The following is a 144,179-nucleotide window of genomic DNA, read 5'->3' as shown; positions in this document are numbered from 1 at the left end:
TATTGTCCTATCAATAACCCCTTGCTTTACTTACATCATAGGTATATACAGCGGAACTTCCAGTGTTTAGACACAATACAGAAAAATACTTTTCTTGAACATCCCATCCTTCACTGCAAAATCGACCGAAAGCATTTGTTAAACATGTGTTCAAAGGGCTTGGTCTTGGGTAGAAAAAAAAAGTATTATACAGTTTTGGGAGGAGGGCCTTTTGATTAAAAAAGCTTTTTCTAATGGGCCTGTCACAACTTACTATTGTTGACATGGAATCAGAATATCCCAAGACTTTGACAAATACAACTGGCCATGTAAGCATATGGTAGCAATCATGATGGTTTATTTTCTAGTTGGGTGGTTCCAATATTCCTACTTGAATAATGTTGAATCACCCTTAGGATATGTTGCCTGCTTTTTAAATTTGTCTTTTGACGTCTTATCTGTGATACGCAGGCTTCATAACCTCTGATCCCCTTACAAAATTCCATTTTATTTAGTTCCGCCCATTGTTTTCTCGTTTAGGGCACACGCTTTTATTACTTGGGGACCATACGCCGCTTTTCATGGAATGGCACTGAAGTGTCACATTGAAGGTTCCATGATAACCGCCGTATGAACACATCTGCGGATGTTTCTAAATTCCAAATTTTACCATTTCATGTTTAAATGTTGAATTCTGCTTAAGCCGGTGCTAGGGGGCGTGGACGGTAACTTGCACTTTCCAGTACCGTCCATGAACAGGTTCAATCAAACCGAGCCTGCAACATTTTCAATTTTGCCGTGTTGGGCTTTCTTTAGGGATTCTGTATTTATCTGTTTTATCCAGGGTTTGGCTGGGATTTTCTTCCAGACAATTATAGAAATTTACCCTGTTTTGTCATTGATGTAGATGAAATAGAAGGAAAACTTGACTTAGGGATTGAAAAAGAAACAGAAATGGAAAGAAGCAAGACAAGCAGGAAAGATATGTCAGACGCAGGTGTTATGTCAGAGTGTAGAAATGTTCTTAAGAACATAGAGAATAGTAACTTTTATTCCTAATGTTTATGGTTTGCCACTGAGGTAAAATAAAGAAAAAGAAAGGAACCTTCAGACCTAAGCACAACCCAGTTATTCCAGATAAGAAGAATGCAAGAGACCTAAGAAACAACCATGTTGAAAAATTCAGGTATGACTTTAACCTTGAAATGACCTATAACATCCAGATTTAATGATCTTTTTTGTCCATTTTATTTATGTATTTATTTTTTTTCATTTTTAGATTTTTTTTTAATTTTCCAATTATTTTTGTAATAAAAGACATGAAGTGAGATATAACATAACAAACAGTACATGAGCATAAAATATGATAAATAAGATCAACAAGGAAAGGCGGCGTTCAATGAACGCAACCCCCATATGACCCAGCAACAAGAACCAGTGGCAAGGAGCCCAGGCGGACCCTAAAATATGAAAAACAAGATCAACAAGGAAAGGTGGCGTTCAATGAACGCACCTAAAATGCACACCAACACAATGGATATCACAAGAAATGATATACTATTATAGTTCCTAACTGCTGATGGCATGACATAGAGAGGCAATGATAATAATTGATTGAAAATATCACAGAAAGAATATCAAACACTATTACTGTTTTTATTAAATGATTTCATTTAACGGCATTGGATGATGGTAATATTATCATACTAGTTTACAAAACACTGAACAAACGAACATTTCCATAAGAGATTTATATCACAGATAGTTAAGCACTTGTGTTTTAGGTAAAAAGTATTACATTTATATGTAAATCTTAGTTATTTCCAACTGTATTGTGCAATATATATATATATAATTTTTTCTAGATGACAATGTAGGTTATTGTTGGGTTCTGCTTGGGCCGGTGCTGGGGGGCGTGGACGGTAACTTGCACTTTCCAGTACCGTCCATGAACAGGCTCAATCAAACCGAGCCTGCAACATTTTCAATTTTGCCGTGTTGGGCTTTCTTTAGGGATTCTGTATTTATCTATTTTATGTTTTCTTAAATTGAAATTGATCCTGAAATGATCCAGGTGTTGCATTTTCATGATTTATTTCAGAGATAGATAGAATATGGTTGGAAGGAGCAAGTGATGCTACTGTTGGAAGAATTGGCCCATATGTATTAACAGAGCAGTCCTTTGAATTTATCAGATGAGGTATGCAGGATCTTCAACTTACTTTTTTGACTAATGCTGTGAACATCCTCTCCGGCATTTTGTTCTGAAATTATCAAAACTTGTTAAGTGATCTATTAAAAAAAGCATTTCTTTACTATTCATCGTGACTAAATTACAACCTTTGTTTGAACAATGGGAAATAGTGAATCGTCACCAGTCACCAGTCATGTCCTTAAAGAGTTAATTTTGAAGCACAAAATGGCGATAATTTACCTCCATGCAATTTCCACGGAGTATTAGCCAAAGATATGAATTTTGAGCCGAAAAGTAGGTCACTGTACGGCGGTCAATGAGAACCTAAATGTACAGTAACCTGTGACAATAGGAAAGGTGTTTAGCCCTGAAAAGGGCTGTTGGTGCCAGCTATAGGCCTGCCTTACAAGCCGTCTATCTGTACTAGGGGCTCACGCACCCTAGTACACCATCCTCGTCGTCTCAGCCTACTTTGTAGGGCCACTCCCCTCGGAATTAGTCCGAGGGGAAGTGAGAAGATAGCAACGGATATACATGTATACAATCATTTATAATCCATATGTGTAACGCAAGATCAACACCACACTTGTGGAATTGTCCCTTATTATGTAATCGCTATTAGCGAAGACCCCTTCTTAAGGTATCTGTTCACACTTAGTAAAAATATGACACTGGTTATATTACCATGTAATGTTGAGCATTATTGTTTATTTTACAATAATTGTAATATCTATTTTAATAACAAAAATACAGATTTTATGAATATTGTTTTTCTCTCTTTTTTGTGTTTTTATGTGCTATTTTAATACTGAGGTTTTTACGTTTACTACTCTTTTTTATTAAAATTGTAAAATAAATTTTAAGAATTCAATTGTCATATTGACCGACGATTATAAGTCAAAACTTAACTGGAAATAGTCAGTAAATTATGGTTAACCTTTCAATATATAATATTGTTTATTCTTAAACCATGTACATGTACATTTGTATTTTTCTTTATCATTTTTTAAATTATCAATCAATTAAATAATTAATAAAATCTAATTTGTAACTTTGAATATTTTCTCGGCATCTTTACTAAACACGAAAAACAAATTAAATAAAATGTTTCAAAGTTGAGAGTGTCATATTAAAACCATAAAAATGTACCTTTTTTCACAATTAGTGTACATATTTATTGTTTTATCTCATATAGATAAAATGAAACATGCTATTGTTGTTGTTGTTGTTGGGTTTTTTTCGAATTGTATGTTTATGTATAATAATAATCAATAAATTTGAGAGTTGATCTATGTTTATTAATTATTGTACATAACTAAACTAAGTGACAAACATTCATTTTGGAAAAAAGCTTATTTATCTGTAAAATATTTGTTCTGTTCTGTAACGATATCAAACATCTACTCCAAAACCGGGAGAGACCGGACAATAAACGTGTGGTCACTAGTATCCCGGTCAAAATAGACCGGGAGAGACCGAAATTACCGATAGGAGTACATCCCTCTATAAATAGATTTTTCGGAATATTTAGGTCATCAACTCATCATTCTATTTTAACATACCATGATAATCCACTGTGTACTACAAAATGACAAGAAAAGCATTGATGCAAAGCATCAAAGGGCGTCCAAGCAAGAAATGCAGCAAGTGAAGATGAACTAGTACACATATGATGACAAGATATTCTTATAAACTACCAGAAATGTATACCACTTATGAATGAGCGGACGAAAGACATTGTTCATTATGAACTTTGATTGGCATGCTAGAGATTAGAATATTACTTGTTATTTCTTTATGATCGTGGTTATTAATAGCAACGGATATACATGTATGCAATCATTTATAATCCATATGTGTAACGCATGATCAACACGTACCACACATTTGTCCCTTATTATGTACATGTTATCGCTATTAGCGAAGACCCCCTTAAGGTATCTGTTCACACTTTAAGTTTAGTAAAAATATGACACTGGTTATATTACCATGTTGATCATGTTGAGCATAATTGTTTATTATACAATAATTGTAATATCTATTAATTTTAATTAAAAAAAAATACAAATTTTATGAATATTGTTTTCTTTTATTCTTTTTTGTGTTTTATGTGCTATTTTAATACTGAGTTTTTACTACTCTTTTTTATTAAAATTGTAAAACAATTTTTAAGAATTCAATTGTCATATTGACCGACGATTATAGTCAAAGCTTAACTGGAAAAAGTCAGTAAATTATGGTTTATCTTTCAATATAATATTGTTTATTCTTTAAACCATGTACATGTACATTGTATTTTTCTTTATCATTTTTTAAATTATCGATCAATTGAATTAATTCATAAAAATCTAATTTGTAACTTTGAATAATTCCTCGGCATCTTTACTAAACACGGATAACAAAATTGAATAATTAAATAAAAATGTTTCAAAGTTGATAATGTCATTTTAATTACCATAAAAAATGTACCTTTTTCTCAATTATTGTACATATCACGGATTTATATTACATATAAATCCGTGTAACATATTTATTTGTTTTTTATCTCATATAGATAAAATGGGAACATGCTATTGTTGTTTTTTTTTCTAATTGTAACGATATCAAACATCTACTCCAAAAAACCGGGAGAGACCGGACAATAAACGTGTGGTACTATTCGCGGTCACTAGTAAATCCTGGTCAAAATAGACCGGGAGAAGACCGGCATTTACGATAGGAGTTGATAAAAAGATATATCTATAAAATAGGTTTTTGGAATATTTAGGTCATCAACTGATCATTCTAGGATACATGTACAACAATAACATACCATGACATGATAACGACTGTGTACTACAAAATGATAAATAAAAAAACCCCGAAGAGCGCGATTTTTATTGACGGAAAAGGTTATTTCATTTGAAAAATGTTTGCATTGCGAAAATTCATTTGTAAACATATCGCGACATTTCATTTTATTTAATAATCAAGCACCCTCACACCGATCGGAATTTTCGGCTTTATTATGACCGACTAAAAGGCTCGAGAAGTTGCTGTCGCCCTTTTTCACAAAATCCTGATCTCATTCCATAAAGCGCCGCGCGATTCGGCGCGGACGCCAATAAATAAAAAAACCGGAAGAGACGGAAAAGGTTATTGCATTTTGAAAATGTTTGCCATTGCGAAATCCTCCAGTTCGGCTATTCATTGGTACATATCGCGACATTTTCATTTTTATTAATAATAATCAAGCCACCCTCATACCGATCGGGAATGAATCGGCTTTTATTATGACCGACTAAAAGGCCTCGAGAAGTTGCTGTCGCCCTTTCACAAAATCTGATTTCATTCCATAAAGGGGGCGCCGCGCTTCGGCGCGCGACGGCTAACAATATATAAAAATATGAAAGGGAACCACATGAAATTTGAAACAAAATAACATGATAATAAATGCACTTATCAAGAACCTCTATGAATTTATTTCATTATCTCCCTTTCCTTTATTACAGATGTTGCTTTTGTAACTTTACAAACAGACTCAATCAAAACCGAGTCTGCAATTCTTATGTTATTTTGTTGTGATTAATGCTTCCAGGGGATCACTTTGTTTCCAGAATTTTTACATTACTTAAAAAGTCCCAAATGTAACCATGAAAATTTAAATATAAAAGTAGGGTAATTTTTTAATGTGTGTGAAAAACTAATTGGGCTGTTTGAACTGGAAAAATTAAAAAAAACACACCCACTACTTTTAATTACACAAACAAGTTTAATAATCAAAACTTTCCAGCATTTTCTAATTTATTTCATGCTGAAGACATCTTTAACGACAATATTGAGGTTTATCTTATTCTTTCAGATTCAGTATTTCCATTAGAACAAATATATCAACATTATAATAGTATTTGGAAATATACATAGGCCAGGCATTATTGTATATCATTTTAGGTTATTGATGCTTTTTTTGCATCTGTTGGTTGCTGATAAGGAAAAATCAAACCGAGTCTGCAATTCTTATGTTATTTTGTTGTGATTAATGCTTCCGGGGGGATCACTTTGTTTCCAGAATTTTGTACTTCACAACAGCAGGTGTCAAGTGCCGTGTGGTAGCCGTAAAAAGTTGCCCCGTACTTCACTTCAGTGTTGTTATATTTTCTGGTCCTTCGGGATCATTGATGCCAACACTATAAAGTGTTGAGAATAGAGTACGGCTCAAGCCGGTGCTAGGGGGGCGTGGGGGATGTTGCACTTATTCATTATCCCCCCATGTACAGACTCAATCAAACCGAGTCTGCAATTTTTATGTTATTTTGTTGTGATTAATGCTGCCTTCCGAGGGATCAACTTTGTTTTTTTCCAGAATTTTGTACTTCACAACAGCAGGTGTCTAGTTGCCGTGTGGCAGCCGTAAAAAGTTGCCCCGTACTTCACTTCAGTGTTGTTATATTTTCTGGTCCTTCGGGGATCATTTGATGCCAACACTATTAAGTGTTGAGAATTGAGTACCGCTCAAGCCGGTGCTAAGGGGCGTGGGGGATGTTGCACTATTCATTATCCCCCATGTACAGACTCAATCAAAACCGAGTCTGCAATTCTTATGTTATTTTGTTGTGATTAATGCTTCCGAGGGATCACTTTGTTTCCAGAATTTTGTACTTCACAACAGAGCAGGTGTCTATGGCAGCCGTAAAAAAGTTGCCCCGTACTTCACTTCAGTGTTTGTTATATTTTCTTGGTCCTTCGGGATCATTGATGCAACACTATAAAGTGTTGAGAATTGAGTACCGCTCAAGCCGGTGCTAGGGGGCGTGGGAGATGTTGCACTTATTCATTATCCCCCATGTACCAGACTCAATCAAAACCGAGTTCTGCAATTCTTATGTTATTTTGTTGTGATTAATTGCTTCCGAGGGATAGATTGTTTCCAGAATTTTGCACATCAGCTGCATAACTATGACAGGGATTTTTTGATGGTGAGGTGAACATCCATGGACTCCTTAGATTTGGGTATGTAAGCATACATTTTTAATATTTTTTAACATAAAATGTTTACAGATGGTAAACTTATAGACCCTGATAATGTACCTTAAAGTACGTCAAACGTTAGACCTAGAGAAGTTACTGCTTGTCTGTGATAATATGAGAGTGACGTTTCATTTCATTTGTGTACACAAAAGTTTAAAAACCTCTACTGTAAAGGGTAAAATAGGTCATTATTGAATTTGAATATAACAATAAGTTTGAGCTTAAATAGTAATTGTCTAGATGGTAAAACTTGGTAAACGTTTGAGTGTCACAAATTTTTTCTCTTTTCATTCCGTCTTTTTAGTTCTCTAAATAACCAGAGGTAACTTTAGGTTTACCATGTGCCTTATGTTTGCCCGTCTGTCAGTCAGTCCGCACTACCGAATAGGGATAGGGGCTATCTTACCGTTGATCCAGTGATAACTCAAAAAGTACTGAACATATTTTTTATATGAAACTTGAAATATGGAATTATGCTCATTTTTTAAATCTTGACTATTGTAGTATATTGAGAGCTGTCCTACTCACCAACTTGTCAAGATTTCTTCTTTAAGTTTTTATGCTTTTTCAATATAAGTTCTTTATTTGCTAAGGTATTGACTTCAAACTTTAAATATATGTTTCTTATCATCAACCACATCATATAAGGCAAAATTTACAACTTTTGCACCAAAGTTATCAGAATTACCCCTTGTTATAACTTCTTCATTTCATAATGTATCTACCTCAACCTTCATATATATGGTTTTTTATCACTCAAATCATGTGTGAGGAGGCTCAATACTAGCTTGACTATTTCCAAAATTATGTCCCCCCTTAACCTTTTGAATTTTTTCTCAAAAAATATTTTTTTTACTCAATCTTCTTTACTTCTTATATGATTTACTTCAAACTCCCACATCATAATACTATGACAATGGTTATATATCTAGCCTCCATATTTCAAGAATTATCTCCTCCTTTAACTTTAAATTTTTTCTTATTCATTCTTTAACTTACTTATTCCTTCATGGAATTGCTTCAGATTTAAAATCAAGAAATGAATGCTCCCATACCTGATATATAGCTAAATTATACCTGATTTCGGTCACATGTCTAAAAATAAATCACCAAATTGATTTTATTGCATATTTACACACACTTTTAATATTGAAAAATGCTGTTGGTGCTTAAATGATATTTAATTAGCAGATACCTGGATAAAAGGGTGATAGCGGTTATGGATGAGTGTTAGGCTATGCCATGTTTTAATTTTTTTAAGCTTAACTTTCTCAACTTTTCAATCCATAGCTTCTGATTTTTCTCATACAGCACACTCTGATGTCATATGATACTGTTATTGGCGCTCACAATGAAGGGGGAAACCACTGTACATTAATGGTAATACATTTTCAATACACATTTACAAATGTTTTTTATATCTATTGTATTATTGATTACATCTCAGAAGGGTTGTACTCGAGTTTTCACCTTCAATTGTCCCAGGGTTCAAGTTTTAGGCCCCTGAAAGTGACATTTTGCCCATCCATGGGTATAGATATAGAGTGAACAGGTGAAAGACAAAATAAGTAAGTTTCATAATTTTATGTAATCAAATGTACATCAATATGGACATCCCTAGCTAGAAAGCTAAAATAGTTTGGTGAAAATGCATGGAGATGCAGGCTGATCTGGCTCTATACTAGGGGAAACGATTAAGTTCCAGCATGGTAATGGATAATGTAGAAATAAAAAACATTTGGTATAAGTGTAAGAATGCAGAAAAGGTCTTTTTTGCTACCAATATTTTACTTACTTTATCATTTCTTTCTTACAAAGAACATGATATGTGTATGTTTAGTTATGTTCCTTTCTGAGAGGAAGTTTTCAAACTTCTTAAAACGTTTGCATAAACTTAATATCGACATTATTCTTTTATATTCCGTATTCTTAAATTCACGCCTTTTCATCACCTAGCATTATCCTGTTTTATTTTTTAAAGACTAAATATACAGTTTTCAGCATGGAACACTTTAAATTATCTTTTCTTGTCTGATTGAACAATCACTTCCGTGTATCTTATAAAATAACTATCAGATTGCCTATCTGAAAACAAATATCATCTTTCAATATTTCAGTAGGAAATAATTATTGTAATATACCATGTCATGAAACGAAAATGCATTGTGAAACATGATGATACTTATAATTTAGAAAATTAAATGTATTAAAACAAAAATACGGTCTATTAAACATATTAACTTTTGCTTATTTTCACAAACATGCTTTAACAGCATAATTTTGACATCTGGGAAACATAAAATATGTTACTTGTGACATCTAAAAAGGTATTTGATGCAAATGTTTAATTTCTCAACATTACATAATACGTTCAAGTTAATGGACAAGATTGCAAATAGTGTAAATAATATGCTTTGAAAAGCAAAATAGCATTATGGTGTCTTTTGGATTGAATAATAAGAGGATATTTTTTCGTTTGAGTGAAATATGGAATATATTTTCACGAAACATGATAAAATGCCACATATTTTCACGAGCCGGAACGGCGAGTGAAAATATGTGGCATTTTATCATGTTGAGTGAAAATATATACCATATTTCACGAAAACGAAAAAATAACATTTTTATTTAATTTCATTATCAAAGAAAAATGGTTACGAACACCCTTGCTTCCTACGTAACTGCAATTGTACAGCGCGCAGTGATATAATAATTAACTTGTTTTGCACGCTATATTTGGCGCTACATGGTGACGTCACGTAAACAACTCTAAAAACGTCTGTACAGCGTTAATGACTGAATTAAAGATATTGGTGTTCGGATTAATTTTCTTAGTTAGACCATTTTCTATCATTCTGGATGGTTTTCAAAACGAAATTCAACAAAAAGGTGTTTGTATTTATCAGATTTTTCAAACAAAATGGCGAAAGAAGTCCCTTAAAATAAATATGAGTATTGACTCCGCCCACTTTCATATTTATATTTCATATTTATTTTCAAAAAATATGAAATATATTTGACTGATATAGCACCATATTTCATGGGTAAAATTAAATAATCCGTCATATTAAATAACAATATTGATATCGTTATCTATTATCATTTTGAAGTTACATTGATATGCCAACTAAGCTCTCTTTGTTTCGATTAAGTTAAAATTATGCTTTCTGAAGTCTTTTAGGCAAGACAGCATGTGTCATTTCTTAACTTTATCATGAAGCAATATTTTATATTAATCTTTAGAAGTATAGGGATCTCTTTGGCATCAGAGGCCCCTATACTACTATCTTTGATCTGATATTGTATCAACAACAATACTTTGCGAGAATCAATTCAGTTCCCAAGAGAAAAGGAAGCTATATATATATGGCGATAATTTATTAATCATTCTTGTTTCTGTCTAGTAGACTGTGTCTAATTCGGGATTGTCAAATATTTGCAGAATACTTATTATTCATGCTTACGAAATCAAAAACGGAACATACTAGGCGCGGAAGAATAATTACTATGTGTATGGCATAATTGAACCAAATTCGGATATTCAAGCAAAGAAGATCGATGCATTGTTATTTCTAGTAATATTTATTTTGGTATGCTTACTTTATTTTGTAATTATTTCTTTTTTTTTAAGTATTATAAAGATAATTGCTTGAATACTTTTGTTGACCGTTGTTATACAATTTAAAAACATTGTAAAAGGAAAAAGAAACAGGTTTTTATTTGTTTGGGTCGTCAGACCAAACAAATAATGGTAGCAAAATTTCAGACTCTAATGCTGTTAATTGCAATTGCCGGAAGTAGTCCGCTTTTTTGAAGCGGTTACTTCCCTTTATATGTAACACAAAGGCCGAAAAATTCAGGGGAGATGTCACATGACAGGCGCATTAATTTTCAAGCAAAATAATTCCCGAATGGTCGAAGATTTCTAATATTGTTTTATTCTTTATAGATATATATGCTTATAGTAAGCGCCATGACTATTTACACAAGTGTTGAACAACAGTTAGCGTTGTTACAAACCCTAATTTAGAGTAATATGGTTTTCTTGAGGCCGTTAACATATAAATTCACCGTGGCCGAGGGCTTAGGAAGCGAGAGGTCTGGAGTTCAAATCCCAGTTAAGGCAACTCATTTTTTTTTAACATTTTTAATAAACATTGGATTGTGCTTTGATTTCATAATTTTATTGTATTAGTAAGTGTTTTTTACTAATATCATACACGTTTGGTAACCGCCTCCGTGGTCGAGGGGTTAGAGTCGATGACTTCTAATCCAGTTACCTCTCTGGCGTGGGTTCGATCCCTGGGAGATGCTTTGGTAGTTTAGCACGGAGAAAGGTAGTCTAGTACTGGTGTAACTCTCCAGGAACGAGGGTTAGGAAACTACCCGCCTATATGACTGAAATACTGTTGAGAAAAGGCGTAAAATGAAACAAACAAACAAAAATACACGTTTGGCAATTGATACACGGCTGGGTAAATTTCATGACTAATTCTAAAATTATTCAAAAAGTTTTCCAGAGGCATTTTAACTTTTGTTGATGCTGTTATACGTGACACAGAAAGTAGTAAACATAAAGAAAATAAAGATCGGTTCACGCGGCAAAAATGAAAATATGGTAGGCTTGCTTGTTAATGAACGGCAATGGTCCCTAGCACCAGCTTAAGAAAAACTTACAATTTATGACGTTTGCAAACAGTGCAAACGAGTCAGAAGTTGAAAGCTGATACTGACATTGAACGGAAACCACTACAAAAAGAAAAAAAAACAGAATTGAGCACAAGCTACAGACTTCTCGGTAAAATAATGAACATAAGATACAATTAATATGCATAAAACAATGACAATAATGTTGTTATATATTTTGACCGTATCAATCATTGATTACAACATGCTCTTTTGTTTAAATATTTCAGCATGTTATGTAAAATGTACAAGCGACCAAACACGGCAAAATTATCAATGTTGCAGGATGTGTATAATTCGAAGAAAAAACAAGGAAATAGAAAAAGGCTCTCTCCGTCTGTCCGTCTGTCTTTTAACACTATCTAAAAGACGTTTTGACTGAATAGTCAAGAACATTATTTTAGACCATTTAAGTCATATAATGTGACAATATTGACATATTTATCAAAGGAAAGGGTATTCATTTCTTTAGAATATCATTTTTTTTAAATATATGATTGTAAACCATATCAAGTATTTCATAACGTTAAGCAGCAGAATCCCAAATATTTTCACATAATTGTTTACTTTGACAATTTTTTCACAACATTGCGATTGTATCAACTGTCGTCTGGAGTGGTTACAACAATAATTGAAATTGTTTTCATATAAATGAAACCATATGTCTGTTGCTTCATTGCACATAATTTACGCACAATATAATCTTATTTCTACACATAACATACAGGACAAACTTCTGAATCAAGATTAGAATAACATTGTATAATACAATTACTTCTAAACAGACAATTACAATGTAGTTTGAATTTTCTCAATTGGTAACTCAGAGATGTTAACAAATACTTAAAAAATCTAAAAATATATGTTGATCGCTTTGATTGCTCAACAAACATCATTTAACTTCTCAATTTATTAAATTATGCTTTTATATATAAAAAAGTATACTCGAACTTTAGAACAAACTTACACAAACATATGTATGTGTTAAAAAGCTACTAAAAGTGTCATTTTGAGTATCTTTTTTTAATATTTAGTATCTTCCTTTTAGTAACACTGAAACTTTGCCTGTAAAATCGCGACTTCTTACATTTTCTGTTAAAGAAATACGTCAGATGCTGTCTAATGAAATAAGTGCACCTTAGAAGACAACTTACCGAAAGCTAGGTATAAGGTTCTTCAAATTCAAAGATGCGAAGTCTGAAGCTACATTTAAATCTACAGATGTGATGGAAAAGCAATTCGAAGTCAACTACTTTTATCAATCTGCATGTAGACGCTATATGACCTCAAATACAGAATAAATGTTCCTCTTTACGAGACTTTCAACAGAACCATGTAAATGTTTTAGACGGTGAGTGATCAAATTGTCTGATATATTTCCGAACATTGTCTACGGAAGCCAAATAAATATTGATAAGTACGGATGGCAAGAACTACAATAACGCAGTCATAGCATGCAAATGATATCTAAACATGAAAGCTTATTGCATGTCATGAAAAGGTTCATGCCAATGTCTTTGTTTTTGGACAACTTTTTAAATTGTCAATTTCATCTTGTATACACATACATGTATATACTGATGGAGTTGAACTGAATACATCAAACGAATGTGATAACGCATCTTTTGTTATGAAATATATTCAAAAAATATAAAATAATGTATCAAACAAATAAGTTGTTTTTTTTATTTTCATAATATCCAGGCAATTTAATCATTTATTTAGTTTCAATAACAAATTGAATTGCAAGAATCTTTGATTCATTGGAAGGAAGTATTTGTTATTTACCGAATAAACGGTATTTTTGAAGAACATTACCTTTCTGCGGTTACATACTTTTCTCCTTCAAGTAAAGAATAAACAAAGGCAATAAATGTAGCTGTACAGTAAACGAACAAACCGACTTATCATAAATGTTTCTTTTTTTTCAAGAACATTATTCTATAAAAACTGAACTTTGTCGACACTTTGACATGTTTTTTTTTAAAGAGATGACATCATTATAGCATTAATGTTGAATTAGAAACGTCATACGATGTTATGTAACATTCCAGTGGAGATAAAAGTTTGATTAAATTGTCATAGCGATGAGGACAACGATGTTCTGAAATAATATATGCAAACTATAATGATTTGACCTCAGAAGCTTTCAAACAATTTTAATAGCGAAGTTGTCCCGTAACATTGTACTTTAACGCTTCTAGAACAAGACATAACAAAAATATTTAATGTGATAACTTTTCACAAGACATTTGTAACATCTTTTAAAATAGAATAGCTTAACCGACTGATGGCTCTAATATGATTAAAAACTATATGGTCAGCTAAGGATTGTTAGGTTTTGTAATTGGTAGTTTTACAAAAATATGTTAATTTGAGAATTATGTTTATGTATAGAGTATAAACATGTTTCAGAATGAAAGTATCTTTTGAGAGGTTCAATTATGATAATTCAAAATCAAATGAAATAAATATATCAAGTTTATATCTGATATGTTTTAAATATTTCTTTATATTTCGGGAGAAATAAGGAATTTTCACGTTTATCGATCCAAGTCAAATATATGGACAGAATCGTTTTGTTTTACTTTGTATCGATTAGGGAAAAAACGTTTAGCGGTTCATCGAAGTTTATATGAAATCGTTGTTTTATCGTCAAAATAAATGGGTGAATGTTGATTACTTTTACGCCAACAAGATGATTATTCATCAGTGATTACCAAAAACACTTTCAATTGACTTTGAAGTAAATCATTAATCGGCGTTTCATTTTTCTGTGAAAATCGAAATATTTCATAAAGGCTTATAATTAAAACTGTCATCCGAAACATATTAAGCCTTTGATTACAGTTTTAAATTATATTTGTTTCAAAAAGTAGAGCACGTGCGAACCTTTGATGTGAATAATTATATGCTGTTAACTAAACAATATTTTAACATTACTTCCTGATTAGAGTTAATGCAATACAAACCGCGTGAGAGGATTGTATTTCTACGATGTTATTATACATGTATAAATACGAGCACATAGGTTTGTAAGAGTAAAAATGTTATCCCGTGGAAAATACTGTTACCCGAAAATGTTTCCGAGGAATGATATGTTTACTGTTAAAAAACCTACGTATTATTTTTTTATTAATACCCCAAATAAATATTCAATTGGGAAACTATTGGTTCTATTTTTTCAGATTGTAACTAATAAAATGTAATGTTACCTAACTCTTTACAAACTACAACAACACGCCATGTGTTATTTAAAACTCCTAATTAAAGCGGCCTTCAACTTTTTTAAAGGTTAAATAACTTAGTTTGAGATAAGTCGTTTCATATAAATGTCAAATCAAAAGAATTTAAAAGATGGACAATGGAATTTGTCGTCAATAAAATGCATTAACAATAAGGAAATCCATTGAAACCTCTTACCTTCCGGTCCACTTTCTATATGTAAATTAGTAAAGCCCGATTGTTTATTCTTAGACACGAAAAATGCTGACGCGTTAAAAATAGCTCTCGCAACGCTGTGTTGCAGGAGACTTAAAAGTGACATGATGCACCTTTTCTAGATAAAATTACTGAAAAACTTAGGTTGAAACAGCACAGAATTGATATTCCAATAAAACAATAAAAGCTGAAGGCCTCTTTAAGTAGTGGTTTTACATGTATCTCTATTAGATGTAAAAGCCCAGTATAAGATTTTCATAATATTTCATTTAAAGAAATCATTCATTATATGAATTCATATCTTATCTCTTGATAACTTGATATCATTATAATTATAAAGCTTTAAATAATTTTTGGTGTAATACATAATGTGCAAAACGATGAAGTTTACTCTTACATTATTCCGGTCCATCTATTACAATATGATTTTTGAGGTAATCTTTAATCTTGAAATGTTGTCAGCTGTACTAAGGCTTTGGGATAAAGTGCGTTTCTGCTAACACCACTGTAATATAAATCGGTCAATCTTATCTAAAGAATAAGTGTTAATCCATTTAATAGGTCTACCAGTTTAAGTTTCGCTATTATTATTTTTTCTCTTTTAAATAAACCTAGCAAGGTTTTTTTTTAGATGTTTTTGCATTACGTATTTGAAGATAAAAGTGACTAAAAGACATCATATAATATTAGTATTATTGTTTCAACGTCAAATTACGCTGACGATTTGTATTTTAAATATTTCACTGCATGTAGAAGATATTCAGATCACTTACACATTTGCATTCAAAACTTTTTAAAGATTACACCAGAAACATGTTAAATGTTTCTTTAATGTCCGAATTATTCAATTTTTGTCATGTATGTGAAATATAAGCGGCTTCTTATATCTTTTACAAACATCATCATTATTTGTTAAATCTTGTTTGAAAGCAAGTCTGTTTTCAAAAACACATTATTGTCATCATAAGCCATTAAGCGCAATTGTATCATTTACAAAGTAGCATGTGTTTAATTATGCTATTTTGTAAAATGTTATGGTATTTAAGAAATCAAAATGAGCTTTTTATAAGATCAATGTGTTTTACAGATTCATGCTAAGGTACACGTTTCCGCTTTGTTGTATAAATATTGAAGCTTTGTCAATGGCCCTTCTTAGGGCTTAGGTACAAATAAAAGTTCTCCTTCTTCATTTCTAGACGAACAGTTACCATAAAATAAGAGACGAAATAATACAAATCGTGAAAATCATGCAAATTAAGTTATATTTATTGCTTTAACAATTGCAATAATATTATCTAATGTTGTCACGAAGTATATAAGATAGATGAAATATCGAATGTTTGAAATATCAATTTCGAGATATTAGAATTTATAACCTCTTGATCCTGTTAGATTTTACAAACTGGCTACCTTGTTGCAAAAGGCTTTAAAAAGATAACAGTTATGTATAATATTATATAAATAACACATGGGTTTGTGGCTAACCGTAAAAATATCATCCCGAGGTAAATACTGTTACCCGAGGCGTAGCCGAGGGATGATATTTTTACTGTTATACACAAACCAATGTGTTATTTATTTTATTACCCCGAACAAATACTGTGATGATCTGAAATTGTCAACTACATCTAACATTACAAAAATAAATAAACCAAGAGTAGCAATAACTAAACTGTTCTTACCTTGCAAGTTTTAAGTGTACTGCAGTAGGCTTACTTGAGAAGCTGTTTTTCTTTTATTCTCTAAGCAAGTGATGATATCTACCAATCATAAACATACAATAAGCTGTGTTTTATTTAGAAAATAAAACACTAACCCATTTATAAGGTTATGATCTGTGAAATCTGATCCTTCTTTATCCAGAATATTCTTTGCATGGTTTTTGACAAAGTGCATTTACAGAAAAACGCTGATTTCCTACAGATGTCTGTCCACCAACTCTACTGTATCTGTAAAGTTTCACTGGTTAAAATTGTTAAATAATCCTTCCGTGCATGCTTCAGTCGTCTGCATGTTCCAGTTTGACACAAAATTATTCACATTACAATTACTTCCGTTGAAAACTGATGTTTACTTTTGACTAATCATCAAAAGATATTTTATACGCGAAAAGAACTCTAGGGTGCAAAGAACTAAATTTTATGAGAGGTGATGCCCTACTGCAGTAGGCCCTATCGTCGAAAATAAGAATGAATCGAGAGAAAAATGGCGGCCATTTTATTTCATTTTATTTAGAATATAGACCACGTGGCCAGATTTTATACTGTTAAAAAATACTGTTACCTTTGTAACAGTACAAAATTCTTAGTCACGTAGTACACTTGCATTAACAGTAAGAATAACTCCCAGAGGCCGATGGGAAATTAACATTACGAAAAAAGTGAGGGGTAATAATATATAATATTATACAGTTGAACAGTGATGTGAAGAAACGGACTATTTATGCTTTTGAAACATTGTTGTTGTTGTTTTTCAATTTCATTACTTTTTGATTTTACTTTTAAAATGTCATTCAATGCGTTTTGGAATATTGTTGAATTTCGTTACATTCCGAAGTAATACAATATTAAACTTAATGCAATTATAATCTTTAATCGATAATAATTATTTTTGTAATAATATTTTTGCATCTACACATGCAGCGTTGTAGCAAAGGACAGAGTATTTTCAAAAACATAATTGCAAAAAGCCAGCAAATGTATGCCATTCTTTAATGTTGAAATGTTGTTGTTTCGCACTCTGAATGTAATTGTTTCATCTTTGTTTTTTCCTTTTCTCATTATATATTTTCTCATTGTATATTTTACAAAATATGCCATAAATAATTGTTGTAGATACCCATGCATTCGATACATGTACTAGAATTGTCATAGAACTTCATTTGGAGGCCTTCTAAGGATAAAAATACACTTTGTAATATCTAAGAGTAAATATAAATTGTTTGCAAATATAGATTCCGGAAGTTGAGATGGATTGACAGATTGGTGGATTTACCGGAAGCTGTTGTATGTCATCTGATATCTAACAGGGCAATCATTACATGTTTAAGAGACATCTCTGCATGCTAAAAAAAATCTGAATGACAAGATAGCGGAACATGTTTCAGACAGAGTAATTGTCGAGATCATAAAGCCAAAGGTGTTTATAGAAATAAAGCACCACATTTCATTTCTTTTATACCTTTACAATTTACACTTGATCGGGGGCTGATATGGAATAAAATATAATTTTGACTGATTGGGCCACTTTAACGATCTTATTTATTAGTTCATCCATGTTTAGCAAATTAAAATGTTTATCCAATTGATAACAGTATGTATTTTTTGAAATTCATTTTAGTTCGATAGATCTCGTTTGGCGTAAGAGATGATGGTGTAAAAATATTTTCATGTAAAACAATTTATTTTGTCTTTAAAGATTATACTTCTTTATTGCATTGTTTTGTAATAATTATTGAAGAAATAATAATAGTAATAATTCTGTATAAAATGTGATATTATGAAAAATACAGCAATAAAGTTGGACATTTGGAATTGTTGAGTCCAATCTAGGATATTTCAACTTCAAATTTTCCCGATTTCGTATTCGTGAATTGACAATTTTAACTTCGTGAATTCACGTTTTCAACATACGGGATACACGAGTTCACGCTTTCAGCTTCAAGGATTTACGATATCAACTTCACGAATTCGCAATTTCAACTTCATGAATTCACGATTTCAACTTCATGAAGTGATACATTTAGTTTTCGTTCTTGAAAAGGATATATATCATTTATAATAAGATTGAGTTCGTTCAAAATAAATATGCAATTTGGAACATTTTTAAAGAGTTGCAGTACTAGGGATTCACTATAAAATATTTACTTTATTTGATTCACAAAAGCAACTTTGCAAGTCAGTTTTGCATTTCTTTTAATACTATTTAGAAAACAAAATTTAAAACCAAAAACTGTAGTACGATAAAGACCATTACAAAATGAAAGAATTACAGCCATAGCAAACAATACCTATGAACTTGTTTTATGACAAACTTTTTAAAAAATGAATGAGCAAATCAAATTAGTAATTGTTGTCCGCACATTTTAGGACACTGCCAAACACTGACCGAAGATTTTTTTATTTATTTGCATTGTTCGTATAATCAGGCAATTTGTAGATTGATAGAATTAGACAATATTTGAACAGGCTATTTTTTGACATCTGATTTATAAATCATAACTATTCTAATACACATATGTTTATTTTTTCAATCAAAAGTATGTCAACAAAAGCAATCTTTTAAAGGCAGCGTTTGTGTGGAAATATTTGACTTGTTTACTATTTCAAACGGCTGAATAAACAGATATCATTGCCTTGACCTTGACCAAAAATGGATACCATTTGATTTGATATACAGATGAAAGCACAATTTCATCAGGATATTGATAATATCACCATTGATATAAATAAATTTCCCAGAAGACTTGACGAGAGGCCGTCAAGAAATTTATTATATTGCAAAATGAAATAATATAAAGACGTTGTATTTCTTGAATGGACATAAATCTAGATCTATAATTACATTGAAGTAAATATCATTTGGAAAGTACATGCCACCAGAAAAAAATATACTAACAAAATTGATAAAAGACCCTGAAATCTAAAAGATAAAACATTCGTATAGTTCATTGTATTAATATCATCTCTAGTCTGTAACTATGAGACATGACGTAACATGACGTAACACGAGAATATTAATAAAGATACAATATTCAAAGACCATATAGTTAGTACTTTTTCAGCCTAATGACAAATATCAAACTGTTACGTCACAATGAGTTATTTGCATTTTATGTTACAATGAGATAAACCAATAGACATTTCTAAGTTTTTATTTCCGCGACACTCATTAACTCTACTGTAGTTTCTGTGGTTTTCAAACATAAATAAAGGATATTCAAGTTTTTTGTTATAAATATAGGACTTATTTTCATCGGTGGTATGAAAATAATTATTTCACGAGTGACAGTAGCCACGAGTGAAATATGATAATGTTCATACCACAAGATGAAAATAAATCCTGTATTAATGGAAAAAAGCTTTAATTTTCTGTTAATTATATAGTTTTCTCTTTTTTAACCTGATAAATAGGAGGAATTCCCTTTTAACTCTGTGTATTGGCTGAATTTAGTAGAAAGTAGTCCGGCAAGACACCAGTGAAAAAACGGAAAATATGTTTCCCTGGAGTTAAAAATGCATTTTATTTTCAGTGAAAAAAGGAATATTAAAATATTTTATCAACATTTCTCAATATTTCATTTATAAGTATATAAAAAACAAAATTATTGAAATTCACTTTAAAGAAAAACTTTATAAATGGGATTAATCATGATTTTGCTTACATATTTATTATTTGTTATGTATTTAATTGTACTTAGAATAACGCTTAGGAATAGTTAAACATTTTTCTAAACGTGTAATTACTGATGCAATGCACAATATATTCCAATTGGATTGAAAGTGTCTTTATCAGATAACGTACAATCTTTATATTCTTAAATGTATCTTGTGTCTTAAGAAAACTTTCATTGATTTTGACGGTTTGAGCCTTCTTCGGGGATTCAGTTTTCCTATTTTTCACATGAAAAATAGGAAAAATGTATTATATAACCTTCAAAAGCCAAAAACGGTTCACAAACTCGACAGAAATGATAATTTATTATAACAGACAGTGATAAATCTTAAATGTTCTACTTATTGTCAATATGATACGATAGGAGTTACGTAAATTGATTCGAAATTTCTTCAGATAACGATACTGATATTTTATAACAAACTATAACATTGTTTTTTGTATTGGAATAAACTTACTGTATAAATTTTTGATGTCTAGTATGACGTAATCTATTACTGTCTGGGGAAGATCATCTGTCTGTAGCTTAGTATTTATTTCATTTTTTATATTCCTATCTATGTCAAAGTAATAAAGTTAGATTTTACTATATAACAAATTCATATTTTTACATTTAATTTTGACAGAAAAATAATAACATTTGCTGGTTTCTGTCATAGACATTGTGGTGTGTCTATATCATACTTATTATTTTTACTGCAGTTGTATCTGTATTTAATTCAATTTTAACTAAGCACTGACATTTGCTGGTTCTGACATAGACATTGTGGTGTGTCTATATCTATTGCTAACCCGATTCTGTAAAACTTAGTATATACTGTTTAACTTATTTCAATACAAGCATTGTCTTACCGAACTTGAATTAGACATTGTGGTGTGTCTAATTTTGTAATAAATTTCAATTGCTTTTGTTTTTGCTTGTCATTACTATGACACTATTTACAGGCATTTTCAGTGTTTATCAAGTAGACATTGTGGTGTGTCTACCTGTATTATGTATCTATAAACATATGATTTTACTTTTGTATTGTAATACTTGAAGATTTTGAGGTAAATGTTATGTACACAATTTTTATTAGGAAATTACTAATTTTTTCATTCATTTTATGGTAACTGCTCTTCCCTGCTGCTTTGGTTGGACTGTTGTGGACTTTGCTTTGTCCAACTTTATGTCACAATTTTATATTTTGTTTAACAGTTCAATGTTTTTAGTTTAACCTCATTAAAACGTCTGGCATCGGTTAGATGTCAGACATGTTCAATTAACCTGATTAAAACGTCTGGCATCGGTTGGATGTCAGACATGTTCAATCTTACACTTGTGTTTGTTATATCTGTGACATAAATTAACTACATCACCAGGGAAGAGCAAATATAAAATAACACTTTATAGAATGTAATGAGATAAAGAAGTTTATATTTGCTAAATGCTATTTTTCTTATTATGGGGCTGTCACGGGAGTTAGGACCACTGTCTTGTCTTTGATTTCAGTACTTGCTGGTATTTTTCTTTCTTTGGATAAGTTACCTATATTTTTGTTGTTTTCATTCGCTAACAAGTTAACAAAGCAGCTTGACGCTATAGAGAAGTTTTTCTTTTCCACTTTCCTCCCCTCCTCCCACCTTACAGACACCTGTGACTCCTCCATTCTCTTACACAATTGTTTGCCATGTATACTGTGTTTGTTGTTTTTGTATATATTTGTAAAACTTAACAGTTAAAACATTTCTAAGTGAGATATATTATTTTCTAGTCGTATTATTTCAAGTGATATCATGTGCCTTACAAATGTGTTTTTGTATGTATGTAAAAACTTTCTAAGTGACATACACTTAATTTCTAGTCGTTCTTATTCAAAGTGATCTTATGTAGTTTGTTAACGACTTGGACTTTGCTTTGTCCAACTTTATGTCACAATTTTATATTTTGTTTAACAGTTCAATGTTTTTAGTTTAACCTCATTAAAACGTCTGGCATCGGTTAGATGTCAGACATGTTCAATTAACCTGATTAAAACGTCTGGCATCGGTTGGATGTCAGACATGTTCAATCTTACACTTGTCTTTGTTATATCTGTGACATAAATTAACTACATCACCAGGGAAGAGCAAATATAAATTATTTTAGGTCAAAAGTACCAACATTTAAAAATGCGATGTCTCAGGATCAATATATACATACAAGTTTGTTTCTTTTTTATGAGATTAAATGTACATCAAAACGGATATCTCTATCTAGAAAGCGATACATATCTAACCCTTATCTTGCTGAATTTGTTTAATATATTCGTCCAGCTTTCTTTATTTTTATTCTTTGGAAAAGCCCATTTTTTGACAATTTTATGCAATTTAAGTTTCATAATTTTATGTAATTAACAATTTAAGTTTCATAATTTTATGTAATTAAATATACATCAATATGGATATCCCTATCTAGAAAGCTAAAATAGTTTGATGAAAATGCATGGAAATGCAGACTGAATTCGCTCTATACTAGTGGCAAAAACTAAGTTTCAGCATGGTAAGGAATAATGTCGAAAAGAAAACATTTGGCGTAAGTGTGTAAATGAAGAAAAGGTCTTTTTGCTACCAATATTTTACTTACTTTATCATTTCTTTCTTATCAAGAACTTGCATGTGTATCTTTAGTTTTGTCGCTTTCAGAGAGTGAGTTTTCATAAGTCTTAAAACAATTGCATAATACATGAACTTAATATCGACAATATTCTTTTATATTCCTTGTTCTTAAATGCACGCCTTTTCATTACCTAGCATTATCCTGTTTCATTGTTTGCAGACTAAATATACAGTTTTCAGCATGGAACACTTTATCTTTCCTTGTCTGATTGAACAATCACTTCCGTGTATCATGTAGAATTTCTCTATCAGATTGCCTATCTGAAAACAAATATCATCTTTCAATATTTCAGTAGGAAATAATTATTGTATTATACCATGTCATGAAACGAAAATGCATTGTGAAACATGATGATACTTATAATTTAGAAAACTAAATGTCTTAAAACAAAAATACGGTCTATTAAACATATTAACTTTGCTTATTTTCAAAAACATGCTATAACAGTATAATCTTGACATCTGGGAAACATAAAACGTGTTTTTTGTGACATCTAAAAAGGTATTTGATGCAAATGTTTGATTTCCCAACATTATGTAATATATTTCTCTTAATGGACAAGATTGTAAACAGTGTAAATAATATGCTTGAAAAAAGCAAAATAGCATTATCGTGTCTTTTGGATTGAATAATCCGTCATATTATATTACAACATTGATATCGTAATCTATTATCATTTTGAAGTTACATTGATAAGCCAGCTAAGCACTCTTTGTTTCAATTAAGTGAAAATTATGCATTCTGAAGTCTTTTAGGCAAGACAGGCATGTGTCATTTCTTAACTTTATCATGAAGCGATATTTTACATTAATCTTAAGTAGTATTGGGGTCTCTTTGGCATCAGAGACGCCTATACTACTATCTTTGATCTGATATTGTATCAACAACAATGTATTTGTGAGAATATTTCAGTGCCCAAGAGAAAATGAAGCTATATATATGGCGATAATTTATTAATCATTTTTGTTTCTGTCTAGTAGACTGTACCTAATTCGGGATTGTCAAATATTTGCAGAATAGTTATTATTCATGCTTACCAAATAAAAGCGGAACACACTAGGCGCGGAAGAATAATTACTAAGTGTATGGCATAATTGAACCAAATTCGGATATTCAAGCAAAGAAGATAAATGCATTTTTATTTCTAGTGATATTTATTTTAGTATGCTTACTTTATTTTGTAATTATTACTTTTTTACGTATTATATAGTTGTATACTTATTTGTTGTTTGTTGTTATACAATTTTTAAAAAAATTGTAAAAGGAAAAAGAAACTGTTTTTTTTTAATAATTTTATTGTATTACTTATTGTTTTTACTAATACCATACACGTTTGGCAACTGATACCCGGCTGGGTAAATTCCATGACTAATTCTAAAAATATTCAAAAAGGATAATTAAGACATCCAGAGGCATCTTAACTTTTGTTCATGCAGTTGTACGTATCATAGAAAAGAACATAAAGACAATAAAGATCGGTCAACGCGGCAAAAATGGAAATATGGTAGGCTCTCGTTTACTGAGCTTGTTTATGAACGGCAGTGATAAATGCAAGAAATCAACTATGCTCCCTAGCACCAGCTTAAGCAAAACAATTTATAGGCATTCGCAGATGACAAAAACAGTGCAAACGAGTTGTGTAACATTAATCAGAAGTTGATAACTAATAATTACATTGAACGGGAACTACTACAAAAAGAACACAAAACAGAATTGAGCACAAGCTAAACACTCTTCTTAAAATAATGAGTACCACATCCATCTGTACAAGATATAATCACTATGCATAAAACAATGACAATAACGTTGTTATATTATGACTGTATCAATTATTGTGTGGTAGAATACTACAAGACAGAATTTACCATTGCGAATTAAAAACATCAAATTGTTCAAGCGACCAAACACGGCAAAATTATCAATGTTGCAGGTTGTGTATAATTCGAATAAAAAGGGGATATAGAAAAGGGCTCTCTTTATCCGTCCGTCTGTCATTTAACACTATCTAAAAGACATTTTGACTGAATAGTCAAGAATATTACTTTAGACTATTTAAGTCATATAATGTAACAATATTGACATATTTATCAAAGGGTAAATAATTTCTTTAGAATATCATTTTTAGAATATCATTTTTTTTAAATGTAAACCATATCAAGTATTTCATAATGTTAAGCAGCAGAATCCCAAACATTTTCACATAATTGTTAACTTTGACAATGTTTCACAACATTGCAATTATATCAACTGTCGTCTGGAGTGGTGGCAACACAAATTAAAATTGTTTTCATATAAATGAAACCATATGTCTGTTGTTTCATTGCACATAATTTACACACAATATATAATCTTATTTCTACACTTAACATTCACGACAAACGTTCTGAATCAAGATTAGAATAACATTGTATAATACAATTACTTCTCAACAGACAAATACAATGTAGTTTGAATTTTCTCCACTGGTAACGCAGAGATGTTAACAATTAATTAAACAAGAAACATGGCAATGCCATGAAACCAGGTTTTCAATTATCACCATTGTAGATAAATATGTTGTATTTGAAATACAAATACAAGCAACAAACAATGTAACTATGTGCAATGTAATACATGAATAATGTAGGAGGAATTGCCACAGAGGAAGTGTTCACTATAATTATATTCTGTATAAGGAAAAAAACAAAGGGCCATAATTAAATAAAAATTATTCAATCACAAAACCCCGACAATATGCACCAGGGCACTGGATGACAAAGCTACTGTGAAAGTTTGAAAAAAATCCGTTGAGAAATGTAGGAGTTCAGCACTGAAAATTTTTTTCACTATATATTCTGTATAAGGAAAAATAACAAAGGGCCATAATTAGGTCAAATATTATCCAATCACAAAACCCCCATAATGTGCGCCGAGGCACTTGATGACGAAGCCTCTGTGAAAGTTTGGTCAAAATCTGTTGAGAAATGTAGAAGAAGTTGCGCATGGTAAAAATTGTTCACTATATAATCTGTATAAGGAAAAAAAACAAAGGGCCATAATTAGGTCAAATATTATACAATGACAAAACCCTGACAATATGCCCTAAGGCACTTGATGACAAAGCCTCTGTGAAAGTTTGGTCAAATTCCGTTGAGAAATGTAGGAGGAGTTGCGCACAGAAAATTGTTCACCGACGTTTGGCTCTAATATGATTAAAAATTGTGATCAGCTAAGAATTGTTACGTTTTGTAACGCTAGTTTTTAATAAAAATATGTTAATTTGAAAAGAATGTTTATGTATTGAGTATAGACATGTATCAGAATGAAAGTATCTTTTGAGAGTTTCAATTATGATAATTCAAAATCAAATGAAATAAATATATCAAGTTTATATATTTATATTATAAATATTTCTTTATATTTCGAGAGAAAATGGAATTTTCAAATGCTTTTTCACTTTTATCGATCTAAGTCAAAATATGGAACAGATTTAATTTTCGAAATCCTTGATTGGTTTAATCGTTTTTGTTTTACTACATGTATGTTTCGATTAGGAAAAAGGTTCATTGAAGTTTATACAAAATCGTTGTTTTATCGTCAAAATAAATTGATGAATGTTGATTACATTTACGCCAACAAGATGATTATTCATCAGTGATTACCAAACAAAACTTTTCAATTGACTTTGAAGTAAATCATTAATCAGCGTTTTTATTTTTCTGTGAAATATATTTCTTAAAGGCTTATAATTAAAACTGTATCGCCGAAACATATTAAGCCTTTTGATACAGTTTTATATTATATTTGTTTTTTCAAAAAAAGTAGAGCACGTGCGAACCTTTGATGTAAAGAATAATATGCTGTTAACTAAACAATACTTTTAAACATTACTTCCTGATTTGAATGAATGAATACAAACCGCATGAGAGAAATGTATTTCGTCGGAGTTATTATATAAATAGCACATAGGTTTGTGAGTAACAGTAAAAATGTTACCCCGGGGAAAAATTACTGTAACCCGACATTGTTTACGATGAATGATATGTTTACTGTTACAAACCTACAAGCCATAAGTTATTTGAAACTCCCTAAATTTAAAGGGACTTAAAGTTTTTTAAAGGTTAATTATCTTAGTTTAGATAAAAATGTCAAATAAAAAGAATTTAAAAGTGACCAATGAAATTTGCCGTCGATAAAATGCATAAACACTAAGGAAATCCATTAAAACCTCTAACCTACCGTGTAAATTTGTAAATCCCGACTTTCTATTTTTAAAAACAAAAGACTCTGACGCGTCATAAATAGCTCTCGAGAAGACTTCAAAGTGACATGATGCACCTTTTCGAGATAAAATTACTGAAATACTTAGTTTGAAACAGCAAATGAAATTGATATTCCAATAAAAAAACTAAAAACTGAAGGCCGCTTTCATAATGTTTTAATTGTATCTCTTTAAGATGTAAAAGCCCAGTATATGATTTTCATAATATTTCAATTATAGAAATTCATTATATGAACTCAAATCTTATCTTTTTTCGGCAGTCTCTTTAAGATATATGAATAATTCATGAGTACGAACTTTATATCATTATATCAAGCTTTAAATCAGTTTTTATATAATACATGTATATATTTTGCAAAACGATGAAGCATACTCTAACATTATTCCGACCCATCTATTACAATATGATTTTCCAAGTAATCTTTAATCTTAAAAAAACTGTCTGTTGTTTCCAGCGGCACTATGGGTTTGGGATATAGTGCGTTTCCGCTAACACCATTGTAATATAATTCAGTAATTTTTTTCTAAATAATAAGTGTTAATCTTGTTAATGGGTCTAGCAGTTTAAGTTTCGCTTTTATTTCTTTTTCCTCTTTTAAATAAATCTAGCTTTTTTTTTTAGATGTTTTGCATTACGTATTTGAAGATAAATGTGACTAAAAGACATAATATAATATTAGTATAATGTTTCAACGTCAAATTACGCTGACGATTTGTATTTTAAATCTTTCAATGCATTCATCAGTTACACATTTGCATTTTAGACTTTTTACAGATTACAACAGAAACATGTTAAATGTTTCTTTAATGTCCGAATTATTCAAATTTTGTCATGTATGTGAAATATAATCGGCTTCTTATATCTTTTACAAACATCATCATTATTATTTTAAATCTTGTTTGAAAGCATGTCTGTTTTCAAAAACACATTATTGTCATCATAAGCCATTAAGCGCCATTGTATCATTTACAAAGTAGCATGTGTTTAATCATGCTATTTTGTAAAATGTTATGGTATTTTAGAAATCAAAATGAGCTTTTTATAAGATAAAAGTGTTTTACAGATTCATGCTTATGTTCACGTTTCTTTATTTACTGAACCTTTGTCAATGGCCCTTCTTATGGCTTAGGTACAAATAAAAGTTCTTTTTTATTCTTCTTCTTAATTTCTAGTCGAACAGTTACCATGAAATAAGAGAAAAATAAAAGGCACTTGTGAATTATGTGACACGAAATAATACAAATCGTGAAAATCATGCAAATTAAGTTATATTTATTGCTTTGACAATAAATATATAAATAAATAATATTGTCTAATATTGTCACGATGAATATAAGATATATGAAATACCGAATGTTTGAAATATAAAATTTGAGATATAACTTCATGATCCTGTTAGATTTTACAAACAAGCTACTTTGTTGCAAAAGGCTTATAAGATCATAGTTATGTATAATATTATATAATATTATACAGTTGAACAGTGATGTGATTACTTTTCACAAGACTATTTATGTATTTGAATCATTGTTGTTGTTGTTGTTTATAATTTCATTCCAATCTGATTTTACTTTTAAAATTTCATTCAATGCGTTTTGGGATATTGTTGAATTTTGTTACATTCCGAAGCATACAATATTAAAATTAATGTAGTTAAAATCTTTAACCGAAAATTATTATTTTTGTAATAATATTATTTGCATCTACACATGCAGCGATGTAGCAAATGACAGATAATTTTCAAAAATATAATTACAAACAGCCAGCAAATGTATGCCATTCTTTAATGTTGAAATGTTGTTGTTTCGCACTCTGAATGTGAATGTTTCATCTTTGTTTTTTCTTTTCTCATTATATATTTTCTCATTGTATATTTTACAAAATATGCCATAAATAATTGTTGTAGATACCCATGCATTCGATACATGCACTAAAATTTTAATAGAACTTCATTTGTTGGCCTTCTTTGGACAAGAATACACTTTGTAATATCTTAGAGTGAATATAAATCGTTTGCAAATATAGATTCCGGGAGTTGAGATGGATTGACAGATTGGTGAATTTACCGGAAGCTGTTGTATGTCATCTGATATCTAACAGGGCAATCATCACATGTTTAAGAGACATCTCTGCATGCTAAAATTAATGTGAATGACAAGTTAGCGGAACATGTTTCAGACAGAATAATTGTCGAGATCATAAAGCAAAATGTATTTATAGAAACAAAGCACCACATTTCATTTCTTTTATACCTTTACACTTAGTCGAGGGATGATAAAATACAATTTTGACGAATTGGGCAACTTTTAACGATCTTATATATTAGTTCATCCAAAATTATCAGTAACCTCATGTTGCCTTCAACATAGCTGTTCTTGATTAAGAAATGTATTGAAACAAACAATAGCTATTGTTAAACGTACCACAATTTTAAATAAAATATCTTATTCCCAAAAATTTTACTACATTTATAAAAAATAGTACTTTTTGTATCATTCACATATATATTGCTTTGAAAACAAAATTAAAAGAAAGAAATGCAATAGGATATAAAATAATTCCAAATGAAAGAATTACGACCATAGAAAAATAAATATTAACTTGTTTTATAACAATCTTAAAAAAACGAATGAGCAAATCAAATTAGTAATTATTGTCCGCACATTTTAGGACATTGCCAAACACTGACCGAAGATTTTTTATTATTTGCATTGCTCGTATAATCAAGCAATTTGTAGATTGATAGAAGTAGACAATATTTGAACAGGCTATTTTTGACATCTGATATATGAATCGTAACTATTCTAATACACATATGTTGTTGTTTTCTTTTTCAATCAACAGTATGTCAACAAAGGCAATTTATTAAAGGCAGCGTTTGTGTGGAAATATTTTACTTGTTTTTTATTTCAAACGGTTGAATAAACAGATACCATTGCCTTGACCTTGGCCAAAAATGTATACTATTTGATTTGATACACAGATGAAAGCAAGAATTCATCAGGATATTGATAATATCACCATTGATATAAATAAATTTCCCAGAAGACTTGACGAGAGGCCGTCAAGAAATTTATTATATTGCAGAATGAAGTAATATAAAGACATTGTATTTCTTCAATGGACATAAATCTAGATCTATAAGACTAGTATATTGAAGTATATATCATTGGAAAATACATGCTAACAGAAGATGATACTAATAAGATTGATAAAAGGCCCTGAAATCTAAAAGATAAAACATTCGTATCATACATAGTAAATACTATTGACCAGGATAAAATCATTGTATTAATACCATACCAAGTCTGTAACTATGACACATGACGTAACATGACGTAATATGACGTAACACGAGAATATTAATAAAGATACAATATTTAAAGACCATAAAGTTAGTACTTAATGCTTTTTCAGCTTTATGACAAATATCATACTGTTACGTCACAATGAGTTATTTTGTGTTACAATGACAACCGGATTTCGGATAAACGACTAGACATTTCTATGTTTTTATTTTCGCGACACTCATTACCTCTAATGTAGTTCCTGTGGTTTTCATACATAAATAAAGATATTCCAGCTTTGTCTATAAATACAGGACTTATTTGAAAATAATAATTTCACAAGTAGCAGTAGCCACGAGTCAAATATGATAATGTTCATACCACAAGATGTAAATAAGTCCTGTATTATTAGAAAAAGCTTTACTTTTCTCTTAATTATATATCTTTCTCTTTTTTAACCTTATGATTAGGAGGAATTGTCTTTTAATTTTGTTATGTATTGTCTGAATTTTAAAGAAAGTAGTCCAGCAAGTCACCTGTGAAAAAAAACGAAAAATATGTTGCACTGCGATGAAAAAATATTTTTTTTAATGAAAAAAAAAACAACATAAAAAAACAAACAAACAAAAAAACAACAAAAAACAAACGGAAAATATGCATTTCATTTCATCAATATTTCTCAATATTTCATTTATTAAGATCTTATGTAAAGTAAAAAGATTTAATATTTAATTAATTAATTAATTACATAATATATGCGATTAATGACCGATTTTGCAGTACCAATCACTATAATTCCACTGCGTTACTAACGCAGTAAGGGGTATTTATGTACATTTTGACCCATTTTTGGTAATTTACGTGGATTAAAAGTGTCGTTTGCAATGTTTAAATTACATTCTTTGTGCATTTCACAGTATTTTACTTTTAAATACATTTTCAAAATTTTCATGAAAACTAGCATGACTCTTGAGGCATGCTGCTTTAAAGAAATACTTAATCAATGGGATAATTTAAGAAGGAGACAAGTGACTTTGTTTACATATTGATTATTTGTTATGTAATTTATTGTACTTAGAATAACGCGTAGGAATAGTTAAACAATTTTCCTAACGTGTAATTACTGATGCCAAGCACAGTATATTCCAGTAATTGATTGAAAGTGTCTTTATTAGATTACGTACAATCTTTTTATTCTTGAAAATATCTTGTGTCTATAGAAAACTATTCATTGCTTTTGACGTCTTGTACGTTCTTCGGGGATTCAGTGTTCCTCTATTTCGGTTTGAAGTCAACGACCTTAACCACTCGGCCACGGACGTCCCACGATATTAGGTATATCTGAAATTAAAGACACAAGCGATGTACTTTTAACTGTTTCATCTGGTAAGAGAAGCATTCACAAGTTTGTAAACTTGTCACCATTTTCGTGTTTAAATGTTGAATTATGCTTAAGCCGGTGCTAGGGGGCGTGGACGGTAGTTTGCACTTTACAGTACCTTCAGGCTCAATCAAACCGAGCCTGCAACATGTTCAGTTTTGCCGTTTTTGACTTTCTTTAGGCATTCATATTTTCGCTATTCTATTCTATTGATTCGAAACAAAACTATGACTACGAATAAGTTGTATATATTTCTGCATACAATTTGAATACGAATTTTCTAAATTTCAGTAAAAATGTCATTGTTAGGCTATGACTTTTTCAATATTATACCAGAACCGAATATATACTCGTATACCGAACACACCAAAGCAATATTTCTGTCCCGTTTCTGCTCAGTGTCCTCCTGGATGACTTTCTGGTTGTACTGTGTGGCTGGTCATTGTCGGGGGTTGTGTTCCATGGACTTCGTTCTACCTTGTCGACATTATACTGTATAATATAATGTTTGTATAATTGTTTTACGTCAATATATTTTATATGTTTTTGGTGGGTTTTTTTTAATTTGTCTATGTTTATATTGTAATATAAGTTAAATCAATGGAAAAGGCTTTGCAATTTTGCTACAGCTATCAGTTTTTGTACTGTCGTACATGTATGACGATTTCATGTCATTAGTAGCGTGTTTTTTTATTTTATTTTATTTTTAGTTTATAAAGAATAACAACAATGAGAACAGACACGATAAGTCATATATGGTTTTAAAAGTCGTCTTTATCACATTCCTCTATTGCCACCAGTTATCTGAGATAGGTTCTTTCAAGATTGATTGACGTATAACTGTTACTATTAATGTGTCTCCATTACTAAATCTAAAATGTTTCATGACTATAAAATCCCTACATTAGTTTAGCTTAACATTATTTTTATTCATAGACATGTTCATCAATGTAAAATATAGACTACTAACTAGACCTGATCGTGTATTGCTAATAGTTTAAAACGTATTATTCTATTTTGATATAATTAGAAATTGCAATATATTGAGAAACTACTCGAATAGATGCTGGGCTGTTTTGGCATTTCCAAACGCAATAATACCGGATCAGTTTAAATCAAATTTTAAAACATTCTCATTAATGTTATAAAAAGGATATAAGGTGGTATAAAAATATAAACAAGAGACATATGAAATTAACCATGAACAGTTGACGGGGTTAAACACAACATTTTTATTTCTCTGAAGTCTGCAATACAAATGATGTACGATAATGATATAAAACCGCAATATTTTTACTGTTTCTTGTATTTTATACTAATGAATGTGGGTAACATTTTGACAGAAAATAAAGCTTACTCTTTTATTACTAATTAAAATCTTTTTATTCGTATTGTACCTTTGTACACAATTGAGACTTTAAATATCATTTGTAATATTTTTCTCATGACAGAAAAGAAGTTAATGCGAAAGGTGCATCAAAAAGGTTATTTTTATTAACACGCAGTTACAGTCACTACGCCCAAATTTAGTACGTAAGTAATCACACTACTGTTAATGTTTTTTTTTTCATGAATGTGATCTGACATTGAATTGATGGACTTCGTTTGATAAGAAATTACTTTTACTGTGTGTCATTAACAAGTGTTTCTTCGATGCACCTATCGTATTGATAACATTTCCATCTTGAAGAAATATAACAATGAAAGTTTCAAGGCATATGCTACAGTTACATAGATATAAAGGCAGATTGAAATCTGTGTAATATGTTGTATTTTTTGTTTAAACTTTGAATGAGCAAAACCAAAAGCAATTGACTGTATAAATATGACAACTGTTCAAAACGCTGCACCTTGACATTGCTAGAACCATGCAGAATGAACCGGCCTGAAGTACTTATGTCTGACTTACTTTAGAAATTTCAATCTTGATATTCAAGTCAGTTCTAAACAAAATGGAAGCTTGAAAAGTGCTTGTTACAAAGTCAGCACTTGTAAATATGTACAGTCTTACCGGTTCCAGAATTGTCGGCTGCTCAAGTTTTATGTATTTTTTCTTGCAGCCCATCAGAATACCTTTTATATCATAGATAGGATAAGTCGAATATAGAAATTAAATACGTACTTTGTCAAAAATGCCCCCAGGTAAACATTCGCAAACTAAGTGTTAAATATATCTCCGATATTTAATGCATATAAAACGTTCCTGAAACGTTCATGTTTTGCAAAAAACAAAATAATTCTAGTATATACATCGAAAGAAATGTAGAAAAAGCTGCAAACTCAAAATTTTCCAATAAATTAAACATGATCTTTTGAAATTTTCATAGCGAACTTAAAAGGACGAAAAGTTATAACCCACTTGGGTTGCATTACTATCGTTGTATATAAACCAAGTATAGAAACAGCTATGAAAACTAGCCTCCTTGACAAAAGGAAATGGCTTTTTTTAAAGGCTGCCCTTTAATAAAAGGGCGGACAGTTCTTTGACCCTTTCTCATTAGAGAAGGGGAAATCTGTGATGCGTGTATGTGGTCGCACGGTCACTTTCCATACGACATGTCCTCGATGCATGTATGTGGTCGCATGGTCGAACATTTCTAATACATTAACGACGTTTTCAAACGTGCTTTGGTACATTTTTTTTAGTTCTTAAAAACTCTTTACCTAGTATTAAGTCTAATAAGACATTTTACTTCTGTTTAGAGGTTTTATAAATCTAATAAGGACTTTGATACTTCTAAACAGGAGAGAAAACAAAATCTTATTAGAACTTAGTTACTCCAATTTACAACTAATCAGGCTTTTTTACTCATAATTAGGAAAAATAAACCTAATGGCATCATTATTATTAGGAATTAGGCTTTTTTATCTTCTACGTAGGATTTATAAAGTCCTAATTAGTCTTTTTTATCTCCTACATAGGAGGTATTAAGTTCTATGTAGGAGTATTAAAACTCCTATTTAGGAATTTTTTTATCTCATACGTAGCAGTTATTTAGTACTACATAAGACTTTGAAAACTCCTAATTAGGATTTTGTCTCATACATTGGAGTTATTTACTCCTATTTATGTTTTATATTTTTATAGAACATTATAAATTGGCACCAAGATGATTCCGTACATATATCCATTTTACATGTGGTATCACCGGAAGTAACTGTCAGATGTCAGTATGTCATTTGATATGTGGCAGATTGCCCATCTTCAATTTAGACTACATCTTGATATGTTGCATATTTATTGGACAATGTCTTTTAGAATTCAAATTGTCAATTAAAAAGTAAGTGAAATTAAGGGCTGTTTTTCTTATGCCGGCGGTCAAATGAAAGACTTCGCAAAAACTCTATGAAATGATGTATATATTTTAAGTCAGTGGTATTAAAGCTTTCTGTGCTTGTACTATTTAATTCTAGTAGGTACAAATCTGAAAGGTATCTGAGCTGGCTCGATTCAATGTAAATGCTACAATAATGTTACAAAATGCACAATAACTCATCATACTACTTTGCAATAATTTAACTTAGAGCTTAAGACGGTGCCAGAGGGCATCGCACCTTTCATTATCGCTCATGAAATAACTCAATAAAACAAAGTCTGCAATTTTGACCTCAGATTTGATGTAGTTGTTCTTGATGGATATCTCTTTTTTCTAGATGGTTACGTATTAATTCAAGATATGTTCGGAAAAGTAATATCAGTTATTACGTCTTAATATGTGATTCAATTTCCTGATGTTTTAGCACTTTAAACGAGCAAAGACATCAAAGAACTTAGAAATACTAAATTGTTATGACGAGATGAATAACATTTAATCTTATTTCCGTATCTCGTGTTTGAATAATTTCCCAACAGAACTGTAAAATTGCTGTATCACGATCATGATTTGAGCCGCGTCACGACAAAACCAACACAATGGGTCTGCGACCAGCATGGATCCAGACCAGCCTGCGCATCCGCGCAGTCTGATCAGGATCCATGCTGTTCGCTTACAAACCCTATAACAAGTAGAGAAACTGATAGCGAACAGCATGGATCCTGATCAGACTGCGCAGATGCGCAGGCTGGTCTGGATTCATGCTGGTCGCAAACCCATTATGTTGGTTTTGTTATGACGCGGCTCATTTTTCTCTTGCTGATGGAATATAAATACATTTTCAAATTAAGTAAAGCTAGCATATATAAATGGGTTGATTAAGTTCATTTCAAATGTAAAGAAATCTTGTAAAGACATACAGAAATGTCAGGTCTTCCGTTCTGATAAATTGTTATGTTCAATTAATACAAATCGAGCTGAATATTTGTAAAAACAGTGATCCTTCCGAAGCATTAAAAACAGCAAAATTACATTAAAATTGCAGACTCGGTTTGAAGTTTGCCTGTTTTGAAATGGGAGTTTACATCCCAATAAAATGATATTTTAATGATATTATTCTATTTGCTGACAAAATATTTCATTAATTAAAATGGTATTTCTTAGTAGAATAATCAATAATTCAATCCACGGGCTGCCTCTTTCAGGATTAACTTTCTTTACAAATCGAATTATGAATACGTCACACTGTTTTTCCTCTTGTATCGAACTTAATTCTTTCTGTTTTAATCCTTTATTGTACATTTCGTCGACTACCTCCGTAACAGTTTTAAACGTTGTGTGTTTTGAAAATTTAAGCTTAATTATGTTAAATGGTGGACGTCTTGACCAAACAAACACCTAAAATATATCAAATGGATTTGTCCGTCTGTCAATATGGACGAAGCCATTCATTCTATTTAGGCAAAATAAAACTGTGTGCTGGATGAAACGTGAACTCAGCATATCATGATCAGATGACACGGCTTCACCGACTGACCTTGGCCTGCACTGGTTGCATAGGTATTTTCAGTCGCCACCAGCTGGCCAAAATTTAACCTCTAGATACCAAGGGGTTGCTCTTTCATATAGAAAGCTATACATTTTTGTTTTTCAAATCGTGTCAAGAATACGTACTTCTTTCATACTTCATTTCATCCGGATCAATCTATTTTACAGTGAGATGAAAACGTTCGTTTTAGATGTATTGTCATTCCAACAATATAAATACAGTGTCTGAAGTTATATCCCTTGAGATATATAGTTAATCAAGGACAATCAGAGGTTTATATGCTATCAAAGGCAGATGTGACATCAAGGTTATATATAATACTTGAAAAGAGTATAATTCAGGATGATATTTGATAAACTGGTATTTATGCTTTATTTAATAAAAATAATTGGATACTAGTGCTTTTGGGAAAATAAAATGGCATTCTTATTTAACCTTCAACATATATTTTACATTGTACATTTTTGTGTGTTAAAAATGTGTTGTCCAGTTTCCTAGTCTTTCTTAAACTATATAAGAATATCAAAAACAAGTTGGAAATCTATTTTATCGAGTTAGTTCATGAGAAATGATGAAAAAATGTAACATATCATATGCCCCCCTTAGCACCGCCTTATGCGGTGTTCAGTCTACAACACTAAAAGTATTGGAATCATTTTCTATATTTTTATTTATAAATATTGGAATAAAATCATCATTGTGACCACGTGGTTATATAAAGTATAAAAATTCAACGAAAATAAGATATACTTCTTGATACAAGCTTACAGCAAACGTGAATACGGAGACGAAATTGATTACGTCATACATGACGTAAAAATACCAATTATAGTACTTACATCGACTTACAAATGATATGGTTCGCCATTAAATGTCAATATTATTTACAAAGAAAATTCCAAAAGGATTTACTTAATTTCCACTGATATAACTGTGACAGAAAGTGGTAGTTTGAATATTTACGTTCGTCTGCTACAGTAAATTACAACTTACTTCGTTCATAATAAATAAATTTCTACCAAAATAATGCGCATATTTATCTCGTAAAATATCTGTCGCAATCGGATTGTAAGTAAACTGTATAAAGATATGTTTGTCTAAGATACAGCTTAATATTAAAGGCACATTATGCCTCAGAAACCAATAATTGTTTCCTTTCGAAAAGGCAAGTATGAGTTTTATAATGTTTGAACAATGGTTTCAGAGCATGTAAGATGGTTATTACATGAAGGAAGTAGTGTTAAATGTGAAATAGTTTATCATAAAAGTAGCAAAGTGTTAACAAAGTTGTATTTTGACTTATTTCTAAATCTTTGTAACTTTACTATTTCCAGAAAAGAACAGAAGCAAAATATTAATCAGGTAATTGGCTTATTAGTAAATATTTGGAAACTATAACAAAACACCAAGTATAAAAAAGCTTTTGAGAAATAAAAATAGAAGCAGTTCTGGGACATAATGGGCCTTTAAAATAACTGTTGAACCAGTTCAGTCGAGAACAGATAGTTCAAACCTAATATTTCATTCATGAACATTAGAGAATTTCGCCATCGTTTTGCTGTCTCCGATGCGTATATACAAATAAAATAACAAACTATATTTGATGTAAACGGAGATGAATGTATTTTTAAACAGTAATTCTTGCCTAAACCATCTCAATTATTTAAAAGCTTTACTGTTATTGCAGAAATAAATTCCGTAATTTGTTTTGTACAAATAATGAATGCATTATTTATATCATTTGAATTTCATTTGCCTTGGTAACATATATTCCTGTTGCCAAGCATTATAGTAAATGTCAATTATAGTATAAAAATTGGACTTTATTCGCCTGTTTCTCGTGTTCTTAAGTGATATATACAGGAAATTTATTGGATATATTTTTTTTCATTCTGCAATTCTGCTACGTAAATTATTGATAGTTTTCATAAATATTACAATCCAGAAAACCTAAATGATTCATCTGGTTTATAAAGTTTTTTTGTCCATAAAGGTTTAGGTGTAAAGGTTAGATATTTAGGAAATATATATATTATGTATATAATATATATTATGAAGACTGTACATAAAACATTATTAATCATTATTAATTAACTTTTCAATATTAGGCACGTTTTCACTTCAAACGTAAAGCTTATATGAGGTTCAACATAAAACTAGGAAATTATGCGAAAAGTACGGCTATGAGAAAACACGGCTATTTGATATTTGAGAAGTTTGATTGGGTCCCCAGCTCGGCCATTATGAATCTGCTTCTTTTTTTTTCATTGAAAAAAGTCGCCATTTTGAATTGCTGCAAGACATTTTTAAAACATGAATCTCATTTGCAATACCTCACAACAACGGAATTTTACATTAATAATTTTTTGTTTATGTGTAGTCAATTAATAAAATTGTCAATAATTAAGTGTTTTCATAATGGCCTTGTTATTGGGCTTTAGACTGTCATATTAGCCTTCGGCCTTTGGTCTCAGGCTAATATGACAGTCTTCAGCCCAATAATAAGGCCATTATGAAACCACTTAATTATTAATATTATAATAATAATGCAAATGAAATATGAATATTATTGAAAGCTGTTATATTGTAAACATAAATATAACTTTTAGTTAAACTTTATTAATCTTAATTTAATGAGGTTAACAATAAAACAAGTTTTATTTAAGGTTCAACACAGTTGGGGTTTGGGTGCGGAATATACTTAGAAAAAGTTTGTCATTATAAGGGAGACAACTATGTTTAAACTGTGATGTTCCTTGATACAACATTTGTCTCCCCTGCATGACTCGTGAAAACTATAGATCTTGCATTATCGTCATCATCATTTTTTTTTTATGCAAGACAGTTAATTTACGCAAAAATCATAATTACCAAATATTTACTTTTTATTGGATAGTATACAACGTCCAATGTGGAATCACGTGTAGCGATTAGATGATACGAATTAATATAAAATAATATAAGATACACTAAAAATTAATTATATATCTTCCCAAAATTAAGATAACTATTTCTTCAGACCAAATTTGATTTACATAATTATAGTATGTCGCCTCACACATATCTATTTCAGAACATGACACACTACAGTAGATCTAGTTCAATAAAACTAGGATGGACCAGACGATTTATTTGCAGCAGATAAAAAGGACGGCCAACGTCTAACAAGTGTTTAATAGCTTTCAGTTTTTACAAGATATCATCTTAAATAAATTACATCAAGATCTGTCAGCCCGCGTTCTCTATTTTGCGACATTTACCGTATTACGTATGAATTTTGTGTTTTACGACATCCATCAGACTTGCGTTAATTTGACTAGTGTTGTTGTCTTAAAGTAACTCGAGTTAAAACACTTACTAGCCCACGTAGTGATGACGTGATCATGGGTCGTTGATCTTGACTTTGTAATATTTAATTACACACTTCCCTGTCTTGTAGCGTTTGACCGCTTAAAATACTCTTGTTTCAGTAATTAAATTTTATCGCATATGTTGGCAAAAATAGAAGGATTTTTTTTTTAAAAGTTACGAAAAAAGAAAAACATTTATTATATACAATTATGTACAATTATTTGATATCAAACTTATATGGTTGATGCTACAGATAGGGTAGCGATCTATCTTTATTTCAGATATGCAGAATCTTTATTTTAATTTTTAATTGAAACTTGTAAGGATTCAAATGTATAACTCATATCAGTTAATCATAACGGCACACAGCCGGACAAAGTCAATTTTTTCTCATTTTTATAAAGATTTTTCTTCTTCACATAATAACAAAATAATATCTGAAACTTCAATTGTAACAGTTTATACATGTATTTGCCTGACAATGTTGGTTTATAGCAGATTTACATCGCTTTTTCACTTGACCTTAGGCATCATGTTTATTTTAATAACTATATTTCATAAATCACTATCTAATTTTCCTCTCAAATATTTCATTATGACGTCATGACATCATGGACGTCAAGTGCCATATGTAACGAGTATAAATTTACACATTTTTTTTATTGAATATGTAAAACTGCTTTACAATCGCTCAACAGTTTAAGAAATAATGACGGATAATTGCAAATAAAACTGCTAGATAATTTTCCATTTAATACTTAAATATCTAAATGCATCTAAATAAGTCGAATTGTTAAAGAAAAATTGAATGAGTGTAGGTTCAATACTGAATTTATTGAACGAGTTTAATAGTTTTGTCGTGTGCGAGCCTATAATAATGAAAATAATACATGTATTCCCCTTAAAACGTTATCAAAATAACAACAGCTAAGAATTACTTTCATGGGCGCGCATATATTTTGACGCTTACATTTCGCGTGTGTTTACGCTATTTTTGTATAAAGCGCATATGACGTCACGTCAAAATATACGCACGACCGTGCCATGCCATTTTACGGAATCGTTAAAGCGGAAGGTTAGGCGTACTTTAAACACGAAATAAATTTAGTATTGAACCTACTCTTATTCAATCGCCTGTAATTTTAATGTTTAATGGGTTTGGTCTTTAATCAATATGCTGATTTTTATTATTATCCCTTTGCCTTTTGATGACGTCATGACAAATTAACTATGACGTCGTTTGACGTTAGATACGAAGTCGCGAGAAACAAACTTTTTAAAAAAAATGGTATTTCTGAACAAGGTAAGTAATTTTATCTTCGTTTGATTGTACTTTTTACATGCGTTTACATTTTTTTCTTCTGATGTTTGCACGTGGTAGTAAATAATTTTTGATTGCAATAGATTTTCTAGACTGCATGTTGCAATGCGCTTTGGCCTCGTCAAAAACATAATTGTGTACAAAGGATATAGAAGTTATAGTCATTATTTTCAGCTTTTTATTTAATCTTTTACGAATATTTAACTTTATCTATAGGAAATCGGAGGAGTAAAAAACAAATTCTATCAGTATATACGTTTTATACAAGAAAATTGTGATTTTCAAAAAATTAGTCCGCCCTCAACCGCCTAGAATTTTTCTTTCAATTCATTATTTTAGTCCATTATTTTTTTACCAATATTCTGCCGCCAATGTCTGCTAGAGTCTATGACAAATGATATTGCAGTCATCAAACTTGTTGAAATGGATATCATCTTCTCATTTATTTTATTTTTTATTTTACGAATTTAAGTAAATTTGTGATAAAATCTTTCTTTAACTTTCTTTAAGTCTGCTCTACAGCTGAATAAATACGTTTTCTTTTTAATATACCTTCAAACTTGATGCCGTAAACCCGAATAAAAAAGTACAATAACAATAGAACACATTTGACATTTCCGTTGCCTATAGTGGCTGATTTGGAACGCGTCGTGTTATCGCTAGCGACAGCACGACAAAGCGCCAAACGACGCGTTGTCGTGCGGCGTGATGCCGCGATGTCACGTTGTCGCTCGGCTAAATTCGAAGGATTGGCTTATCAGCCAGGCGACATCGCGACAACGCGCCGCACGATAACGCGCCGTTGTCTTCCCTAGCGGCAAGACGACAGTGCCACAATGCGCCGTTCAGCGTGTTTCGCTAGCGACAAGACGAAAAGGCGATAACGATATAGGTTGTGTTGTCTTTATCGACAACGCAACGCGCAAAGTGTACCAAATCAGCCACCATAGCTGCAAGACCCTATGATAGAAGATTTATGAAAAATAGGATTTTTCTTTTTAATTTGAATGTCTGACAATCCGGAATTCAGAACGAATCCTGACGATTTTTACCCATGTGACAAGCCATAGATCTGATGCAAATAAAAAAAAAAGGTTATTTATATACTTCATACCGCAGATTAGTTAATACATGTATCAGTTTTGAGAAGATGAACGAGCAGCTAGAGAATCTAATGTTCCAGTCTGACCGAAAGGCAGATTTCAGTCCACGTGCTCATCTATGTATACTAACAGACACACTTCAAGTCACTGGACCTCTGCACTTGATGATCACAGATCTCGTGCACACGTGCTTGTCTAACTATTTCCTGCCTCACAGAGATGCTGCCAGTGTATCTTGGGTAAAAAGGTAAACAATCGTGTTTGTATTCATATTGTAAATTTATTGAATAAAAATACTACGCGGCAATATGATCTCCACCCGATGTTCTACCAAACACGGTTTACACCAAAAAGTCATACATCTCTTACGGCCCCGTCCGACAACTGTCTGCGCATGCGCAGTACGTAAAATCTTACGTTCCTCGAGGGTCTGACAAAATTCATGCCACACCTGTTGTCTAAAATGTTAGCACTAAATCAATTAAAATAGTTCAAATTAGTATGAATTGTTGCGGGTTGGTCGAACATTCCTTGTAATTCGTTCTTCTACGAGTATGTTTCTGTATGAACTGGATACTAAGTAGTTATCTAAACTTTGGATTGTTTTATGTAATTAAATCATTTATTGATTCCATAAATGAGACAAATTATTACAGTCAAACATGTGTTAAAAACACTTCTGAATAGAGACTACCATGTAAACAAAGACCATTTTTCGGAAAACCTTAATTGATAAAAACACAACAGAGTAAACTCTGGAAAAATAGACCACTTGTATATAAAGATCATGCATGGCTTCTCCTTTGGTGGGCATTTTATCACAGGTTTCACTGTATGTCTCAGATACACTTTATTCTATCAGAACAACTAGTTCAATATTTTACACTTTTGAAGAAAAAAAAAACGGAGTAAAGGTCTACTTCTTAAGCGGAAGCTTTTCTGCATAATATTTTGATCCATTTTTATCTTTATTTTACGAACAACATTTGCAGAGCGACATCCTTTTGGTGACCATAATTTTGAAAGTTGCTGAAATTGAATGCTTAAGATAGCAAAAATTTATTGTGAAGTCTTTGTTTCTGAACAATTGATATACTGTTGTTGTAGATAGATTATTGCTCTACAGAGGTTTCCCTGCCTAGGTTCCACTGTATTTCTATAGGAATGTTTTTCTGCCGAGGTCACACTGTATCTCTATAGCAAAGGTTTTCTGCCGAAGTTCCACTGTATCTCTATAGCAAAGGTTTTCTGCCGAGATTCCACTGTATCTCTAGAGCAAAGGTTTTTCTGCCGAGATTCCACTGTATCTCTATAGCAAAGGTTTCTCTGCCTAGGTTCCACTGTATTTCTATAGCAATGTTTTTCTGCCGAGGTCACACTGTATCTCTAGAGCAAAGGTTTTCTGCCGAGATTCCACTGTATCTCTAGAGCAAAGGTTTTCTGCCGAAGTTCCACTGTATCTCTATAGCAAAGGTTTTCTGCCGAAGTTCCACTGTATCTCTATAGCAAAGGTTTTCTGCCGAGATTCCACTGTATCTCTATAGCAAAGGTTTCTCTGCCTAGGTTCCACTGTATTTCTATAGCAATGTTTTTCTGCCGAGGTCACACTGTATCTCTGTAGCAAAGGTTTTCTGCCGAGATTCCACTGTATCTCTAGAGCAAAGGTTTTCTGCCGAAGTTCCACTGTACCTCTATAGCAAAGGTTTTCTGCCGAGATTCCACTGTATTTCTAGAGCAAAGGTTTTCTGCCGAAGTTCCACTGTATATCTATAGCAAAGGTTTTCTGCCGAGATTCCACTGTATCTCTATAGCAAATGTTTTCTGCCGAAGTTCCACTGTATCTCTATAGCAAAGGTTTTCTGCCGAGATTCCACTGTATCTCTGTAGCAAAGGTTTTCTGCCTAGGTTCCACTGAATTTCTGACTGCATATATTTGCTTTTTTTTTTTAATTCTAGCCACTTTCATAAATGAGTGACAGTCATCCATCTTTCACCGAAAACTGGGACTGCCGAAATAATTTTATCACATACCCGTGCCGATTTTGCGAATCCGTAAAAATGGTATTGCACGACCGTGTGTATATTTTGATGTGATGTCAATTGCGTTGTGTAAAGACGCACTAAATGTTAGTGTTATACTACAGGCGCGTCAATGAAAAATGAATCTTTTCACTTAAAACGGTCTTTATTTTGGGTATGTGATAAATAGAATATTAAATTCGTGAAAGTTCATTACTAAATTTATTTAACTCGTTGAATAAAATAATATTATGATCGCATAATATTATTTCATTAAATTCCAACGAGTTCAATAAATTCAGTAATGAACTTACTAACCCTAACCCTAACACTCATTCAATTTCCTCTTTAATTTTATTTTCTTACTTCAGGGATAATTTGAGACAAAGAATGGTTAATAAAACAGACGACAACGTTGATTTCCATGAAGAATTGACGGAGATTGCCGGGAATCTGGATGACGCAGACGCTGTGTTTTTCATCAATGAAGACGCTTCCATCTTCATTAAAACACATCGAAATTCATTTCTACACACATTAGCAACGTGCTTAAAGTCAACTCCTAATAAAATTTTGGTTCTTGATATATGCTTAAAACCTTTAAATATTTTGTAACACACATATATATAGTTATTATAATATAAAAGTTGATACTTAATTCATGTTGAATAAGTTGTTTATAAAATAAATTGTATTCGAACTGTTATTTAAATACAATATTTGTTTTACTTGTAATGCAATTTGTTGTTTGCATAAACATGGTGTTATTTTTATACTTATGCGGAGTCCATACGAAACTGCGGGGTTATTACATCAAGAACAAATCCGACGTAATGCATTCAACCTGAACTAAACATATTTCATCCTTTTCCCGTATTTGTTACAAATTATTTTTAAAAATTTAGCGTTCAGGTGACCGGGAACAATGCAGTTTCTTCTCTAATAACAGATGAGTGTCCGACGTATGGATGGAAAAAGTGAACATAACAAATGTTAGAGCTCCTAACTTCCTAAGGTTAAAGATGACAGAATGTAGATACTTGCGGAAAAGGAAAGACAGGGTTACTTGCATTATCAAATCCAAATTAGTGTCTCTATTCAGTTAAAGGTTTCAATAATGTCAAAGCATTAAGGACACTTTCCACGGTAATAAGTTGTCAATAAATACTGCATGGGTCAAATCAGTCATAAAAAACAAGAGCTGTCGGTAGGACAGCGTGCTCGACAAGTCTCAGTGCTTGATACTAAAACAAGACCCTGGATGATGTAGAATTTTCTAAATTCAAAAAGGGCCATAATTCTGTCAAAATTCATGTTAGAGATATGAGCCTTGGAAAGTGACCTAATATGCTTTTAAAAGGGCCATAATTATGTCAAGTTACATATTAGAGTTATGGCCCTTGAACAGTGACCTCCAATTATGCTCTCCAATAAGTGTGTGAATTTTCATACAATTTCATTCCCTAGTTTTGGAGATACCAATTTGCACGCAAAACTTAACCAAAGTGCAACAACGCCACCACAGACTCTTGGGTGAGTAAAATGGCTTTCCCTTCTCTTCACGCAGTCAAGCTAAAAATAAGATTACTATAAATCAAAGAAAGACTTTGTAACATTTTCTTATGAAATTTATTCCATCATTTCCAGAACATAGTACTCGACTAATTCCAGCAAATGTCAAAACACCTGCTTGGGTCCTTTCATTTCATACAATAGTGAAGTAAAATATTTCAAAATATTACAACATTATACACATATGCCATTATTCATATTTATTAATTAAATCTTCAGTTAAGAAGTATTAGTGTAATTATGAATAAGGTTAAAATGAGATCCTACATGCTGAAATTTCGGGCAATGGGCATAAAATCATTAAAACACCCATAATACCCTGCCTATTCATACATATGACACGCATTTCAAGTATTACTACAACATAAAACATAACATTAAAGGCACATCATGCCTCAGAAATGAGTTGTTATTTAGACAAACACCATAAATCCATAGATAAACAACAAACAATACCTTTCAAGGGCAATATCCCCTTACAACATTAATTTTTTTAAAGTTTTTTTTTTACATATCCATATTAAAAATCAACTTTCTTAACATAGTCCATCATACGATTCTAAATATAGATTGATCACTTTAAAAAGTTTCACACCATTTACAAATGATACTATTACTGACATTCAAGTTCTGAAAATTTCATAAAATATGTAAGTAAAGTTCTGAAAAATAAAAATAGTCATGACAGAAAAATTGAAGCCATCAAACTGTAAAGTGCCATTAACCACATTACAAATTCAGTAAAAACACAAGTTACAAATTCAAATGATTCAATGCAATATGAATTACAAATTTACATTCATACAGTAAGAAATTTAGTGTTTACTCCTTTAAATAAAACATGAATTACAGAATCAAATTTATATGTGCTTACAGATTCAAATTCATATGCATTACAGATTTAAAATTCAAAACTACATAAAATAAAATTCAACTTTCAGATTCAAATTCACAGATTACCAATCGAACTAAAGTTAAAATAACCTTCTTAAGTTATTTCTTGCATGTAGATCTGATAACCACCGTATTTGTTGCACCTTCATTGTGATTCAGATTTCCCAAGAAAGATATTTTTAGCCATGCAATCAAACCATCCTTTACAGAGAGGCATTAGACAAATTATCAAAATATCACTGTCCTTGGAAATAAAACACCAGTATTGTTAATTTTTGTTAGAAAAAAAAATGTTTGAAGTAATTTGAAACATATAAACACAATTTTTGATGGGCAAGATTGTTTTGCCAGTTTACCAGCCAGCTATATGGACCACGCCATGTTTTTTCTTTAAATCATGAAAAGTACCTTCGCAGCTGCTAAAATTAGAAACCGCATCGCTTTCAAAATTGTGAAAGCTTGCTGATGATTGGCTGTTTGAAAAGTCACAAGAAGGTGACAATCAATTGGTGGTCATCAGATCCTAATGCATATCTTCAATTAGGATATGAATGGATCAAAATACAAATTGAAATGAAATACAATTACAATTTCATATGCATAACAATTTCAAGTTCCCTAAATGTTATTTGAAATACTGCATCAAGTTAATGTCATTCAAATACAAAAGAAATGCTAAAATCTTATGCCAATTGGTTCACATTTCTATTATTTTACACGTTTTACTACAGGCAAAAATATTTTCTTTCACAATGACCAACATAACAAAATGGCACATGAGCCTGATTGGTCAAAAAGTTGCAGGAGTGCTAATCTCCAGTTGTTTGTCCCATAATGTAATGTTATGTTCCAGTATAGAACAAATGTAGTAAATGTTTATTATAAAATAAAAGAAGGCAAATGTTTGAAATAACCCACAATTTCACAAAGGTGAGGAAGTGCAAGGACTGTTTTCTTTAATTTCAGTGACCCCTTAATTCATGTACATGGTACATGTATCTGAATTTGTTTTGTACAAACTTGATAGAATACTTGTTTTATCCAAGTATGCTACTGACAAATATTAATGGTTTAATCTATATATAGAAATCTATTTTTAGACAAACCTATTTTTAGCTCAGTTTTATATAGTATGAGCATCTTACAATCAGATGAGACACATTGAAGCTACATAGCAAATTATCTTAAATGCATCACAATCTTACTTTTAAAGGAGAGCACTACTGTTGATCCAGCCTGCACTAATAGTTATCGCTTTTCAGTGGGCTTACAAAAAATAATTTTTCTGTAATTAACTGTAATATTGAAGTGGGCACTGTAAATTTGGACTGGTCACTGAAATATGTAAATGGGCACTGTAAATACTAAAAATGGTCACTGTAATATTTGGCTGGACATTGTTACATGTAAATGGTCACTGTAAATATAGAACTTGTCACTGTAACAATTATTCGACTCAAGATCTAAGGGCACAGAACTGTTGAAACACCTCCAGAATATGAATGTCAATGTCACTTGTGAATAGCAAACTCTCCAGGGTGTTTATGTACTTAAACACCAGACTGTGGTGCTGTAAATAGAAAAAAAATAAACAGGTTTTACTTTTTTATGCTAAAGAATTTGATTACAAAAAGTTTACAAATTCAACATGCATAAATCCTAACATCAACAACTAGCAATCTTTTCACTGATTGAAATTTCTTGACTGTGATTGAGACATGATCAATCATGAGATTGAAACACAATCTATTTCAGCAAGATGATCTTAGTTGTGGTGCCCAGACCCCTGAAGATTATTTTCTGGGCAATTTGCCGCCTCATATAAAACAAGGGTTCGTTTACATGGCCCTGAGTAAAGTCATTTATTAAATACAGACACATTTGGATACACATATAAAGTTTTAGAAAAACTGTATCTGTACAACTCTGTACAACTTCTAAAAATTTATAATGAGGTGTGCATGCAACTTACAAATGACACAAACACAAAAACTGCTATTTAAAACAACAATAACAACAACAACAGAAATTTAATGAAATTTTCCTTTTCCATAATTACGAAATTTGTCCTTACAGGTCAAGTCATTTGACACTCAAGGTTTGTTGTGTACAAGATGAAAGGCACTGGTTGATAGGATGAATTCAATATGGTCAAAATAAGTTATCTGGACAGAAATAGGCCTCAGAGTTGAATAACAGATATTTGATGAAATTTTCCTGAAATTGGGAAATTTGAACTTACAGGTCAAAGTCATTTACCAGTCAAGGCCTGTTGTGTTAAAGCAGAAAGGCCTTGACTGACAGGATGAAAATATTATGGTCAAACTTACAGTTGATATGCCACAGACTTAAATAACAGATATCTGATGAAAATTTTCCAGAATTTTGAGATTTGACCTTATAGGTCAAGGTCATTTAGCACTTAACGTGTGGTATGTAAAAACCTAATATAGGCGCTACCTCACAGACTGAAAATGTCAAGGTCAAAGTAAAAGTTGTCAATAGAGAGAAAAAAAACATACTGGCCAATGTTACTGATCTATCAATCGATGAAAAATTCTTCTTAAGAAATAAAAGAACACAAGAATTGAGCACTTACTAGAAGGAACACTTCCTGAAGTCTTTCAATGACCCACTTATACCAGGGAGTCTGATAATCTATACCCTCACTCTCACATCGTGCTAAATGGTCCGTCAATATTATAATGAATCTCTGAAAACAGATTAAAGGACAAAATAGATTTAAGTATGCAATGGCCACAAAGCAATAAGTGTATATGTTTGCAGCCAACATTTACATATACACAAAAGTTAACCAATAAATTAACATATCATTCTAGTAATACTATATTTTGACAACGCGCTTGACTATTCTCAGGGCTTGATAGTAAAACAAGAGCCTGGATAATGTAAAATTTTCTAAGTTCAAAGGGGCCATAATTCTGTCAAAATTCAAGTTCTGTGCCTTGGATGGTAACCCCCCTATTAGGGCCTCAAAAAAGTATATGAAATTTCAACTAATTTCCTTCAGTAGTTTTTGAGATAACAACTTGCGCACAAAAATTGAAAGAGAGTTTGACACTGAGGCTGTAGCCTGGATGAGTACAATCACTTTCCCTATATTGCAATTGTTTGTTTAATTGGATTTTTCGTCACACTGACAAATTATAGGTCATATGGCGACGTTCCATCTTTATTGGTGAAGGAAGACCTCAGGTGCTCTTCCGTGCATTATTTCAGGCACAAATGGGCACCTGAGTAGAACCACTGACGTTCCGTAAGCTAGCTGGATATATTGCAAACAGCCGAGCTAATAATACCTGGAATATGATGAGAAACAATCGTTTCTGTTGATTCTGGACAAGTTCAAGTCTTTCTTCCATGCGCTCCACCATTTCCTCCGTGGGTACCTCATCGTCCTCTTCGTAATCTAAACCATCCGCCATCTTGAAATATACAATTAATCAAAATAAGTTACGACCATTAAAGATCCTGTAACTCAAATTATTTTATGGTTTTATATCATAAATATGATGTTCATATGATGATTTATCAATTTTGAAAGTTCCAAAAAGCATTATTTGTAAAGATATTACCGAATTTTTGCAATAGCAAGACATGATTGTGTTAAAGACAAACCTTTTTCTTCGCAGCATCTAACAGATCTCTGGCATCCTCCGCTTCCTTCTGAAGTTTTTCAACATGCTTACTCATCTTGTTGATGGTCGAGTGCATTATCTCCCAAACATAGTTCCTGTAACAGAACAATAGTGCATTATCTCCCATACATAGTTCCTGTAACAAAACAATAGTGCATTATCTCCCATACATAGTTCCTGTAACAGAACAATAGTGCATTATCTCCCATACATAGTTCCTGTAACAAAACAATAGTGCATTATCTCCCATACATAGTTCCTGTAACAGAACAATAGTGCATTATCTCCCATACATAGTTCCTGTAACAAAACAATAGTGTATTGAAATTAAACAGAGTATTAGTTGCAATAAGTTTTGTTTGTCTGGTTTTTAACTAATCTTAACACTTTATTTGTCATATCTTGGCAGTCAGTTCACCAAACTGGCTTACTGGATTACTTAATCCTGGATAACTAACCATTCCTCAATCCTGGAAAACTAACCATTCCTCAATCCTGGAAAACTAACCAGTAATTAATCCTGGATAACTAACCAGTAACTTATCCTGGATTACTAACCAGTAATTAATCCTGGATTACTAACCAATAATTAATCCTGTATAACTAACCAGTAATTAATCCTGGATAACTAACCAGTAATTACAAACTTTTCCATAAGTGACCTAGTACGTACCCCACATTTTTTTTTAAATCAGCAATGTGAAACAAATGACAATAAGACTCAATGATTTTAACAGAAAAATTTTGCCTTGCCAAAGGATAAAATCTATGACAGATAGATGCTTCCAGATGCTCACAGATGTTTCATTATGCAAAGTGGTAAAATAACTAGCACCAGAACACAAACCTGGTGAAATCTGGTGCCATGTCGGCTGAGAAGAGCCAGTTAGCAACAGATGAGCACTCTACGATCTGTGTCTTCAGAAGCTTGTCTGTCAGAACTACCATCATCTTGAAGAAAAACAAGACATTTAAAAATACATTAACAGATTTTTTGTATTTTAAATCACTAAATACTTTACATAAAGCAGCTTGCCTCCAGATTATTATTTTCATGTAAATTTTGAAAATGAAATTAAATACATAATATTGTATAGTATATTAAAGAAAGCAATTTACACATTATCAATGACACTTACAACCAACGTTAATTACCAAAAGAGGTCAAAATATGAAAAATATGTCTTTACTGCATTAGTAACGCAGTAGAAATATACTTACACATAATGAAAAAATCACTATTAATGGCTCATAACATGTAAATTATTACTTGAATCTTTCTACTTTTCCTAAAATCTCAGTACATTTTTCACCAGTTTGATTTATTGAAATATTTTCGCTCATCTGGAGGCATGCTGCTATAAATACTTTAATTAAAAAGATATTATGCCCATCCAAGAGTAAATGGTGAGTGCACAGGCAAAAGTCAAATTAACTTTACATATGTGTTAGTCAAAATAACTTTACATATGTGTTCAATTTCATATTTTACTATGGAAAAATAATAATCTACAAGACCCACAGAAACTTCTATAAATATAATTTGGAATGTATCTGTTACATTCAGTTTAAAAAAAAAAAAAAAGAGTGGGGCAGTCTTTTTATATTTTTAAAAAACACATAGGTAAGCATTACTTGTGGATGTGTACTCCAGACTTCATACATTGTCTTCAGGAGACATATCTGGCCTTCCTCAGACTCGGCCAACATCTTCAATACAAAATGAAACCTGAAACAAAACAAGAGCTGTTGGTGCTTGATAGTAAATCATGAGCCTTTATTGCATCAAACCTTCAAAATCAAACTTTCATTTCACTGTTTAACTGTGTCCTGTTTCACAGGTATTTAACCTGTTCTCAAACATTAATTTTTTTAGCTGAAAGGTTTGTAGGTAAATTTAAACAATTATTTTAAGGAACTCCGGGGTCCATACACTCAGTGCCTGTAAGGGCAGATGTACACTCATTAAGCTAGAATACATACATACAGGAACTACATATCTGTAAAAGACATTCTTTATATTTTCAATTAAAATATGTTTGAAGAACATCTTAATTTGTTTTGTATTAATACAATGAGATGATTTGCAGTTTGATTTGTGAAACGTCAGGTCTGAATCATGGATGGGATCACCACCAGGCTGACAATAAACAGTTCTAAAAATTAAGACAAAATTACATGAGCAAATTATAAGATGTAAAAGTATACAAACTGACTTTGCAATGGCAGCAAATGAATGGGAGAAAGATTTAGATCCAAGATGTAACAGTGTAGACACAAACACATCTATTCTGAGAGGGTGGTGTGACGGCTCATCTGCAAAGAAAATATCTTTATATACATATTTTTCTAATAATTTTACATATTTTCGCACTATTTTTACACATTTTTCCATTATTTTTACATATTTTTCCATTATTTTTACATATTTTCCCATTATATTTAATATATTTTCCCATTATTTTTACATATTTTCCCATTATTTTTACATATTTTTTAAATACATTTTTCCATTATTTTTCCATTTTTTCCTATTATTTTTTTATATATTTTTCCATTATTTTTTATATATTTTTCCATTATTTTCTACATATTTTCCTTTTATTTATACATATTTTCCATCATTTTTACATATTTTTCTTATGTTTTAGTTTTTTATTGTTTCAAAATACATATCTAAAAATATTTTAAATTCCCATGCAAATTTTATTTTTATCCAATTTCAAGTCATTGTGATAAAATCTTACGCGTAGATATCTGATTATTTCAGACTAATTTGCAATACAATTTCAATGCAACATTTTGTTCAAATGTACCTATCAAAGCTTAATTATGTGACATACTTATAGAAACTTATTTTACAAGTCCGCAATGCAATATTTTTATTTTTGATTGTGTTTAAATTTATGTCTCACCAACACTATTCATATCATGAAGCAACAATGGCCGAATGATTTTATTGCCTATCCTATTTCTTCAAATTATTCATTGAATTATGCTTGTTTCTCGCTTCCTGTCTTTGAAATCATACAAATATGATATTTGAAAGTGAAAAGTAGGAGGAAGTATTAAATTAAATGAATTCATTAGCTTTACTGGTGGAGGAACACAATTGTTTCAAGCACAAGCAAGCACCTAAGTATGATGACCACCAACCTTCTGTAGGGTAGCAAAATAGCTTCCTCATACGAAAGAATACAAAGTCCCTGGCAAGATTGGACCCCAAAGCAGTGAGGGGCAAGAGATTTTAAGTCAGCAACCTTAACCATTCAGCCACAAAGGCCTCTGCAGTATTTTATGATCAGTTAGAAAACACAAGACCTGTGCACTGTTAGCGTGATTCACTTTCTCAGTGGTGGATAGTTAAATAAAATCAACATCGAAAATGGGGCATAACTTGCAATTTTTTTAAGGATTATCTTCCCTTTTAAAAAAGCGTCCTCTTATGACAATAAACATGTATACTAAGCTTGAAGTGAATAGCTTTAACAGTTTCCAAGAAGAAAAAAAATGGACCATAACAAGGAGGTAAATCAACGCCTACACTGACATCAAAGCACACAAAAGGGTCATGACAAAAGGTTCACTTTTTTCTTAGAAAAAGGGAGCTAAAATGTAAATGTAAACATCATACCTGTATCATCAGCTAGGGGATTTGGTAATTCTTTCAATAAGACCAGCGTCTCTTCTGGTGTACATTTTGATTTGATGGCATCTATCAACTGATGGGAAACCATGGTACCCGGCAATGATCCTGTATAAAGATAATACTTCATGTCCATTATGATTTATACTCTATGATGTGTTTTTCCTTCTTTAAATGTATCAAAAGTACCACACCTTTTTGGAAACAAAAAGCTATTCATGTTTCAATCGTACTTTAACTTTTACAGCTAGCTGATTTGATGACATAAAATGTGACGTCATTGTTTCAGTTTGTGCACACTCGTGTTCAGCAGGCAGATTATGATCATCAGTTAAAATCATAGGCAATTTTGTTTACTATATATAGTAACAAGTGTATTAACACTGAACAATAATTCATAACGTGCAAAACAACACAAAAATGAAAAGAACCTAAAAATCATAGAAATTATCAATTTTCATTTATTTCAGAGTATATTTCTTTTTTTATCTTTTACACATAATCCCATTTAAGCGCATGATATGATCTATGTAAGAGGTCAAAATTTTATGTTTCATGGCCTTTTGACCTCAGTGATGCTCCCTTTAAGTAAATTGGAGCTTCTTTAATGAAATTTTTGAGTAAAAATCCTGTTTTATTTATAAGTTTTGAGCGTTTAAAATCAAAATTACCCACCTGCCCCTTCTTCCTCGTACTTGTACCTGGCTTGAGGTTTGGCTGGTATCAGTTCTCTAAAGGCTTCTGGTACCGTGTCTTTGATCCTTTGATGATACGACAATCTGTAAAACAATAGCGCCACATGCAGTGTTACACTTGTTTTGGGCAACCAATTTTGACAAAAATTCTAAGTTAGAAAGAGGCATAACTCCAAAAATAAAGCTTACAGAATTATGCATGCCCTTTGTCTAACAACTGCACTTTGTCTTGATAAGCAAGTATTCCAAAGTTTTGTATTGATAACTTTAAAAAATTTAGTATAATGGGCTACATTAAAGTTTTTGCACGACAACGTGATCATAAAAGCTCCACTTTCCATATGAATAGACAAAATAATAATACCATCCTGTTATTTCAGTTTGATTCTGTTTCATTTAAGCTGAAGGCAAGATTATTAAAAATAAATCAACTTTACAGACGAGGAGTGAAGAAGCCTCCTTTTCACAGTAAATGGACAGGCAGAACAACCTTGTGAAATGAAATAGCTTGTCAATTTGGTAACCAAGTATAAAAGCTGACTTAAATGTTGTTAATCGGCTGACATACATGAATATGTATAAATAATAATACAAAACTAAAACTTGTAAACAGTTACCTTAGGCATTTATGGAGAACCTCTGTAACAAACTTAGGTTTAGGGAGAAGCGGGTTGACCTGTGTACATGCAATCCAATCATCCCAGCTCCATCTGAACTGGAAGTTACTCAAATGGTAGGCAAACCAGTTGGAAAACCTGAAATATAAAAAGAAACAAAATCTGATCGGATCCCAATACAAGTTATACAAGTAATACATACAAACAAGACATGTTGGTAGAACAGTGTGATTGACTATTCTCAGTGCTTGAAAATAAAACATAAGCCTGAATTAAAATGAATTATCTAAGTTCAAAAAAGGGACATTATGATGTAAAAATCCATGTAAGACTTATAATGAGCCTTGAACAGTGACTTCCCATTATGCTCTCAAAAAATTGTGTGAAGCTTCAACCCATTCCCTTTAAATTTTTAGGAGAAACTCTTGCTTGAGTATTGATTCTGATATTTGGAAAGCTAGTTGTTTGTTTGTTTTATTTTACACCTTTTCCCAACAGTATTTCAGTCATATAGGCAGGTAGTTTCCTAACCATCGTTCCTGGAGAGTTACTCCAGTACTAGACTACCTTCCTCCGCGCTAAACTACCAAAGCATCTCCCGAAATCGAACCCACGTCAGAGAGGTAACTGGATTAGAAGTCATCGACTCTAACCTCTCGACCACGGAGGCGGTAGAAAGTTAGTTAATACTGCAAATGTACATACCTTTCAATACATGGAGACTTCATCGTATCCAGTCTCTCATACAACATTTCTGTAGCTTGAGCCAACTTATTACATGTTAAGGAAATGTTTGCTAATATCTTTAAAGTCCACTTTTCAATCTGAATAAACACCATTCATCATTTTTAAAGCAGCACGCCTCCAGATTCACGCTAATTTTCATGAAAATTTTGAATATGTGTTTTAAAGAATTATTTAGTGAAATAACCAAAAGGAAGCAATTTACATATTATCAATGGCACTTACATCCCATGTAAATTACTAACAAGAGCGATCAGTGATCACATGTGTCGCCTCATGATGGCCAATTTCATGTTGGGACAAGTTTTGTGACAGACGGACAGACAGACGGACAGTGCACAACTAAACTTGGTACTGATCATTCCTGTAAAGTTTGGATAAAATTGTACCAGTAGTTTATGAGGAGTAGTCCGGACAAGCTTTTGTGTATCTGGCAACACACAGAAAAAAAACACCTTTTAATCAAAGGGCCAGAACTTGGCCAAAAATCATTCAACTGGAAAACCCGTGCAATATGCGCAAGGTCTTGAGCTGCAGATCAATCCTGTAAAGTTTCATTGAAATTGCATAAGTGGTATAAGAGAAGTAGTCTGGACAAACTTTAAAAATAAAAATTATTAAAGGGCCATAACTCTGACAAAAATCATTGAACCGGAAAATGCTGACGATATGCACAACTAGACTTGGTACTGATCATTCCTGTAAAGTTTGGATGAAATTGCACCAGTAGTTTATGAGGAGTAGTCCGGACAAGCTTTTGTGTATCTGGCAACACACAGAAAAAAACACCTTTTTATCAAAGGGCCATAACTTGGCCAAAAATCATTCAACCGGAAAACCCGTGCAATATGCGCAAGGTCTTCACCTGCAGATCAATCCTGTAAAGTTTCATTGAAATTGCATAAGTGGTATAAGAGAAGTAGTACGGACAAACTTTAAAATTAAAATTATTAAAGGGCCATAACTCTTACAAAAATCTTTGAACCAGAAAATGCTGACGATATGCACAACTAGACTTGGTACTGATCATTCCTGTAAAGTTTGGATGAAATTGCACCAGCAGTTTATGAGGAGTAGTCCGGACAAGCTTTTGTGTATCTGGCAACACACAGAAAAAAACACCTTTTTATCAAAGGGCCATAACTCGGCCAAAAATCATTCAACCGGAAAACCCGTGCAATATGCGCAAGGACTTGAGCTACAGATCAATCCTGTAAAGTTTCATTGAAATTGCATAAGTTGTATAAGAGAAGTAGTACGGACAAACTTTAAAAATAAAAATTATTAAAGGGCCATAACTCTGACAAAAATCATTGAACCGGAAAATGCTGACGATATGCACAACTAGACTTGGTACTGAACATTCCTGTAAAGTTTGGATAAAATTGCACCAGTAGTTTATGAGGAGTAGTCCGGACAAGCTTTTGTGTATCTGGCAACACACAGAAAAAAACACCTTTTTTTCAAAGGGCCATAACTCGGCCAAAAATCATTCAACCGGAAAACCCGTGCAATATGCCCAAGGTCTTGAGCTGCAGATCAATCCTGTAAAGTTTCATTGAAATTGCATAAGTGGTATAAGAGAAGTAGTACGGACAAACTTTAAAAATAAAAATTATTAAAGGGCCATAACTCTTACAAAAATCATTGAACTGGAAAATGCTGACAATATGCACAACTAGACTTGGTACTGATCATTCCTGTAAAGTTTGGATGAAATTGCACCAGTAGTTTATGAGGAGTTGTCCGGACAAGTTTTGTGACGGACGGACGGACGTTCCAACATTTTCGCTTTAGGGGCTATTTTCTTTGTTATTTTCTTTGTTTTCTTAAGGGCTAAACCTTCTTAGCCCCTAAACCCTTTGATCACGGAATGAACCTATTGTTCTCTTTACTGTTATATAGCCCCTAAACCCAAAATGTTTGCTCGGACAGACAGACGACGGAGAAGTGATCCCTTTATGTCGCCACTACTCCGTAGAGGCAACACAAAAAGAGGACAAAATATGCAAATATAGCCCTTACTGCGTAAGTAACGCAGTAGAAATACAGTTATAAATACCTAAAAAACCAGTCATTAATCGCACATAACATGTAAATTAATACTTGAATCTTGAATATTGTTTTACTTTTCCTAAAATCTTAGTACATTTTTCTCAAGTTTTGATTTTATTGAAATATTTCCGCTCATCTGGAGTCATGAGCTTTGTGAATTTTTTTAAATAGATACTGACTGAATAGCAAACAGTGCGGACCATGATGACAGTTGCAGACTGACCTGGCTCTACAATGATGGCAAAGGTCAGAAATTTTGGTTCCAACAGGTTAAAAGTTGTTTTTTTTGGTTTTGCTTTTGGGTTTTAAGTCACACCAACACGGTACAGGTCATATGGCGACTTTCCAGCTTTACTTGTGAAGTACCCCTCCATGCATTATTTCAGGCATATACCAGCACAGAAAAGTTATATGTAAGATTCAATTAATAATTTACATGGTATATGCGCTTAAAGTCTGATTTTGCAGTATTTATCACCATTATTTCTACTGCTTGACTAAACCAATAGAGGTATTGTCACATATTTTGACCTCTTTCTGGTAATTAACGTGGATTGTAATGCTGTTTGTAGAACCACTGACGTTCTATTTATCACATACCTAAAAGAAACCATTTTTTTCTTTTCTTTCTTCTTTTTGGTTGGGTTTTATGACTCAACAACCCAGTTAATGACATATGGTGACTTTCCAGCTTTATTGGTGGGGGAAAACCTCAGGTACGCCAAAGTGCAAATATTTCTGCACAAACCATCATCTAAAAAGAACCACCATTTTGTAAGCTAGCTGGATAGCTTTCTCACATGAAAGAATCCCTGGCGGGACTCGAACTCACTGAGGTCAGCAGCTGGCTAATCAGGGCTAAGAACTGCTAATACATGCCCACAAATCTTTCTTTTTATCAAATAAAAGGATACAACTTGTGGCATGGACCCTGGTTGTAGTTTACACAGCTCTATCAGTGTTGAACCATAGAAAATCTCAAGGTATGGGGGTTGAGGTAATCTGAATAGTTGACCAAACATCACCTAAAATTTATAAGAAAAAATATCTTAAGAGCAATAAAAATAAAACACATTTGTTACAGTAACTTTTGCAAATATTTAAATTCGCAAAATCATACGAGAGTCCAAACAATTAAACAACATGCTGTCCCACACCTAGTGCTCATCAAACATCGTATTCATCAATCGAAAAGAGTTAGAATCTACAGTACAGCATTTGCTATTTTTTTTTTATATAGAGTAAAATACAAAAAGAACTGTAGATTCAGTTTAAGAAGAATTCCAAATAAGGATTGATTTGGAGAAAAGAAGCTCCATAGTACTTTATAATATTTACTGTTTTATTTCTCTGTGACAACTGATCTTCGGACATTGAGTCTAATGGTCATTTGTCTCTCACTGCTGATTCACAAATCATGTCTGATTATAATTTGTCACTTGGGAAGACATTGGTAATTACTGGTTAGTTATCCAAGTAAGTCGATTAGCTTTTGTGCCTGCATTTGAGATTCTTTATACTCGCCACAGGTTGCTCATAAGGGCGAGTTCTCAAGAAGATTATTAGTCATTTTATCTTGCAGGATAGTGCAAAATACAGTTACAGAATGATGCCCTAATTCCAGAAGCTTCTCCTGGTTCTTAAGTGTGCCAAATGTTTAAGCACTCGTACATGGGACCTCAATTTAAAGTCTCATCCAAAAGACTTTTAATAGTTTTAGTTTGCTAGCCTGGAAATTGAACCCACAACGTTGAGATAACAAATCTCGCGCTCTAACCGATTGAAATATGAGGGCTGGTGTTGGTTAACTAGACTGACTGCCAAGATATGACCAACAAGAGCTGTTGGTAGAGCAACATGCTAGACTATACTTAGTGCTTGATAGTAAAAGAGCCTTGATGATGTAACATTTTCTAAGTTCACAAAAGGGCCAAATTTTTCTTTCAATCCATGTTATTTTGTCAAAATAGAGTTACCTCCTCTTGTCTACAGATTGGGGGCTTGATAGTGAACAAGTGTGCAAATTTTCAAAGCCTTATGTCAATGGACTAAATATTTGAAGTATTACAAAAACTTTAATGTAAATTATAAGTCAAAACAAGAGGGCCATGATGGCCCTGAGGTCGCTCACCTGTATATAGCCCCCCCCCACCCCATAAGAAGATGTTTCATGCTAAACATCTTAGCTCTAGCTCATTGGGCTTTTTAAAAGAAATTTTTTTTAAGTTTTTACTATACACATAAAGTTAAAAACAATGACACCCCTGGGGCGGGGCCAGTTTTGACCAAAGGGCTTTTATTTGAACAAACTTTGTAGACACTTACTAGAAGATGTTCCATGCTTAAGATCTAAACTCTAGCTATTTGGGTTTTTTCAAAGAAGATTTTAAGTTTTTGCTATACACATATAAGGAAAATCAATGACCCCCGGGACGGGGCCAATTTTGACCCCAGGGCTTTTATTTGAACAAACTTTGTAGACACTCACTAGAAGATGTTTCATGCTTAATATCTAAACTCTAGCTATTTGGGTTTTTTCAAAGAAGATCTTTTAAGTTTTTGCTATACACATATAAGGAAAATCAATAACCCCCGGGGCAGGGCCAATTTTGACCCCAGGGCTTTTATTTGAACAAACTTGGTAGACACCTATTAGAACATGATTGATGCTAAAAATCTTAGCTCTAGCTCTTTGAGTTCTTTAAAAGAAGATTTTTAAGTTTTTACTATATGCATATAGGGAAAATCAATGACCCCCTGGGGCGGGGCCAATTTTGACCCCAGGGCTTTTATTTGAACAAACTTGGTAGACACCCATAAGAAGATGTTCCATGCTAAACATCTAAGCTCTAGCTCATTGGGCTTTTTAAAAGAAGATTTTTTTAAGTTTTTGCTATACACATATAGTTAAAAACAATGACACCCCTGGGGCTGGGCCAGTTTTGACCCCAGGGCTTTTATTTCAACAAACTTTGTAGACACTCACTAGAAGATGTTTCATGCTTAATAATCTAAACTCTAGCTATTTGGGCTTTTACAAAGAAGAGTTTAAGTTTTTGCTATACACATATAAGGAAAATCAATGACCCCCGGGGTGGGGTCAATTTTGACCCCAGGGCTTTTATTTGAACAAACTTTGTAGACACTCACTAGAAGATGTTTCATGCTTAATATCTAAACTCTAGCTATTTGGGTTTTTTCAAAGAAGATTTTTTGAAGTTTTTGCTATACACATATAAGGAAAATCAATGACCCCCGGGGCAGGGCCAATTTTGACCCCAGGGCTTTTATTTGAACAAACTTGGTAGACACCTATTAGAACATGTTTGATGCTAAATATCTTAGCTCTAGCTCTTTGAGTTCTTTAAAAGAAGATTTTTTAAGTTTTTACTATATGCATATAGGGAAAATCAATGACCCCCTGGGGCGGGGCCAATTTTGACCCCAGGGCTTTTATTTGAACAAACTTGGTAGACACCCATTAGAACATGTTTCATGCTGAATATCTTAGCTCTAGCTTTTTGAGTTCTTTCAAAGAAGATTTTGTAAGTTTTTACTATATGCATATAGGGAAAATCAATGACCCCCTGGGGCGGGGCCAATTTTGACCCCAGGGCTTTTATTTGAACAAACTTGGTACACACTCATTAGAAGATGTTTCATGCTGAATATCTTAGCTCTAGCTCTTTGGGTTCTTTAAAAGAAGAATTTTTAAGTTTTTACTATATGCATATAGGGAAAATCAATGACCCCCTGGGGCGGGGCCAATTTTGACCCCAGGGATTTTATTTGAACAAACTTGGTAGACACTCACTAGAAGATGTTCCATGCCAAATATCTAAGCTCTAGCTCTAAGGGTTTTTTAAAAGAAGATATTTAAAGTTTTTTCTTTCGGTTGCCATGGCAACCAGAGTTCTGCATGGAATTAAATTCTTTGAACAATTTTTAAAGGTGACCACCAAAGGAACATTCCTGTGAAGTTTGGATGAAATTGGCTTAGTGGTTTATGAGGAGATGTCATTTAAAGTAAAAGTTTACGGACGACAGACGGACGCCGGACGCCGGACGAAAAGCGATCACAAAAGCTCACCCTGTCACTTTGTGACAGGTGAGCTAAAAAGGGACATTTTTCTGACAAAATGCTTGATAGAGTTACATCGTCCTGTCTACAGGTTGGGGTCATGATGTTGAACATGTGTGCAAAGTTTCAAAACCATATGTCAATGGGCTTTGAAAATATTTGAGGTATTACAAAAACTTTAACATAAGTGGTTACACTGACACCCACGCTCGGGTGACTAATATAGCTCTACTTATTCTTATCGAATAGTCGAGCTAAAAATGTGTAAACAGTGGCAGAAAAAACAACCTGCTGACAAATAAATAAACAAACATGTTCTTACCTCGACAATCATATAGTTCAGGGGAATTTTGTTCTTGGTCGTGTAGCTCAGCAAAGCTGCGGCACTGTAATTACAAAATGTTCAATGCAATTTTAACACCATGTAAGAACATTGTGTCTTTAATGTGTTTGTTTAGAAGTGAACAAAATGGATATAGATAACAGATGAATATCCACTTTAAAAACTTGTTTACAAAGCACATACTTTATCATTATCATAAACATAACATGAATTCATATCTTTTTTTTACATATATATGCTATTAATCAATTTAATATATGAGAAGGGAAAAGTGCTTGTGTGATTTTATTCTAGTTCTTTTATTCTCTCTGTAATTTGATAATATGAAATTAGGCAAAGCCTACAAACGGGGATGTCGGTTAAAAAAAAAGTTCATTTTTCCATTTTAAAAGTGTCATTACCGCTTTCGTTTTCACTCGGAGGACTTGATGATTATTATTAATCCGAAATGTTCGTTACTGGAATACCCCACCTATTATCATTGAGTTACATTGAAAATGGTGGCACCCTACTACGACTGACACTGAAAATTTCATTGAAAGGTATAGAATTCTAAATGTTCTTTGTTTTTTTATTTGATTCTCTTTTAAATATACACATGTTGTCTATAGCTGGGCAAGCAGAAGTCTGACTTCCCATATGAATTTTCTCAGTGGCAATACTTTGATAATGAAAATTGTCAATAGTGTATAGCTTTTATAGTTTATGAGAAAATGAACCTTAACAAAAAAACTTTTGAACAAAATTTGTAGCCCTTTTGCGTCAGAATACCCCCAAGTAATGTTCTATGTCAACTAGTGGAAGAAATCAAGAGCTTTCCAAGAGCTAAATAAATAGGTTTTGGACATAAAATGATTCGAGCTAAATAAATCGGTTTTTGACATAAAACGATTCAAAACTGTTTGAATAAAATCACACAGAACACTTTGCCATAGCCTTAGCATCAAACATTAAACAAAGAGATACCACTCTTTTCTCTCCAGGTGAAATGTCTGTACAATATTTGATAGACTTTCCTCGATCAGAAATCTTTCTATTGAATGACTTCCAGGTATTGCGGGGCCCTGCAAAACACCATACATAACTGCATGTCAACAACAGCAACAACAATAACATCATGTATCATGTATAAATAGCTGTACCATTCTTGTACAATCTCTTCAGTCTTCCTGCACATTCAAATAGGAAATAGGGGTAACAAATTTTTAGGTTTCCAAATTTTCTAAAATGATTTTTTTATCACATTCATCCCCCCCCCTCCCCCGCTTGGAAAGAATGTTACATTCTTACAAATATAACTTTCTCTATAATCTCTTCGCGCTACATTTTCCTATCTGTACCGGCAGCCATTGTAAGATTAGTCTGTCAAACTAGAGAATTATTAATTGGCATTGTCAACTGATATAGGCTGCAGTCATTTATCCATCCAGGAACACTTGCTTAATGTTTACATGCATTTTGGAGTTAAACTAAACGTTTTTGGAAAATAAAATGTAATCTAAAATGTCCTTCTTGTGGCTGTCGGTATATAACAAAACTGCAAATAATCTTTTAAAAAAAATGCCATTTATTCAATATCCCTTATAATAAATGACAATCTAAAAATTCATTTACAGTTTACTTTTAAAATCAATTGGTCTGACATTATGAATACATCTTATTAGTTCCCCAGTACATTTACTAGTCATGAGCTATAAAAAGACATTTGACTGATTCTCTACAACCTTGTCAAATGTTTTCGAATCACACAGCCAGTGTTAATTTCTGAATCCCGTCATCAGTTTTCGTAGAAAATTCAAAAAGTAAGGACGTAGTTATGAAAATAAACGTGTAGCTGGGAAATTTGTTAGCCTATTGCAGTAAGCCGTCAGGTATTGTACAAGAATGGTAGAGGTCACGAAGATTATGAAATCGTACCAATCTTTTCTGTCTTGGTTGTGCGTCTTGATCAAATATCTCATCTCTTCTTCAATAAGGAATCGATCTATAGCATGACTGCCTGGAATAGCTGGACCCTGTTATAGTAGTGTTAGTATAATCTTACATTGCTCACCCTGTTTTATATAGGTCTTATCATTCATTCAAGCAAATGTATCGGCTCCCATACACTGAGACAATACTACAGCTTATAGATAAATGATGAGGCCAATATGAAACAGTGCAAGATGAGAAATGGCTAAGTGGTTAAGGTGTTGGCCTCTCATCCAAGGATCAAGGTTTGAGTCTTACTGAGGCAGGGCTTCCAATAGTGGAAGTTTGTGACATTTACTCCTGATTTTGAATTGTGACATCCAAAATATAATACTTTTCCTTCTTTACCTATATAATTTGACTTCAAATGTCAAGACATTTTGCAGTCTCTGACTTCAAAAGCTTAGAATTTAATGGAAACCCTGCTGAGGTCATGTCAAATGTTTCCTATCTCACTAGCTTTGGTTGGTTCAAAAGAAGTTCGAGTAAACATCAAGCCTTTATCAAAGTTGAGAGAAATTGATATTGTAAGAAATATTGATGATAATTTGATTGTTAAACAAAACAATATCTATCTAGCTGTTTCATACTACCAACCCTTACCATGCTAAATATCATAATATGGACGTGTTCATTTTTCCATCTTGACAAAACCATCAATTTAGTGTAAATTTCAAAACATGTATTGACTGAATAGCCAACAGCGCCGAGCATGATCAGATGGCAACAATGTGAATTCAGTCGCTGGAGCGCCAGCAGGCGTGGGTTTTATAAATTGAAAAGAATTCTACAGACAATTTTTTTATGAGTCCCTGGCCAACTTGTGGCTATGTGTATCAAAGAATCAAAATGATAACATTATTTTTATTTTTTTTTACAATTATCAGAATGCATACAAACAGAATTTTTGTTAAGAATGATAAAAAACATGTATTTGACTCTCAACTGCTGGAACCAAACTAACCAAACTGATGAGCGTTTGCAACCAGAATAAAACCTGGCAAGCCAGGCAAACAGACAGGAAACATCACCTGATATTGCCTATAAAATAAAATTAACAACACAATGACCCTGATAACAAACCTCTGGAACATCTGTGTAGTCGAACATTCTGAAGACGACCGTAGGTAGCGGGTACATAATCTCTTCGTTGTGAGACGGAGGGATTATCTGGGGTAACGGGTGTTGTAGAGCCTCGCATAAAACGCTGTCAAACGCCAAATATGGCCGCGGCACTTGCTTCTCGATCCATTTGTTGTTCCGCAAATTCTTAATCTGCGCCCACAGACAATCCAAGTACTGAAATATATCAGAAACAGTGTGAAAAAAAAAACTCCTCAGGTGGAAACAATTCTAGAAAAATTTCAAGTTATTTCAACCATAAGAACTAGTATAATCAGCCTCAAGTCAAATCAGTGAATATCAGACCATAATTTGCCACAACAAGAGCTGTCCGTAAGACAGCGCGCTCGACTTTTTTATTGCTTGCCAATAAAAAAAGTTTTTGCAGTAAAAGGCAATACAAGAATCTCTGTATTTTTAAAGTGAACAATGGCCATGAGCATTAAGATATTTAGTGAAGAATTATTTTACTGAATTGTGTGATACCCTTGAACACTGCAGCAAAGTTTGAAATGTTTAAGTCAAAAGAGTGCTTGCCTATAATACAAAACATTGACAGTTAAGGGCCATAATTCAAATAAAATCTTTGACAGAATTACCTTCTCCTGGACATGTTTGGGAATCATGATTGTAAACAAGTATTCCAACTTTCAAATTAATATCTCAAACAGTTCAGTCAAAAAGTGGACTGGTACTAAAAACTTAACCAAGATTCTAAGTCGATAAAAGGCCTTAATTTTTAAAACAAATCCTTGACAGAGTTACCTTCTCTTGCGTACAGATGGGGGTAATGATGTGAAATAGCATTAAAAAGTTTCAAAGCAATATCTCAAAGGGTTAAGGCAATAAGTGGATTTTACCCATATTCAATGTATTTTCTAAGTCAAAAAGGGCATAATTCTGTCAAAAACCTTGACAGAGTTATGTCCTCTTGTCTGTTGATGAAGGTCGTGATGGTAAACAAGTATGGTCCAAGTTTCAAAGCAATACCTCCAATGGTTTTGAAATAAAGTGAGGTGGTACAAAAAACTTAACCAAGCTCAATACACTTTCTAAGTCAAACAAGAGCTGTCCGTAAGACAGCGCGCTCGACTTTTTTATTGCTTGCCAATAAAAAAAGTTTTTGCAGTAAAAGGCAATACAAGAATCTCTGTATTTTTAAAGTGAACAATGGCCATGAGCATTAAGATATTTAGTGAAGAATTATTTTACTGAATTGTGTGATACCCTTGAACACTGCAGCAAAGTTTGAAATGTTTTAAGTCAAAAGAGGGCTGGTAAGAAAGAAAAAAAAACTTTTTTAGTGCTTGCCTATAATACAAAACATTGACAGTTAAGGGCCATAATTCAAATAAAATCTTTGACAGAATTACCTTCTCCTGGACATGTTTGGGAATCATGATTGTAAACAAGTATTCCAACTTTCAAATTAATATCTCAAACAGTTCAGTCAAAAAGTGGACTGGTACTAAAAACTTAACCAAGATTCTAAGTCGATAAAAGGCCTTAAATTTTTAAAACAAATCCTTGACAGAGTTACCTTCTCTTGCGTACAGATGGGGGTAATGATGTGAAATAGCATTAAAAGTTTCAAAGCAATATCTCAAAGGGTTAAGGCAATAAGTGGATTTTACCCATATTCAATGTATTTTCTAAGTCAAAAAGGGGCATATTTCTGTCAAAACCTTGAACAGAGTTATGTCCTCTTGTCTGTTGATGAAGGTCGTGATGGTAAACAAGTATGGTCAGTTTCAAAGCAATACCTCCAATGGTTTTGAAATAAAGTGAGGTGGTACAAAAAACTTAAACCAAGCTCAATACACTTTCTAAGTCAAAAAAGGGCCATAATTCTGTCAAAAACCTTGACAGAGTTTATGTACTCTTGTCTGTAGATGGAGGTTATGATGGTGAACAAGTATGGTAAGTTTCAAAGCCATACTTGTAATACTTCTGAAATAAAGTGGGGGTGGTACGAAAAACTTAACCAAAGGGTGTGACGCCAACGCTAACGCCGACGCCGACGCCGACGCCTGGGGGCGAGTAGGATAGCTCCCCTTTTCATAGAAAAGTTGAGCTAAATAAAAGGGCCATAATTCTGTCAAAAACCTTGACAGAGTTATGTACTCTTGTCTGTAGATGGAGGTTATGATGGTGAACAAGTATGGTAAGTTTCAAAGCCATACTTGTAATACTTCTGAAATAAAGTGGGGTGGTACGAAAAACTTAACCAAGGTGTGACGCCAACGCCGACGCCGACGCCGGGGCGAGTAGGATAGCTCCCCTTTTCATAGAAAAGTCGAGCTAAAAACTGTCAAAACATGCTGACTTTATCACAAGTCCTTGTTATAATCATAACTTCATAATTAATCATATAAAAAATTCATACTTTATATATTTTACCCTAATACACTCGGGATGTGTAACAGTTTAGCAAGTCTAAGCAAAGAATGGCCATTGATAAAACACAACATAGTATTTTTTCGTATTTTCGTTTGATGACAAGAGAGACATTTACCCGTTGTTTGGGTTTATTTCAGGCACAATCAGGCATCTGAATAGAACCACCCACTTTAGTTAGCTACCTGGATAGCTTCTTCACATGAAATAATTCCAAGTCCCTTGCTGGAGTCATTCCCACAGTGGTGACAGGCAAGTGACAGACTCAGTGACCTTAACTTCCAAGGAGGCCACTGGTACCCCTAGAGTATAACAGCTTCTTTTACTGTAAAGATTTAACTTAAAATCTAAGATAGTTATACATACCTCTTCTTGTGGGTGGGGAGTATCAGTAGACCACACCCTTAATGCTGGTACATGTATCTTCTGTCTTTTACTGAAAAACACAATACAGAAAATAAAATTATTTAGTTTATGTTACGTTTAGATATTCACAAGACCTGTCCACAAACAGTGCGCTCCTTGTTTTTTAATTTTTCTCAGTCATATGACTATAAAAATGTCTACCTAGCTTGAAGAGTGAATAGCTTTAAAAGTTTCTGAGAAAATGGACCTTAACAAAAAGGTTTACCAAAGCCGACACTTTATATTTACGAAAGGGTCTGGTCATTACAATACCTTCAACTTTTTCTTAAAAAAAAAATGGAGCTAAACATAAATAATTGCAGTATCTTTACAGGTGTTTGTATTATTTCAAAACTTATCCACTGGATAATGATCTACAAAATAAGAAATTTCACCCTAATTTTTATTTTTCAGAGACAAATATCATAACACAAACTGGTAAAGTATTTCTAGCATAAGAAATTCAAAAGTCAACATAACCATTAAACACAAACAAGGTTTGTTTGCTTTATCTGATTTTCACACCACATCAGTAATTTCGGAGATACCAATTTGCATGCAAAAACTTAACCAAAGTGAGATATTGATGCCCGGGCAAGTACAACTGCTCTCTGTAGTCTTCAAATAATCGAGCTAAAATAAAAAGCAAGCTAGCAGCATTACCTACCTTATATAACCATCTATACTGACCAGTAACTTCTGAAATTCCATCTCTTTCTTCTCATACAATTCTCTACCAACCTTTAAATATGCAACAATTTATGTCAACACCATATACCAATCTTGGTACCAAATGAGTCATGTTGAAGATCCTTATCAAAGGGCATGCTCCGTCAAGTTTCTCTCTCTCAATTTATTATTCTTCTAAAATAAAGTCATTAAATCATTAAAGTAAATGAAATACTGAAGTATTTAGGGATATAACAAAGAATGGTTCCAGGTACTTACCCATGGTAGTGACGTCAGTACGGCATACACATACCAGTCTGATCTCACCTGAAATACATTTCAATATATGTGTATTATTAAATAAGTCAATGGTCAATAGTTCATGTTAATAAGTGACTGTGAAGAACGTAATATTCTTTTACTTCACTTATTAATCCAATGCTATCTAGTTAACTAGTTTTGGAGGTATACTAACTTGCACTAAACAACTTAACCATTGTGACCCTGACACCAAAGTCTGGGTGAGTACAAAAGCTCTCCAAATTCATTGAATAGTAGAGCTAAAAAACTTGTTTAACATGTCAGTATCAAATTTTAAATTAAACAAGCTATGCTTATAAAATTTCGTTATATAAAAAAGTTAAGTTATAATCTAAATTACCTGTGGTATATTATCTTCTAATGTCACTTCAATAAAATTGTCAAACATGGCGAGCAGGGAACCAGCTACTATGACTCGGCAGTTTACAAGGTCAGCTATGAACCGGATAATAAGCCTAGCAGACTCAAACTCTTCAGTTTTTAGCGCTTCTTTCATATTTCGCACCAGCATTTCGACAAACTATAGAATTAATATATCACAAACATTAAATTCTGTGACTTTTGAAGCCATTCATTTAAAAAAAAAAAAATTTCATATAAATTATTACAAGGAAGAAAACAAAAAGAAGTGTTGGCCAACTATCAGTACAAAGAACCTACTTCTTGATAGCTTTTATAATTACAACACACAGACATAATGTATCATATGACACCAGTGCTGCTTATTACATCATACATGTATGTACTGTTTTTAATAAATTCATTTAAAAGCACATTATGCCTCAGGAATATATAAATATTTTTTTCAGTAGAAAATGTGCTTTATTATGTTGTATAAACAAATTTAGAACATGTGAGATGAATGTAATCGGAAAAATAGCACTAAATGTGAAGTATTTGTGACAAAAGAGACAAAATGTAAACAAAGTGGTATTTTGACTTCCATACAAAGTAGCAAATCATATATATATATTTGTTTCTCAACACAGTATGTATGCAAATTGCCAAAATGCAAAAAAAACAAACTTAATAGGCCTTTAAGAGTTATCAAATAAGCTTACAGTGCTTGCAAAATCCGAACTACAATGTTATAACAAAATTGTGTAGATCAGGATATATTTACCTCCCCTCCAAAATTGTAATTTTTGGCATTGAGGAGACCAACCAATGTAGTGTAGACAGCCTGCTTCTCTGGTAATTTGACAGCACTGGAAAAAAAAAACAATCATATGAACTTGATGTTTGACTTTTAAAGCAGGTTATGTGAGTGCTTCACAGTAACATTTTTTCTTGAATACACAATTTTCACTGTCAGACAATTTCAACCATCAAGTTTTAAACACTTTAGAAAAGTGATACCGAGTATTAAATGACAGATGTTAACTTCATATTTACCATGTGTACTATTAACATGAACAACACAAAGGCAAAGCAACATTTGCACAAAGAAATATGAGAAGTCAAAAATAATTTTTTTAACAAGGGAGAGACTTGTCCATAAAATTTGCTTGAAAACATATTTCATCTGAATTATCCTTATGATCCTTATGAAGTTAAGAGGAAGCAAAAACCAGCAGGTTGCACATCATTTCATTAGGATAAACATTCTTAATTTCTTTCCAAATCTGGCAGACAGGATATAACTAGCAGACAGCACAAAATTAAGCAGCATTCTGTTTTGTGTGTATAATATAAATTAAATTTTGTACCATTCACATAAAATCCTGATAATTTTTGTTTTGTAATTGGGTAAATCAGCTTCCAGGACACTTGCTAGACCTTCTAAATTACTCTCCAGTGATGATGTACTCTGAAATATATAAATCAATTTTATGATGGTCTCCATGTTAAGCATTCTGTATAAGTAGATTAACATTAAGTAAAAGGTAAGGTTGATATACATGTAATACTTAAAAAAAAATTTCTTCAATATAATCAAAGTCATTTATCAACCAGGGCTCTCTATCGTAAAATTTGGGGTCGAATATGGGCCCCATTCCACCATTAAAGTAGTGTGTTTTTTTCCTCCTAAAACCATACAAAATACCCCTCGAAAATAATATTCAATGGCCATAGATCAAGGATCACATTTTATGTTGAATTTTTATACAAAGTATCAAAGATGTATTCAATTTCATTGGAAATAACCAGAATATTCCATGACATTTGTTAACTGACTCTTGTTATCACTTGTTTTAAATGAATTAATTGTTGAAATTCCCCCTTGAATGAAAAAAATTTGAAAATCATGCGAAATTCCCCCCATGCATGGACCCTGGCCATAGTCTAAAAATGCTAAATACTTTTAAAAGAATGCTCTGCATTTTTTAGATATTTTCAAACTATTATGAGCTGTTTAAAGGGCTAAACTATCATACATGTGAACTCTCCCACTTTTTGCAGCCATATTTTCAAAGATTTTTCTTAAAATAAGGGGTATTTTCACAAATTAAAGAAATCTCACTCTTTTTGATATCAGAATTTTCTTCTTTGTTTATTGCAAATTCTAAAATCTTCCTCTTTTGGAAGAACAATCTACCACTTGATCACTGAAAAAAGTTCACATGTATGAACTATTCTCAGTGCTTGACAGTAAAACAAGAGCCTTGATTATGTAAAATTTTCTAAGTTCAAAATTGAAAAAAACACTATTTTTTTAAAAAAGGGCCATATTCTGTCAAAATCCATGTTAGAGTCATGGGCCTTGGATAGTTACCTCCTATTAAGCTCTCTCGACTCAAGTATGCAATGCTGAAACTTGCATGTAAAAATTTATGTGTGACGACTGAGTCTGACTGAGTATAGTTGAGCAAAAAAATAACTTAATTAACAATAATTCAATGTTATTGTGCTTTTACCACTTGCAAGAAAAGAACCAAAATGTTTCTCCTTCTTGTTGGTTCATAGATATTTCTAAGTATTAGTAACTGTGCAGACAGAAATGTTTACTGCATAATATTGTATTATAAATATAGAATGCAAATTCCTAACGCTCAACTTAAAGCGTAAAATATATATTCAATAAATTCAGAAGGAAACTTAATAATTTAAAATTACCTTCTCTCCAACTCTAGAAATAAGTGACTCAAGCCTGTCCTCAATGTCAACATTTTCAGATGTCCTCCTTCTTTTCCTGTGAACTGTATTAAATAATATGGATCAAAGTTAATACAATAAAAAATACTTGTAGTTGTAAGCAAAAGTTTAAATATCAGAAGTTATCAGAATGTTATGAGCCAACCCGAACTAGTGAGTTAGGTTTGACAGTTCGGGACCATTTTAGTGTAGAAGGTAACTAGGAAGAATTAGGCAATTCCTTGCTTGGCTACGATCCAGCGGTACAAGTCAACCCTGCCCCAAGTCAGCCCGGCCCCAAATTGGTCAACCCGGCCCCAAACCAATGTTATTTCTGGTCAACCCGGCCCCATTTTTTTTATTATTTATTTTGCTTTAAAATGTAAACACTTTTCAAGAAATAAAATAAAAATTAACAACAAAAACAACAACAAAATTTTAACGATGATATCTTTTATTATTTATTTTATATAAAAACTTTCAATATTAACAAACAAGCAACACATGCATAATTTACTGTTTTTACAATGTCCAATGCATAGTTATACAATGTTCAATGCAAAGTTCTACAATGTTCAATGTATAGTTCTACAATGTTCGTCACACACCCCTACAATGTTCACCACATACAAACACCAATTCACTAGTCTTCTTCTGCCTCTCTTCTACCTAGTATGGGTCTATTACATGGTAGACACAATCTTCAATAGGGCGGTTTAGACATAATAATGCTGGTAAATTTACTTAAATCAAAAAGAGTAATTTCATTTCTTCTCTCAAAACAATGGATTTAACACAATCAATACAGTTATCAGTCATAATGACATAAAGTGATTAAACACAAAACACTATCAATTTTTCAAACACTTAGTAAAATTCCAATACTTTTTTTACACAGTAAATATTCTTTGAAAATAAGTTAACAAACCAAATATTAATCAATTGTACTAATGAACGTATGCAATCAAAACATTCAAATGAACTGAAAAAGATTGTTGGAAACATAATTTATACAAACCTTTTAATGCCTTTCTTCCTAATTATCGCATTAACACTCACAAACCATCTTTAATTTACATCGAATAAAGATATGAAAAATACTACAAACTTATTTAAAGGATTTGTTTTCACAGCTATACCTTTTTTGTTAATTGATACACATCTGAATTAATGTTGATGTACAATTGTATAATTGTTGATGTTATATAATTATTCATTACCACTATTGCGTATTAAAGTCTTAATCGGCGCAATTAAATTTACCAACACTTTAATGCCAGTTCATGTTTTTTTTACTATTGTTCTATAGTTAATAATCCTCAATCAATAACAAATCATTTTTATTCCATCATACAACAAAAGGACTTAAATAGTTTTCTTTGAAAAATATATATATTGGGGCCGGAATGACCGATTTTGGGGCCGCACTGACCAATTTTGGGGCCACATTGACCAAATAAAAATACAGTAGGGCCGGATTGACCAATTTTGGGGCCGGGTTGACCAATTTTGAGGCCGGGTTGACTTTGGGCCAGGTTAACTTGGGGCCGGGCTGACTGTAATTCCGATCCAGACATTGACGGTTAGTTGATTGTTTGTATTGTCAATATTTTTATAATCATCGCACAGTTCTTTACCCAAGAAGAAACATATTCAAGAACGAAATGAAAATATTCAAAAAAATTGACATCAATTATTTGTTTTCCTTAAAAAAATGACATTCTTTGTACTGTTGTATCCGAATATAATTGCTATCCGAAAAAATAAATCTTTGTGAAAATTCAAAAATTAAATATCAGTTAAACATGACATTTAAAATACGTTTTTATTTCTTACACTACTTACCAGTATCATCTTCATCGTCACTAAATGACGCACGGCGCCTTCTTGATGCCATGATTTTAGAAAATTAAAGCGAAAATAAAAATAAAAATCCCACGCGAAACGGTGCGTAACAACAGCACAGCATACGAATCACTTTGTAGTAGGTACAATTTAGTTAAATAAATGCGAAATGGCTAGTAATGATAAAAGAGGTTGGCGATTGTTTTCTGACTTAAATAACGCCTTTAGGAGAGACCCAGAGATGTAAGACATATTTATTAATCATTCTGTATTTTGAAAAATCTTACAACAATATTCACAAATGAGGATTTTTCAAAATCTTACTCGTACAAAATATTTTCGTACTTATTTGTTAAAACCGATTTTCTTCCTGTTGTATGGAAAACTTTTATACTTTTTAATATCATTAGTTTTTTAAATATTACCCAGTTAAATCTGTTGATCCAGTCCTTTTACAATCCAATTTATTGAAACATTTTATGTTTTTATTTAATTATTTTTTTTGGCTGTTTTGTTTTGTTTGTTTGTTTTGTTTTTGTTTGATCAATTATTGATCAGGTGCTAACGTGTGAGAGATCAGTGATCATATATGAATTTTTACTATGGCAATGACACTTCTAAGTGTATAAACAGAAAAAAGTCTTAAATTTATTAAGCAGGCATATTTCAAGTTTCTTTGCCTGTATCATGTATGTGTTATTGAACACCCAACTCCTTAACATTCATCATTATAAACAGTAAAACAGTTGTTTCCATAATCTTTATCTTATGGTTGTTTTGTGAAAAAGATGTAAATACAGATTACAGAATGTTGAACAAAAACAGAAAAAAACAAAATATTATATTCGGTACATGTACAACAGTATATACCAATTTAGCTACCGAGTCAAGACTGCACAGATGCACTGGTGGAAAAAAAAGTTTATAACTTTCAGTCATGTCAGGTAAAGTGTTAAAATAGATAAAAACCTAGGTAAGTCTAATAAGTGAAGCCGTCTTAAATCATATCATAATTCATATAAGAAGTGACTTTTTGTCCATTCTGTAGTACCGTATGGTACTGGTTACGGGAGTTGACGGAAGTTAACAGAAGGTTCCGGACCAACCGGAACTAGTGTGTTAGGCTGACAGTTGGGCGCCATATTTGTGTATTATATATAACCAGAAGAATTAGGCAATTCCTAGCTTGGCTACGATCCAGACGTGGAAGGTAAGTCGATTGTTTGTATTGTCAATCCCTTTATAATCAATCGCGACAGTTCTATATTGGTGGCAGCGGTGGGATTCAAACCCACGCCTCCGAAGAGACTGGTGCCTCAAACCAGTATATTTTAATTTCTTTTCCTGTTTTTTCCAGAAATGAATTTGATTTTATCCCTGTTCTTGAACCCAAGAATAACAGGAGTCCTGTTGTTTTGGTGGATCACAAACTTGGCTTGGAACTGTGGAGTGTGAAGATACTCTTCCAATATGTATACCATACCTTAATGGGATGGAGAAATAAAAAGTCATATAAATTTATAGGTAATTATATGATTACTGGTATGTCATGGTTCAGAGCTGTTCACTATATTCACTATGGGGGACAGTGACTAATATAATTCAGAGTTTATTATACCCCCAAAAACGAAGTGGTGGTCGGTTGGTCGGTCGGTTGGTTGGTCGGTCGGTCGGTCCAGACGTCCGTTGCATTTTCCTTGTCCGGAGCATAACTTGAAAACTAATGGTTGGAATTCAATATAACTACATACAATGGTCAAGCACATTGAGAGGAAGTGCAGTGCACAAGAACCATAACTCTATCTTAAAGTAATTACAGAGTTATTGCCCTTTGTTGCCTTTCCATTGCTTTTTAGCTCACCTGAGCATGCTCAGGGTGAGCTTTTAGGATCGATGATTGTCCGTCGTCCGTCGTCCGTCCGTCGTCCGTTCACATTTAGTTGTTAACACTCTAGCGGTCACATTTTTGCCTCAATCATCATCAAACTTGGTCAGGATGCTTATCTAGTTGATAGCTCGGATGAGTTCGAACATGGGTCATCTCCGATGAGAAACTAGGTCACAAGAGCTAAAAATAGAAAAACCTTGTTAACACTCTAGAGGTCACATTTTTGCCTCAATCATCATCAAACTTGGTCAAGATGCTTGTCTAGGTGATAGCTCGGATGAGTTCGAACATGGGTCATCTCGGATGAAAAAGTAGGTCACCGGAGCTAAAAATAGAAAAACCTTGTTAACACTCTAGCGGTCACATTTTTGCATCAATCATCATCAAACTTGGTCAAGATGCTTGTCTAGGTGATAGCTCGGATGAGTTCGAACATGGGTCATCTCGGATGAAAAAGTAGGTCACCGGAGCTAAAAATAGAAAAACCTTGTTAACACTCTAGCAGTCACATTTTTGCATCAATCATCATCAAACTTGGTCAGGATGCTTATCTAGTTGAAAGCTCGGATGAGTGTGAACATGGGTCATCTCGGATGAAAAAGTAGGTCACCGGAGCTAAAAATAGAAAAACCTTGTTAACACTCTAGTGGTCACATTTTTGCATCAATCATCATCAAACTTGATCAAGATGCTTGTCTAGGTGATAGCTCGGATGAGTTCGAACATGGGTCATCTCGGATGAAAAAGTAGGTCACCGGAGCTAAAAATAGAAAAACCTTGTTAACACTCTAGTGGTCACAATTTTGACTCAATTGTCATCAAACTTGGTCAGGAAACTTGTCTAGGTCATTGCTGGGAAGAAATTGAACATGGGTCATCTCGGATGAAAAAGTAGGTCACCGGAGCTAAAAATAGAAAAATCTTGTTAACACTCTAGTGGCTACTGTTGTGATCCAAATATTCTGTTAATTGGTCTGAAAGTTTGTTTTGATGATTTCTAAGTCAAGTTCGAACATTGGTCATCTTGGATGAAAAAAACTAGGTCACACCGCCCAAATATGGAAAAACCTTGTTAACATTCTAGTGGTCACATTTTCGACTCAATTATCATCAAACTTGGTCAGGATGCTTGTATAGGTAATTGCTTGGATGAGTTCGAAATCGCATGTGGAACTAGGTCACCGGAGCTAAAAATATAAAAATCTTGTTAACACTCTAGTTGCTACTGTTTTGATCCAAGTATCCTTGAAATTGGTCTAAAAGTTTGTTTTGATGATTTCTAGGTAAAGTTTGAATATGTGTCACCTGGGTAAAAAACTAGGTCGCACTGCTCAAATATGGATAATCCTTGTTAACACTGTAGTGGTCACATTTTTGACTCACCTGTCATGAGACTTGGTCAGAATGCTTGTCTAGGTAATTGTTTGGATGAGTTTGATAAATCAGGTGAGCGATCTAGGGCCATCATGGCCCTCTTGTTTTTTTGTCCGTTGCATTTTCCTTGTCCGGAGCATAACTTGAAGACTAATGGTTGGAATTCAATATAACTACATACAATGGTCAAGCACATTGAGAGGAAGTGCAGTGCGTAAGAAACATAACTCTATCTTGACTAATTACAGAGTTACTGCCCTTTGTTACTTTTCCTTGTCTGTGGCATAACTTGAAAACTACTGGTTGGAATTAAAAACAACTTCATACAATTGTCAAACACAATAAGGGGAAGTGCAGTGCACAAGAACCATAACTCTATCTTGACTAATTACAGAGTTATTGCCCTTTGTTGCTTTTCCATTGCCTTCTTTTTTTTGTCCGGACCATAACTTGAAGACTAATGGTTGGAATTCAATATAACTACATACAATGGTCAAGCACATTGTGAGGAAGTGCAGTGCATAAGAGCCATAACTCTATCTAAAGTAATTACAGAGTTATTGCCCTTTATTACTTTTCCATTGCTTTCTTTTGTCCGGACCATTACTTGAAGACTAATTGTTGGAATTCATTATAACTTCATACAATGGTCCAGCACATTGAGAGGAAGTGCAGTGCACAAGAACCATAACTCCATTTTGACTTATTACAGAGTTACTGCCCTTTGTTTCTTTTCCTTGTCCAGAGCATGACTTGAAAACTACTGGTTGGAATTCAAAACAACTTCATACAATGGTCAAGCACAATAAGGGGAAGTGCAGTGCACAAGAACCATAACTCCATCTTGACTAATTACAGAGTTATTGCCCTTTGTTACTTTTCCATTGCTTTCTTTTGTCCGGACCATAACTTGAAGACTTATTGTTGGAATTCATTATAACTTCATACAATGGTCAAGCACATTGAGAGGAAGTGCAGTGCATAAGAACCATAACTCCATCTTGACTAATTACAGAGTTACTGCCCTTTGTTACTTTTCCATGTCCAGAGCATAACTTGAAAATTACTGTTTGGAATTCAGTACAACTTCATACAGTTGTCAAGGACATTAAAAGGAAGTGCAGTGCACAAGAGCCATAACTCCATTTTGACAAAATACAGAGTTACTGCCCTTTGATACTTTTCCTTGTCCGGAGCATAACTTAAAACGTACTGGTTGGAAATCAAAACAACTTCATACAATGGTCAAGCACAATAAGAGGAAGTGCAGTGCACAAGAACTATAACTCTATCTTCAGTATTTATAGAGTTATTGCCCTTTGTTCTTTTTCTTTGTCTTTTGGACTTATTACAGAGTAATTCAATTAAACTTCATCAATGGCCAACCACATTGAAAGGAAATGCAACATACATGAACCACAATTATCTTTAATTGCCCACAACCATAACTCTATGTTTCAATTCTTTAACAAGGTATTCTGTTACTAGTAACATCCTCATTTCCGAAGCAGACTTGTGGGGGTATTAATCACATTTAGTGATAGTTCTAGTTTCACATTGCTCTGTTACTCTGTGATATTCGAGGACGAATTTCAATATAGCAGGGGAGTATGTCACGGTTCAGAACTGTTCACTATTTAGGGGAGAAGACGTATTAGCGGCGGGATAGCTCAGTCAGTAGAGTCGCGGTACGGTATTCTGAGGGTTCCGGGTTCGAGTCCCGGTCAGGCTGCACATTTTTCTCACCCTGTGACAATAATAATTTGAGAATATTCTTCTTTCTGAATAGAGATGTACTTTTAAAGTTTCCAAAATGTCACTCATTGGCCAATTAACTGAACCATCTTTTTCTTCTGTTGCCTTTTGGCAATTACTACAGTTATAGCAATTTAAAGTTTTGTATGGAAGTCAAAAATTTATTTGCTTCTGAGGCATAATGTGCCTTTAAAACTCCCTGATTCTGTAGATACTACAGTATTATGTAACAAATGATTATATTTCTATTGTCACAGATCCTCAAGAAATAGCTATGTTAGCAAGAGCTGTTGTGTTGGTAAACCCAGAATGTTATACAGCTTGGAATGTAAGGTAAATAATGATCTGATCAAGTTAGTGTTGTGAATGGCAGATACTAAATTGCTGAATGTCTCTCTTGAATGGGAAATCTGTTAACTTATTTCGTAGCTACTTTTATGCCAAAATCTGTAAGAATTGTTTGAGCTGACATGTCTTTGAATAGCTTATTTTGAAATGTATGAGTAAAGTAAGATATTGTCAAGTGAACAAAGAAAATAATTTTCAAATTGAGAACAGCACTAAAAATCTATGAAAATTACCAAAAATAGATCAGAATATCTAAAAGAAGTCCTTAATGTGTTAGTCATACCGTAGAAATTTGGTGTTCAAATACTGCAATGTCTGTCATTAATTGTATATAACATAAAAATTATTTCTTTAATTGTGAAAAGTTTGACGTTTCTTAAAATCTTTAGTTAGTACATTTCTCCTGAAGGTTGACTTTCTTGATAATTATAAGGCTCATCAGGGATGCAGCTTTAAGAGTTTTTTTTTTTTTTTTTTTTTTTAGGAAAGAGTTAATAGAGTCTGGAGATATACTGGAGTTAGATGACCTTCGTCTCAGTGCACTTGTACTAACTAAGCATCCTAAAAGTTCAGAGACGTTTGTTCACAGGTAAGGGAAGTAAACAGTTCAATTAAAACCCACATTTGGGCCTCGTTACTGTTATATCCCAGGTTTGACTGAAGACTTGAGTCACAGTTTAGAACTGTTCACTGTTTAGGGGAAAAGATTTGTAAGCCGCAGGATAGCTCAGTTGGTAGAGCTGCTGAATGGTATTCTGAGGGGTTCCGGGTTCAAGTCTCGGTCAGGCTATATATTTTTCTCCCCTTGTGACACTTGCAAATTTAAGGTGTTTAAAAAGTTAACAACTTCGATATTAATATTAAAATGTCAACTATCAAAAATGCAACAAATATGAGCTAAGGTATGACTATAAAATGGAGGTGTTAGGGACTTACGAAAAGATCAGTATGTGGGCTTAATTTATGAGACAAACAAATTTGCTTATAAGCAAAGGTTTTGCATTAGATTTGGCATGGAACTATGACATTTTAAATGCCTTTGGTTTATGTATTTTTAGCTCAACTTTTCAAAGAATATGGAGTGCTAACCCAGATGTCAGTGTCGGCGTAACACTTTGATTAATTTTTGCATGCACGTCAGTTTCTCTAAAATTGTTGAAGGGAATGGATTGAAACCTTACACACATAGTAGAAGGACACAGTAGAAGGTCCATAACTTTAACATGGATTTTGACAGAATTATGGCCTTTTCTGAACATAGGAAATTCTACATTAAAATAGTCAAGCATGCTGTCCTGTTGACAGCTCTTGTTATAATTAATTGTTATTGAAAATTTTCATTGTCGTTTAATGTAATGACATTGTCTGAAAACACCCAACAGTTGCAAATACAACTAAATGTACAAATGTAGGATGTTTTTCTCAGGAATATAAGTTATTTGGGCCATGCCATGACAAAACCAACGTAGTGCGTTGCAACCAGCATGGATCAACACCAGCCTGCGCATCCGCACAGTCTGATCAGAATCCATGCTGTTCGCCTACAAATCCTATTAGAAGTAGAGAAATTGATAGCGAACAGCATGGATCGCAAATGCTGGTAGCAAATGCACTATATTGGTTTTGTCATGGCGCGGTTCATATTTTTTATGTGTTTATTTCAGACGATGGGTGTTAGGCCGGTTTATTGAAAATCATTTACAGTCTAGTCAAGGATCTACAAAGAGCACTGGTAGTTGTGTTGATGGATTTATTAGCATGGAAGCTATTGATTTAAATCTCGAGGCATCACAAAACCAGTTGTCATTACAAAATGGTATTTATTATATAGATACTTTTCACATAGCAATAATTACCTCCCCTCGCCACAATTTTGAGGGTCATTCCCAATATATCATATGATTGATTAAGATAAGATAAAAATCTCTCAAAATTCTATCATCTTCAAGAAGATTATAAAAATATTTTATATATTGGTTCTAAAATAAATTTTAATGCATATGTGTAAAAGAATTTGATACTTCATGCAAATGAGCTATTTTTATTAATTTTTTTGTACTTTTTAAATATAAATTATTGACCCCCAATTAATGAGTGCAACTTTTGGCAAGGGATGTAAATATTGAAAAGTTCTTGAACTATACTTTAGTGCCTACCATACTCAAAGTGATTAACCTTTGCCTCCAGTAAAGTCACTGACTTACTTCAAGCAGGGTCTGCAAAATCTGGATTTGACTTACTTGTTCTTGCGCATTTTTATCTAAAGCATTTCTTATCTTGTTAATATGATATTTATACAGTAAATGCTCTGGAAAATTTCAACTTGTCCATACAAGCTGTGGGACAACTTGGGCAACATGGACAATTGATTTTGCCACCCTAAGTATATCTTTGTACTCATAGTACTTTTGAATGTCTGACTTTAAATTTTCATCTTTTAAGTTTATATGCCCAAATTAATACATGTAATAGACAGTTCCAAAAATGGAAGGTGGACAAGTCCAGATAAGTCATTCAGGAGGTCGAGGGTTAGGAGATTCCACTGTTATCTAGCAGCCATATAGAGCACTGAGAATTGTCAAATATTTTCCTGTTTGATTTTAATTTGGTGTGTTTTGGTTCTGAAAGGAAATTTTGAAATTTTCTTAAGATAAATAATCTTGCAGATACATTATACTTGAAACATAACTTTGAATATCCAAAAAAAGGAAGACATTTAAAAGCACATCAGGACTGAAGGTTATAAAACTTTTTTTCCGAGTTCTGTCTCTAATCTCAGGATTTTCATTGGTCAATATGCATTTTGTGGCAGTTTCTGACCAATCAGATACTTGGAATCTGAGTTTGAGCTCAGAGAATTTCTTTATAACTTTGGACGCTGGTTAATCATTCATGTTTTTAACTGATGATAACATGTAACATATACAATAATTTTTCAGGGGACGGTTCATTGAATGTTAGTGCTGTGTCAGACTACCACAGACAAATGAAGGTTGAAATAGATGTTTGCCGCTGTGCTGCTGAAAAATACCCATGTAACTATTATGCCTGGTCTCAGAGAATCTGGCTTATACAACACTGTTATAATTGCTCTACTCAGGTTAGTGTCAATTTTGCTTTTTAAAGGTAGTCTACTGTTATGCTTTCCCGCCAAAGAATTTCTTACATCAACCAATACTGTAATAAATCGGTCATTTCCGGAAAGTTATTTTAAACAATCTTCAGTAACCAATAATTTTTAACCATTTATAATCAGAATTTAGTACATAGCGTTAAAGGATTAGTGATTGTAAATAATCTGTTGTGCAAGAGTTTGAAAAAATAACGTTCTGAAATATAACGGATTTGCTTTGATATTAGTCGATGTTAAAAAATTTTTTTTGCGGGATAGCATTACAGTAAGAGAACCTAAAGCTTGACTACTCGAAAAATAAGTAGAGCTATTGTACTCACCAAAGCATCTGTGTCACTGTTTAACTTTGGTTAAGTTTCTGCCTGCAAGTTGGTATCTCCAATACTACTGAATGGAATGGGTTAAAACTTCACACATTCTGTTCTCTGTGATTATCTAACATTATGGGTACAAGATCAGTAGCTCAGATTTAGCATTTTATACAAAGTTGTGACCCTTTTCTTACTGTCAAGCACTGAGAATAGTTGAGTGCACTGTCTTACGGATAGCTCTTATCAAATGTTGATTAATATATTTTTTGATACTTTATAGGATCTTCAAGGTATTGTGCTAGACCCCCATGCCCCTAAGATAGGAATTATATCCTTGCAAATGGTCTTACACAGACACAGTATTTGGCTTATTTGAAGAGCATTAACCATTCATGGCAACATAGTCGGAATGTAAATATATATGTAGCAAAAAAAGGATAGTATCTATCATCTTTTTAACCCATTACTTCATGAGCATTTTGAAAAAAATGGCTGTTTTCATTGAAAAGTCTCCCGTTACAAGTTCAAATTGCTATAATACTATAAAAACTGCTTCAACACTAATCAAACTTGGCACAAATGTTGACTGGACCATTGCCCTTGCAACAACATGATCAGGCTTAAATTTTCTGTTACCATGGCAACGAGGGGACATCTCAAAATTGCCAAAAATCACTATTTTGCGTTGATTTTTTCCATCAAAATTGATTTCAAAGTGCTGCAACTTCTCAATGGATTGAGATAGAGTCAAATGCTTTTCAACGTTGGTTACATGTTACCTTATGATCAATCTGGGGTCATTTACAGCCTCTCACAAGTCTAAAATTTTCTTGGCGATGAGGGGGACTCCGCCCTCCCTTCAAACCCCCCCAAACAGAAGGGGGCACATCCCCCTTCTGGCAACCCCCTGATGTATCTTTTGGTTGGGGGGCCGCGCCGAAAAAGAGGTCACTTTTTTTAACAACATTTCTCAAACAAAAACAAGTGTTTGGGGCCTAAATAAGGCATTTTTCATCATTTGAGACAACAAAAAAAGGGGGGGGGGATGAAAAAGGCGTGTATATGAAGTAACGGGTAAAAGGAGCTCCAATGAGGTGAAAAGGCCTGAAAACATGAAATTTGTAATTCTTACATACATGTAGATCAAAGCATTTAAGAAGGAAAACTTTGCAAAGGATATTTTAATAAATATACTGGAAATTGAATTTAATATTGATTTTTTTGTGCAATTCTAAGCCCGATTTAAGAAAAGAGCATTGCAACACTTTTCATTTTTGGGTCATTTTGCAATTTTGTACAATTACAATAGGTATTCTGGAAAAATGGGTTGAAGGAATAATCTTAACATTTGCACACAAGCTATTGGTTTACACCTTCATCAAATGGTACATAAATGTGAAAAAAACCTAAGTGAAGTCCCTTTAAACTGTCACTTAAGACTTTTTTTATGTTTAATTTTGAACCATTCTTTTTGTAGGTTTTACTGTCAGAGCTCCAGGTCACAGAGTCTTGGGTAGAGAGGCATATATCTGACACATGTGGCTTCCATTACCGCCAGTTCCTACTCACTACCCTGTTCGCTCAGCGTGATCAGTTAAGGGACCAATTTTCCATGCAATATGTGGCGATCATGCAGAAAGAACACAAGTTTGTACAAGACCTGATCTCAACATACCCTGGTCATGAAGCCATGTGGAATCATAGGTATATGTCATATGTTGAATTCTAAAATGGTCTACTTAGTACTTATATTCTAGTTATATTTCCTTTTGAAATTTTTTTTTAAGTCTTGAAATACCATTTCTTTTCTTAAATTTAGGTTAAACATCATTTTATTCATACTTGTTTTAGATTTAGAGATACTACTGTTCACAGCATTTCTGGAAGATAATTTTAGATTCTGCCCAATATTGTACATATTGTTCAGAGCATTCCTGGAAGATAATTTTAGATCCTAACCAATGCTGGACATACAGTAGAACCTCTCGAGTAACACCCTTTGTCACTATCCAAGTAGCATAACACTTAATATTGATTTTAATTGTTGCCCTTTTTAAACTTTTTTGAAAATTCTACATTATTCAATTATTCTTTTACTATCAGTTACTGCGGATAGTCGAGCATGCTGTCCTAGAGACAGGTTGTGTTTGATAAAGACCTTAAGGACATTATGATTTTTTTTTTTTACAGGAAATATGTCTTCCATTCACTGCATAATTTGTACTGCACTGAATGTAGGAGAGATGAAGGTGAAAATGAAAGTAATTTAAAGAAAACCAGACTGGAAAATGATCATCACATTCTAGAACAGAAAGAAATAGACTGCGTCCAGCAAAATGAACTCAAATGTAAAGATATTCACCAAAAGAGATTTGCACAAAATTACATAGACTGGATACAAAAAACTGTGATAAAATGAGGACCAGTCCGAAATTATGCCTACAAATAGCACACAAAGAGACTAGCATAAAATTATTTTTGAGTATTTATTGGTCATAATAGCAAATAAGATAGAGTGAATGAATCTTTGCCAGATTTAGTTGACAGCCTCAAGTGCATCATTTAAAATAATGATTAAAATTAATATTATCTGTGTCAGGAATATTCAATTAATAACAAATTCAGAATTAGTTTCATCTTTTGGCTTATAAGCAGAATTTTTACATAGAATGCTAGATTCCATGCATGTTAACCATTAGTCATACTGTGTCTGAAAGGGAGGGGGAGAGAGGTGTCCTTCCTAACTCATGCATGTTAACATACATAGATTGTATGGAATTTTTATGAGAAATTAAAGAATATATAAGCATAATAGTTAATACTAAGATCCAATCATTGTCAGTTACCCACAGTATATATTCCGTACATACTACATTATCCACGGTAAATATTTCATACATACTACATTCCTCACGGTATATATTCCGTACATACTACATTATCCACGGTATATATTCTGTACATACTACAAAAGATGATGTGGTATGTACGGATTAAATATCTAGGATAACCAATCATGATGTTGTACATATTATGTACAGAATATATACTGTAGGATATATCTAACAAGTATGTACATAACATATACCATGGGTTGCCCACGATGAGATCCAATTGGCCTAACTCTTCGATAATTTATTAACCCTTTCCCTACTGGAATTGAAAGTGATAAGCCTTTGCCACCAGTATTAGAGCCAGGCTAGCCTGAATATCTGTGCAGTCTGACCAGGCTCTATACTGTTCTGTTGGCTGATCAACTAAAAATTTTCAATTTTGATCGCCCTAAAATTGATAATGGACGATTCTAAAAATGGAAGCCGGACAAATCCATTTAAGAAATTTAGCAGGTTAAGGGTTAAATATCACAGTCAAGTTCATTAGATATCAGTTTTGAGTACATTGTTGTAGAATAATGCACTGTTAAAGTTCAAATGCACAGAAATGTAATTCCATAGGTCTGAGTGATTTATTACAAAGCATTTGAATTATTAGCTGTGCATTATTCTACAACAATGTTAGAAAAATAAATATCTATTTTCATTCTAACATGCTAATAAAAAAGAAAAATAGATAAAAATATGTTGGATTACAAGGAGCGTAGAAGTAATTTGTTTAATTTAATTTTGTTTAATGTTGTCATTGGTGATGTCATAGTACGTGTAAGCATTCCTTTTTTGTGCTGTGCATATATCGTGTAATAATGCACTTAATTGCCCTATCTGTTTAATGTAATGAAGAAGTATAGGATTGATTTAAAGGGAAAACTTTTGATGATTGAAATTTGTTACTATAAATGTCAAGTCTGCTTCCAAATTATAAATATCTGTGATAGCTTTAAGGTTGATACAAGATCTGCAGGTGTTTCATGCAATGAATGTGAAAACATATGAGCCGCGTCACGACAAAACCAACATAGTGTGTTTGCGACCAGCATGGATCCAGACCAGCCTGCGCATTCGCGCAGTCTGATCTGGATCCATGCTGTTCGCTTTCAGTTCTTTACTTGTAATAGGGTTGGTAAGCGAACAGCATGGATTCTGAACAGACTGCGCGGATGCGCAGGCTGGTCTGGATCCATGCTGGTCGCAAACGCATTATGTTGGTTTTATCGTGATGTATATATATAAATATAATCAACATTTGGCAACTTTAATTTATTATTGTTGCATTGATTTTGAAATTTGATACAAATTAAAACCTGTTGATAGTGATATTTGTAAACGGTGTATATATTTTTTATTGGCGATGGTATTATATATTATATTTTACTATCTTTAAAAGTTGGCAATTGATGCAAAAGTTGAACAATGTTTGTTGACTTCTTTATGACATGCATTATTTCAAAATTCTTAAACTTTATAACTTTACAATAATAATTTCACTTGACTTATTTTCTAGCAAGAAAGGGTGTTATTGATAATTTTGTGAGGAAATATTTCGAATAAGGATTTGTTCATAAGCCAAAAATATCATTTGTTGCTAAGCAACAGAGATAAAAAGATATCCAAGGACATCTTGGGGGTGATACTTTTATGCAGCTACTTGTCAGCATTGTTTATGTATTTTTTGGGGTTTTCTGAAGTAAAAATGAAAGTGTAGTTATGTTGTGAAGTAAATATCCTGTACTGTGATGTAGAATTTAAAAATTGCCGGCAATTTCATATAAAAAATTATCTATTTATTAAAGTTTAAACTTTAACGTATATGTTTTCTGGCAATTATTGGCAATTTTTTTATTCTTTTTTTAATTTTTTTATTCAATTTGTGAAGTAGAATTTTTATAAGCATGTAAACTGACACTTGTGAATTTATAATGTTCTAACACTAGTTAGTTTTTCTATGATGTGAAATTGTGAAGTAGAAAATTAGTAAATTTCAACTGGTCAGAATTTAATGTATGATTGTTATGAAAAATTTAAACATTTATGCTGTCAGTTGTCAGCATTTTTTTTATTCAATTACGTTACATTTACTTTATATTGTGAAGTAGAAATATGTTTGTATATATCCTAACACCAGATTTGTTAGTAATTTTAATTAATTTTGTTGTGTTGTGAAGTAAAACTTTAAGAATTTATGTTAAAAACTTAAAATGCTGCTTACACGTCACCATTTTTTTTTTCATTCTTTGATTTTACTTATTATTATATTAATATATATTATATAATACTCGTACATGTAACTGCTAGATTTGATGGCTTTATGCAAAACTATTCTTTGTATATGTAGATAATGAAAAGACATAGGGTAGTTTTGCACAGAGCTTTGATTAAATTTTTTTTTATATTGCTTTTATACACTTTGTCAATACCACAAGTCTTTCATTAAACTATAACTACCTTAATGTTATTATCAATTGTGTCTTTTGTGGTTTTTTTCCTCCTATGGAGTAAGTTTTGAACATTTTCATTGCATTCTGATTAAAGAGATTATTTTATTTTTCTAGAGGAATATTTTTTATCACATACCATGCCTCTTTTGTGACTCTGTAACACATGGTATTACATGTACATGCAAGGCCGTCCATATATTTTGAAATGCCATAATTTACATTAAAGAAAGTGAAAAATTGAGAATAAGTGGTATCTCCTTTCTATGCTGCCCTAGAGGGATATAGTTTAGTTAGACATTATCTATTAAAGCCTTCAACGCTGTGCGTTGAAATCCTGCAAGGGACTTCAGATTCTTTCATGTAAGGAAGTTGTCCAGCTAGCTTATGGAACATCATTGGTTCCACTCAGGTGCCTGTTCATGCCAGGAAAAATATATAGAGTGGCACAAGTAAAGCTGGAAAGTTGCCATATGACCTATAGCACAATTATGAAGAAAGCTTGAAGATTATTAGAATCATTCTTGCATTTGCTTCCTGGAAACTGACCAATACATGAGAGAACAGGTTTGTGAACTGAGAAGGTTTGTAGCCACAATCCCTGGGTTGAGAGACAGAGACACCTTAACAACTTCCCCACTTCGGGGTACATAAATATTAATGACATATTAATATGTATTAAACAACTGGTAAGAACATAACAACACAAAACCACTTTTTTTGTTACTTTTTTAGTAGTTTTAATGTTTTTAAACATAACTTACATGTATACATGTATATGCTATACACTAATTATTTGTCAAAATAAAACAAACAGTTGCTAATCCTCCAGTAACATAAAAACATAATAAGCTAACATAACAATATACAGTTACCATGGCAACAAAATACCGGTATATTGTACGAGACATAAAAGGGCACTTCAGCACTTAAATCAATACAAAACTTACAAAATTATGCGGATCAACAAAATTTCCAAAACAAAAATGAGCTTTAAAATATTACATAAAAGCAGTCTATTCATAGAAATGGATGAAAAAGAAAAACTGCCTTCCAAAAAAAAAACAAAAAAAAACTTTGTTATAAAGACATTGAATATTTATAAGTTTATATTAAAGCTTTTACATCCATTCATTCCTTAATTTAAGATTGAGTTGGAGTCTCTATTTTTACAATCGTCTTTTTTAACAACTGGAAGTATTACAGTATACTGGCCAATATCATTTTCTTTACAGTCACAATCAAACATTTTTTTATTTCACATTCATATGCAAATGAAATCCATGAAAGCATCTTCAATTTACAAAACAACTGGTGCAATTCTCAGTATCAATTTTTCAACTTTATATCATGCATTCTATATAAATTGAACCAATTTACATTAAATAATTATATTAAACAGACTTGTCAATCTTTCAGTCTGGACATAAACCTACCATTCATTATTCTCAGGGAAATTTTCAAAAGATGTATCAATTAAAAAGCAAACAGTGCAGACTATGATCAGAAGGCATAGAAGTGCCAGATAATCTTGGTCTGCACTGGTTGTACAGATTTATTCAGCAGACTGAAAGCTACAGAATATAAAATTTATGCAATTAGTATTAGATTTATATGTCAACAGAACATTTTTTTTTCTCAAGTCTGCCATCAAACCAGTGTACCAGAAACAGTTATCATATACTTGTAGATGGACAACTCAATGAAAAGACATAAAAAATATTTCAGTCGTACTTTTTCATGCAAAATCTTCAGATATTAAACCACATTTTACACAGGTGCCAAATAAAAACAAAATTGGCAAAATTAAGCTAATATGAGCTATCTCAATCAATTAATCAATACCTTACACATAGGAAAATTGAATAATGATATAAGATCTTATACATAATGAATATCTAAAGCAAATGATCAGACAATTATAAATGTACAAGACTATGCAAAGGACTTCAAATGCATGTAGATGTTGTCCGGAACTCAAACAATGTCAGTTTTTCCAAGCTAATTAATTCCATGCTTCAAACTTTTCCCGTTTGATTGTGCACTACCTGTCACAATAGATAAGTCAACCTGTTGTGCTTATTTTCAAAGCTGTAATTGTGAAAGTTTTTAAATTTGTATCCTCAGATTACCTGGGAAAAAACTTGAAATATTATTAATTCCGGAGTTAGTTTATTTAAAATATTTTTTTTTTCTTTTTTTAGTACATATTTTTTATTATACATGGTAAAATATGGTTGTTAGTCACCATAATTGTAAAAAATTGGATTATCAGTTCTTAAATGACCTGAAGTTGTTGATAACGACCTGTCTCAGAGCCCAAAATAGGGCCGAGGAGCAAAGGCCATGAAATTGCCTTCTGACCTAGATCTTTTCAAAATAGTTTTCGTAAATACCTTAAATTTGTAACCATACATGAATATAGTTACTTGGGAATTTATATCATATTTACATTAAAATGTATATTTAGTTGATTCAATCAAAGGATACAATATTCACCTTACAATTTTTTCTTGGTCAACTTTTATCAAATATAGTGTTCAATAGAAATGACATTTTTTGTGAAAGATTTCAAATAAAAGTGTGTTTCTTTATCATAGAGCAAATAAATAAATCTGTAAGGAGAAACTTAACTATTCTTTTACAAAGACATGAATGTTGATACTTGAACAATGTTATTTGTGTAATTTGAACAAAAAAAAAAGCTCATACAAATCAGATACAATAAAAAGTTCGGAACTTTTATCTTACATTACCTAGCACCACACTCAGCAGTTTCTATTCTATTTTAAGAAACATTTTGTACATGTAAGTGAGAGGATATTGGCAAGCACCTGATGTTATCAGTGAAAAAAGAAAGAAAAGAAGACAAAAATGTAAAAGAAATATTCAATGAGAGTTACAACAAACAAATTGATATACTGCCTTAATATTTAAGAGTAAAATATATCTCATTTGAAAAAGCAAAAAAAGAAGAAGATTTTAGTAGTGCTTTGTGTGGGTGAAATGTAACAAAGTTTCACTTCATAGCAATGTATATATTCCAATGTTCCATACTCGGTTAAAACAAACTTTTGATTGCTGACATAACTGATTCGATGAGGTTTACATAGAGGGTGATATACACACACAGTGAAATACAGTGTGTCACCAAAACATTTCAAAATACAGTGAGTGATATATGTTATATTTCACTGATTTAACTTAATATTTCACTAGTTGAGTTTTACAATTAGTGGATGATATACACACAATGAAATACAATGTGTCACCAAAACATTTTAACATACAGTGAGTGTTATATGTTATATTTCACTGATGTAACTTAATTTTTCACTAGTTGAGTTTTACAAAGTGGGTGATATACACACAGTGAAATACAATGTGTCACCAAAACATTTCAACATACAGTGAGTGATATATGTTATATTTCACTGACATAACTTAATATTTCACTAGTTCACATAGAAATAAAACTACATTCTCACATTCTTCATACAATCAATTTCAATAATATTATTAATCATTACAAAGATTTAAAAAAACAACAACAACAAATATCTTCATAGTTTCATAATGCCATGGGGGAACACAATTAATATTTACTAGCAGTAATTCTTAAAGGGTTTAAAGCTATATCTAATGAAAATAAATTTTATAAAGCTGAGAAAATGGTCAATTTATTTAGTGTTAACAATCTTATGACCGAAACTCGAAAGAGTTGAAACATAAAATGTTTATCTCATTTAACGCACATTGATATTGTATGTTAAAACAGAAAACAAAACAATTATTATAATGTTATTGCAGGTACAGTACTGATCATTTCTTTATTTAGTTTTACTAATTTTCTGCAAGTACCATTTGCTCCTCAGGACATATACAAACATTTCTTCCACATCGATATTTTTCAAATTTCAAACAACTGATACCACATATTCATTCTCTTAAAATACAATATTCATGTATGTTTAATAACAGAGACAAGTTACAACTCTCTCGAGAACCGACCATACGATTATGGAAACAATTTAATTCAACCGTAACTGTTGATGATAAATTTTATATTTTTTTTATATAAGATATAGCTTTATACCCTTTAAGTACACAAATACACTTAGGTCATACAAGTCAACTGTTAAATATACACAAGGAAGATATATATATCTATATATATATCTTAACTACTTATATGATAATTACATACAGACTACTGTAAGTAAATACATACCAACAATTAAAAAATATGTCTCGTACACACAAGGAAGTCCATTATGGTAAATCATAGAAATATGTAAAGCACCTGTCTCATATAACAATGTTGTTTTACTTGAATAATTAAAAAAAAATTCATAGAACAGTTTTTCAGTTCTACTCGTGGAGGAAGACTTCCAGTGTCCTTTTGTTTACTATTTTTATGCCCATAAATAAAACCATTCACATTAATTAGTTGGTTGAACCACTTAATCATTTGGAAAATACTGTTATTAAATGTCTGTGTTAGTAACTTAGACCTTATATATTGTAAATGTATGGACGAAAGCAGACCTAATTTATACATGTATGGAAGTAAGCAGATTTATTTACATATATTGAAATAGGTAGCTACTGAATATCTTATAAGTAAAACAAGAGGGCAATCTAAGCCCCCAATTGCTCTACTGAGGACAAAATAGTATGTTGTGCTCAGGTGAGCTATTAAAAAACAAGAGCGATCAGTAATCACATGTGTCGCCTCATGATGGCCAATTTCATGTTGGGACAAATTTTGTGACAGACGGACAGACAGACGGACAGTGCACAACTACACTAACCACTTTGTACTGATCATTCCTGTAAAATTTGGATAAAATTGCACCAGTAGTTTATGAGGAGTAGTCCGGACAAGCTTTTGCGTATCTGGCAACACACAGAAAAAAACACCTTTTTATCAAAGGGCCATAACTCGGCCAAAAATCATTCAATCGGAAAACCCGTGCAATATGCGCAAGGACTTGAGCTACAGATCAATCCTGTAAAGTTTCATTGAAATTGCATAAGTGGTATAAGAGAAGTAGTCTGGACAAACTTTAAAAATAAAAATTATTAAAGGGCCATAACTCAAACAAAAATCATTGAACCGGAAAATGCTGACAATATGCACAACTAGACTTGGTACTGATCATTCCTGTAAAGTTTGGATGAAATTGCACCAGTAGTTTATGAGAAGTAGTCCGGACAAGCTTTTGTGTATCTGGCAACACACAGAAAAAGAAACCTTTTTATCAAAAGGCCATAACTCGGCCAAAAATCACTCAACCGGAAAACCCGTGCAATATGCGCAAGGACTTGAGCTACAGATCAATCCTGTAAAGTTTCATTGAAATTGCATTAGTGGTATAAGAGAAGTAGTCCGGACAAACTTTAAAATTAAAAATTATTAAAGGGCCATAACTCTGACAAAAATCATTGAACCGGAAAATCCTGACAATATGCACAACTAGACTTGGTACTGATCATTCCTGTAAAGTTTTGATGAAATTGCACCAGTAGTTTATGAGGAGTAGTCCGGACAAGTTTTGTGACGGACGGACGGACAGACGGACAGACAGACAGACAGACGGACAGACGGACAGACAGACGACGGAGAAGTGATCCCTATATGTCGCCACTACTCCGTAGAGGCGACACAAAAATGGCTTCTTTAACAAATATTCTTTACATGAAAACTAATAAACTTTTATTATGAATCAATTTTTCAAATCAATTAAATTAATCAATTTATCAAATAAATCAATCAAATAAATCAATTTATCCTAAAAATGCATGATGAATCATTCTAACCCTAATTTCTTCATATTGTTTATCAATTAATAATTATAATGATGAATGAATTTTTTTAATGATTTTTCCATATCCAACAAAAACATGTTTCCATATGGGTCAGGAGACTTTACATACTTCCAAGTTACTCTGAACAGTGTTTATATATATATATACATGTACACTTTTGACATACATGGATATGTTAAGAAAATCTCTAATACTAGCATAAAATGTTATGTATACAAAAGATTAATACACATAAGTGTATTAGTGTACATTGTAGTTTTGAAAATCAACAGATCAAAACAAAACTAGTAATTTATTAACAAACAATCAAATCATTTAATGTTAAGCCTCTAAAATGACCATCTGAAAGAACAATTTCCTTATACATGTATATTTTAGTATAAATGAATTTTTTTCTTATTTTTTAATTTGATTCCTTGTCAATAAGTGAATACATATCGTCTTAATTAAAACATAGAGGAAACATACACAAGATTTGATACATTACAGTACAGACTTATCTTAAGGAGTGTCAAACAAATTTTGCTTTGAACTATAAAATTATCAAAATTAAATTAATCAAATTAATGAATCAAAAATATTTAGTCATTCTGCACAGCTACGTTATTTTATTAGGCTGGTACATGATGTAAAGCTAAGACTGTCAAACTACAGATTAACGGAACAGCAAGTTCAAAAGATGTTATCTAGAACTCGGAAATTGTGAATATTCCGAGATTGGCTGAGAAAACCTAAAAATATTCACAATTCCAGAGTAAGTCAATTCATAACTTTCCTGGTTAACATATTTTTCCAGGACTATAGACTTGGTACACACATGAAGTTTTCTAATGCTTTGTAAGTTAGTTCATTGTTAAACACTTTCCTTAAATACTCTCTATCTTCCTTCACTGTATATTAAAGGAACTCCACTGAGGTAAGAAAAGCATAAAAACACAGAATTTGAATTTCTTACATAGATCAACTTGGGTACTGAGAATAAATTGAAAATCATATTTTTGTGCTATTTTAGCCCAATATGAGTGAAATTTGAAAATTTTGAATTTTTCACAATTTGAATAATCATTCTGGAAAAACAAAGTGAGCGATTGATCTGAAATTTTGCACACAAGTTATTTGTCTAGACCTTCATCAAATGAAACATTAATCTTGAAAAATTATTTTCAGGCCCGTCATGTCAAAAAACCTCAGTCGAGTCCCTTTAAAATGCTGAGACTTAAACATGTGATAAAACACTTATCAATACAATGTGAAGTATAATACATGGTAACTAAGACAAAATAAAAACAATTTAAACAATTATGCAGACACACAATTAAAAACATATTCTAATGTTCTTTTACATTTTGCAGCACAAATAGATACAAATAGATAGCATATTGTAGGCTCAACACAATACTTTCCTTTATTTCTTAAGGTTCAATACATTATGAAACTTTTAATTTGTTATTTATGGTCCGATAAGTTATGCAAACTTTAACTTGTTCATAGGTTTCCATCAGTAACTACAATTTGAACTTGGGTCCAATAAGTTACAACAATATTAACTTGTTCTTAAGGTCCAATAAGTCATGACAATTTTAACTTTTTCTTGAGATCCAATAAGTTATGACAATTTTAACTTGTTCTATAAAGGTCCAATAATAACTTAATATAGGGGGTCCAATAATAACTTGATCTATCGGTCCCAATTATAATTTCATCTATTACAGTTACGAAGGTATTGTATGAAGTCTGCAATATAAATATCATACCATATTTCTACAATCTGCATCATACGTTTTATAAATGCTGAACACACTAAAACAGTTTGAGGTCTATTTACAAAAAAAATGCAACTTTAGTTTTACATCATAATTAAAACACACATGGATTTTCATATATGTCATCAAATAAAAACAACAATATCTATCAATGGGTGGTTCATTGCAACCATTTCATCTTAACAAATTATAATTACTGTAATATCAAAGCATTGGCAATTGGCTTACAATGGCTTTTCCTTTAATATATATTCTACAAAACTAATTTGATTTCTTGAAAGTTCATGACCAATACATTTTGTTCCAAAATGAAAGTAAAGCTAATTTAAATTATTCAATTTGATCTTTATGGGCATAATCTTTCTTTATGGACAAAAAAAAGAAAGATTATTAACTTCTTTAAATTCATTTATATGAAAATAAAGTTAACTGAAGGATTACATTTCTTTACTGTTTAAAGGAACAACAGTGCTGATTACCCTTTAAAATTCAAACAGAACTTAAAACACTAAATTTTTTTTTAAGATTAAAGCTAATTGGTCATCTGGAGGCGTGACTACTATACTTTAAGGATATATTTAATGCACGAACAGAATCTGATGCCTTCAAATGAGCAAATAAGATTTTAATAAACTAACAATAGCAGTGTAAACTAATGCTTATTTGAAATCATTTCTAAATGAGCAAACTTGATTAAAATACAACTGCTTTAAAATCAAATTATAGACTGAAAAATTTTAAAAGGCCGGACGCAGGAAATATGACAAGTGTTGGCATAGCAACGCTCACTATCACTATAAGCCTTATGCTTGGCTGAGAGAGCATGTATGCCATATGTCCAGTGGTGAATATGAGCCCTATATCCTAAGCAAAAATTGATCTATTTTGACTGGTTTCTTAAAAGTTGTGACACATTATATAATCATACACATGAATGTATTATTACACACATGAATGTATTATTACACACATGAATGTATTATTACTCACATGAATGTATTATTACTCACATAAATGTAATATTATACACATTAATGTATTATTACACACATGAATGTAATATTACACACATAAATGTAATATTACACACATGAATGTATTATTACTCACATGAATGTAATATTACACACATAAATGTATTATTACATACAAGAATGCATTATTACACACATGAATGAATTATTTCACACATGAATAGTATTATAACTCACATGAATGTGTTATTACTCACATGAATGTATTATTATACACATGAATGTAATATTATACACATGAATATATTATTACACACATGAATGTAATATTATACACATTAATATATTATTACATAACCTAGCGAGCACTTAATCAGAGCCATTGAGTTTTAAATAGTGAAAAATTAGCTAAATACAGCTTGAAAAATAAAACTGACAATGACTAAAGTATATCACTGACAAAGAATAACTAATAACGTCACCATAGCAACGAGGAAATACACAATATTTCATTGGAAATATATATAAATCACAGATTGTATATACATTGTAACCTCTGCATAGCACCGCAGTTTCTTGACATACAATACAGGGGTTGTTGGCTAAATTTGACGAGGGAGTTATTAATACTCAATATTGTTCCGACGATAAAATCAACATAAAGAAATATACCCGCCATTCGAGTAAAAGAAAGACCTCCGCAAGTGTGCAAGTAACAGAGGTTAAACTACAATGAATATCATGCCGCCCATTTCAATTCTACCTTAATAACCTAAAACACTTAACGGAAATGCATGTATTCACATAATTTTCTAAAACAAAGAATTGACTATAAGTTATTATATGTTAGCTATGTCGAGTCGTCGTGTGATAATCTCGCCATTTTCACCGGAGATGCTCCCTCGCTTCCTTCCAGGTTGGCTTTGGCTGAATCCCGCTTTGTAACATTCTGTAATTAAAGGATATTCAAATTTGAATGACAATGGGTTTAATACTAATTTTATTGAACAAGTTCAATATTTAAATTTCATAACGAGTTGAACAAAGTCATATGCCTCTTGCAAGCACAATATTGTTTTATCCAAGTATTTCAATAAATTTAGTACTGAACTGTCATGAAAATAATATTCTATTTATTACATATCCAACAAAGAACGGTTTACAGTACGAAAAGTTATTATTTTCATTGACAGGAATGGTGTAATGCTGACATTAGTGCGTTTTTGAAGTATGTCTCACTCAAGGAGAGCTTAATAATTTAACTAAATTTAGCTAACTAAATTATTCATCGACAGAGGTGACCTTTTAAGTCTGTCAGCTCTACTAAACTTTTCAAGGGGAGCGGTGGCCTAGTGGTTAAGGTGTTTGCCTCTCAACCCAGAGGTCATGGGTTCGAGATCTACTCGGGTCATGACCATGTTTCTTCAAATGACACCAGTACTGGTTGGTTCCAGGAAGCAGAATCAAAAGTGATTGATATAAGTTGAACACCAGCCGGCATTTTTGTGCTATCGGATAATGGTCTGTGCTGTTCACTATTCTGACATTAGGAAGCCACACTCTTCTATTCCAAAACAGTTCCAACTAACCAATCTCATTAAAATCACATCCTTACCGTCACTCCACTACCCTTCTCTAGGTAGGTTTTGCAGTGAAGAGTAACGGAGCGAAAATTATTATCTGATTTTAATGAGATTGCCAAGTAACAAAACTTTCATAATTTTCATAATTACAACATAAACTTACTTTTCTATCCCATTGTTGGTGTAAATATCGTAATAATATATTTGTTTTCTCTGTTGTTATTACTGAAATGGAGAAAATCATTCCAATAAATACATGTAATATCTACAAACATGATCCATAACTCTTAAATTGACAAAAAGTTAAATTTTAAAGAGAATTCACTGACGTATTTTGACACGAAGGGAAAGGAAATCATTTTTCGATATTAATGTTCCATTTGATATAGGTCTAGACCAATAATTTGTGTGCAAAACTTCAGGTCATTAACTTCGTTTTTCCAGAATAATTTTGCTAGTTGTGAAAAAATGACCCAAAAATTGTTGCAACACTTCTCACTCAAATCTGGCCAAGAACAGCACAAATTTTTTTTTAAATTTGGTTTTTCACGTTATTTCTGAGCACATTTCAAGGGATGAATAAAACGGGCATGAATAACTAACTGTTTTTACCTTGTTCAGATGGGTGGTCTTTGGTACAAATGTAAACTGATGGCTTTTTAACCTAAAATATAAAAACATGTCAAAATAGAGAAAAATGGAATTACCCTAAACAATGACGAAAGCTACAACATTGAAAATGTTGGATGCCTCATGCAAGAAAATCACTCATTGTCAAACAAAACTACATATACCGTTATTTGTATAAATTATTACATATTTCTGTCACAGGCCAATTTTGAATCATTTTTGCAGCTGTAAAATATATGTAGATGTATTCTGTTATTTCCTTCTCATTTATTAGTTAAATTCCTATTATCTCCAAATGGCACATGTATTTAAATAAGACCTTATCAAGCTGTCTTTAAAAGTAATGTGTTCCAACAAACAAGAATCAGATGAAACTTTCATAAAAAATAAGATACAGTCAATTTGCCTTTAGCCTGCAACAAGTGAATCAATGCTGTCAAATGGGTAGCTTCAGTCACTGTCAGCAGCAATGCTGTCAAATGGGTAGCTTCAGTTGCTGTCAAATGGGTAGCTTCAGTCACTGTCAGCAGCAATGCTGTGAAATGGGTAGCTTTAGTCGCTGTCAGCAGCAATCATGTCAAATGGGTAGCTTCAGTCACTGTCAGCAGCAATGCTGTCAAATGGGTAGCTTCAGTCACTGTCAGCAGCAATGCTGTCAAATGGGTAGCTTCAGCAATGCTGTCAAATGGGTAGCTTCAGTCACTGTCAGCAGCAATGCTGTCGAATGGGTAGCTTTAGTCGCTGTCAGCAGCAATGCTGTCAAATGGGTAGCTTCAGTCGCTGTCAGCAGCAATGCTTCAAATTGGTAGCAGCAGGTTAAGAGTTAAGATAAGGACTTACATTAGATTTTAAGCCTGATTCAGCATTAAATCTTGTGAAATTATTCTCATCATAGGATGGCAATTCCTTTAAGAAATCCGCCTGAAATTAAAGAAAAATAAAGTTATCAACATGATTTAAATGCAATCATTTTTCAAAAAATAATATCTACAAAAAATAAATTGCCAACAAATCAATGAATACAACTGTAGCCTATTTTCTCCACCAGACACCTAACTTTAATATAACTAACTATTTGTTTCATAATAACTCATAGTATTTGTGTAAATTGTAATAACAACCATGTTCATCAACAACTTATCCAGATGTTAAAAAAATATTTTATAATTTCTGTATAGTTTCCAGAAAACATGCAGAAGCTCAAAATTGTAGTTATTTTGCACATAACTTGAATGTCACATGATAACGCCCATATTAACCTCAGGTAAATAATTTAATAAAGCATATATTTATGTTTAACATTTAAGTGACTTTAAAATAGTTGCGAATATTTCTACATTGCAAAAATAACCATTATGCATGTAAGCTAGGCTTATGAAATGTGAGTTAGGAGCCCAGTTTGATCTTTAAACACTTAATGTCAATTTAATTGCACACACTTTTATATACCATGTATGGTATTTTATTAATATTTTTTTTAAAACACATATTTCAACAGTCTAATGTCAACATGCCTATAAAAAATATCCTATATTTAGTTTATATTAAAATGTGAATGGAAGGAAAAGATGCCCGATTTCATAAAAAAAATTATATTAGATCTACAGATCTACAAATACTTTACTTTATCCAGCGTAGGGCCGCGAGATCAGAAATCTCTTGTAACCCCCTCAAGGTCTGACACCCAATAATTATTATCCGGTACGACAGTATATTATTTGTTTATCATAACTTTATGGAGTCTGTTTTTTTTAACATGATCGATTTATTAATTTTGTTTGGTTCTTTTCATTTTTTTTTGCTCTCAGTCATACTTTTATTAATGGATTTCACGTACAGTGAATAATAAATAATTAATCATACCGATTAGAGAAATGATTAAGTATATTCTAAATATACGAATATACGTGATTATTCCTTATTTTACAAACTAATAAGGCCCGGGTTGAACATGAGATATGCCATGTTTTACGCATGCGGATTTCAATCCACCTCAAAATGAATTTGAAAAACAAATTGTTGGAAACTTTTGACTGTCATTTGATTAAAACTCGTTCTCTTTATAATTTTACTGAAAACTATTGAAAGAAACGTCTTTATATATATAAATTACCATTTTTTTAAAACAGTTGCAAACTGTCAATCCAGATCTCAGTTCTGCGCAGTAGACGCTCTTGTAAAACTGTTGGAAATTGCAAGCTTCCAGACAGGCCGGATGTTTTACAGAAGCACTGCGCATGCTCGTTAAAAATAAAAATGTCGGACGACGAATTTATGTGCGATGATGATGAGGAATATGACTTGGTAAATATAGACAAATGTGATATTGTTACATCAAATAATTAATGCATATATTTCTTTCCCTTGTTTACTACACATTTCATTAGTTGTCACTTTATACTTTACCAATTATGTGGTGCCTTAGCCGGCACGGTGTAAACAACACAAAAACAAGTCAACGAAGCAGTACGTGATAGTTTTTTATATCAAATAGTGAATTTTCACACAAGATTTCGAAATGGCCAGAATCCTAGCACCTTGGACCTCATATTTACTAATGAAGAGTTTTTGATTGAAAAATTGGAACACTTTCCACCAGTTGGTAAAAGTGATCATATACTGTTGACTTTTAACATTATATATGTAATGTAGAGCAAATTGAAGAACCAAATAAATTGAACTTTATGTATGATAGAGGTGATAGACGCTTCCATAAATTTTGAAATGAGTTCAATCAATTGGAGTATTGAATTTCAGCACAAAAGTCTGGAGGATAAATGGTTAATTTTTAAAGAAAAAATTCAAAATAAGGTAAAAAACACATACCAAGAAGAAAATTTTAAACGTGTGTTAAAATAAACAGAGGCCCTTGTGGATGACAAATACAGCCTTGAAAGCTGTAAAGAGAAAACATAAATCATGGAATAGATATCAACAAACAAAAGAACTTAGATACTATTTGAACTATTGTAACAAATAGAAATATTGCAACAAAGGAATGTAGAAAAGCAGGGTCAGATTTTTTGAAAAGAAAATATCAGAAGAAGATAATCAAAAGGCTTTTTATAAATATGCTAACTCCAAGAAAGAAAGTAAAAAAGTGGTATTTCTCATTTAAAATGTGAAAATGGCACTTATACAGAAAGTGACCTAGATAAAGCTAATGAACTTAATAAATTCTTCAAAAGTGTATTTCAAATTGAAGATAACAACAATCTTCCAGATATTACAAATCGCAGCCAGTGGTGGAAATACATTAAATGACATTTTTTCAGTGAAGAAGTATTGACTAAGCTACTTGAGAATTTAAATGTTAATAAATCTTGTGGTCCAGATTTGCTTCACCAAGGGTTTTAAAAGAGTTGAGAACATCAATTGTTTCTCCTTTAAGCACTTATATTTACTGAATCTGTAGAAACTGGAATATTGCCTATGGATTGGAAGACTTGCGAACATCAAATGCTTTATTTAAAAAAGGAAGTAAAGATTCACCAGGAAATTATAGACCAAATTAGTTTGACATGTATACCCTGTAAATTGTTGGGAAAAATAGTAAGGAATATTATTGTAGACTATATGAATGTTAACAACTTTTTCTCTGCAGCCCAACATGGTTTTAGATCGCTTAGATCATGTGCCCCTTCAGTTTACTAGAAGTCATGGAAAGTGGACAGATTGGTTAGATGAAGGGCAGAAATTTTGATTGTTTGTATTATGACTTTAAAAAAGCATTTGATATGGTTCCACATTCTAGACTAATACTTAAATTGCATATGCTTATGGTCTATTGGTGGTGCACTTTTTATCATGGATCAAAGCAATTCCTTACAAACAGAACTCAGTGTGTTGTTGTTAATAATAGTAAACTGACTATTGTAGTGTAACAAGTGGTGTTCCACAGGGAAGTTTGTTTTTAGGACCAATATTGTTTTCTTATATTCATTAATGACATTGAAAGTCAAATTAAAAGTACATTGCGTGCTCTTTGCGGATGACACCAAATTATTTAACCTGGCAAATGTAAATGAAGACTTTAACCAAATACAAAAGGACAATGATAGTTTAATACAATGGAGTGAAAAGTGGTTAATGCAATTTTAATGTAAGACAAATGCTGTGTTTATTCATTATGGACACAATAACACGGAACATCAAATATTTATGAAAAAGTGACTTTACAACTAAACAATTGAGGTCTAGTGAGGAAGAAAGAGATTTAGGTATATTATATGATAAGGATTTGAAATTTCGACATCAACATAAGTAATTGTAATCAATAAAGGCAAATAAAATTAACTGGATTGGTCAGAAAATACCTTCTTACATGTTAATATCAAGCAATTTCGGAAACTTTATAAAACTCTTATAAGACCACACTTGAATATGGAAATATTATTTGGAGTCCAAAGATTTAAAAAAGATAAAGTTGAAGCAATCGAAAGAGTTCAAAAAAGAAGGCAACAAAAATGGTTAAATGTATTAGAAATTTATCGTATGTAGAAAGATTAAAAATTCTAGAAATTCCTAAACTTTGGCTTACAGAAGATTTAGAGGTGATATCATACAAGCATGGAAATTATTAAATGGGAAGGAAGATATAGATTATAATGTATTTTTTGAAAAAGCAGCAACTTGATAATCATCACATCAGAGGAAATTCATGAAGTTTGAAAAAAAAAATCATGTAAAAAGGAATTAGAAACATTTTTTTTCTCATTAAGAGTAATACCAGAGTGGAATAAATTACCAGATTATGTAGTATGTTCACCAACGCTGAATTCGCTAAAAAACAGACTCGATAAGGTTATGAAAAACAAATTATATACTGTTATACCGGATAATAATCATTGGGTGTCAGACCTCGAGGGGGTTATAAGAGATTTCTGATCTCGCGACCCTACGCTGGATAAAGTAAAGTAAGTGTCAAAAACAAATTAAGAGGAATGTTACATTTTTAGGATACACATAACAATGTAATAATTTTGAAAGCTTTTCTAATGATATTGATACAGTGACATGCAGCCTTTGCCATCTTTGCTTTAAGAAGGCAGTGCATAACAATGAGGTAATCAAATAAAAATAATAAAATAACTTGAAATCAAGGACTGAAATGGTTTTATAAATTCCAAAGGGGTACGGCTCATTGAATGTTCACAAAATATGTATTTGATGGTAGAAAACATTTATCCTAAGTCAGAAATGAATTCTAAGTACATTCCCATTACACTATATACTAATATATAGACAAGGGTAACAACTCCCATAAGAAGGTGTCTATGCCCAATCAGGGTTTTTGCCTCGCAGTTTTTTAAACGATACAGCATAAATAAAAAGAATTTGTGCAATTTGTAGTCGAATGATTTATCTATCGAACCAAGGTAAAACTTTTCTTATATCTCTTATACTTAACGAGTACTGGCCGTCAAAGTAACAAAAAACTGTTCATTTTCGCAAGGTCGACATCGATCGTAGCTACGCAGGAAACACAAAGTTACACGACTGTTGCAATCGTTGGAGATAATATCACAAGCATTTATCATGCTGGGCAATTGAAAATACATAAAAGTAATCAAATATACAATAACCTATAATGAAATGTGATATAAACTCACGCTTGCGGCTTCAAAATATTTCCCGTTGAAATTTTCTATAAAACACCGCCATCTTGACGAATGTAAACAACCGTCATTGGATTTGGTCGATTTATTTCCCGAAATTTTTTGAAAAAAACCGACCAATCAAATGACGGTTGTTTATATTCGTCAAAGATGGCGGTGTTTTTATAGAAATTTCAACGGGGAAATATTTTGAAGCCGCAGTGTGAGTTTATATCACATTGTCATTATAGGTTATTGGTATATTTTGATTACTTTTATGTATTTTCAATTGCCCAGCAATGATAAATGCTTGTGATATTATCTCCAACGATTGCAACAGTTGTGTAACTTTTGTGTTTCCCCTGCGTAGCTACGATCGATGTCGACCTCGCGAAAATGAACAGTTTTTTGTTACTTTGACGGCCAGTAGCTCGTTAAGTATAAGAGATATAAGAAAAAGTTTTACCTTAGGTTCGAAGATAAATCATTCGACTACAAATTGCACATTCCTTTTTATTTATGCTGTAATCCTGTAAAAAAACTGCGAGGCAAAAACCCTGATTGGGCATAGACACCTTCTTATGGGAGTTGTTACCCTTGTCTATATATTAGTATATAGTGTAATGGGAATGTACTTAGAATTCATTTCTGACTTAGGATAAATGTTTTCTACCATCAAATACATATTTTGTGAACATTCAATGAGCTGTACCCCTTTGATAAATTCAATTTATTTTTTAATTCTTAACATTTTTCGTTTGATAAATATAATGTTCTATTTCAATGCACCATTTCGGTTGTCAATCTGAACACCTGGTGGATTATTCCCAAGCTAAAAAGTTGTGATTGTTCCATTTTCTGAATACCTTGCCAATTATCATTGACTTATACATTTAAATCCTGCATTCTGCACCCTTATTGCATTAGTAATGCAGTAGAAAATAATGTGATAAAATACTGCAAAATCAGTCTTAAACCGCACATAACATGTAAAGTTTAACTTGGATCTTCAATACTTTTACCTTTCTTAAAATTTTAGTACATTTTTCTCAATATTGATTTCCTTGAAATATTTTGGCTCATCTGGAGGTGTGCAGCTTTAAAGTCAGTAAAAACTATTAGAATGTAAGTGTATTAATTAATATGATTATCTAATGTTATAGGAATACTCGGAGGAAAGTAATTCTGAGCCGGATGTTGATCTGGAGAATCAGTACTATAACTCAAAAGCTTTGAAAGATGACGATCCAAAGGCAGCTCTTGATAATTTTCAAAAGGTAAGATAGTTTTATTAGTGTACCATTCATGTATTGTATCTTTGAAGCACTCTGTCAGCTGTTTTTAAGCCCAAATTATCTTAAGGTCAGTTTGTAATGTATTAGAACAAAATCACTTGCCTATTACTATTGTTGGTTTGAATCCCGACAGGGACTTTGAATTCTTTTCATGTTAGGAAGCTATTCAGCTAAGTTATAATTTTACAAAACATCGTTGGTTCCACTAATGGGTGCCTTGCTTGGGCCTGAAATAATTCAAGGAGGGAACATGAGGTTTTTGTTCACCTATAAAGCTGGAAAGTCACCAAATGAACATTACATTGTTGATGTGTCTTAAGACAATGTTTTTAAACAGTTCCTTTGCCTGCATTAAATTTTACCAAACTTTATCCAGTGGAGTCATATTCGCCAAGTATGGGAAACCCAAAGCACTGTCACTTTACCCTAAAATCAACTGAAATATGATGAAAGTTTTTTTTCCATTTTCTAAATCTTGGGTGGCAAAATCAATTTATAATAAACTTTATTGCCCTGGTTGTTCTACAGCCTGTACGGACAAGTTGAAATTTTCAAGAATTTACTTTATAAATATCATACAGACAAGTTAAAAAATGCATCCAAAAAATGGGCAAGTAAGTCAAAATCAGATCTTACTGGCCCTGCATTTTCTCAACTGGCAAATTTCATAAATTCTAAGTTTGCTTCCTCAAATTAAGTTTCTAAATCTGAGATGCTAACTTGTTACCAGTTAATGCTCGAGCCTGGTACAGCTTGATCTAGTGGTAGACATCTAAAGCATGAAGCCACATGCCCTCTTTGTTTTCTTAGGTTGTGAAACAGTGAATGAATAGATTTGAGCCGTGTCACAACAAAATGAACATAGTGTGTTTGTGACCAGCATGGAACCAGACCAGCCTGCGCGTCCACGCAGTCTGATCAGGATCCATGCTGTTTGCTTACCAACTCTATTACAAGTAGAGAAACTGATAGCGAACAGCATTGATCCTGATCAGACTGTGCGGATGTGCAGGCTGGTCTGGTTCCATGCTGGTCACAAACGCATTACGTTGGTTTTGTCGTGATGCGGCTCAGTTTAATAAATTTTCAGGTATTGGAGCTGGAAGGCAAGGATAAAGGTGAATGGGGATTTAAAGCTCTTAAACAGATGATCAAAATCAACTTTAAACTGGTTTGTACAATTTTTGTCAAATATTAAAAACTAAATTTCTCTTTGATAATCATTTTGGGGCATTTGTAGCCAAGTGGTTATGGCCAATGACTTCAAACCACTTGCCCCTCATTGCTGTGGATTCAAAACCCGCCACAGACTTTGGATCCCCCCTGCTTGTAGTTGTAGTTGTCTTAACACTATTCTTTCTATAGTGTAATAACTTGTGGTTGTCTATGCACTTTATTACCTTATTTAAAGTCACAGTAATGCTGTCTTTTACTGCAGTATAAAGTGTAGGAAGTTCTATGAAAATCAATTATATTTTATTAACATATACTATGTATCTCATTTCATATTTAATGTAGGTTATGTCTGACTATACATATAATGTTTGTTATATCCTCTTTCGTTGGGGGGTGTCCGTGGCCGAGTGGATGAGCTTGTTGACTTCAGCCCACTTGCCCCTCACTGCTGTGGGTTCAAATCCCAACAGGGACTTTGGATTCTTACATGTTTGGAAGCTATCTAGCTAGTAGCTTACGGAACATCAGTGGTTCTACTGGGTGCTCGTTCATGCCTGAAATAATGCACAGAAGGGAGCCTGATGTGTTCTTTCCCCCAGTAAAGGTAAAAAGTCACCATATGACCTATACTGTGTTGGTTCGAAGTAAAAACCGACAAAAATATATACATTTTAACAAACTAACTGGTGAATTCATATTCGCCAAGTATAGGATACTCACTTTTTAGTTTATTCTGTGTCGTCAGACTAACTACGATGAGATGATGAAGAGATACAAGTTATTATTGACGTATATCAAGTCAGCCGTGACGAGGAATTACTCGGAAAAATCTATCAACTCCATTCTAGATTACATCTCTACATCAAAACAGGTAAAAAAACATTAAAGCTTTTATCCTGCTGGAAAAAGGAAAAAAGAGATTAATAGCATGATTTGAAACTGATACTTAATTGGTGCCTCTTTTGAGAGTTTTAGCTAAATTGGTGTCATTTTTGTGATGTTTATTGAAAGGATTTTATACTTATACTAAATTGGTATCTCTTTTGCGATGTTTAAGGAAATGATTTAATACTGATACTAAATTAGTATTACTTTGGCAATGCATAATTGAATGATTTTAAACTGACACTAAATTACTATCTCTTTAGCCATGTTTAATGACATGATTTTAAACTTAAACTAAATTGGTATCACTTTGGGGATGTTTAATGGAAGGATTTTGTACTTATACTAAATTGATATCTCTTTGGTGATGTGTCTGACATAGAACGATTTTAAGCTTATACTAAATTGGTATATCTTTTGTGATGTTTAATGGAAGAATTTTGGTTTGGTTTAAGATGGAGTTGCTACAGAATTTCTATGAGACGACATTAGATGCATTGAAGGAAGCTAAGAATGAGAGGCTGTGGTTTAAAACAAACACAAAACTAGGCAAGCTTTATTTTGACCGAGGCGACTTCAATAAGCTTCAGAGAATATTAAAACAACTTCACATCTCCTGCCAGGTAAATTATAACTGTTTCTTATTGTTTAACAAGACCGTAACTATAGCATGGATTTGTACTGAATAGTATCTCATTTTTTTAAGTGGCCTTTTCTGTTGGTGAAAACAACTCTGTGTTGTTTCAAACTAATTCAACACATCAATAAAAAATTTCACCATTTTAATGTTTAAATATTGAATTCTGCTTAAGCCAGTGCTAGGGCGCGTGGACGGTAACTTGCACTTTCTAGTACCGTCCATAAACATGCTCAATCAAAACGAGCATGCAACATTTTCAATTTCGTAGTTATTGCATACTTTGACTTTAGGGATTCCGTTTTTCTCTATTTTTGACAATGAAAATATGAGCATAATGTCTCTTTAAATAAACCCAGTGATTATGCTGTCAGTGTTATAATATTTATGATATATATAAATGCATTGTTCTATATTTAGACTGACGATGGGGAGGATGATTTAAAGAAAGGAACACAGTTACTGGAGATATACGCGCTAGAAATACAGATGTACACTGAACAGAAAAACAATAAAAAGTTAAAGGTTTGTTAAATCTGTTGAATATACAATCATATATAATATTCACTAGAATTTTTCTTGTTTGTTTGATTTGAATTATTTCCAAAGCTTCACTTTGTTTGTTTGTTTTAAATGATTTTCAAAGCTTTACTGATTAAATGTTGTTTTTTTAAGCATTCAGCAGAATTGAAAACATTAAAAACATCAAATAAAATCTGAATTTAAAAAGTATAACATTTATTAAGTTGACATGGAGATTCCACTTTGGAATTCAGTTAAACATAAATCTTATATATTACACAATGTAGTACTTTATAATGCTGTATATACACAAATCAATCGGACAACGTTATCAAACAAAAAGTACAATGAAGATGATGACGATGATCATTATGAAGTTGATGATGATGATGATTATAATGAAATTGATGATGATGATGATTATTTTATGAAGTTGATGATAATGAAGATGATGATGATTATAATGAAATTGATGATGATGATGATTATGAAATATGTACAAAACATTAATACATCAACATATGAAGATATATATTGCCAATTTTATGCCCCCACTACTTTTGGGAGAGGGGCATGAAGATTGTACTGATTCCTTCCGTCATGTTGTACAACAGTAGACATAACACTGGCATATGAGGGCATCCGTGTCATACAGACTCATTTAGATTTATAGTTCATTGTTGCTTTTGTTATATCACGTTACTTCTATTTTCTATATATTATTTATTTTGAAATACTCTTGGATATTTCGTACAATGGATTCTTGGGTAAAAACCGAAAACCAGCTCCCTTGGTACTTTTCACTTTGTTTAAATATAGCTTAAGGCAGTGACATCATATTTGTCATAATTATGTCATTTCAGGCACTATATGAGCAGTCACTACACATTAAATCTGCCATTCCTCACCCATTGATAATGGGAGTTATCCGAGAATGTGGCGGCAAGATGCACCTCCGCGAGGGAGAGTATGAAAGAGCACACACAGATTTCTTCGAAGCATTTAAGAATTATGACGAGTCGGGAAGCCCCAGGTAGGATTATAACAGCTTTTATATAGTCACTCTAATATAATTTGAGTAGGGATAGTGCCCTAAAACGGTAAAGAACACTGACATACTGTCCATCAGAATGGATTCCAATTAATAATCATGCCCCCTGCAGCCTCCCTCTGTATATGACTAAATGAATAAAATAATCAGTATTAAAGGACCATTTCTTTCAAATCTTAATGCAGTTTTATAGTCTTTTTTATAGAGTTTAAAGGTTAGAAAACACTTTGCTCCCTTGTAGAATTTTGGTTTTTCTCAGACTTGTATTGAAAAGTAAAAGTAAAAAATTGGTTCTACCTCTATTGTTTTCAAGTAAAAAATCATCATGTTATAACCTTTATTATCCACATGAGATAGAATTTCCAACCAAGGTCCAAATCAAGTTAATAAAAATTTGTATTTCACTTTGATTTTTGGTTATGTCCCAGCAGTCGATCCACCTATCCTGTTTCATGGATAACTAACCAGTAATTACCAATTTCTCGGACTACTATTCCCACATGATTTTTGAATCTTTGGTGAGTGGCAAATGATCATTACACTCAATGTCTAACATGAGTTGTCACAGAGAATTAAGTATCATTCAAGGATCCTGTCAGCAACCCCAGATTTATAATTCAATGCTCTCTTTATAAAGCTAAATGGGCAAATAATAAAAGTATATTTATTTTATTTTACAGGAGAACTACATGTTTGAAGTACCTTGTGTTAGCGAACATGTTAATGAAGTCTGGTATTAACCCATTTGACTCGCAGGAGACGAAGCCATATAAAAATGATCCAGAGATTCTAGCTATGACCAATCTTGTCAGGTAATCACATGATTATGTTATTAAATGCTATTTGTTATTTTATACAGAATTTATTTTTAGCTCACATGTAACAAAGTGACTTGGTGAGCTTTTGTGATCATGATTTGTCTGTCATTCCTCCGTAAACTTTTACTTTAAACAACATCTCCTCATAAGCTGCTAATCCAATTTCATCCAAACTTAACTGGAATGTTTCTTTGGTGGTCACTTTTAAAAATTGTTCAAAGAATTTAATTCCATGCAGGTAGAATTTAATTCCATGCAGGTAATCGAAAGAAAAAAACTTTAAAAAATCTTCTTTTTAAAAAACCCCAAAAGCTATAGCTTAGATATTTGGCATGAAACATCTTCTAGTTAGTGTATACCAAGTTTGTCCAAATAAAAGCCTTAGGGTCAAAATTGGCCCTACCCAGAGGGTCATTAAATTTTTCTTAAATGTACACATCTTTTGGAACTGTTGTTTTCCCTTTAGCAATAGCAACCTGTAATGTTTTTTTACACATGCACTATTTCAGATACATTATGAACTTTGTGATATCCGATTTAGATTTTATATCTGCTTTTGTTTATAGTTTACAATATTACTGGATAGTTTTTATATTCAGGTGAGCGATTTCAGGACCATCATGGCCCTCTTGTAGTTAGATTGCGTCAGAAGACTGTTCAGAACATTCAGATTCACTTTTACTTATCTGTGTACAACTGCTGTTAGCTATTAGGATATGCAACCCAACAAACATGAATCCTCTAAGAAATACTTTATTACCTCCCTTAGATATTTTGTATTGTTTAAGAATAGGAGATTATTACAATTTGCGTCGATGGTTCTACTCAAGTGCCCTTTCGTGCCTGAAGAAATGCACAAAAGGGGCACCTGAGGTCTCCCTCCACCAGTAAAGCTGGAAAGCTACCATATCATCACCTTAGTGCAGTAACAGATTCACCCATAACTGAACTAAGGTGAAAGTATGACCTTTTCAGTGTTGCCGCTGCAAAGAGACCCAACAAAAAAAAATATATAACAAAAAGTAGAAAAGATTTTGTACAAAAAATGACTTTATAGAAGTCTAATTCTACTGTCGACTGTATTGAATTCTGATTCTATTTTCAGTGCATACCAGAATAACGATATTAATGAATTTGAGAAGATTTTACGGACAAACAGACGGAACATCATGGAGGACCCGTTTATACGTGAACATATTGAAGATCTACTGAGAAACATCCGTACTCAAGTGCTGATTAAATTAATAAAGCCTTATACAAGAATCCATATTCCATTTATTTCAAAGGTGAGTTAAAGGAGGGAATCTGTATCTATATATTAAAAGAGTGAATCTGTATCTATATATTTATGTTAACTATGAAATTTTGCAGCCACAATATTAAAGCTACGCCACTGGTACGCAGAGCAAAACTAGCTTGAACATCCATTTACTCTGACTAAGCTTTTTCTGTGTTGGTTTTATTATGATACTAAAATCCCAGAAGCTAAAAAGATATTTAGGAGTTTAAAGAAACTTCACTGAGGTCAAAAGCCTAAAAATATAAAATTTGAATTTCTTACATATATCAGCATGTGCACTTAGAACAGAAAGATGTGCAAAAGATAATGAAGATATATACTCAAAAACAAGTTGAAAGTCTTATTTCTTTTGCTATTTTTACCTTGATATGAGTTTTGAAAAAATAATTCAACGTTTTTCAACTTTGGGTCATTTTTTAGCTCGACTTTTTTTTTTTTTGAAAAAAAAAGTAGAGGTATTGTTATAGTCAGGTCGGCGTTGCCGTTGCCGTTGCCTTTCCGAAAACTTGTACCTGGATCATAACTTTTTTATTTCTTGGTGTATTGTCTTCATACTTGGCCACAACAACCCTTGGGACAAGACCTTTCAGTAGACCACACTTACCTTGACCTTCATCCATAAATGACCTTGACCTTCAAGGTTAAAAGTCCAATTTTTGCTTGTTCATGCTGTTATTGGCTGTTACTTTGTTTTTTTAGCTCGACTATTCGAAGAATATGAGAGCTATTCTAGTCGCCCCGGCGTCGGCGTCGGCGTCAGCGTCCGCGTCGGCATCTGCGTTGGTTAAAGTTTTTTGTAAAGTCAAATATCTCAATTACTGCTTGAGATATTCAATTGAAACTTACAATACTTATTTATAGTAACAAGGTACATCAGATTGACAAGTTGGATAACTCTGCCTACAATATTGACAGAATTATGCCCCTTTTTAACTTAGAAATTTTGGTTAAAGTTTTTTGTAAAGTCAAATATCTCAGTTATTGCTTGAGATATTCAATTGAAACTTACAATACTTATTTATAGTAACAAGGTACATCAGATTGACAAGTTGGATAACTCTACCTACAATATTGACAGAATTATGCCCCTTTTTAACTTAGAAATTTTGGTTAAAGTTCTTTTTGTAAAGTCAAATATCTCAATTATTGCTTGAGATATTCAATTGAAACTTACAATACTTATTTATAGTAACAATGTACATCAGATTGACAAGTTGGATAACTCTGCCTACAATATTGACAGAATTATACCCCTTTGGAACTTAGAAATTTTGGTTAAAGTTCTTTTTGTAAAGTCAAATATCTTAATTATTGCTTGAGATATTCAATTGAAATTTAAAATACTCTTTTATAGTAACAATGTATATCAGTTTGCAAAATTGCATAACTCTGCCTGCAATATTTGCAGAATTATTTGCCCCTTTGAAACTTAGAAATTTTGGTTAAAGGTTAAAGGTCTTCAAAGATATTTACTTGAAACTTTACACATGCACTTAGGGTCATAATTGGAGGGTCATAATTGTATGTCACTGACCAAGTTCCATAACTCTATCTTGCATTAAGGCTGATTCATATCCCCTTTTCTACTTAGTCTCTTGGTTAATGTTAACACGATAGTTTTACATATCTCAATAACTATTAAAGATATTTATTTAAAACTTCACATATGCATTTAGGGTCATAATTGTAGGTCACTGACAATGATCCATAATTCTATCTTGCATTTAGGCTGATTTTTCTCCCCTTTTTCAACTTAAAAATTCATGGTAAAGTTTTGCTTGTTAGCTGTTATCTCAATAACTTCTGAAGGGTTTGTACCTTTTTTGGGAAAATTTTATGCATTCATAATAATAAAGCAGTGATTAACTTGATAAAACATCTTAATAACAAGCCTTTGTACCTTTTCTGTCAAATTTATGTATTCATAGGTAATTAGCATTATTTTACTCAATTAAACACCCTTGTGACATTACCTTCCGAATAGTCAAGCCAATACTGTATAATTAGACTCTCTCTAAGGCCTATAACATGAATTTATGGGAAAAAAATAGCTCTTTTGTGAACTTAAAAAATTTAACATTATAAAGGCTCTTTTACTATCAAGCACTTAGAATAGTTGAGCGTGCTGTCCTACCGACAGCTCTTGTTTTTGAATGGATTGTCTTCAAACTTGAACATAATAATCTTCAAGGATATCCCTTAAAAATAACCAGTCAGACCTTGACCTTCACTCATCAATGACCTTGACTTTGAAGGTCAGATTATTGAAATTTTCATTTTTTTGGCTATAATTGGCTGTAACTTTGTTATTTTTGAATGGATTGTCTTCAAACTTGAACATAATAATCTTCAAAGATAACTGTTAAAAATATACCGAAAGACCTTGACCTTCACTCATTAATAACATTGTCTTTGAAGGTCAAATTATTGAAATTTTCATTGTTTTGGCAGTAACTGACTGTAACTTTGATATTTTTGAAGGGATAAACTTCATATTATAACAGAACATTCTTAAGGACCAGACCTTGTTGTTTATCAAACCCAAATTTGCTTGGGCTCTTTAATGACCTTGACCTTGAAGGTTATATTACTGAATTTTCTCAGATTGTGCATTTATTGGTGTGTGTGTGTGTATGTATAGTATATGTATTATATATATATATATATATATTGCGTCATTTTTTTTCTATTTAGAAATTGCGTCATTGTTGCTATTTTTAGTAATTGCGTCATTTTTTTCTTTTTTTTAGAAATTGCGTCATTGTTGCTATTTTTAGAAATTGCGTCTTTTTTTTCTATTTTTAGAAATTGCGTCATTGTTGCTATTTTTAGAAATTGCGTCATTTTTTTCTATTTTTAGAAATTGCGTCATTTTTTTCTTTTTTTAGAAATTGCGTCATTGTTGCTATTTTTAGAAATTGCGTCATTTTTTTCTATTTTTAGAAATTGCGTCATTTTTTCTATTTTTAGAAATTGCGTCTTTTTTTTCTATTTTTAGAAATTGCGTCATTGTTGCTATTTTTAGAAATTGCGTCATTGTTTCTATTTTTAGAAATTGCATCATTGTTGCTATTTTTAGAAATTGCGTCATTGTTGCTATTTTTAGAAATTGCGTCATTGTTTCTATTTTTAGAAATTGCATCATTGTTGCTATTTTTAGAAATTGCATAATTGTTGCTATTTTTAGAAATTGCGTCATTTTTTTATTTTTAGAAGTTATGTCATTTTTTTCTGTTTTTAGAAATTGCGTCATTTTTTTCTATTTTTAGAAATTGCGTCATGTTGCTATTTTAAGAAATTGCTTAATGTTTCTATTCATATATATACAAAATATATAAACAAAACTAATGTGACAAGACAGACCAACTAAATTTATAAAAAGGAAACGTCAATATATGTTCAAACCTTTCTATGTTTGCGTTTAGAAAAAGTAAAAAGTCGAGCGTTGCCCCCGCCCGGCGGTGGCTCTTGTCCACATTTAGGATATATATTCTGGAAAAACAGAGTGAGTGAATGATCTGAAATTTTACACGTAAATTATAATATTGGTGTAGACTTACATCAAATGGAATTTCAGTCTCAAAAATTATTTCTAGTCCTGGCATGTCAAAAAATGTCAGTGGAGTCCCTTTAAGGATGTATTGCAGGGAAAGAGAATTAATAACAGCACTTATAAATGATTGATAATTTACTGCATAATGATGAAAAAATGGTTATCCCGCAAATTGCCTTATTTTTTCAAAGATAAAAGAAATAAGTAATTCAGCAGTTTGATAGCTGTAATTTGAAAATGACTCAAATTTTAAAGTCCAACAGGCTATGTAAAGATATTGTTGCAGTTTTCACGACTAGCATATGATATTTATTATTTTCATTTTATCTTTGTTGTTATTTCAGGAGTTAAATATAGATCCATCAGAGGTAGAGAATCTCTTAGTATCCTGTATTCTTGATAGGTGAGTCTGTTTCTGTTTATTGTAGAGCTGTCATTGATAAAAACGATGTGTCATCAATATTTTTCTGTTGATCAGTCATCGGCTCTCATTTTAAAAAATCAAAAGTTTTAACTACTTAATTAAATGTGTAAAAATCCAAAACATATACAGAAGCAAGTGTCGTTGACTAGCACTATTATGTTGTTACATAACGGGAATATTTCATAGCCGTGATGACAATAAATGGTCAGGAAAAAAATCATGCAATGGGCATTTATAAACACAACACTGAACATATTAACATGTATTTTAATGAAGTCATTTAAACAGGCATGAAAGTGAATGACAAGTTGTTATAGGTAATTAATTAATATATCGTTGTATTGTCTGATATCAATATACATGTATCATTGATATGCTTTGCATTGAATCAATGATAGCTCTAGAAACTTGTGTGATGTATAGACTGGTGGCCTGAATCATCCAGAAAAATAATTGAATAAATAAGTTTAGTAATCATTATGGATTACAGTTATATATTGTATGCATTTAAACGTACCTGAGATGTTTAAATATTAATATTACTTATTTCTTACAACATAGATATTAAAACAAGTCATCGCAAGAACTTCATTATGTTTCTGTGTTATATTTAAGTACAATATGTGTGTCCATGTTATATTTCAGTACAATATGTGTCTCTGTGATATATTTCAGTACAATATGTGTTTGTGTTATATTTCAGTACAATATGTGTTTGTGTTATATTTCAGTACAATATGTGTGTCTGTGTTATATTTCAGTACAATTTGTGTGTTAGTGTTATATTTCATCACAATATGTGTGTCTGTGTTATATTTATATACAATATGTGTGTCGGTGTTATATTTCAGTACAAAATGTGTTTCTGTGATATATTTCAGTACAATATGTTTGTTGGTGTTATATTAATTACAATACATGTGTGTGTTATATTCAGTACAATATGTTTGTCCGTGTTATATTTCAGTACAATATGTGTGTTGGTGTTATATTTCAGTACAATATGTATGTCTGTGTTATATTTCAGTACAATATGAGTTTGTGTCATATTCAGTACAATATATGTGTCCGATATATATTTCAGTACAATAAATGGTAGAATAGACCAAGTGAATCAGGTGCTGGAGCTGGACAGAGAGAGTGCCGGCTGTGCTAGATATAATGCTCTAGATAAATGGACCTTACAACTACAGTCATTACATCAGGCTATCATCAACAAAATAGCATAGCACTCAAATAGCATAGCACACAAATATATTTGATTAATATTTACAATATGTTTTGGGATACAGTGGTTATTGAAGAAGGTACTGAATAATATCTTGAACAAAAGAACTTATAAGATTGTGTTTTGTATAAAGAATATTGAAGAAAATTACGAATTATATCTTGGACAAAAGAACTAATAAAAGCATGTTTTTGTATAGTGAATTTTGTATAGTGAATATTGAAGAAAATTACGTCTTGTATCTTGAATGAAGGAAACTAATAAAAGCATGTTTTTGTAAAATGGATATTAATGAAAATTACGAATTTTATCTTGAACTAACAAGAGGATGTTTTTTGTATAGTGAATATTGAAGAAAGGTAACAAATGATATTGAAAAGGAAAGAAGTAATAGTGTATGTTTTTGTACAGTGAATATTGAAGAAAAAATATGAATGAGATCGAAAAAGAAGAAAATAATAGCATTTTTTGTTTAGAGTGAGTGTTGAAGACAAATACAAATTATACTTTGTAGGAAAGAACTGACACATTATGTTTTAATTCACTGAATATTAAAGGTTATAGTATTTTGAAGGAAAGAATTGAACAGTTTGTATTAATGTAAACTGAATATTGAAGAATACATGTATTGAGAAATTATATCTTGAACGCAAAAGAAACATGTACTGAGAAATTATATCTTGAACGAAAGAAACTGATAGAGAATGCTTTTGTGTACATTTAAGATTATGTTAAATATTTTGAACTGAAGAATTCTAAAAATACATTTGTACTGAGTGAATATTGAAAAAGATTTTCATCATCAGACAAAAGTCTTTTTGAAAAGCTTTAGAAATACTTTACAATATTGATTTTTTTACTCAATATATTCAGATATATGTTCAAAAACATGGCTTTAATACTAAATAGTTTTTTGATATGATTCCTAAAGGGATTTTTGATTAAGAGTTTTTTCTCATGGTGCCAATTAGATATCTCTCTGTATATAAATAGAAACACTTTTAATTAAGACATGGTCCACATTTTACTTCTTTGAATATACATTGCATGGACTGTGTTTTGTTAAAGGTACTTATATCAAATATTTAACTGCAGACTTTGCCTGGATTGGAAGAGAAAGAATGACATACACAAAGATTTCTTATAATATTTATTACATATTCATTAATGCCATGCAAACTTTAACATTATCTTGTTGTAAATGACTTTCTTTTTTTTACAGAATAAAAAAAAGAACAAATTTGAAGTTGTTAGTAAAATATTTTATTCTATTAATTAGATCAGAAAAGAATAAAGTATGATTTATTTCCAATGTGTACAATGCACATCTCTCTCTTGTCAACTATTCTTGTCTTTAAATTTGATTTTACCAGCTTTTATAGGTGAAATAATGCAAAAAAAGTGTTCCATTGGTCAGGAGGCTAAGGCAGCTGAGTATAAATTGCTTGCCGCCCGCACCCCCCCCCCCATCACTGTGAGTTCGAATCCAGCTAGTTTACTGAAGTGGTTCTACACAGGTGCCCACTTCACCTGTGAAATAATGGACAGAAATGCACATTAGACTTTTTATGTAAAATAAAGTCATCATGAAAATTTACAGTGTCTGTTGCAAAACAGAAGCAAAAACAAAACAATAAAAAACATGTATTCAGGGGAAATGTAAACATTTTCCTCAGTATATGATTTAAAACTATGATTTTGGCATATTTTATTAATCATACTAAAATATTTCCTGTAGATAAATACATTTTTTTTCAGGAAAAATTGCTCCGAATTCAAGCCTTCCAATTGATTTCTGTAATTACAAATTCTCTCTTTGTACAAGCCTGTTATTTTGCCAAAATTCTCATTCGGAAAATAAACTGCTTATTACTGTGCCAAATATACAAATAGGGAGTTACTGTATTTCCTGTAAGTATTGTTCAGATGATAATTTAGAACAAACAATTGCTTATTGATAAAAAACGGAGACTCTTGGCCTAGCTTTGTACATAAAGTAGTTTGCTAATGACATGTTATTGCTACTTATAGAAACATTCAAAAATGAATATAGATGATATAATTATGGTCATTTGCATGTCAGATTTGTTATTAAATGATGGAACTACATGTTTGATAGAGCGATTACTATACACATGTAAATCAGCCGTACAATAACCTTTGTAACAGTCTTCTTATAAAGAGAAAATATTCAGGACGATTTTTGGCGTCCAAACTGTATACAATGAGCAATTATTAAATACTAACAATTGATTGACTTGAAATTGATTAGCCTTCCAATGACCCTTGCATGAAAGAAAATATTAGAAACATTTAATTTTTCTAAAACTTTAAAAGTATTATCTTGGTCCAAGGGCTGAGTGGTTAAAGTCACCGACTTCAAACCGCTTGACTTCCACCGCTGCTGGTTCGAAACCTGCCAGAGGGTACGAATTTTGCCATGTGATGCGAGGAAGCTATACAGATGGTTTAAAAACTTAATGGTGTTACTCCGGGGCTCGTTTGGAGGAGATATTGAGGTCTTCCACCATCGCAACCATTAATGGACCTGTAAAACTTACTGACTTAAAACAATCAAACCCACACAACATTACTGGCTACATTGTTTTTAAAAACCGATAAGACATGATTCAAGTAATATAAAATGAAGATTTTGTCCCAGTTACTATAAATGCAGAACCGTGATTATGAAATGCAATTTTTCTATCAGTATGGCAAATAATTTTATGCTCAAGGAAAACATTTGTTGAAATTGTACTATACAATTATCATGCAAAAATAAACAAGACTGTATAAAATTTCTATACTATCATAATGTTGCAGCCATCGCCTAAAGATTAATGCAAATTGAACATTTATATTCCCGTATTTACACACAAATGGACTAGATATGTACCAACATATTGCATGACAAGATCCACGTCAATAAAACTTTATCCCAAATAACTTGTAGATAAATCACACTGCCATGATTCCTGTTAGAATTTAACGCCTTCAGCAGCAGTTTCCTTTTACCTCATTAGTGCAATCAGAAACATCCCATTTGACTTTATTGATTGACAAGAAAAAAACAACTTATATGGTTAAGAAAAATCTGGCAACTCAAAACCTGCAAACATTTAGCTCAATAAAGTAATATAGATAGCCCTGTAACCAGGTTCACGTGCAGTATAAATAAAAACATGTACGATTTTAACTGCTCATATATTCTACAACAAACTGACACCTACTCATTATTAATTACTGAATAACGTTTATAACATGCCATCTGTTTATCTTGAAATTATGATCTATGATGAAATATATTTGCCAATGATATAATAGATTTCTTGAAATAATTAGCAGCCATTTATAATAAAGTCCATAAATGTTAAGTGCAAAAAAATAATGTAATGTCTATAAAAAGTCAACAGATACAAATATCAACGTACGCCATCTTGTATACATAAAACATACAGACAGAAGCCCTCAACAATATTTTTTTTGAGGACAGCAAAATCTATTTTGAGCTAGAAAACAATTGTGTAGCATTGATTACTATCCTTAGCGATCAGAATTAGAAAGATGCATTATTAAAAGTTTAACATCGAACTTGTTTGCTTTTAATTGTAATAATATAGTTCATACATACTAGTTAAACCAAATGTATTCACACTGTTGTAATAAATAAAATTGACATTGAGAAAGTGTACGTCACAAAAGCTCATAAATGTGCTTCCTCGTCTGCTTGGCTTTTTTTTTATTAACGACATAAAACAAATTACTCTCTGAACTATATAATGGTTGTCTGCAGATCTTTGACAAAGTGAATTATTTTCCAACTTTCTTTTATGAATTTTATTGTGTCAAATATTCCATCAATAAAGATAAACACGTCATATAGAATAGTAAAGTCGTATTGCTCTTTTATCTTCTTAATGATAAGTCGGGCAGCCATGTTTGAGTTCATGGAAACATAGATTTGATATAAAAACATCACTTTATAATAAAAAAAAACAAATTGACATTCTGTTTCCCAATAAAGAGTGATCGGATTACAGAGTTTACATTAAATTGAAAAACAACAGTCTGTATACTTGACAGAAACATCAAATGTGAAATTATAGTAAATGAACATCATGATAATGTTATATCTGGTAAAAAGGTAAATGTCTGTTTTGATTAATAACTTGACTGTGAGACAAAAGTTTTGTACAATAAACCAGTCTCATATTTGTAAAGTTATAATCTTTTATCTTGTAAGCCTTTAATAGAGATATTATATCAGTTACTTTGTTAGAAAGTACATACAGTAAAACCTTTGTTAGTGACCACTTCGAACAAAAATCACCCTGTTACTAAAGACCACTCTACACTAACTTGTCATTGATTATTTAGAACAAAGAACCTCCAAATAAAAAAACATTTGTTTATAAAGATCATGCTGGACACTCTTTTGGGTGGCCTATGTTCACAGGTTTGACTGTATACTAGATAAGGCTATATTTTATCAATAGAGATACAATTTTTTTTTTAAACTTTATTTTACAGATATTTTGTTGATGTTATTAGACTACTTATGTAACTTTTTGCATGTTTTTTATGATTATATTCCTTCGTTATTTTTCCCCCTTTAAATATCATATCCAATTATAAGTTAACATGCAATTATTTTAGTACTCTAACAATTCAAGCTGGAAATATACAATGTAAGGTCAGTTGGAGGTAGATGGATGCGTCTTGTAGGTGTGGATTGACCTTATCACTTGACAAAATCCATCTTGAACTTCATCTGTATTTTTTGTTTTCGTTCCCTTATTCTAAATTTTTAAGTGATAAAATATAATAATAAAAAAACACATAATATAAGTTGTTTATATTGTCCTCTGCTTTGGACATACTTTATGTTTATAAATAGTGTAAAAATTAAAAATTCAATCTGGAAATATACAATGTAAGGTCAGTTGGAGGTAGATGGATGCGTCTTGTAGGTGTGGATTGACCTTATCACTTGACAAAATCCACCTTGAACTTCATCTGTTTTTTGTTGTTTTTTTCTCTTGTTCCCTAAGTCTAGATTTTTTAAGTGATAAAATTGAATAATCATAGAAAACACATAGTACCGATTGTTTATATTGTCCTGTGTTTTGGACATGCTATAGGTTTTTATGTGCATCTGTTGGCCGATAAGCAGGAAAAACTGTGTACTAGTATGGGGAGATCAATAAAAACAACTACAGTATATGAAGTTGAAAAAAGGGCAAAATTTATTATGCCATTAGAACAAATATCTATTAAGCAAAAGATATCCCCATATCTGGCTGAAAAAATTCCGCCAAAAGACCAGATTATGACAAAATCTGGGATGACCGCCAGATACACAGGTATGCTTAGCGGCAAATTAGCCACATATTTATAAAAGATAATTTTAAGCAGGCAAATTAGATACGTATCAGGTATGTGTATGTAAATGGTATACTTGCTAAAACGGGAATTAGGTGAATGAAGTTTATTTACTCTATAATTGAAAAATGTATTGAAGAATTGATATCTAATATAAAATAATACTGATACCATGTGTAAAAATATTGATAACACATAATTAACAAACAAATTATCAAATACAAGTGAAGATAAATGTTATAGAAACCTTACATATATAAAAACAATGTTTTTCGATATCCTTTTTATGTGAAATGGTATAAATTGGTGTTTTATGCCAACTATTAAGCATTAATGTTATTCACCATGGTTCTACAACTACAATGGTAATATATACATCACATAACAATTCTATGATGCCGCCTCACAACGGTCAAAATAGTATATAAACTAATACAAAGACATGTTGTACTATTTACAAATAGTGTCATATAATTAGAAGTACAGGTAGTTTGCCGCCTCAGTCGGTCAAGCTGGTGTGTACAGCAACATTTACAGTGACTTATTGCTAGTGCCGCCTCAGACGGTCACGCTAGCTGACATAAATATAAATAATTTACAGTTAAAAAGGCTTAACAGTTCTTGCCAATATGATAATACTTGCTGCCTCAGTCAGTCAAGTTTTTAACAGAAATCGTGTGGCACTTTTGATTATGTACATGTATGTATTGTCAACTTCACTCCACTGGATCCAAACCCGTATGAAGGATATCAAACATTGGATTGTCCAAAGCACTCTAGGACTTGCTGCCTCAGCCAGTCAAGCCAGAAATTATATTGTATAGTTGAGTTAAATCTCCTACCTTAGACAGGTCAAATAGTAACTTTAAAATTGGATGTAGGGGTAAATGGTTTGTTTTGCCTATAGGTTTATAAATAGTGTATACTGAAATGTTATTTGTTATTTATTCTTAGAAGTGTTTAGATGACAAGGATCTTTTGATGAAGTTATTAGAAAAAACTGTATTAACAATAACATAACAGAATTAACTATGCATCTGAATGGAATTTTTGATACAAACATTTTTTTTCTCATTAATCTTTGGTAGTTAAATTGTATTTCACTCTTATACTGCATTCAGAGGGCAGTCTATTTAGTTGTTTATTTTTTACAGGGTAGCTCTAAATATTAACATGTTTTTTTTTATATTACTTGTACGTATAAGGGTTGTTTGTTGTATGCAAAATGACCTGTTACAGTATGGCTTTTTATATAGAACTTACTTACAGATGAATTTCGATAATGGCAGAAATTAAAATTGTTACATATAATTGTAGAGGTTTACATGATCCGAAGAAAAGAACTGATGTTTTTGATTTCTTAAAAGCAAAATGTAATGCTGATATAGTATGTCTTCAAGATGTACATTTTACGTCCAATATGAAAAAGCATTTATATTCTCAATGGAATGCTGAATGTTATTTTAGCTTTGGTACTTCTAATGCCCGTGGTGTGGCTATTTTGTTCAAAAGAAATCTAGATATGAAAGTACATCAGATATTTTCTGATGATAATGGTAATTACCTTCTTCTTGATCTTACACTTAATTCTAAAAAAATCACATTAGTTAATATATATGGCCCAAAAATAGACATGCCAGAATTTTATGACCACATTTTTCAAATTATTGATAATCTAGAAAATGATTCGTATATATGTTGTGGTGACTTCAATCTTGTATTAAATACTAACCTTGATTATTACAATTATAAATCAATGGAAAATAATAAGAAAGCTAGAAATTTACTTCTTCAAAATATTAAAAGTCGACATTTATGTGACCCATTTAGAGAATGTAATAAAGATATTAGACAGTATACATGGCGTCGGACAAGTCCGATACAGCAGGCTAGGCTAGATTTCTTTTTGATTACTGAGGATTTTTTACCTCAGGTAAGAAGTTGTGATGTAGGTCTTAGCTATAGATCAGATCATTCTATTGTAAGACTTAGTTTAGATCTTAGTAATGTTACTCATGGTAAAGGTCTCTGGAAATTCAATAACTATCTTTTGTATGATAAAGAATATTTGAATATTATTAATGAAAAAATTGAAGAAATAAAAAAACAATACTGTTTACCTGTATATAATATTGAAAATATTGAAATATTAGCAATAATGAACTATCATTTGTTATTGATGACCAATTATTTTTAGAAACTCTGTTGATGGAAATAAGAGGAAAAACTATTTCTTATGCAAGTTTTAAGAAGAAGAAAACCAAATCTAGAGAGGATGATTTAATATCACAGATTACAGCTTTAGAAAAAAATTCAAATGGAAATGTTAGATTATTAAACTTGCGAAAAGAATTGGAAACTATAAGACAAGACAAAATTAAAGGTAATTTCATACGCTCCAGAGCAGAATGGATTGATAATGGTGAAACACCAACTAAATACTTTTGTAATCTTGAAAAATATAACTATACTTCAAAAATCATTCCTTTTTTGGAAAAAACTAATGGTACCATTATATATGAGCAGTCAGAAATTTTAAAAGAAAGTGAAATATTTTATGAAACACTGTATACAAAAACTGATTACAAAAACTGATTCTACTGATGATTTTTATATGGAAGAGTTTTTGGGCAACATAACTGTCCCAAAACTGAGCAGAAATCAAGCAGATTCGCTAGAAGGTCTCTTTACCTTTGAGGAAATTTCAGAAACACTTAAGAATATGAAAAATGACAAAAGCCCAGGGTCTGATGGTTTTACTTCAATTTTTTTTAAAAGTTTTCTGGAAACAAATGGGACACTTTGTTGTCAGAAGTATTAATTATTCTTTTATTAAAGGTGAATTATCACTTACCCAAAGGCAAGGTATAATTACCTGTATCCCGAAAGAAAACAAACCAAAACAGTACTTAAAAAACTGGCGACCAAAAACTTTATTGAATTATACTTTAAAACTAGCCTCAGGTTCATTAGCCAAAATACTTAATTTAGTTTTAAATTGTTTGATAGATACAGACCAAACAGGATTTCTAAAAGGAAGATTTATCGGAGAGAATATACGATTAGTCTACGATATAATGAATTATTTAGAAGAAAAAAGAATGTCAGGGCTATTGGTAATGATTGACTTTGAAAAAGCATTCGATACACTTTCTTTTGATTTTATAAATAAGACTTTTGAATTCTTTAATTTTGGCCCAATGTTTAGAAATTGGATATCTCTTTTTTATACAAATACTGAAACTGCTGTTCAAATGAATGGATTTTTGTCCAACTTTTTTAAAATAGGGCGTTGTTGTCGTCAAGGAAACCCAATCAGTCCTTATATTTTTATCTTATGTGCCGAAATATTAGCCATTACAATAAGAACTAATACAAATATAAAAGGTATACATATCAATGGAACAGAGTATAAGATTTCATAGTATGCTGATGATACCTCTTAATTGTTAGATGGATCTGAGCAGTCTTTAAATTGTACGCTTGATATTTTACATGAAGTTTCTATTATTTCTGGATTAAGAGTTAATTTTGAAAAAAAACACATGTAATATGGATTGGCTCTTTAAAATATACCAATGACCCTTGCAAGTAAGAAAATATTTGAAACACTTAATTTTCATAACACTGTAGTTTTCCTCACACTTTATAAAGAATTATTTTAGCCCAAGGGCTGAGTTGTTAAAGTCAATGACTTTGAACCGCTTGACTTCCATCGCTGCCGGATCGAAACCTGCCAAAGGGTACATATTTTGTCCTTGTGATGCGAGGAAGCTATCCAGCTAATAGAGAAACGTAATGGTTTTACTCCGGAGCACGCACATTAATGTTTGGAGGGGATTTGTTGATTTTTCTTGCATTAAATCAGATAATATATATTGCTCTTTTTGTGATTTTCTTAAATTGAAGACAAATTATTAATTTCTGTCAAATGCATTTTGATATGTTTTTATTTCGTCAAAAGTTTGGTCAATAAAGATAAGCACCTATAAACGTTGACGTATTATTCTCAAATCTCCTGTATAGGATTAATAATTACGAATATTTGGAATTTATCTTTGATATGCTTCTTCGTATTTAAAACTGATAAAAAAAGAAAAACCAAAACCTATACAAAAACTAAACAAAACAAAAATACCTAGCAAAAACAATCAAAGAAAAGCATTAAAAAAGAAGAGGATAAAAAGAAGAAAAAAACTTTAAAATATTTACAAATTGTATTACAATTGCATTTTATCAAGTATGCTCCGACTTCTATCTCAAAAATTTATGAAAATACTAAAGCTGAATTTTGCCAAATATCTCATTCGGAAAATAAACTGCTTATTACTATGCCAAATATACAAATAGGAAGTTACTGTATTTCCTGTAAATATTATTCGGATGATAATTTAGAACAAACAATTACTTATTGATAAAAAACGGAGACTCTTGGCCTACGTTTGTACATAAAGTAGTTTGCTAATAACATGTTTATGACTACTTATAGAAACATTCAAAAATGAATATAGATGATATAATTATGGTCATTTGCATTTCAGATTTGTTATTAAATGGTGGAACTACATGTTTGATAGAGCGATTACTATACACATGTAAATCAGTCGAACAATAACAAAAATATTTGGGACGATGTTTGGCATCACGCTGTACAAAATGAGCAATTACTAAACACTAACAATTGATTGACTTGAAATTGATTAGCCTTCCAATGACCCTTGCAAGAAAGAAAATATTAGAAACATTTCATTTTCCTAACACTTTATTTTCCATTACACTTTATAAAGTATTATCCTGGGCCAAGGGCGGAGTTGTTAAAGTCACTGACTTCAAACCGCTTGACTTCCACCGCTGCTGGTTTGAAACCTACCAAATGGTACAAATCTCGTCATTTGATGTGAGGAAGCTATCCAGCTAATATTAAAACGTAATGATTTTAGTCCGGGGCTCGCACATTAATGTTTGGAGGAGATTTTGAGGTGTTCCACCATCGCAACCATTAAGATAGAAAATCGACTTATAGCATGTAAAACTTTATGAATTAAAACAATAAAACCCGGCAACAGATTATAACATTCGTAGTTTAAACCATTCTTTTAAAGCCGATAGGAAATAATTCAAATAAAATAAAATGAACTTTTTTCCAAGTTTTTGTAAATGCATAACCGTGATTATGAAATGCATTTTTGTCTAACAGTAATATTTACAAATAATTGTATGCTCAAGGAAAACATTTGTTGAAATTGTACTATACAATTATCATGCAAAAATAAACAAGACTGTATAAAATTTCTTTACTATCATAATGTTGCAGCCATCGCCTAAAATTGAACATTTATATTCCCTTATTTTCACACAAATGGACTAGATTTGTACCAACATATTGCATGACAAGATTCACGTCACTAACAGCTTTATCCAAAGAAGACTTAAATATAAATAAGCGCCTTCAGCAGTTTCCCGTTACTTCATTAGTGCCAATAGAAACATCCCATTTGATTTAATAAATTGGAAAACAAAACCAACCAAATTTTAAGTGAGAACTGTCTTATATGTTGAAACAAGAGGGCCATGATGGCCCTGAAGTCGCTCACCTGTATATAGGCCCCCCGGAGCGGGGCCAGTTTAAACCCCAGGGCTTTTATTTGAACAAACTTGGTAGACACCCATTAGAAGATGTTTCATGCTAAACATCTAAGGTCTAGCTCGTTGGGTTTTTTAAAAGAAGATTTTTTAAGTTTTTTCTTTACACATATATTTAAAAACAATGACACCCCTGGGGCAGGGCCAGTTTTTACCCCAGGGCTTTTATTTGAACAATCTTTGTAGACACTTACTAGAAGATGTTTCATGCTTAATATCTAAACTCTAGCTATTCAGGTTTTTTCGAAGAAGATTTTTAAGTTTTTACTATACACATTTAAGGAAAATCATTGTCCCCGGGGCGGGGCCAATTTTGACCCAGGGCTCTTATTTGAACAAACTTGGTAGACATCTATTAGAACATGTTTCATGCTAAATATCTTAGCTCTAGCTCTTTGGGTTCTTTAAAAGAAGATTTTTTAGGTTTTTACTATATACATATAGGGAAAATCAATGACCCCCTGGGGCAAAGCCAATTTTGACCCCAGGGCTTTTATTTGAACAAACTTGGTAGACACCCATTAGAACATGTTCCATGCTAAATATCTTAGCTCTAGCTCTTTGGGTTCTTTAAAAGAAGATTTTTTAAGTTTTTACTATATACATATAGGGAAAATCAATGACCCCCTGGGGCGGGGCCAATTTTGACCCCAGGGCTTTTATTTGAACAAACTTGGTAGACACTCACTAGAAGATGTTTCATGCCAAATATCTAAGCTCTAGCTCTTTGGGGGTTTTTAGAAGGAGATATTTAAAGTTTATTTTTTTGGTTGCCATGGCAACCAGAGTTCTGCATGGAATTAAATTTTTTTTAAACAACTTTGTTAAGGCTTCACACAAGGAACATCCCTGTGAAGTTTCATTATGATCTGCCTTATGGTTTCAGAGGAGATGTCGTTTTAAAAGTGTGAACGGACAACGTACGACAGACGACGGACGAAGAGTGATCCTAATAGCTCACCCCGAGCATATGCTCAGGTGAGCTAAAAACACAAACTATTGGAATACAAAACCATTTAGCTGAATAATGTGATGCAGATAGCCCTGTAACCTGATTGTAATGCCTACAAATTAAAAATATGTACAATATTTACTGCACATTATATTCTAGATTTAACTGACACCTACTTGTTATTAATTACTGAAAAACGTTTATTACATGCCATCTGTTTATCTTTAAATTAACATAAATATGATGCAACAAATTTGCGGATACTATATTAGATTTGTTAAAATAATAAGCAACCATAAAATATAATGACTCCCTTTATAATGAAAGCCCATAACTCAAACGTTCAAATGTTAAGCGCAATATATTATGTGCAATGTCTTTAAAAAGTCAAAAGATACACCTATCAACGTACAACATCTTGTATACATAAAACATAAACAGACGCCCCTATACAGTAATTTGAGGACAACACAGTCTATTTTGGGCTAGAAAACAATTTTGCAGCATTAATTACTATTTAGAAATATGCATTCTTAAGAGTTTAATCTCGAACATGCTTGCTTGTAATTGTAATAAGGTACTTCATACTTACTAGTCTAACCAAATGTACTCACACTGTTGTAAATCGAAACGAAATAAATAAATGAAATTGACATTGAAAATGTACTTAAGAAAAGTTAAAAAATGTGTTTGCTCGTCCACTTGGCTTTTGTGATGTACGGAGTAAAACAAATTACTCTTTGAACTATAAAGTGATTGTCTGTATATCTTTGACAAAATTAATTATTTTCCAAATTCTTTTATGAATTTTATTGTGTCAAATATTCCATCAATAAAGATATAAACACATCATATAAAATACTTTAGACGTACTGTTCTTTTATCTTCTTATTGATAAGTCTTGCAGCCATGTTTGATTCGTTTCATTTTGATTGAAGAGCCCTTATCATGAAAACATGGATTTAATATAAAAACACCATTATTGTTTTTAAACAAATTGACAATCTGTTTCCCAATAAATTGTGATCTGATTAAAGAGTTTATATTAAATCGAAGGACAACAGTCTGTAGAATTTACAGAAACATCAAATATGAAATTATAGTAATTGAACATCGTGTTAATGTTATCTCTGGTCAAAAACCATGTTTATTATTTTTTTTCGAACGAGAGACAAATAAAATGTTGACCTCTCCTTTCTCTTGATTTCACCTCCATCTTCTTCATTGGCAGTATTTTATACAGTATATTATTTCAAAATATTGTATGATTATGATTGGAATATGACATTTATTGAATTTATTCAATGTTCAAGATATCTTTACTTATATCATATGTGAGTGACAAAGAAAATGTCAACCTTTTTACATTCTTCAGGCAGTTTGTTATATATCATTTCAAAATATTGTATGACTTTAATGGGAATATGGTATTTATTTAATTTATGTTGATGATATTTTTAATTATTGTCTTTGACAAAGTATTCTATGTAGCAATAATACTGATTAGAGAATATTCAAAACTAATTCTTGCAGAAAAACTGAACAAGTTAAACTAAAATTCTTCCAGTCAAAGTGGACAAAAAATGTAATTCTTGAGTTGGCATAACACATAATCTGACCGTTGATGTCACAATAAAATGTTGAATGAATTCTTTACTGCTGAAATATTACCATTTTATTTCTGACTTCCATTTACAAGATTATTATTATTTTAGAAGAAATAAAAATACATCACCGTCAGTAAAAAAAAAACAACAAAAAAACAATGATCTTTATAATTCTCTTCCCCTCAGATTGATAAAATCCGACACGAGACTTGAGTCGATTTTGGTTTAAAGTAAACATACTTGTGCAAGTTTTCTGCAATTAATATGGATTCTTTTAGGGTGAACATTATTGAATCACAAGTGTTAGGTAACTCTTGTGAATATTTTCAAATTTTACAACAAATTGATGCATTTAAATGGTTAAATATGGATGCAGTTATAGCGGAGACATGTAAAGAAAGAAATCCATGAAATATCAAAGAAGACTTATTCAAATATATTATATGTTAGCGTTTGTAATAATTAAATAATTCAAAATATATTTTTATTCCAAATTTATGTTGCGAACTAATCTTTCTTTCCTGATTTTGCACTTTCTATGTATTGAAGGTTTTTTATTTGCAATTAATCAAATGGCTGTGAGATGAACACCATAAACTAAATTGATTTCATTAACTTAATTACAGTTCAAGTCTTTATCCAATTATGTCGGTTTACCATTAAATCAAGAGATATAACAAAACCTTGTTAAAAACGTGCCTGTTTTCGAGCAAATTGATTGACCCCATTTGATCTTTTGCTATGATTTATGATAAATTTTGACATTAATTTAATTGAGGTACTTATGATTGTTCAATTGTAATGCCGGCATTTATTTGTAACATGCAGGTATGGCTTATGTTTTAGTATTTTCATGCTTTGCTGTAAATTACAAGGGATATTTCACCTGTCTATAGCAATGTTTGTTTATTTAGAATGTAAAGAAAGTATAATGCTGAATTCTGTAAGACCAGATTATAATGCAACCAAAAATCTACTTATGCTTAATATTAATTGTACCAGATACTCTTGGACGAAACTATCATCCACCCGTTTTCTATTATTATTAAACTCTCTTGCTCTATATGTTTAAGCAAATATGTCATTGTTCAAATGTAAAAAATCAGTTGCAGAACGTGATTTGTTTTTAAAAATAAAACCTACGAGTGTTGATAACTTTTTGTAAAAAGGTTGGGTTAGTGAAAGATACTTTCAATATAGTTCAAACATCTCAAGCAAATCGTCCAGCTAATATGTTTGTTTAAGTAGAAGACTTTTCTGACATATATATTGAATCAAAAAATATCGAAAAAAAGACTAAAACGTTAACATTAGCGTTTGTCTTTTTGTCTTTTGAGATATAAAGCAATACAAAAATACTGATGCGACAAAAATTTGAACAAATTCTGAAAGTTTATGAACTACTCAAAATATCTATATGTCAAGGTGAATTTACTTTTAAAACTAAATTGCATAATATTAATGTTAAATTCATGGAACAGAATTATGAAAAAAAAATGGAGTAAGTAATTGGCCCACTGAGAAATTACTTTAACTTTGTTTTTTTTTGCATTAAATCAGATAATATATATTGCTCTTTTTGTGATTGTCTTTAATTTAACACAAGTTATTGACTTCTGTCAAATGCATTTTTTTATGTTTTTATTTCGTCAAAAGTTTGGTCAACCTATAAACGTTGACGTATTGTTCTCAAATCTCCTTTATAGGATTAATAATTACGAATATCTAGAATTTATCTTTGATATGTATGCTTCTTCGTATTTAAAACTGAAAAAAAAGAAAATCCAAAACCAATACAAAAACTGAACAAAACAAAACAAATATACCCAACAACACACACTCAAACAAAAGCAGATTAAAAACAAAAAAGAAGAAAAAAGGAAAAACATCAAAATATTAACAAATTGTATTACAATAGCATTTTATCAAGTATGCTCCGACTTCTAGCTCAAAAATTGATTTCTGAAAATACTAAAGCTGTAATTTTGCCAAAATTCTCATTCGGAAAATAAACTGCTTATTACTATGCCAAATATACAAATATGAAGTTACTGTATTTCCTATAAGTATTATTCGGATGATAATTTAGAACAAACAATTAATTATTGATAAAAAATGGAGACTCTTGACCTAAGATTTTACATAAAGAAGTTTCCTAATGACATGTTATGTCTACTTATACAAACATTCAAAACTGAATATAGAAGATATAATTATGGTCATTTGCATGTCAGATTTGTTATTAAATGATGGAACTACACGTGCGATAGAGCGATTACTATACACATGTAAATCAGCCGTACAATAACCTTTGTAACAGTCTTCTTGTAAAGAAAAAAAACATTTGGGACGATATTTGGCGTCACGCCGTATAAAATGAGCAACTACTAAATACTAACAATCGATCGACTTTGAAATTAGCCGTTCAGTGACCTTAGGAAGAATGAAAATTTTTGAAGACGTTTTCCTTAAGAAATTTTCTTTAAACTGTATAAAGTGTTATCTTGGTCCAAGAGCTGAGTTGTTAAAGTCACTGACTATTTTAACCCCCCCCCCTTTTTTTACACGCCCCATCCCTTTTCACCCTTATCCTTTTAATTCTCATTTGGACCTGTTTTAGTTTTTATCATTTCACAAATTACGTGCCCTTCTCCTTTCGCCGTCCTTATGTTTACCCCCGGTTTTTAAATTTTTTGGTGCCTTCGGGGGGGCTCCCATCCTTTAAACGTTCCCCTTTCCCTTTTTAAATCTTCATTCTTTTTCCTTTGAACCCTTTGACTTCCACCGCTCCCGGGTTTTCAGACCTGCCAGGGGGTCCCAAATTTCTTAAAATGTTTTTTCCCGGAAGCTACCCAGCAAAATATAAAAAGGAAAGGGTTTAAATGTTTTTATTCCGATGCTTGCACTTTTTATGTTTGGAGGGAATTTTGAGGTTTTCCCCACCATCGCAACATAAAGAAAAAAATCAAATTTTAAAAAGCAATTAAAAATTTTATAAATTTTAAACAATAAAACCAAAAAAACGTTTCGCAACATATTAAAGCTTCGAATTTTAAAAACCTTTTCTTTTTAAAGCCAAATTAAAAAATAAATTCAAATAATAAAAAACAAAAGATAGCTTTTTGGCATAATTTTTTTGAAAAATGCAGAAGGTGATTATGAAAATAAATTTTTGAAAACAGAAATTTTTATTAAAAATTTTCCCTAGGGCTAAAGAAAAGACAGATGTTTGGTAAAAGTAATTCTACATTTTATCACCAAAAAGACTATTTAAAATTTCTATATTATCATAATGTTGCATTCATCGACTACAACATAAATATTCCCGTATTTACACAAAAGAAATGGACAAGATTTGTACCAACATGTTGCACGACAAGATCCACGTCAATAACAGATTAATCCCAAATAATCCCAGATAAAATCACACTGCCATGATTCCTGTTAGAATTTTACGCCTTCAGCAGTTTCCTTTTACTTCATTAGAGCAATCAGAAACGTCCCATTTGACTTTATTGATTGACAAGAATTTTTTTATATGGTTTATTAAATTTTGGCTTCTCAAAACCTGCAAATATTTTGCTCAATAAAGTTATATAGATAGCCCTGTAACCAGGTTTAAATGCAGTATAAATAAAAAATATGTACGATTTTAACTGCACATATATTCTAGATTAAACTGAAACCTATTCAATATTTATTACTGAATAACGTTTATTACATGCCCTCTGGTTTTCTTGAAATTATGATCTATGATGAAATATATTTACGAATGATATATTAGACTTGTTGAAATAATAAGTTATAATTACTCCCTTTATAATGAAAGTCCATAAATCAAGCGTTCAAGCGCAACACATATGTGCAATGCCTATAAAAAGTCAAAAGATACACCTATCAACGTACAACATCCTGTATACATATAATATGAACAGAAGCCCTCGCACAATTTGATGATAAAAAACCTATTGTGAATTCTTTACTGCTGAAATATTGCGATTTTATTTCTGTCTTCCATTTTCAATATTATCATTACTTTAGTAGAAATAAAAATACATCATAGTCAGTAAAAATAATGATTTTTATAATTGAATTTCTTCCCCTCTGACTGATAAAATGAGACTGTGGTTTCGAACATCTAGAAAGATAAGCGTTCATCAATGAATAATCAACTATCGATAAGTTGATTCGTTTTTGGAAAAAAAAAAACAACTAAACATACTTGTGTGAATTTTCTGTAACTAATTCATTGCAAAATCAGGAATACTTCGATGATCCGATATGGGCTATATTTAGGATCACAAGTTTTATATAACTCTTGTGAATATTGCCATTTTATTTCCGTCTTCAATTGACAAGTTCACATTTTTTTAGTAGAAATAAAAATACATCATCGTCAGAAAAAATACAATGATTTTTTTATAATTCAATATTTTGCCCTCTGATTGATAAAATCCCAAAACGAAACTTTGATAAAGATATGAGTTCATCAATGAACAAATAAAATAAAGTAAATATACTTGTGTAAGCTTTCTGCAATTAATTTGGAACATCATCATTCGATATGGGCTTCTTTTAGGGTGAATATTATTGAATAACAAGTTTTAGATACCTCTTGTGAATGTTGTCAGTATTGATAATAAATGGATAACTATTCTTGCAGTTATCACAGAGACTTGAAAAAACAACAACAATAGAATATTAGAGAAGCCGATCCCAATATATTATATGTTAACGTTGTAGTTATTATATTATTCAAAACATAGTTTTGGTTGCGAACAAGATAATCTCTGTTCTGATTATACACAGTCATACTACGCCTTTCGCGTTATCTATTTGCAATTAATCGTATGGGAATTATTAAAGAAAAACAATAAAAATAATTTGGTTTTTCATTAACTCAAAAATATTACGTAATTTTCAGTTCAAGTTCCCTTTTACCATTTCGCCAGTTTAACGATAAAAGCAAAAAGATAAAAAAAAAACCTTGATTTAATTTTTATAAAAATAGTCCCTGTTTTCGTGAAAACGATTGCCCCATTTTGAATTCAAAACAAAATTTTTTAAAAACATTTTTACATTTTAATTTAAAATTTTAAAAAGCTTATGGTGTTCAAAATTTAAAGTCTGCCCTTTTTTGAAACAGGCAAATACCGCTTGGTTTTTAAGTAGTTTTATGGGGTATGCTTAAAATTTCAAAGGAAAATTTCCCCCTGTCTTTCGCAAGTGTGTTCATTTTTCAAAGCAAAACAAATATAATGCTTAAATTTATAAGATTTTTAAATTTCCCAAAACCCCGATTTTTAATGCAATCCAATTCTTAAAACTAGCACATTATTTTATTAAAAATGCCACCCATGACTAAAAAATTTCATCTAACCCGTTAAACTATCGTGCTATGCCCCCCCAAACACTACAAACCTTTTGATTTTCCCTAAATAATTCCCAAGGCTGATGCCCTGTGTTTAAAAAAATAAGACATTTCCTTTCTTTTTAAATTTAAACAAATTTTAATCACGTAAAACGATACCGTGAAAAAACTCAAAGATAAAATTTTTATGTTGGGATATTTTGGGTTTTGTGACGAAATTTTAAAAAAAACAAATATACCGTGCAAAATCAAATAAATCATGGGAAATAAAAATGTAAAAGAAAATTTCGAACTGCCCCTTTAAATTTTTATTTTCAAAAGGGTTTAATTTTTCTTTTGAAAAAATAAATTTTCCCTGTATTAAAAAAAAGAAAATATTCATAGAAAAAAGAAAAGAAAAATAATTAGGGAAAGGGATTACGGAGAAATTATTTTATTTTTGTTTCATGCAATTAACCAGATAAAACATTTTGAATATTTTGGAGATTTTCTATAGTGTAGGGCAAGTATCATCTTCTTTCAAAATTTCTTTGATATGATTTTTTATTGCCTCGAAAAAAATATCTTTCATTGAAGATAACCATCCAATATAAAATTCATTTGGCGTATTGTTCTCTTATCTCGTCACGTGATGCAATTCAGGAGGAGGTGACAAAGATTACATTAGAATATCTCGACTTCGGAAGTTCTACGATTAAATAAAACGTTAAACGTTGACTCTTACCGTATCAAACGTAAAAAAACACAACTACACCAATGCCATGCGGTCGGGTTAAAAGGCAGACAATGTTATGCTCGCCCAAATGGTCCCTTTCCGGTTGCGAGCATAAACAAACACAACAACGACAACAACAACACTCTCCACAAAAAGAACAAAAAAAACAAAACAAACAATAACACCGACCCCCCCCCAAAAAAAAAAAAAGCGAAAACAAACAAACAAATAGAAACCAACAATAATGTCCAGTTAGTAGATTTATTAAAATTAAAGTAATGAATTATTACTGTGTATTGTTTAGTGAAAGGTTCGTTATTATTGTGTCATGTCAATGAGTGCATGGACAATTGTCATTCATATTAACCACTTCTTATTTTTAATATCTTTTTTATTTTCAGAATACTAGATAATTCAATACCTTATAACATGTTTAAAAAAACAACAACAAAAAAACCAAAAACCCGACAAAAACATTAATGGATAATATGTTGGTATTTTACAAGTATCTTCTTTACAGCTGATTTCCATCGTTACACAAGAAACATGGACCGCATGTGAATTTGCTATCTGATTTTGTTTACTGAAAAGTTGGAATATTTGAAAATCATTTTTTCTAAATTCTTTGTTATTTTCATCCGTTCGTGTGAGGTTTTGCTAAATAATTGATTTCGTTGATATAAATGTAGAAATGTGATAAAATTCTTAACTGCTCAAATATTGCTTTTTTATTTCTGTATTCCATTTACAAGATAACCATTCTTTTGAGTAGAAATAAACTCACATCTTCATCATTGAAACAATGTTTGTCATAATTGATTCTATCTCTTTTGATTGCTGTAATTTTACAATTAATTCCTGCAGAACTGTGCGTAACAGATAGAAAAAAATGTGTATTTGTTTGTTTAGTTTGGTTTTACTTCACATCAACACAGTATAGGTCAACGTTCCAGATTTATTGGTGATGGACGACCGCAGGTGCCCCTTCGCACGAACAGGCATCTGAGTAGAACAACCGACGTTCCGTAAGCTAGCTGGATAGCTTCCTCACATGAAATAATCCAAAGTCCCTGTCGGGATTCGAACCCACAGCGGTGAGGTGCGAGTGATTTGAAGTACTCGGCTACGGACGCCCCATGTGTATTTGTGTTGACCCGACATTGCAAAGATCCTTTAGTGGCTTAACAGCTGAATTGCACGTTGAAATCACCAAAATCTTCACATCAGGCAGCATAGAAGGTATTATTTTAGTGTAAAAGATGACCACCACACCTACCTAATATGATATAAATAACAAATAGATCAATGAAACTTAAGAACTTGATCTTGTTTAAGTCTGACTTGAAATACTTTATTCGATTTCATATATTAAGTATTATCTAACACACTGTATTTATTTGTACCCACAAGTTGCCAAACAAATTGTCAATCAAAATCAAATGTATTAAGTTGAAGCTAAAAGAAGATGTGTCAGGACCTGTATTTATATTTCCAATTGTTACATTGTAAAGTAATCGTTTAAGATTTAAATGAATTCATTGCCTTCAAAACAAATAAGGAAAAAAAAAACATGGAAAACCTGTGATCCCTCGGAAGCATTAATCACAACAAACCTAGGTTTGATTGAGTCTGTTAAAAAGTGCAACAACCCTCACGACTCATAGCACCGGCTTGAGCGCTACTCAATTTTCAAAACTAAAAAAGTGTTGGAATCAATGATCCCGAAGGACCATAAAACACTGAAGTGAAGTACCGGGCAATTTTTTACAGCTGCCACACAGCACATGACTCATGCTGTTATGTTTTACTGTTTTGAACAACTTTTTCTCGTATGTCCTGCGAATGCAAATTTATACCACTACAATTGAGTATAAATTAATTTTTTATTTTGACATTCAATTTTCAAACGTTTAAAATGAAGCGAAGAGCGCTCTTATGAATTGTAACAGAAAAGGTATGGACTTGAATTCTACCAGAATGTGAAAGCATAAGTAAGTTTATGAATAAGTCAAGAAATGCAAACAATTATTTTCTACGTCGAAAAAAAAAAGAATTGCATTAGAAATCGGATAATAAACGAAAGCTTCGGCAAGAGTTTGTTTCGTATGATATAATTAAAAAAAGAAAATATTAGAAAGGTAATGCAATATTGACAAGCACTTCAGCTGATTTATGAGAACAATAAATAAAACAATTTCGAACAACTAAAACATTTCGGTGATAGGTCTTTGTATTGAAAACTGTAAAAACCATAACAAATAAGAATTATCCCATTAACTAAGCAATATTTGTTTAAAAGCAAAATATCATAAACTTCAATCAAATATAATATTTATATTTATTGATAGATCATTTAAAATAAAGACGTATTTTGGAAGAATGGCATACTTAAGTAACTATAAAACTATATGACTTATAAAATAGTGCATTTTTTTCCGGGGCGCTTAATATCTTAAGTTTATAGAATACTTAACTTTACAGAAAATATAAATCTCGAAATAAGTAATTTTCATTGTCAGATATAAATAACTGAAACGATTATCCTTGCTATACAAACGAAAAAAGAACGATTCCTTGATTGCTTTTGAAATATGTTCGTAGATAATTCTGTATGATGATTCAACGAAATATATTTTATTTCAAACAATGACATTTAGAACAACAATGAAATGAAATAGGAGCTGTCGTCCATATTCAATTTTATCATTATAAATTGCATGCTTGCAATTGTTTAAGTGAAACGTTGGTTTAAGTTTTTATGTGTTGTTGATAACAAACATCAGTTGATATCTTTTTGAGAGCGAATTTCTTATTTAAAACTAAATTAATAATATTCTTTCCTAGTTTAATACATATGAAACTAATTTTAAAAAGATGAATTGTTCATGCTATTTCTATTTTCTGCATAATTGTTTTATAACAAAAATATATTTTATTATATGCTCGTATACTTCACGATGAAAATACTTGTTTTAGTATATAAAACTTAAATATTCGATTTGTTCAAGACATGTTTTGTTGTAGTTTTCCCCACACATTTGTACATATAATTGCAGAGCACTTCATACAGCACTTGAATTTGTTTAATTATATGACACACAATTGTGAATATTTTTCTTAATACTTTTACATCAAGAATGAATAACTGTTACAAATGCAATACATGGTAGCGGTATACTATTTACCTATTTTTGTGTGCAAAATATACAGAAACGTATTGTACATGTATTCTAGAAGTATTATAGAATAACAGTATTGGAACTGCAGAAAAATTGGGTATAATGAGCATGCACACTTGTTGGGAAAATCAAAAACATTGCTGCCGGAACCCTCTGATAGCTGAGAGTTGTCGTTTCATATTAGTTTAAACACATTTTATTCCAGAACAAACACAATACGTGATATACTGAATCTATGAAAATGGATTCAAACTAAATATATCAAATAAAGTTATTCTCCAAATTTATTATAATTTTACAATCAACAGATGGCATCGATTTATAGGAAAATATGTATTGCTAAATAAATGAACATTTGATAAAAAATATTTTAAAGTTTAAGTTATATAACACTATTTATATTAAAATGATTCTTTACAATTAGTTTCTATGTATAATAAAAATGATAAGAAAATCATTGTTATAATGTTAATTTAAAGAAAAGTATAAATAATCATTTTATATTCGTATGCTAAAGCATTGCGTATTTCGTACAAAGAGATTGGTTTGTTTAAGATGAGAGTGAAGCAGATGCTATTCTGTTACTGCAAATCAATGCTAGCATACATTATATAACAATACCCGTCATGATAACACGATGGATGTAAAACTTTAATGCCAGCTACATAACTGCTGTTATTTTAAAATGAGTTGCAACTGAATCTATTATAATATAACATTCCATCTAATGTGTCAAAAAAGGAATTAAATAAAAAAGTGTCTTGTACCACTAAAATACGTGCTTATAATAATTGATGATATGACGATAGACACATTTATCACATACACGTTTTCTGATACAGTAATTAATAAGAGTGAGTTTTATGCTTTTAACAATATAAACGTTAAAATGTTTTAACACAAATTCAAAATTCAAGTTGGAATCGAATCTATTCTTCATTGCCAAAAGAATTAAAAAAAAAAGATAAATAAGATACGACAGATTAGCTAATTCCATACAATTAGCATGTCTGTAAAATATTCTTCATTCCATCAATTTCATCGCTTAAGTTTACAATAATGATACTGTTCATTTGATGCCGTACTTTTAGCAGGAAAAAATGCAGTACTTTTAGCAGGAAAAATGCAGTATTTTAGCAGAAGATACTGAAGTACTTTTAGCAGGGAAATGTGATACGTATTTTGTTAATATCTTTACACTATATTATTCACAAATATTAACAATATATAACAAAATTGTGGCCTAGACGTACTAAATGTCCTTTTTTAGTTTATGTGAAAGGTACATTTGACAAGGATAATGATTGCTGTTTAAATAAAACGAACATGTCCCAATTTATATCAATGGTTTCGAGATTATGGATTATGAATTAACCAAGATTCAGCTGATGAACTAAACTGAAAACAAAGTCTATCGTACTTTAAAGTCACGTGACAAGGCCTTTTTAGATGAAACATAACAGTACACTTTTGAATATATTTTGAGTATATTTACAAGTGCCGTTTTATTTCTCTTTTCCATTAACAAGACAGCCAATGTCTTCTATTAGAAATCAAAATGTCCATTTGACACCGGCGATAAAAAAAACAATGACATATCTAGACTTATATTGTATATCATATAAGAAGGAATTTATTACAAATATAGACGATAAACAACACATTCTAGAAAGCGGTATGGATTAAATTAACACGTGACTTTGTTCAAAAGCTGCTTATCATATGTTCCGAAAATGAATAATACTTGTCTTAGTATAATTTTATATTCAAGAGTATTTTTTCCATTGATAAACACTTTTCAGACTAAATAAAACAAATAATATCGGTCTCAGCGGTGATTACCGCCTATAAAACACCGAATTGGAACTTTAATGCGTAGAAATCGACCTCTAACCAGACAAACAATGGAAATCACTAACGCTATATTTCATACGGAGATATTTCCGACTTTGGCCGATTTTCGTAAATGGCTGTTCTATTACGCACCCCACTGTCGATTAGGTATTACACAAAAGACATAATATAAACTGCTCCTTTTTATTATCGAATACAGCTTTATTTTTTCAAGAATTATCTTATCATATATTCCACAATTTAACTGTATTGTGTTTACCTCGATGCTCAATAAATCAATCTTCGTCATCCATCCATGTCAGTTTAAAATAACGTCATTGTAGCCCATTTAAAAAATAAGTTGCATACTTGGAATAACTTACGCTGCTTCAAAGTGGTCTTAGATTATTCTTATATAAATACTATCAACTGATAAAGAGAAAGATAGAATTCAAATCCTTTTGCAATAGTGTCATGAGATGTTATTTTAAAAATAGAACAAAATTAAAAACAAAAATGCTTTATTATTGTTGCATATGATTGTCCATCTTAACGGTGGGAAAAACGCGTATGAAAAGAATGGCCGCTTATACATGTCGTTTTGTTTTTCGTAGTTGCAGTTTAACACTTTTTCCCCTCTTACAAATTGCCTATAGTGACACAATTACGAGTTATGATACAATTTGACTTAACCGTTACAGAAGAGTTCGTGAAAAGTTTACTTAATGTCAAATCCATTCAATAATTTGTTACGACTCGCTTATTTCAGGTCTATCTATCTCGCTTACGGGATATGATGTCTGAGACAACATAAGAATATCTGAAATATGTCTTCACGGGTAAAAACAAATAAGCCATCATTTGGACCACCATAATGTCGGTATTATCAATAAAAGTTTATGTATCAATTCCATAAACAATATTTAAGCCAATGACCCAGCTTGATGTTTTGGGAAATAGGGCAATAATGCCTGCAGTAATTGAATTTCTTTCTTTCTAACAGTTTTTCTTACACGATAAATCCCTGCGAGACTGTGCCTCTCTAATATTGTTA

At 31.8% G+C, this 144,179-nt stretch overlaps 5 protein-coding genes and 1 long non-coding RNA gene across 8 annotated transcripts; 3 read left to right on the top strand and 3 right to left on the bottom strand.

The window, feature by feature from the left end:
• The first annotated feature begins 41,694 nt into the window (after positions 1-41,694).
• Positions 41,695-45,632, top strand: LOC132732495 (uncharacterized). Its single transcript, XM_060718928.1, has 3 exons — positions 41,695-41,786; positions 42,924-43,154; positions 45,298-45,632. Exons 2-3 carry the CDS (start codon positions 42,955-42,957, stop codon positions 45,539-45,541), a joined length of 444 nt encoding a protein of 147 aa, XP_060574911.1. The 5' UTR covers positions 41,695-41,786; positions 42,924-42,954; the 3' UTR covers positions 45,542-45,632.
• Positions 45,633-47,949: 2,317 nt separating this feature from the next.
• Positions 47,950-75,183, bottom strand: LOC132732496 (nuclear cap-binding protein subunit 1-like). 2 transcript variants are annotated; one of them, XM_060718930.1, is made up of 23 exons: positions 75,038-75,183; positions 73,175-73,257; positions 71,827-71,927; positions 71,241-71,325; positions 70,458-70,637; positions 70,076-70,123; positions 69,795-69,868; positions 69,089-69,158; positions 66,287-66,502; positions 65,150-65,247; positions 63,212-63,275; positions 59,723-59,833; positions 56,715-56,779; positions 56,010-56,147; positions 55,373-55,476; positions 54,686-54,805; positions 53,268-53,367; positions 52,687-52,780; positions 51,899-52,002; positions 51,032-51,146; positions 50,713-50,838; positions 49,992-50,105; positions 47,950-48,962 (listed from the first exon to the last, which is right to left on the bottom strand). In XM_060718930.1, exons 1-23 carry the CDS (start codon positions 75,087-75,089, stop codon positions 48,849-48,851), a joined length of 2,376 nt encoding a protein of 791 aa, XP_060574913.1. In that variant the 5' UTR covers positions 75,090-75,183; the 3' UTR covers positions 47,950-48,848. The 2 variants fall into 2 exon arrangements, with proteins under 2 accessions (XP_060574913.1, XP_060574912.1); XM_060718929.1 differs by lacking the exons at positions 47,950-48,962; positions 49,992-50,105; positions 50,713-50,838; positions 51,032-51,146 and adding an exon at positions 51,276-51,351.
• On the bottom strand, positions 67,619-68,638 carry LOC132732494 (uncharacterized). Its single transcript, XR_009626058.1, has 2 exons — positions 68,432-68,638; positions 67,619-68,186 (listed from the first exon to the last, which is right to left on the bottom strand). It is a non-coding gene; the product is annotated as an uncharacterized LOC132732494 (long non-coding RNA).
• Positions 75,151-87,084, top strand: LOC132732497 (protein prenyltransferase alpha subunit repeat-containing protein 1-like). The gene is made up of 8 exons (XM_060718931.1): positions 75,151-75,280; positions 76,395-76,561; positions 80,312-80,387; positions 80,887-80,991; positions 82,067-82,218; positions 83,342-83,502; positions 85,324-85,550; positions 86,037-87,084. Exons 1-8 carry the CDS (start codon positions 75,207-75,209, stop codon positions 86,263-86,265), a joined length of 1,191 nt encoding a protein of 396 aa, XP_060574914.1. The 5' UTR covers positions 75,151-75,206; the 3' UTR covers positions 86,266-87,084.
• A 10,960-nt stretch (positions 87,085-98,044) lies between these two features.
• LOC132732493 (DET1- and DDB1-associated protein 1-like) lies at positions 98,045-102,196 on the bottom strand. Its single transcript, XM_060718926.1, has 5 exons — positions 102,071-102,196; positions 100,798-100,878; positions 99,940-99,991; positions 99,491-99,552; positions 98,045-98,693 (listed from the first exon to the last, which is right to left on the bottom strand). The coding sequence occupies exons 1-5, from the start codon at positions 102,194-102,196 to the stop codon at positions 98,595-98,597; spliced, it is 420 nt and encodes a 139-aa protein (XP_060574909.1). The 3' UTR covers positions 98,045-98,594.
• Positions 102,128-119,689, top strand: LOC132732492 (COP9 signalosome complex subunit 2). Of its 2 annotated transcripts, none has more exons than XM_060718925.1 (11): positions 102,128-102,261; positions 106,718-106,831; positions 107,940-108,020; positions 108,771-108,896; positions 109,366-109,533; positions 109,968-110,072; positions 110,933-111,102; positions 111,801-111,932; positions 113,044-113,224; positions 117,136-117,194; positions 118,300-119,689. In XM_060718925.1, the coding sequence occupies exons 1-11, from the start codon at positions 102,214-102,216 to the stop codon at positions 118,442-118,444; spliced, it is 1,329 nt and encodes a 442-aa protein (XP_060574908.1). In that variant the 5' UTR covers positions 102,128-102,213; the 3' UTR covers positions 118,445-119,689. The 2 variants fall into 2 exon arrangements, with proteins under 2 accessions (XP_060574908.1, XP_060574907.1); XM_060718924.1 differs by having other exon boundaries at positions 108,753-108,896.
• The last annotated feature ends 24,490 nt before the right edge of the window (positions 119,690-144,179 follow it).

This window comes from Ruditapes philippinarum, unplaced genomic scaffold, assembly GCF_026571515.1.
Source record: "Ruditapes philippinarum isolate M1 unplaced genomic scaffold, ASM2657151v2 ctg1001_1_1_1_1, whole genome shotgun sequence".
In the NCBI taxonomy this organism is placed as follows: Eukaryota; Metazoa; Mollusca; class Bivalvia; order Venerida; family Veneridae; genus Ruditapes; species Ruditapes philippinarum.
Note: the sequence above shows the minus strand (reverse complement) of the source record. Positions and strands in the feature narration are given on the sequence as shown.

Coding starts and splice junctions, on each gene's coding strand:
- LOC132732495 (XM_060718928.1), top strand. CDS start 42,955: ATGAACGAGCAGCTAGAGAATCTAATGTTCCAGTCTGACCGAAAGGCA. Junction 43,155..45,297: donor AGTGTATCTTGGGTAAAAAG/GTAAACAATCGT, acceptor TTCTTACTTCAG/GGATAATTTGAGACAAAGAA.
- LOC132732496 (XM_060718930.1), bottom strand. CDS start 75,089: ATGGCATCAAGAAGGCGCCGTGCGTCATTTAGTGACGATGAAGATGAT. Junction 69,869..70,075: donor TACTGACGTCACTACCATGG/GTAAGTACCTGG, acceptor GCATATTTAAAG/GTTGGTAGAGAATTGTATGA. Junction 56,780..59,722: donor CAGGGTCCATGCCACAAGTT/GTATCCTTTTAT, acceptor ACATGTAATAAG/TTGGCTCAAGCTACAGAAAT.
- LOC132732497 (XM_060718931.1), top strand. CDS start 75,207: ATGGCTAGTAATGATAAAAGAGGTTGGCGATTGTTTTCTGACTTAAAT. Junction 75,281..76,394: donor TTTAGGAGAGACCCAGAGAT/GTAAGACATATT, acceptor TGTTTTTTCCAG/AAATGAATTTGATTTTATCC. Junction 85,551..86,036: donor GAAGCCATGTGGAATCATAG/GTATATGTCATA, acceptor TTTTTTTTACAG/GAAATATGTCTTCCATTCAC.
- LOC132732493 (XM_060718926.1), bottom strand. CDS start 102,196: ATGCGCAGTGCTTCTGTAAAACATCCGGCCTGTCTGGAAGCTTGCAAT. Junction 100,879..102,070: donor GCAACTGTTTTAAAAAAATG/GTAATTTATATA, acceptor CTTTAATTTCAG/GCGGATTTCTTAAAGGAATT. Junction 99,992..100,797: donor AATCAGGCTTAAAATCTAAT/GTAAGTCCTTAT, acceptor TTTATATTTTAG/GTTAAAAAGCCATCAGTTTA.
- LOC132732492 (XM_060718924.1), top strand. CDS start 102,214: ATGTCGGACGACGAATTTATGTGCGATGATGATGAGGAATATGACTTG. Junction 109,534..109,967: donor AACTTCACATCTCCTGCCAG/GTAAATTATAAC, acceptor TTCTATATTTAG/ACTGACGATGGGGAGGATGA. Junction 111,103..111,800: donor GACGAGTCGGGAAGCCCCAG/GTAGGATTATAA, acceptor TTTATTTTACAG/GAGAACTACATGTTTGAAGT.